General features: G+C 45.3%; 1 protein-coding gene across 3 annotated transcripts; it reads left to right on the plus strand.

The window, feature by feature from the left end:
• The first annotated feature begins 30,031 nt into the window (after window positions 1-30,031).
• Window positions 30,032-120,802, plus strand: CCDC68 (coiled-coil domain containing 68). Of its 3 annotated transcripts, none has more exons than XR_011029826.1 (12): window positions 30,032-30,357; window positions 63,033-63,178; window positions 71,531-71,605; window positions 80,293-80,439; window positions 90,779-90,904; window positions 93,841-93,969; window positions 96,128-96,210; window positions 99,801-99,906; window positions 105,573-105,656; window positions 114,979-115,055; window positions 119,101-119,267; window positions 120,067-120,802. XR_011029826.1 is itself a non-coding variant. In XM_068271865.1 (11 exons), exons 2-11 carry the CDS (start codon window positions 63,047-63,049, stop codon window positions 120,137-120,139), a joined length of 1,032 nt encoding a protein of 343 aa, XP_068127966.1. In that variant the 5' UTR covers window positions 30,032-30,353; window positions 63,033-63,046; the 3' UTR covers window positions 120,140-120,802. The 3 variants fall into 3 exon arrangements, 1 of the variants encoding a protein (XP_068127966.1); XR_011029825.1 differs by having other exon boundaries at window positions 30,032-30,353; XM_068271865.1 differs by lacking the exon at window positions 119,101-119,267 and having other exon boundaries at window positions 30,032-30,353.
• The last annotated feature ends 1,094 nt before the right edge of the window (window positions 120,803-121,896 follow it).

Here is a 121,896-nt window from a genome sequence, read left to right on the forward strand (position 1 = left end):
ATGATCGCTTGAACAGTGCTCCGTGGGATGTTCAAGGCTTTGGAAATCTTTTTGTAGCCTAAGCCTGCTTTACATTTCTCAATAACTTGATCCCTGACCTGTCTCTTGGACCTGTCTTGTGTGTTCTTTGGACTTCACAGTGTTGTTGCTCCCAATATTCTCTTAGACAACCTCTGAGGCCCTCACAGAGCAGCTGTATTTGTACTGACATTAGATTACACACAGGTGCACTCCATTTAGTCATTAGCACTCATCAGGCAATGTCTATAGGCAACTAACTGCACTCAGATCAAAGGGGGCTAAATAATTATGCACTCCACTTTGCAGTTATTTATTTGTAAAAAAAAAAATGTTTGGAAACATGTATGATTTTCGTTCCACTTCTCATGTGTACACCACTTTGTGTTGGTCTTTCATGTGGAATTACAATAAAATTGATTCATGTTTGTGGCAGTAATATGACAAAATGTGGAAAACTTCAAGGGGGCCGAATACTTTTGCAATCCACTGTATGTATTTTTCCACTGAAAAATGTGTTTAATTGACTCTAAACTTTATTCCAATGCTTTAAATTGATATATTTTTTACTTTCAAATGTTCTTATGAAATAAATCTAATGATGATAAAAGGACCACAGAAGTTTGAATGATAAAAGAACATCTTTTGCTTATCAAATATGTGATATGCGTAACTAAGGGGTGTGGTTAGGTATGATTATGAGGTGTGGCAGGGGTGTGACTAAAAGTTTCCCTCTTAACTCAAAAAGTTAGGTGGTATGCGTCATAGGCACATCATTTATTGTGGGAGAAGTTGCCCATTATGTGGGTGGGCGATTGGACTTTACAGCTGGAGTCTAAGCACTGGGTTCGTTTTTTATGTATATACTGTATATTTATATGTTGATATTTTATGTTGACTAAGAGTTGGTTTTAATATGGTGCCTGTATGGCGTAAGGGTTAAGGGCTCTGCCTCTGACACGGGAGACCTGGGTTCGAATCTCAGCTCTGCCTGTTCAGTAAGCCAGCACCTATTCAGTAGGAGACCTTGGGCAAGTCTCCCTAACACTGCTGCTGCTTATAGAGCGCACTCTAGTGACTGCAGCTCTGGCGCTTTGAGTCCGCCAGGAGAAAAGCGCAATATAAATGTTATTTGTCTTAATAATAAAAACGTTAGAAAAGAAAAAATTGGATCAAATATTTATTTGAAACCCCAATAAATAAATAGCTGATGGTCTGTTTATGTCAGTTTGGTGTGGTGTTGTTTATTTTTAGCATAAATTTATTTGGAGTATTATAAGTATTATCCCATGTAATCCCATGTTTGCAAGTCCATGCAGTGATGAGCACACCTCTGTTTGTACAACTCTGCATCTGGGTGGGGCTCTGTGTCAATAAAGGGTTTGGGTGGACTGTAGATTATGGTGAAGGAACATGATGCAGAGTTTTCTGAGTACTATCACCACTATACATAGAGATATACTCCTTGTAATCATTACTATCTTATCTCAGGAACAATGCAAGAGATCTGGTTTCAATGGGTGTTAACCAGAGCCGGATTAAGGCTACATGGGGCCCTAAGCAAAGTAACTGATTTGGGCCCCCCCCCCCCATCATGTCGTAATAGAATCAGAAGATGCAGCTGCACAGCAACATGCCACACACACCGGGGCAGCCGAGCTACTGGTTGCTATGGGCAACAGCCCGCTTTCCTCTGTGGGTGCACAATGCAGGGAATAGCAGCGGCAAAATGCAAAGTAAGAGATGAATGGCTGGGACATTTGCACTCAGGGGCTGGGGCACCCCTGTGAAGAGGGCGCCAGATATCACAGCAACAGCACTTTCCCCCTGCATCTCCAGCCTGGCAATAGCAGAAAGCTCTAGACACCGCCAAACCGGAAGCCGTTCCCCAGACAGAATTACATAACCACCCCCACCACCGAACAACCGATTTCCTCCCAAACTAGACAGCCACCATGCAGCCTCCATCCCAGTGAATACGATAGTCCAGCAGAGAAGGCAGCCGCAGCGGGGGAGAATGACAGCACCAGATGACTCACATTCACCTATTGCGATCCAAGCAATAGAGGTCCCGTCATCCGGAGCCCATCTGTATCCTCTAGAGTGCTGCCACGTTGTTACTACTACTATTACTACTTCCTACTTCTTGTCTGATCTGAGAATCAGGAAGTTCAGAGCGAGCGGCTGCACTGTAGAAGAGACAGATGGGTTTCAGATGACGGGATCTCTATCGCTTGGATCATGGATAGGTCAGTGAGCGTTTGCCATCTGCTGCTATCATTCGTGCTGCAGCTGTGGTTCTCTGTGGGAAGGGAGGGCGGAGTGGGCAGCGGCAGAGCGCACAGTAGCAGGAGGGGGACCTAGGCGGAGAGCCTGGCTCTGAAGACAATCAGCAGCGCACGGCATCATTTGACAAGACAAGACAAATAACATTTATATTGCGCTTTTCTCCTGGCGGACTCAAAGCGCCAGAGCTGCAGCCACTAGGACGCGCCCTATAGGCAGTAGCAGTGTTAGAGAGACTTGCCTAAGGTCTCCTACTGAATAGGTGCTGGCTTACTGAACAGGCAGAGCCGAGATTCAAACCCTGGTCTCCTGTGTCAGACGCAGAGCCCTTAAAGGGACTCCGAGCAGTGCCTGTGGGTATGCCTTTAAGCATACCCACACCTAATTAATTACATCCTCACACCTACCAGCATGATGTTTGTAATTATATCCCCCTGGGTTCCTTATATTTCATTGCATTGTGCTGAATCGAGCTGCCGACTTTGGAGAAAAGTCCTCCTGTGGCCGCGATTTCGATCGCGAATATATCGAAAACTAAAAGGCATAGAGCGGCCGTTTATATATCATTGGAAAGAGGAGAAAGAGAGCTTTAAAATGATATGCAACTTTCCATAGTTACTGCACTGCTCAGAGTCCCTTTAACCATTATACCATCCAGCCACCGCTGACAGGATGGCGAGGGCTGGTTTATGTGCTGATGGGGCCCCTTTGACTCTGAATGGGGCCCCAAGCGACTGCTTTTGTTGCCTGGTCGGTAATCCGGCCCTGGTGTTAACTGCGCGAATGTTCCTCAATGAATGAAAGGATATTTATTGTCATTATTCACTGTAGTCCTTGATGGCTAACACGGTACAATACTCTTCTGCAGGCCCGGATTTACCTCACAGGAGCCAATAGGCCTATAGGTCCTGGCACCTTAGACTCCGCCCTCCATGAACCCACAACCGCCGCCGAACTAAACACTGTCTCTTACTTCCCTTTTCAGTCATAGGTAGCTACAGGTATCCCCTAGCATTAGGTAGCCAGAAGTACCCTCAATATTAAGTAGCTAGAGGTGTCCCTTAGTATTAGGTAGCTAGAGGTACCTCAGTATTATAAAACTAAAGGTGCCTCTGACTGAAGGGGGATCTCAGCAGCGGAATGCCGAGAGCAGGGTGAGTAACCTCTCATTTACACTCTCATCCAGGGCCAGATTTAGGCCTAGGGCACCACAGGAGGAAGGGCACCAAAGCAGCAGGCTAAATTGGTGGCGAATTTGCAAGCTTGCAAATGCTGCAATGCAGGGAAATCAGGTGAGCTGACCGCGGTACTCTGATGCCAGCCACCTGTGCAGCAGCCACCTTGCTCTCTGTGCACGTTTGCATTGTGCCCGGCCGCTATGGACTTGGGCAGCACTGGAGATGGAAAGGAAGAGGAAGCTTCTGCAATGGAGACAAGCAGAGAAATGAGTGACACTGATGGCTGCTGTGGTGTGAAGGCGAGCTGGCAACCTATACTGAAAGGGGCTGGGAAAAGGAAGGATTAAGGTACTAATCTGACTACCTATACTAGAGGGAAAGGGGGAAGGGTCATCTGGCTACCTATACTGGGGGGAGGGGGGGGGGGGTCATCAGGCTACCTATACTAGAGGGAAGAGGGGGAGGGTTATCTCGCTAACTATACTGAAAGGGGGCGGCTGGTGACCGTGGCCTTGGTCGGTAAAGAGTACAAATCCGGCTCTGCTCTCATCAGGACTCTGCATAGGGAAGGAGGCACTCAGGGAGGGGACTGAGCCGCATTTCCATCATCCGGCGCCTGTAGGCACGTGCCTACAGTGCCTTATGGAAAATCTGGCCCTGCTCTTCTGCTACTATTATTCACTGTGAAACCCACCCCAAAGATCTGACAACATGGATTCATCATTCCCATTTCTGAACGGATTTCTGGAAAGGCCACAAAGGCTTAGGTCTGCTGTATATGGAAGAGGGGGCTGAACATGGAATAGGGAGGCTGCAAATAGGGGGCAACACATGGAAGGGGGTGTTGATGCCCAAGCGAGCTGTACATAGAAGGCGTGGGCTGCTGTACATGATGTTACACATGGAAGGGGGTGTTGATGCCCTGCCCAAGAGAGCTGTACATAGAAGGCATGGACTGCTGGACATGATGATACACATGGAAGAGGGGGCTGCACATGAAATGGGGAGCTCCTGTACATGGATGTAGCACATGGAAGAGCTCTACATGGAATGGGAGGAGCTTCTGTACACAGATGCTGCAAATGGAAGAGGGTGCTACATATGGAGCGGGATGGGGCTGCTTTACATGGATGTCACATTTGTAAAAAGGGGCTGCACATGGAATGGGAGGTGCCACTGTACATGGATGCTACACATGGAAGAGGGGGCTGCACATGGAATGGGAGGGGGGCTGCTGTACATGGATGACACACATGGAAGAGGGGGCTGCACATGGAATGGGAAGGGGCTGCACACAAAATGGGAGGGGCTGTTGTACATGGATGTTAAACATGGAAGAGGGGGCTGCACATGGAATGGGAGGGGGGCTGCTGTACATGGATGACACACATGGAAGAGAGGGCTGCACATGGAATGGGAGGGGTCTGCTGTACATGGATGTTACACATGGAAGAGGGGGCTGCACATGGAATGGGAGGGGCGCTGCAGTACATAGATGCTACACATGGAAGATGGGGCTGCACATGGAATGGGAGGGGGGCTGCTGTACATGGATGACACACATGGAAGAGGAGGCTGCTGTACATAGATGTTACACATGGAAGTGGGGCCTGTAAATGGAATGGGAGGGGAGTTGCTCTACACAGATGCTACACATGCAAGAGAGGGCTGCACATGAAATGGGAGGGGAGTTGCTGTACATGGAAGAGGGGGCTGCACATGGAATGTGAGGGGAGCTGCTGTACATGGAAGAGGGGGCTGCACATGGAATGGGAGGGGAGTTGCTGTACATGGAAGAGGGGGCTGCACATGGAATGGGAGAGGCTGCTGTTAATGGATGTTACAAATGTAAAAGGGCGCTGCACTTGGAATGGGAGGGGGCTGCTGTACATGGATGTTTCACATGTAAAATGGGGCTGCACCTTGCTTGCTTCATGAGAGAACCAGCCCTGGAGAAAAGATAAAGCTTTCTCATAGGAAAGGGGGTATCCGCTACTGATTGGGATGAAGTTCAATCCTGGGTTAAAGTTCCTCTTTAAAATGTAAAAAAAATGCAGTATGTGATTATTAAAATTATGCTCATCTATGACCTCTTGGACGCTTAAAGATAATCAATATGGTTGTATTGGGATTCCTTTACTGGAATTGTCTCTACTTGATCTACAATTGTGGCCTGTAAGGGAGGTTTGGAAGACAAAAGTCACTCATCATAAAATGCCACATTAAGCTTCCAGTGAGCTTTGCTGAAACACACTTTGAAGACTCTGAGGTCAGATAGAGAAAGGTGTTATGGTTATTATATGACGAGACCAACATTAAATAATTTAAAACTTCTTTTAAAAAGATAGTTACACAATGTAGGTTGAAATGATCGTTAATCTGTCATTTTGATAAATATCTCTTGCCATGGGTATGGGCCTTAGGCAAAATACCATCAAATTCTTGAGGAAATCCTGTGCCTCTCTGCCAAAAGGTTCTCAGATTTCTGATTTTGCCAATGTACTTGCGTGGTCCGTACAAAGCCCAGACCTAAACTCTTCTGAAATTCTGTGCAATGACTTATAGGAAAATCAGCTTCTTCCCAGCCCCCTGTATTCCTTCAGGTCCCCTCGGCGGTGCTGCTGTCACCCCATGCGTTGTACTGGCCACCAAACCACCATTACTTCTGAAGGTTATGCGAAATTGCATTCAAGTAATGCGTGAATGTTTATTTGCATAAATAACAAGAAATAAAAATGTCTACTAGGCATGCTCAAGATATGTGAATGTGAAAAATTCAAAGCAAAAGAATCGCATTTATGCACTAATTTTAATAAATCTTATTATGTAAAAATAATATCAGTAAATTATTTTGCGATTACACGCTTGGAATAAGGGAAATTCGGAAATGAATACAGAATTAGAATTGTGCGAAATTCTACAATTTCATCGGATTCTGTGATTTCAACCATCCCTATAGTTAACTAACTCTTCTGCAATCTGCACTAAATTCAGGTATGACCCAAGTAAAGGCTGCTATTGTTTGCTACATAGGTCACAATTCCCTACTGGCAGTTCAGTAAAATAGTTTAGGACAGCATTCAGTATTTTACACTTTTTCTCCAAATTCACTATGATTTCCATCATGCGGTAGAAGTTTGGTAATTTACCACGTAAACATGCTTGAATTCACGAAGCCCTGTTTGGTAAGTCTCACCAGCAGGGGGGGGTAGGCATCTCTGGCATCCATTTAGATGTGCTGCAGCCACTAGAGGGAGCTCTTCTGTATACCAGGAAACAGATAAGCACATCTGATAGAAAGGCCTTTTTAAAATGTCTCCTTCCCCTGCTCTGCATTGTGAAGTCCCGCCCTCCAGAGTATTGGACCAAATGGGATGAGAAGCAGGTCTGTGTTGCTCTCCCTATTGGCTGCCTATCTCTCTCTATTGGCTGTCGGCTAATCTGTCAATGTTGCCGCATGGAGAATGTGAGTTACCGGCTGGTCAGAGCTGGAGGTAAATACCAAACACTTTTACTTGATTTACCGAATGCTTTAATCGTTGTGAATTGCAAATTTCTGGACAGTTCTTATGGTGCCCATACACGGTACAATAAAAATGTTTGATTTTCCCGATTACGCGACCAAAATGATCAGATCGAATAAAAGTTGAAAATAATCTTTTTTTCGATCAAGAAAAACAAATGATTATCCCGTTTTTTTCTATAAAAATCCTATCAGTCTTCTTCGAAAATCTTTTTAGTCGATGATTTTTTCTGACAAAACGAACTTTCAAAAACAACTATGCAATTTTTTTTTCGCTCTAATAGAATAATCGAACAAAATAAGCTAAATCGACAAAAGTGAATAATATGTGCCATGTATTGTCACCATTAATGGAATTTATTGCACAAGTCAGTAATTTACCTCACTAGTCGTCGGTAATTTTACTTTTCACTGCGGTAATAGGTTTAGTGAATTGGCATTTGGCAAGGTGATAGGTAAAATCAGCTGTTTTCTGCATTACCGAATGCAATGATGCTTAGTAGGGATGAGCAGAAACTACGCCCAAACCTAATTGTAATGGAAAGTTTGTAAATTACGCTTAAGATTTTACGCATAAAATTTACCGCTATCCGTAATTACGGCTGTTGCGCGTAGTTCACATGTATATTGCGCAGTCACTTACGAATGAGCTATACGCGTACAATTTTATGTTTACGGATGAAAATCAGGCATTGGCATGCGCATTGGACTTATTTACCTGATGTACACTTACAAAAATACGCATTGTTAAGGGAATTTACGCATAGAAACAGTACAGGAATGCAAACATGTTTCCGCATGCGGACATAAGTGTCTGCATACTACTACGTTCAGCTTACATGTCATGTTTAATTCAATATGTAATTCCGTTTGACAACCGTAGGTGAAAGTTAGCCACACATACGTAATTCCGCTACGCGTAACTGTGGAAAATTACGCGTAAATAAACCTAATCGTAGTTTGCTCATTACACGCAACCATAATGCTTAGTGAATTGAGGCCAACATAATAGAAGCTTCATCAAAAAATACACTCCAGGTTTGCCAGGTCTCTTGTGTCATACAAGCTTAGTAAATGACCCTGGTTTTGCTAGGGACGCTATTCACAGCACAGTGCGCTGGGTGGCTGTCACGTTGCCGGTAGCATCTGTTCAAGTCTCTCAGAGATTCCTTCACTGTGCGAGGACAATAGACGTTACTATTTGTGTGGTTTTGTTACCTAGATGAGACCCGAGTTGCATACCAGACATTCCTCCTCCTAGCTGTAGATTAAGAACTTCCATTAGTTTCTTAGGTCTGATCTCACCCTGTTTCTTCTTCATAAAGCATAGCAACCGATCTCATGTTACTGGTAATAGCATAACGCAATACCTGTATTACCTGCTGCTGCCTACAGGACAGAGAAAGGGCCGATAATTACACAATGAAGAAAGGAGCATTCCATCACAGCCGTATAATAGGGTGACACCGCTATAAAGGTTATTTTCAGATTTTGAGGGTGTATGAAATAATCGTTTAGTGTGATAGGGTCTTGTGCTCTTCTCTGGCTGTTCCTTTTTTGTATTTCAGGTTAAAGATTTCTCTCACCTTCCAGAAGATGGTGTTGTTGGGAGATACTACAGGAGGAGGAGCTATTGTGGTAGCTGAGACGTGATACTTACCTGTGATTGGGTGATCCATTTTACCCTCTAGAAGTGCTCTTCCAATAACAGTTAGAAGGAACTGTAGGAGGCGCCCAGAGATATTCTGATTTCTAAATCATAAAATATAGGAGTAAATTTGTCTTACCTTTAAAAGAACAAACCACTTGAATAGAGTAAAATGTTAATGTTGCACAAAACACAATGCATTTCACAGGTGCTAGCCCGTTTCCTCGGGTCAATAACAAGTGCCTAAGTTTGCAGCAGTCGCAGCCTCGCAGGTGTGGGCACTGGGCACCTCTTTTTGTGTTGGTTCATGTCTCCCACTGAAGTGTGAGGATCCTGATGGTGAATTTTATGGTGGTAACTAGTGTAAACAGTGGCTGGATAGTGTACTGGTTAAGGGTTCTGCCTTTGACATGGAATGACCAAGGTTCGAATCCTGGCTAGGGTCAGTACCTATGCAATAAGGTGTGTAACCTGCCGGCCACTGAGAATTTGATAATCATACATGGGGAGTCCAGTGTGGTGAGAGGCCCATCAAACCTCCCAATAGACATCCAGTAGTTCCAACTTACACATAGGACTCGACCCTCCAATGTGTAGAATACAAAAAGATATTTATTAATCCATAGCGGTGATACAGCATACAAGAAAGCACAATGTTTCAGGCAGAGGCCCTTTCTCAAGGATTAATAAATATCTTTTTGTATTCTACATGTTGGAGGGTCGAGTCCTATGTGGAAGTTGGAACTACTAGGGTCAGTACCTATTCAGTAAGAAGTCCTTGGGGAAAACCCCCTAACACTGGAGGGTGGCCTCTTGAGTGTGCTTGGGGGAAGAAGGTTGTTCTTCCTGTGCCAACTGAAAAAAATTGGCATGCCACGGGAGCTGCTTACCAGCGCAAGAACTCCTTCTTCCCCCAAGCAGTTCTGCTGCTAAACTAGTGGAGTAGTCCTTTCCTTGGTTGGGAAACTTCTCAACCGCTCATTGATTGATCCTCACCGTTTTGAAACTTTTTGAACCAAATGACATTACGTAGGCCCCACAGGCCCGCTCAAACTGTTGACCTCAGGGTTAACATCTACGTAGATTTGAACACTTGTAAATGTCTGTCTTGTCCACCTGCACAACTATGTGCCTGTCTATTTACTTGCCTATGCCATGTGAACCACAAATAATTCCGAGTACGACTCCCGTCGCGCTTGGCGAATTAAGCTGATTCTGATTCTTTTGTGGCTGCAGCTCTGAGTGCTTCGAGTCCAACAGGAGGAAAACGCTACACAAATGTTAGGATTATTATTATTGTCAGTTAATATTGGTTTATATACTGTCCAATAACTAGAGGGCACATTATAGTACTATCTAGCGCGTCCATGCAAAAAGGGCGTCGGGAAAAAATGGCGCGTGATGAAAACGATAAGCAGTAATAGTGTTAATAAAAATATTGTGTTGTATTTCGTTTACAATAATGTTTTACAAATTGAAAACCTTTAATAATGTCTATGAAATCGTAAATTGTGAAAACGATAATCTTCCCTGTTTTGAAAGTGAAACTTATAATTATGTTTGTTAAAAACGATAATATATGTATTATCGTTATAATTGTATAATATTGTGCATAACCTTCATTTATCATTTCTTCATGTAATAAAATCAGAAAATATTGTTTATAACAATGAAAAAAATATATAAGTACGTTTGTGATAACTGTAGTAAAACATTAGTAAATATTATTAACATTTTACTACAACTAAACCTAACCCTACTCTTACACAGAACCCTCCTTCTACCTATCCTTATCCCTTAGACCCCCCCCCCCCTCTTGGTGGTGCCTAACCCTAAATCCCCCCTGGTGGTGCCTAACCCTAAGACCCCCCTGGTGGTGCCTAACCAGAAATCTCCCTGGTGGTGCCTAACCCTAAGACCCCCTTGGTGGTACCTAACCCTAAATCCCCCTGAGTGGTGCCTACACCTAAGACCCCCTTTAGTGATAGCTTTAGTGTGTGGATAATAATGTTTTACAAATAGTGACTGTAAAAAATATATTACGATTTACTTACTGATCGCTTTATTATGTGGATAATAATGGTTTACAAACAGTAAGTGATAAAATTTTAAATAACAGTTTAGTCAAATACGATAGATATGTTTAATTTATCTGTAAACGTGATTCGTCACGGGTGCATTTTGTAAATAAATCACCACAAGCGCAGTTTGCAAACGTTAATATTCTCCGGGCGCCCCCTTTTTTCCTGTTCGGCGCCCGTCAAACGATATTTAATATGGAAGTGAATGGCAGCGCTCTTTGTGAGCTCCTCTGGTGCCCTGAACAGATGTGGAAGCTTGCCTGTATTGCCTGGTGCGTCAGATCTGTATAGTGTGATGCTGGGAATACACGGTTCGTTTTTGAGCCATTTAGATGGCTCGATAGATAATTCCCACATGTCCGATCTCCCGCTCGATCATTTCGCCGCTCGATTTGTGATAGCAGTTAATGGAAAAAGATAAGAAAAACGAGCAGACAATAAGAGAATCGACTGCAGAATTGAGCGGCGAAACTATTGAACGGGACAATCGGAGAATCGAGCGCCAGAAATAAGCCGTGTATGCCCAGCATAAATACATTAAAAATTAAGGGGAAAACTAAAGACAGCACTCGAAATTGTACCAAGGTGAAATTGCTAAAGTGCTGATGTCTGTTTGAATTAGATTAGACAGCCAGGTAGAAGGAACAAGTTCAACAGCTCTGTAATATGAGATTTCTATTATATTGCAATAATTGGTACTGTGGTAATCAGCAGAAAACAAATAATGCATTGTTCCTGTCAACCCGCAATTATATGTTGTGCAAACACAGCGTGTGCTGATTGTGTGAGGAGAGTGTTCTGCAGAGTGCAGTGCTGCAGCGCTCACAGGAGGAACAGACAGCGGACAGAGTCCACACAGGAGGAACAGCAACACTCTGTGGCGGCACACCCTGATTTGTGGCTGCGGCTAGTATCCAGGCCAGAGATCTCTAGTAAACACAAGAGCATATATCACATTTTCTCACCTTACAACTGGGGACTTTTCATGGTTTGAGATATACATGTGAACGAACTTACTCAGATTGTTGTACATAAGCTTATCAATGTGTGCCCAGTAAGATAATCTGTTCTGTGAAAATCTTACTTAAATAAACGTACCAGCCTGTTTGTTGTCTTCTCCTAGCCCCCTCTGTGACATTCTCGCCGCTTCCCGCTGCTTTCTTGGTGATAAAATCACTGTTTTATTCATTGTTTTTGTAGACAATGAAGATGGCCACCAAACAGGAAATACATCATCAGACTCCTCTCAAACATGACTTGACTGCTGGAATGTTACTCTCACTTGCCTTAGCTGCTTGTCTGGGCTTTGAACCGATCTTTCTGCACTCACAGCTGTTCACACAAGGTCACAGCTCTGTGAGATTTGCAGTGGCTGTGAGCAGAGACCTTGCCTGTGACTCATACACACAGCACACAGGAGAGCAGAGGGGGGCGTGCATAACTTCTTCCTATCACAGCAGAGGCAGTGCATTCCTTTCTGGCTCCACAAAGCTTGACAAAGAAAATAAGATTAGATATATTACAGAGACAGTGCAACTAGAAAAGGCTGCAGTAATCCAGACCACATTAGAACAGGTATAGGAACTTATAGGGTAGAAGAAATATGGCTGAACATTTTATTACAGAGTCTCTTTAAAGTAGACCTGAACTCAGAACGTCCTCTCCGCTCTAAAAGATAAGCATATTGTTAACATCCTGTGTTAACAAATTAGCTTCTCTGTCGTGGCAGTCAGTTGACTCAGCTGGGAGATTACATTTTAATTTGTGATTAGCCACAGATGAGGGGGAATTAGACAGACTAAACTCTCTATACATACAGCGTGCATTTCTCTATGTTTGCCTTCTGTCCTGTGCAAGAGTTCAGGTCCACTTTAAACCAAACCCTGAAGGCTGGTTTTACACCTGGCCAGTGCATTTGCATTGCAATGCTCCGTCCCATCGCATCGCACCGCAACACGCAAATCATCATTCATATGACTCTGCGACAGAGTGCGCTGACAGAGTCATATGCATAGCACCGCCCCCCGCACGCCACTTCGCACGCCCTTTCACCACTCCTAGCCCAGTGATGTACTCCCTGCCGAAAACAATGTACATCACTGTTATTCCCAGGTTGCCTGTCGTATTTGCATACTTCCGTGCATGCGCAGAGCAAAGCCGCCAACAAATGTAACATTTCTGTGCTGCCCATCGACTTCCATGCATTCTGCTGATGCTGCCTGGCCACGGAAGTCCATCAGTAACACGCTGTTGACTTTGCAATGGCTCGGCATGTACATCTCTATATATTTCTCTGCCTTTGCTTTTTGGATTTACGTTTTTGAGTGCAGTTTGTATATTTTTCCATTTTTTAACGCATTTGCATTTTGCCTTTTTAAATAACGCATGCAAAAACACATAATGTAAGAAAGAGTGCTTCCATTATCCAGTGAGGCCAGTTCATATTATCTTTGTAGAGTGAGCATTTCTCAATCTCTTTTCATGCTGGTTTTCTTTTAAGCGTGATAACATATCAGCATCAGGCAGGTATACATGGGGCAATGTATAAAGCGCATCCCTAGTGTAAATAAAAAACCCAAAGGTACACAAATGCTGAAAAGTTATACTCCTTACTCACCTATAGAGAGGAAAGGGTCACATAGAGATTTCCTGGGCCTCTCTCCATGCCCTTGTCCCCCCACCCCCCTTCAAATTAAGCACTTTGCATAGCTCTCTACTGTCCCTTTTTTGGAGGGACAGTCCCTCTTTGGGAACTCAATCCCCCTGTCTCTCTTTCCTCCTCATTTGTTCCTCCTTCAGGACTGATATACAGATCTAGGTAAATATATGTATTTTTTTTCTACTGGGAAATGTGTTTAACTGAATGTTTATATGAAGGAAAACTACTAATGATAGAAAGTACTGGTGTGGTTTAAATGATAAAATAACATATTTTTTTAATGAAATGCTGTACCGTGTGACTAGGGATGTGTCGGTGCATGATTAGGGGTGTGGCAGGGGTGTGATTAGGGGTGTGGCATGGGTGTAGCTAGGGATGTGTCGGTGCATGATTCGGGTTGTGGCAGGGGTGTGGTTAGGGGTGCGGCAGGGGTGTGATTGGGGGTGTGGCAGGGGTGAGGTTTAAGTGTCCCTCTTTCTTCTCTCAAAAAGTTGAGAGGTATGGCTTTTGGAACGCCTCAGAAGGCTTCAGAAGCACTTTCATCCCCAAGTACTTCCAAAAACAGGCACATCCATGCTGCGCATGCGCAAGCCCCAACTCCCCCCTGTGTGCAGTACAGATTCACTGTCTTAATTAATATAAGGGGACACAATTAGTTTTGAAGCCTGCCAGTGGAGGGACAAAGATACACTGACAAGATTTTTCTGTGCTCAACCTAGGAAAGGAAGGGGGGGGGGGGGGGTGTCAATGTCAGGAGGCGGGCACAGAATATTATATTGCATACCAACACAGATTAATGTTGAAAAATATATATAGTACAGGAAGAGACCTGCTGCTGATGATACATATCCTTTATACAGAGCAGCATTAGCGCTATCCTAATAAACATATTTATGCCTGGGACGGGGACCCTAAATTCTGGGACAGCCCCATTTCTAGGGGCGGGCGAGGCGAGGGTCTATCTGGGGTGCAGTGAGGTAGGGGGGGCGCAGTGATTGAAGGGGGACCTCTGGCCACGCTGGGACTCAGCCACGGGGAAGGGGCCGGACTTCTTCATCCCCCTCCTCGGGGCTCCCCCTCCATCACCTATACTGGGGGCACCTGATTAACCTATACCGGGGCATCTATGCCTGGCTACCTAAACTGGGTGCACGTACGCCTGGCTACTTTTACTGGGGGCATTGCTACCTATACTGCGGCACCTATGCCTGGCTACCTATACTGGGGGCATCTATGCCTGGCTACCTATACTGGGGGGAAGTGGTGTAGCTAAGGAGTTGTGGGCCCCGATGCAAGTTTTACAATGGGGCCCCCCAAGCATTCTATACATAACAATTGATACGGCGCACCAAAACCTGCCAATGGCAACTACAGTGTCAGCAGTGCGAGAAACAGATTAGGAACAGTTTGTTAATGATTACCACTATTCAAAGCACCTGCAGAATGATTATTATGAGCACAGGACTAATAGAGAGCTAATACTGTAGTTGAGGGAGGGCCCTTCGGGGCCCCTCTGGCCCAAGGGCCCCGATGCAGTTGCAACCTCTGAAACCCCTATTGCTACGCCTCTGACTGGGGGGCTAAATACCGCATTACAGATAAGGTTTGAAAGTCTACAGGGGGCGAGGCACAATTGTTACACCGTCACCCTGGGTGCAAGAAAGCCTAGAAACTGCCCTGCATATGCTCATTGTCCAAAGACTTATTCGACCAGCTGGTTAAATAATTTCACCGGAGGGACAGCTCTGGAACAAGGACACGAAGAGAGAACCAGAAAGGCTCCATGGGATGGGATCCAGAACTCTCTCTCTACATACATTAGGGGATCTATTTTTTTTTTTTTTTTTGCAGCTTCATTCAGGGTCGCTTACCGTTCATGCAAAGTTATGCAGATTTAGGCAGCTCGAATATGGACCAATTAAACACTGGAGCTGCTCATGCCTTTGATTGGCCTGTTTCCAAGCTGCACACATTTGAATACAATTAGCTTCCATGCCAAATGATTAGCTTCTCATTAACCTTCCCTACATAACCTGTAAAGTGAGAGATTGTATCTGTAGCCGCTGACCTACATGCTCAGATTACACAAGCCTGAGTAATGGGCATTTGAGTGATGGGAGTAAATGAATAGATTGCTCACCATCTCCACCAGGAAGAAACGGCAGCAAACTCTACACTGAGGATCTATGACAGGGGACTCGACTTTCTTCTGTGGAAAGCCCTGGGCTGACATTAGTCACATGATCTGGCGATGGTCACATGACCAGCAAGACTGATGCAGAGCAACTGTAAAACTCTTATACATTTATAGGCTTCTGTAAACAGTTGTCTGGTCGCTTTACGACATGTAAATTGGTCTTATTAAAAAACGTATGCAATTTGTAAGGCTCTTTTAGTCACAGGCGGCAGCAAGAAGTCACTAGGTGCCTCAGGTGGCCACAAATTATATAGAGTAATCCTGGATTATTACTGTGTTTATGCCTTTCGTATGTTGCCATGGAGACCTTCCAGTCACTGACTAAAGTGCGACGTAAACAACAATAGCAGCATTGTCACCTTTAGGCTATGCAACCATAAAACATAAGTGAGACGATTGCGTATTCGGGGCGGTGAGGGGGTGATTCCTACAACCCGCCTGATGGCATAATGCTCATTTATGAATTGTTGTTGTTTTACTGGATAGGGACTCATTAAAATAGACGTAAAGGCCAATAAAGAAAGAAGCCCGACGACGACTAGCAACGCCACCGTAATTAAAACTCTGTCTTTTCAAATGACACAAATATATTTAAAGGGAACCTGAGGTATGAAGTTTATGGAGGCAGCCATATTTATTTCTTTTTAAGTAATGCACATTGTCTGGCTGTCCTGCTGATCCTCTGCCTCTAATACTTTAAGCCATAGACCCTGAACAAGCATGCAGCAGATCAGGTGTTTAGGAGTGGCAGTCGCACAGCTCCCAACTGTCCCTCTTTTGGAGGAGAAGTTCCCCTTCTGGAACCAAATCCCCTTGTCAATCTTTCTTCCTCATTTTTCCCTTTTTCAGGAATGATGTACAGATTTATGAAAATATATGTATTTTTCTACAAAAAACAGGATTTCATTGACTCTAAACGTTATTCTCATGTGTTCCCGTTAGCCCAGAGTTCCCATTCATTGATCTAAGTCGCCGTTAGAAAGACCGACGGCTTCTATGAGAAGCCGCGATCTTTATAAAGAAAAAAGGTTTCATGTCCTCCCTTCACTTCCTGTAAGTGAAATTACTGAGGCCATCTTGTGGTCAAATAGTAAAGCTACATCTACATACGGTAATTTTTTTTTTTTAAATAAACACAATAAATTACATTTAAAGGTTTCACATCGAAGGGTTTTTAAAAATAATGAAAAATGTATTTCATTTTTCTATGGGAAGGTGTATTATAGGGTATTTGGATTTGGTTTTACTTTTTGGCCACAAAATGGAGATACAGCGTTAGTGTGTTCTAAATATAGAAACAGGACCAAGTGTTTGTATTTGTTTATATTTGTGTATATACAGGGAGGTAGATACTCGTGCTGGGGGAGGTGAAAAGGGTTAGTGTTAACTGTTTACCTCCCACACTCCAAAAAATACACAAATAAAATGTTTAATTTAAAAAAAAAATTAGAATTAAAAAAAAACCATAAATAGTTACCTAAGGGTCTGAACTTTTGTAATATGCATGCCAAGAGGATATATTACTATTATTTTTTAAATGATAAGCTTGTAAATAGTGATGGATGCAAAACTGCAAAAATTCACCTTTATTTCCAAATAAAATATTGGCGTCATACATTGTGATAGGACATTATTTAAATGGTGTAATAACCAGGACAAATAGTCAATTGAAATTTGTGGCTTTTAGTTATGGTAGCGTGTATTATTTTAAAGCTATAATGGCCGAAAACTGAGAAAGAATGAATTTTTTACATTTTTTTTCTTAATACTCCTGTTAAAATGCATTTAGAAAAAAATAATTCTTAGCAAAATGTACCACCCAAAGAAAGCCTAATTGGTGTGCAAAAAAACAAGCTATAGATCATTTAATTGTGATAAGCAGTGATAACGATATTTACGAAAGAATGGAAGGTGAAAATTGCTCTGATGCATAAGGTGAAAAATGACTGAAGGCTGAAGTGGTTAAGTAGTGTTAGGTGTAGTTAGAGGGTAGATTATTGTTAGCATAGGTAGAGGGAGATTAATGTTAGGCATAGATGGGGCCATGGGGGAGGTTAGTTTTAGGCGGAGGTAGATTAGTGTTAGGCGTAGGTTAGTGTTAGGCATAAATGGGGGGAGGTTATGGTTAAGCATAGATGGGGGGAAGTTATTGTTAGGTGTAGATAGGTGATAGGTTAGTGTAAAGATAAGATAAGACAGAACAATAGTATTATATCGGTAACAAACACAGATATTCTACTATTGATAACAGGTGATAGTAAAATATTGGTAAGTTTACTAATATTCTACTATCTGCAGTATCTCGCTCACAAATTACCATGTGGTGCCTTTAAATGTACTGTAGGTGACCCTCACAGCCTGGACGCCTCTCTGCCAGCAATCATATAACAAGTGTGGCCAAAAGAACACCTGATCCAGAGGATGGACCCCTGTACCAGAAGGGGGGTAAGCAGTTGAGGTCCCCCTCCAGCTCTGGGCCCTCCTGCGGCTGTTATGGCCCTGATGTGAACACACCCTTAGTGATCCATATCGGTATACTCCCTGACTATACAACCCTTTAATTAATCTGTAAAGGCCCATACTCACTGGTAGATGGATCGGAGAATGCTCAGCGACGCAACGCAATGAACGAGCGTTCCCTGATCCATCTTCCTTCTCGTGCAAACGAGAGTTCAAATGATCGTATTTGAGCGGGAATTGTCATAATTCAATCCACCGTGACAGTCGTAATCTCCGTGCTTCACAAAACGTTGATCGCAAACACATACTCATTCCATTAAATAGCAGAACCAATCGCTCGTTGAGCAAAAAATGGCCGGTCATGGCCAAAATTCCTTAAAGTGGACCTGAACTCTTGCACAGGACAGAAGGAAAACATAGAGAAATGCACCCTTTACGTATTTAAAGAGTTTAGCCTGTGTGATTGCCCCTCATTTGTGTCTAATCCCTAGTTGTAATTTGACCTCCACCCACGTCACATGACAGGCAGATAGGCTCATTTGAAAGCACCAGCTGTAAACAATATTTCTGCTTCCATGAACCAGGAAGTAGAAACTGTGCAGATTTATTTTAGGATTTGTACGAGCTGTAACAAAAAAATGTTTTTTTGTTTAAAGGTTATTATGCTGTTTTGTGCCTTTAAGAGCAGAGAGGGGGTCTGAGTTCAGGTCCGCTTTAAAAAATTACGACATGGGTACGTAGCTTAAGGGCTGGTTCAGACGGACGTCTGCGTAGCGTCGCGTCTGGGGGCATTGCGGCGGCTGCGCGGTCAGGCTTTCAGTGGCCTTCGGTCGCGTCGTGATGCGGTCGCGTTTTTTTTTCTCCGTAGGGGAACATTAGCCGTCGCGGTTGGCCGCTCCCTAGAAGCTACATGTTGCTTCCAGGGGCAGCCCGAACGCTCGCGAAAATCGGGACCCGAACGCCGCGTTCGGGTAAAAGCGCGCAAAAGCTCGGTGTAAACGCTCCCATTCACTTGAATGGGAGCGTTTACCGCGACGGTCCGAACGCTTGCGGTAAACGCTCCGCAAGCGTCCGTCTGAACCAGCCCTAAGACCAGACAAAATCCCATTAAAGCAGCAGGGACAGTCATACTTTTCCAGGAAATAAACACAGCGAAAACATTTCCAGGTATTTTCCATCTTTACTGCCTTCCCTTCTCAGCCTTGTGTCACACTGAACTGCTCTCAGCCAATCAGTGAGGAACAGAAATGTGGGAGGGAAGACAAGCTTCCCTCTCCAAATAGAGCCAGGCAGACTGAGATAAGATTCATGATGACATCAGAATTTTTTTATGATTATATTGGAATGCTTGCAGTGCAGGGTCATGTTGTAGACTGCATCAGGGGTGTAACAATAGACCCTGCCAGGGATGCAGCCGCAAGGGGGCCCAGAAGCCGCGGGGGGCCCTGTGGGGCGGAGAGGTTTCTTTTCCCTGTCCTGAGAGACTGACAACTAAGGGCATGGTGTGAAAAAACGTTCTGCTTTCTGCACAATTGTTCTAATGGCTGCATCTGCTCAGCCACTGATAACGAAAAGTGCAATGCAAAGTTGTGCAGACATAGAATTGTAGACAGTCCCTATTCAGTGTTCACCATGGTCTTGTGCTGCTCTACCCCCAGCCTCTCTACCCCTCCCCAAGTGCTCTGTGCTGTAGTGATGCTGGAGAAGTCTGCAGAGCCAGTTCTGCTCCATCAGAGGACAGAGTGAGTGTAATAAGCTGAGGCTGGGAGCACACTTGTCTGTCGGTTTTCTGTATGCGTTTTCTTCACATCATGTGTGTCTGTATGTGTGAAAACATGCACGTTTTATCACAGAAGCTAATGTAATTGATAGAGAAAATACCTGCAGTGCTTCATTGCTGTCTGTTTTTATCTGCATGGGGAAAACACATTAAAGTGTGCACTAGAATTTGATTTTATAGATGACAATCTGGCTTCAAACTAAAAAGGGGGATCCACCTAGTTTTGCCCCTGTTGAGTCAGAGCTGACTTTCTCTATAAGGCCAGGTGCACACATGGCAGAAACGCTTGCGGAGCAGGAAACGCTGCGTTTTATGCAGCAATGTTAGTCTATGGAACACAGAAGGACCAGCATTGCACCTGCGATTTACAATAAGCGGTCTGCAGTCACTGGTAGTGTTGCATAATATGCAGGCTGGCTGCCAAAACGCACATAGTGAAAGTCTATAGTAACGCATAAGCATTTTTTTTGTGTTTTTTAATGCGTTTTTTCATTAAAAAGTAAAGATCTCTGATGTTTTTCCTCTTCCTGTTGTCTTCCTAATGATTGTAAATTAGAAAGGTTTGCACACCTAGTGCATAATATGCACAAAAGATAAGAACAATCATGAACTGAGCAACGTGGGTGCTGGGCTGGTAAACCGGACCACAGTCCTACAAGAACCTCAAAAATATAATAAAATACCCGCACACCAAGCTTTTGAGTAAGCAATTATTTGTATTATGAAAAAAGGGATATCACAAATCACATAAATGGTAGCAATCAACAAACATCATGGGCTAACATCATGAGCTAAAAATGTACATTGGACAATACAACATCAGTGAATAACATTAACAGGTTCACATGGATATTTTGGCTGGATAAGAGGAAGTCCATACACTCTGCCAATGCATGAGTGTTTTGTGCAAAAATGAGCAACTAAGCATAGCCAAAAATACAGATTGTGAAGACAAATGAACCTCTGAGCAGATAGTTCCAGAGTCCCTGACAGCGCTGTTTCGGAGTACCTTTTTCAAAGGGCACTGGAGGATCCTTTCAGGCTGCTGCAAAGGTCTGAAATGAACACAAAGTTTTATATACGCTAGATCCCATGCCGGACACCGGGGCCGGCCCCTGGCGCGTCCGACGTCACACGGCATAGTTGCCATCACTTCCGGCGGAGAGGCGTCCAGTAGCATGCCGCCAGCCAAGCGGGGAGGAAAGACCAACCCCAGCATGGCGGCTAAGCATGCGCACACTGGGCGCCAACCGTCGGGTAGTGGTGACAATGAGAGAGGCGGAGCAATAGGCGGAGGAGTCCAGCAGGGGTGTCCAATCACGGTGTCCGGCGGAAGGGATGCAGCAGAACAAAACCTAAAAAGATTAAACATAGAGATAAAACATTAACAGCCAGCAGGTTTAGGATCATAAGGCACCTAAATGCCAAATACGTGCGAAAATTCATATAGGATCCCAAATATAGCAGGGAGAAATAGCACCTATTCACATCATGACAGACTGAGACATGGTAAGCAGAACAGCGCGCAATACAGCAATGTAGGCCATCCTGCTGGAGGTATCTCCTGCAGATCCTTAAAGGGAAACTATGTGGGTCATATCAGAAAAACGTGGGGGACCTAAAGATAGTGGACGAACGCAGCCAAAAACAGGGTGCACTCAACGGCCGCCACTTGTAAGGAGCATAACTTATTATAGCAAGTAAAAAAAGTGAGAACCAGTGCGGCGACAACCATGTGTGCACCCGCCCCCGGCGACGGACGGCCACCACTCCCCCCAATGATGTAATCAACGAATAAAGGGTACCAGACTCACATCCTCATTCATCCCTAGTGGTGTTTTACTCTTGAGTTTATAGATCCAAAAGAGCTCCCTTTGGAGCAATTTGAGCTCAATATCCCCACCCCTGGCCGGTGGCTTCACCAGTTCAACTACTCTATATCTGAGTTGGGAGACATTATGACCTGCCTCCCAGAAATGCTTGGCTACTGGAGAATCTGCATTGCAACAGCGAATGTTACTGCGATGTTCACTAATACGTGTTCTAATGTCTCGGGTGGTCTGGCCTACATATACCTTTCCACACGGACAAATGAGACAATAAACAACACATTTAGAAGAACAATTGGCAAATGTATTCAACAAGATTGGTCTACCACTTTGTGGGTGGGGAAAAGAATTTCCCCGACTCACAAAACCACACTGGGCACAATGGCCACATGGATACATCCCCTGTGGTTTGGGAAGCGACGAAAGCCAATTACCTTCAATTGCAGATGGTTGTTTATTGCTTCTGGCGTGTACAAGCAGATCTCGAAGACTTTTTGAACGACGGAACGCACACACTGGCGGTTTTAGCAAGGAAGTCTGTAGTGTCGAGAAGGAATGAGCGCATGCATGAAACCCTTGGCCGGAGTACCTGATCCAAAAGGATAGGCAGTGGTTGAAAAACCGAGTTAGTGCCCGCCACAATAGGTCTCCCGGGGGGGTTCACCAGTGATTTGTGGATTTTTGGTAAGACATAAAAGAGTGGAATCAGTGGAAAAAGAGTGTGCAGAAAATCAGATAGTTGTTTGGAAATAAGGCCAACCTCAAGTGCCCTGTCGACCAACGCATCAATTTCATCTTTAATTGTGGAAGTTGGATCACCTGGAAGTTTGAAATATACGTTAGTATCCTGGAGTTGTCTTTGGACCTCATATCGATAAGAGGTGGCGTTCATTATGACTATGGCACCTCCCTTGTCAGCCGGCTTGATAACCAACTCGGTATTCTGAGTCAAAGTATCAAGGGCCTGTTGCTCTGGGGCCGTAAGATTACAATGTATCGGGCGGGCAGGCCGGCCGACAAGGGATAGATCTCTCTGAACCAAGTCAACAAATGTCTCGACAGCATGTGCTGTATTTGGAGGAATCTGATCTATTATCTAATCAACCACGTAGGAACCAAAACAGAATTCCAATGGTGCTAACGTATTCTTCCCTTTCTCTACAGGCCCAACGTATTATTAGGAAACATTGGCACATACTCAGTAGTGACCCTACAACTGCTCACGTGTTCCAAGAACCGCCAGTGTGTGCGTTCCGTCGTTCAAAAAGTCTTCGAGATCTGCTTGTACACGCCAGAAGCAATAAACAACCATCTGCAATTGAAGGTAATTGGCTTTCGTCGCTTCCCAAACCACAGGGGATGTATCCATGTGGCCATTGAGCCCAGTGTGGTTTTGTGAGTCGGGAAAATTATTTTCCCCACCCACAAAGTGGTAGACCAATCTTGTTGAATACATTTGCCAATTGTTCTTCTAAATGTGTTGTTTATTGTCTCATTTGTCCGTGTGGAAAGGTATATGTAGGCCAGACCACCCGAGACATTAGAACACGTATTAGTGAACATCGCAGTAACATTCGCTGTTGCAATGCAGATTCTCCAGTAGCCAAGCATTTCTGGGAGGCAGGTCATAATGTCTCCCAACTCAGATATAGAGTAGTTGAACTGGTGAAGCCACCGGCCAGGGGTGGGGATATTGAGCTCAAATTGCTCCAAAGGGAGCTCTTTTGGATCTATAAACTCAAGAGTAAAACACCACTAGGGATGAATGAGGATGTGAGTCTGGTACCCTTTATTCGTTGATTACATCATTGGGGGGAGTGGTGGCCGTCCGTCGCCGGGGGCGGGTGCACACATGGTTGTCGCCGCACTGGTTCTCACTTTTTTTACTTGCTATAATAAGTTATGCTCCTTACAAGTGGCGGCCGTTGAGTGCACCCTGTTTTTGGCTGCGTTCGTCCACTATCTTTAGGTCCCCCACGTTTTTCTGATATGACCCACATAGTTTCCCTTTAAGGATCTGCAGGAGATACCTCCAGCAGGATGGCCTACATTGCTGTATTGCGCGCTGTTCTGCTTACCATGTCTCAGTCTGTCATGATGTGAATAGGTGCTATTTCTCCCTGCTATATTTGGGATCCTATATGAATTTTCGCACGTATTTGGCATTTAGGTGCCTTATGATCCTAAACCTGCTGGCTGTTAATGTTTTATCTCTATGTTTAATCTTTTTAGATCTGTTCTGCTGCATCCCTTCCGCCGGACACCGTGATTGGACACCCCTGCTGGACTCCTCCGCCTATTGCTCCGCCTCTCTCATTGTCACCACTACCCGACGGTTGGCGCCCAGTGTGCGCATGCTTAGCCGCCATGCTGGGGTTGGTCTTTCCTCCCCGCTTGGCTGGCGGCATGCTACTGGACGCCTCTCCGCCGGAAGTGATGGCAACTATGCCGTGTGACGTCGGACGCGCCAGGGGCCGGCCCCGGTGTTCGGCATGGGATCTAGCGTATATAAAACTTTGTGTTCATTTCAGACCTTTGCAGCAGCCTGAAAGGATCCTCCAGTGCCCTTTGAAAAAGGTACTCCGAAACAGCGCTGTCAGGGACTCTGGAACTATCTGCTCAGAGGTTCATTTGTCTTCACAATCTGTATTTTTGGCTATGCTTAGTTGCTCATTTTTTGCACAAAACACTCATGCATTGGCAGAGTGTATGGACTTCCTCTTATCCAGCCAAAATATCCATGTGAACCTGTTAATGTTATTCACTGATGTTGTATTGTCCAATGTACATTTTTAGCTCATGATGTTAGCCCATGATGTTTGTTGATTGCTACCATTTATGTGATTTGTGATATCCCTTTTTTCATAATACAAATAATTGCTTACTCAAAAGCTTGGTGTGCGGGTATTTTATTATATTTTTGAGGTCTTCCTAATGATTTGCATGAATAAAAATAAAAAAAAGCATACAAAATGCATACGCGTTTTACATGACCTAACTGCAAATGCATTGAAATGCACGCAAAACACATACAAAACGCATCTGCGTAAAAAACCCCTGCAAACATACCAAAAACGCAGTAAAAACGCATGACACTAACGCAAACGCACTTGCGGAAAACACCGGATTTTCACGCTATGCTATATGTGAACCCAGCCTTTATCTGCATGGGGAAAACACATTCAAGTGTGAACTGGCCAATCGAATAACATTGGTTCTCAGTTTACCTGTGCAGAAAGTGGGGGGAGGGGGCCCAGTGCTTTTGCAGGGAAGGAGGGGCAGTGATTTTTTTTAGTTATGCCCCTGGACTGCAAAATAACCACAGAGCAGTGGGTTAATGGAATTTTAATTTTATAGGTGACAATCCCGCTTCAAACTAAGAAGGGGGGTCCACCCAGTTTTGCTCCTGTTGAGTCAGAGCTGACTTTTTCTATAATACATTTATAATATGCTTGCTCAATCCCCACACAGCAGACAGAGAATCACTCTATCAGCCTGGCAGTACTCCATAGGCAACACATAACTGACATTAAATATGTTTCCTTTCAAACCTCCAACCCACATTTTGATCTATTGACACTTAGAGAGTCACCAGGGGCTCATAAATTGGTGATTTCTCAGCTGTAAAGTATTTATAGTGGTTACGGAGTACATGATCCGCCATAAATGGAAGCCGCACATAATGGCTGTACTTTATATACTATCAGCTGTCATCAGCGCTGTCTGTGCAGAAAGCTTGCTATAACGGCTGCATGCGATTCAGGAGGCCGGGGATAAATGGAATGGCAGAGAGTGAGAATATTTTACAATAACAGGTATATTTATAGGTATTAGGACAGTAGTTTGTCATTATTACCTTTAAATCATTGATTTGTAAGAATTTCTCGCTGTCAGAATAAATAGAGCAATAGTGTGCCATTTGGGAAGTAGAGATGTCGCGAACCTCCGATTTTCGGTTCGCAAACTGTCACTGAAGGTTCGGTTCGTGCGAACTTTCGCGAACCGCAATAGACTTCAATGGGAAGGTGAACTTAAACATTTTCAAAAATTTCTGCTGACTAGAAAAATGATAAAAAAAAATGTTTTAAGGAGTCTAATACCTGGAGGAAGATATGGTTGAGTGGAATATACATCAAAAGTCCCAGAAAAAAATCTGAATTTAACACAAAGCAGTGTTTTAAGGTCAGCAATCTCATTGAATGTTCAATTGCAGGCCTACACTTCTTTATGACATCAGGAATCCTCCCCCTCTCCCTCCTCCCTCACTTCCTCCCATCTTCCAGGGAATTGTAGTATTTCAATAGCCAGCTTACATACCGTGGCTGGGAATTGAACCCAGGTCTCAGTGTGCAGTAGGTAACTAATTTAACCACTATACCACCAACTACACTACATGCTGAAGCAAGCCTAGCATGTACCATTATGATAAATTCAAGAGCAAAATTAGCTTGCTTAATCCACTGAATTGTACTATATCAAAAGCCAGCTTACATACCGTGGCTGGGAATTGAACCCAGGCTGGGCTGGGAATTGAACCCAGGTCTCAGTGTGCAGTAGGTAACTCATTTAACCACTATACCACCAACAACACTACATGCTGAAGCCATCCTAGCATGTACCATTATGATCAATCCAAGAGCTGGCTTCAGCATGTAGTGTTGTTGGTGGTATAGTGGTTAAATGAGTTACCTACCGCACACTGAGACCTGGGTTCAATTCCCAGCCACGGTATGCAAGCTGGCTTTTGATATAGTACAATTCCATGGATTAAGCAAGCTAATTTTTCTCCTGGATTGATCATAATGGTACATGCTAGGCTGGCTTTAGCATGTAGTGTCAGAGAATCGGCTCTTCTGAATCGGCTCCCATTAAAGAGCCGGCTCTTACGGCTCTGAATCGGCTCTTCATTAAATATCACTAAACACCACTCAGAATCGGAGTAAAAGCCCCGCCCCCGTCTCCAGACTGCTTCTCTGACTGGTGCAATCCCTCCTGCTACTGCTCTGATCCGTCCCATACACTCCCACAAGCTGCAAGAGGAGGACTACATCTCCCAGCATGCCTCAGCGCCCAGCAAATCAGAACTGTGTGGGGCAGCTGAGGCATCGGCTCTTTCAAAACTGAGAACCGGCTCTTGTCGTTCGCAGCAAAGAGCCGGCTCTTAGAGCCGGCTCGTTCGCAAACGACCCATCACTAGCACAGAGCTTGCCTGCTGTGAATCTGTGTGTGCTAGAGCAGTATTTGACCAAATTGGACGAATACTGCCACCGGGAGCCCGCAATGGAACACGGGGACCATAAGAGGAGCTAGAAGGCTTACCTCTCCTTAGGTAAGTATCTGGCTGATTTTTTTCTTATTGACCCCCATTGATTTTAACTGGTTTACATGGCTAAGCGCTCTCCCTTCCCTATTATCACAGTACTTATGGTCGTCACCCTGGTAAAGGGATTGATTTTAGTGAATAGTTTAGTGTTATTTTATTTGAGTTGAATAAAGAAACACATCTATCATAATGTTTGCCCATCACTAATCAAACACCTGATCTGCAGGCTTGTTCAGGGTCTATGGCTAAATGTATTGAAGTCAGCAGAGGATCTGCAGGACTGCCATGCAATTTGCATTGTTTAAAGCAAAACATAAAGCAGAACTGAATATTAAAAAAAAAAAACAGTGTTTCACTTACCTGGGGCTTCTGCCAGCCCCTTGCAGCCTTCCTGTCCCACGCCGGTCCTCCACAATCATCTGTTCTTCCGCCGCCAGCTAATTTCATTACCATAAACGCGGCAAGTGCGCCTGCACGCCGCCGGCCATGCGTATATTTCTTTGCATTCCCGCCCCTGAATCAGGATTGCAAAAAAAATATACGTGTGGCTCGGGGCGGCCAGGCGCAGTTGCCGTCGGCTGACAAGTTGACAGTAACAAAACTAGCTGGTGGCGGGAGAACGGAGGATCATGGACGACCGGCGTGGGACAGCAAGGCTGCAAGGGGCTGGCAGAAGCCCCAGGTAAGGGAAACACTATTTTTTTTTTTAATATTCAGTTCCGCTTTAAAGCCAGCATTTATACTTACCTGGGGATACCTCCAGCCTCGCGCGGACCGTAGGCTCCCTCGCCACTCCAATCGTGAACCGGTCTCTTTCTTCAGTTGGCTCAGTCGTGTTGCCGCACACTCACTCCCATCGCTCTCATCGCAGTGCACAATGGGGGCATGCGCGGCTGAGCTTTGCATGCCCAGCACAACACGACTGAGTTGACTAAAGAATGAGACAGGGCCGGCCAGCGAACGATCGGAGTGGCCCGGGAGGATGGCGAGAGAGGCAATGGACCACGCGGGGCTGGCGGAAGCCCCGGGTAAGTATAAATGCTGGCTTTAAGTTTATCTCAGCTACACTGTAAAAGGAAATAAGTATAGCAGTCTCCATATCCCTCCTACTTCAGGTGTCCTTTAAGGGCTTATTCACACTGTGAGCTTGATTCACTAAACCGTGATAACCCATATCACGGCCACACTAGCGTTTTTAAGCGTTATTTTACTTCTCGATTGCGCACGAAAACACTAGCGGGTGCCGTGATATGAGTTATTATTAGTGAATCAAGCCCAATGAGCGCTTTTCATTTTTTAAAAGCTCTGGCGATTTTTAAAAGCGCTTGAGCAATGTTTCTCAACGTAAGTATTCTCATATGAGCAATGAGCTTTCTTTCCAATCGCAAACGCAGCTCCAGCAACATTTCCTGAGCGTTTGCGCTTCAATACAAAGTATAGAAAAATCACAAAGCGCTTGAAAAAGCGATTTGAAAAGCGATTTGGTGAGCGCTTTTAAAAATAAAGGTTCTTTTCCGTTAGCCGGGCGCATCCTGTAGGTGGCGACAAATCTCCACCAGAGTTACATCTTTCCCTACTATCCATGGCGGCCTGGAGGGGGAATAGTAATTAGCGCCACCTGCCGGATGCGCCCGGCTAACGGATAAGTACCAAAATAAATACATTGAAATTATTCAGTTCCAGGTCAAAGAGTTGACTTCCTGTCTGTCGTCAGGCACAAAAAAAAAATGGCCAAACAAAAGTGCTTAACAACGCAAATCGCTCTGAAAGCGCAGGGAAAAGTGCTTACAAAAGCGCTCAGCTTTTTGCGATTGTGATTTGGCGATTGTGCTGGCGATTTATAATGTGAACTAGGCCTTAGTATTGCTTTTCTCCCTGGATGTACAGTAGAACATGTATTATAAAAATAAGGTAAAAAGAAAAAAGATAAAAGCAGTTTAGGTTCAACAGGAATATTTTACATTTCACTTTTGAGTTGTGTGCAATGAGGCATTTTGTTAATGCTAAATTATTTGCACCTCATTGACGATACTGAGTTGATGCAGGATTATGTAAATTATGCATGCAAAGTCATATATCTTGATAATGTACCAGATTCCACACCTAGCATCCAAAGCCACTCACACGCTCAACAAAAGTCTTTTACTATAAACAACTTTACTATAAACGTTTAAAAAAGTTGGAAAGACACGTCTTGGCGGGCACACAACTATTATACACACAGAATGACTTGACGGACAACTTGAGGAACAACTACAAATTTACATATTGTTACTCAACTGGTGAATAGAGATGTCGGCGAACATCTCACCCTGTACTACTTCCAGGTCGCTATGACCCGGAGTAGTACGCCTGCGCTGGCCCGGCGGTGCGGGTCCTAGATCGCGCTCCTGTTGCTGGGCACTTTCTGCGCATGTGCGTGACGCCACGAGTGACGTCACGCTCATGCGCAGAGAGTGCCCGGCAACAGGCGCGCGATCAAAGACGCACACCGCTGGGCTAGCGCATAGTGACCCGGAAGTAGTACAGTGCCCATAGACATTCGCCCGTGAACGGTTCGGGCCATCTCTACTGGTGAATGACTAATATGTTCTAGTTAGTAATGGAAGTCATTGAAAAGTCAAAGCAGACTTCTGTACACATTGCCATGTTGGACACAACTTCCCTCAGTTGTTCACATTAATTCAATCCAACAGTTGGATTGACTTGAGTTGCCTCTTATCAGTGATAACACCATGACAAAAGTTGTCCCACTTCTTCAAGTTGTTTGATAATTGTGCATTAGAAAGACTTTTGTTGAGCGTGTGTATGAGCCTTATTGCAGAATGTGTCCATACTTTCCCACAGTAATTTTACACATCCGTTGCATTCCTGTCTGCTGTGTCACAGTGTAACATTGTTTAATATGGTAATGTCTACCTTATCTAGTTTACAGCGCTGCATAATATGTTTAATTATAATCACATCTCTAGTAGTAGTGAGGCTCTCTACACACACCTGCCCTCCTCCTCCTGCAGCTCAGCTCCTACTAGCCACACCTGCCGGGGAGAGGCAGGGGCCGCCTGTGTCAGTCAGCTCGCTGTGCTATATCAGTGACAGCACACTGATGTCACCCTGAGTCAGAGAAAGGTTCTCTTGTATACTGTACACCAGCACACCGTATACCTGACCGATACTGGAAGACACAGGAGAAGAGGAAGAGAGACTGAACTTTGCTCGGATCTGCTGGCTGTACCTGCCCGGGGGGAGGCTGCTGTACCTGCCAGGGGGAGGCTGCTGTACCTGTGCTGATCACTCCTCATACACCTGGATGCAGCACAGGGACATGAAGGGATCTGTCCTGGGGAGATGATGATGCCGGGCTGTGACAGGTAGGTAAGATCACACCTCAATCTATCATGTGATACCTGATAAGAGACAAGCTATGACTCTACTACTCCTGCAGGACTACAAGTTCCAGGATGTCAGGGCTGGATGGCTGTTCTCACACTTCAGCAGCAGCAGCTGCAGAACCACAACTTTGACATCATTAAATATAACCTGACGTGAGAGGGATATGGAGGCTGCCATATTGATTTCCTGTTAAACTATACCAGTTGCCTGGCAGCCCTGCTAAGCCTCTGCTTCTAATACTTTTAGCTATAGACCCTGAACAAGCATGTGTTTTTTTTTTTAATCTCTATACGACCGTGGCACGCCAATTGGCACGAATGAGGTGCCTCCCCCAGGAGCGCCTAACGCCGCTTGGCGTCAAGTCCTGGGGGCGTGTTTTGTATGAGATCGCGTGCGCATCTCCGCTTGTATGACAGAGATCAGTCTCCCAGTGGCGATCACCGCTAGGAGACCATTAGACGGCGAAACTGCTGTCTATTTACAATGTACAGCGCTGTGTTCTAAGGCAACGCTGTCACTCGGCTGTTCCCTTGGGAGGCACAGGAATGATCGGTTGTCATAGGCTGATGCCTAAGACAGCCGATCGCGGTGTTTGGCTAGCGGGGGAGGGAGGGCTGGGGGAAAAAAAAGGTGACATTTATTATAAAGAAAAACTAATAAAAACAAACAAACAAACAACCCAGCAGCGATCAGAGCCCACCAACAGAAAGCTCTGTTGGTGGGCAGAAAAGGGGCGGAGGGGGGTCCCTTGTGTGCTGAGTTGTATGCATGCAGCGAGCCCTTAGCTGCAGTGGCCTAAATTGTAAAAATAGTTTGGTCACTAGAGGGTAGAGATGTGAGCGAACAGTTCGCCCACGAATCTCTATGTGGCCGTACTACTTCCAGGTCGCTCTGACACGTAGTAGTATGGCTGCGCTGGGCCGGCAGTGCGCGTCTTTGATCGCGCGCCTGTTGCCGGGCACTCTCATGACGTCACGCACATGTGCAGAAAGTGCCCCGGCAACAGGCGTGCGATCAAGGATGATCTACCGGCCCAGCAGAGCCGTACTACTACGGGTCATAGCGACCCGGAAGTAGTAAAGGGTGAGGGGTTCGCCGGCGAACGTTTCGGGAACCGTTCACCGACATCTCTACTGGGGGGTGGCGGTGTAAGCCTATGGTCCTGAAGAGGTTAAGCATGCAGGTCAGATGGTTTTGACGGAAGCCTGACTAAGATTATCCACATGCTTGTCTCAGGTGTGCGATCCAGATCCTACTGCAGCCAAATACTGTAGATCAGCAGGACTGCCAGGCAACTGATATTGTTTAAAAGGAAATAAATATGGCAGCATCCACATATCTCATGCTTCAGGTTCCCTTTAAAGGAAGCCTGAGCTGAGAGGTATATGAAGAAAGCCATTGCTGACTGCTATTCAAAGTGAAAGTCACAGGCCCGTTGCACACTTGCACGCTGCGTGGCACTGAGGTACGCTTCCCTGTCGTAAGAGCCATGTAAGTCTATGGAGACTTGCATAGTTCACACGGTGTGACGTGCTGTGCGCTGGAAGTATCCAAATCACTGCAATGCTGACGCAATGGCTGCAGCACGTTACTGCACGATCTGTGCTTACCAAATGGATTATGCAGCAATGCAAGTCAATAGGCAACGCAGCAATCGAGCACGACGAGAGCGCGGTGTGATGTGGCACACATGCTCGGGCCGTCAGGAATCTCAGCGACGTACTTCCTGCCCAGCACTTTGCCGCATATCATCCTGTCACTGCACGCATGTCTCAGTTGTGAAACCGGCCTAAAGGTGCCCACTAACAGTACAATTTTTAGCAATCAGAATTTCAATTAGTCATTACAGTATTGTATGAAAGAGTAGTTGGTGGGCCAAATCGATCCTGAATGATCACATTATTAATCGTTTCCTTATAGAGCTGATCTATTAGCATGGCTGATTTTTTTTTTTTCCATAAATATGATCACAACTGGTTTCGATATTAGGAATAGTTTGGATTCTTTAATGCTGTGGATCAAATTAATTACACTCTTTTCTTTCAATCTGATGATCCTGTTGAAAATACATAATTCTAAAAATAAAATAAATAAAATAAATAAATAAACCAAATATCTCACTAAACTTAACTCCCCTGGTGGTATGATTATTTCCGGATTTTAGGGTCTTTGTAAAAGGTTGCAGACCCTAAAATCAGGAAAAAAAATCATTCCCAGCACTCACCTCCCTGGGCTCCAGCGCTGCAATTTTACCTCCATCCTCCGGGTGGTGCTGTAACTCTTTGGTGAGATCAATGACTGCAATCTCACCAATGTGATTGAGACTGAGCCTCCGAGGACAGGAAGGAGAACGGCTACCGACGTCTGGATCCCCCAGGAGGTGAGTAATATACCTTACTACTACCAATACTCTGCATAGAGCTCCCGGGGGCTAGCCCGGGTACTCGCCTCAGTAGAGGGAAGCATCTAATGCAGAGGGTTCTCCGGTTCTTCACGTTCCAGCAGTGCATCCCCCGAAAAACAAACCCTTGTCGACGACGTGCGCAGGAGCATGGATCCAATTGGGGCTTGGCTTTTTCCGTCAAGCGGGCCCATGCAGGGCCGGTTTAAGCAACAATGGGGCCCCAGGGCAAAATAAACCTGGGGGGCCCCCCCAACATATACCCGGAACAAAAATCGGCATTAGGGGACCTTTTTTGCAGCTGGTATAGTCAGGGTATGAAGTCCCAATCGGTCAGAGCTCCACATTCTGGCTATCCCAGCCTGCATGGGGGACAAGGGGTTAAAAAGTTTCAGGAGGGGCGACCCCACATAATTTTTTTTTTTTTTAAATTCCCACACTCTAAACATAAAAAAAAAAATTTGGGGAAATAGGAAAAAATGCCAGGGATCTTCATACAGCCATATTGCGGCTGTATAGCGATCCCTGGCCAAAGCGCTGCGGCTGCGTATAGACCCCCTGGAAACCCCGTCAGGAAATTTATTGCGCTTTCGTTTGAAGCATGTAAAATTACTACTAATTAAAATTAAACTACTAGGTTTGCTACTAAAAGTTACATTTACCGCATTTAAAACTATACTTTTTTCCTTCTAAACTTTAAAATCGATTTTCTCAAAAACTATAAGGTCTTTTTGAAAAATTGTTTTTTCCTCTTATTCCTAATGATCTCCTTAAAGAGACTCCGTAACAAAAATTGCATCCTGTTTTTTATCATCCTACAAGTTCCAAAAGCTATTCTAATGTGTTCTGGCTTACTGCAGCACGTTCTACTATCACCATCTCTGTAATAAATCAACTTATCTCTCTCTTGTCAGACTTGTCAGCCTGTGTCTGGAAGGCTGCCAAGTTCTTCAGTGTTGTGGTTCTGTGATGCATCTCCCCCCTGCAGGCCCTCTCTGCACACTGCCTGTGTATTATTTAGAGTAGGGCAGCTTCTCTCTTCTCTCTTATCTTTTACAAGCTGGATAAATCCTCCTCTGAGCTGGCTGGGCTTTCACATACAGAGGAATTACATACATGCAGAGCTGTCTGCACTCTGCAGGAAGAAACAGCCTGACACTTCAGTGGAAGATAGCTGCAGGGGGAAAGAAACACACAAATGATCTCTTGAGATTCAAAAGGATGGCTGTATACAGCCTGCTTGTGTATGGATGTATTTTCTATGTGTGGACATACTGTACATCAACCTACTTCCTGTTTTGTTGGCCATTTTGTTTGTTTATAAACAAACTTTTTAAAACTGTTTTTAACCACTTTTAATGCGGCGAGGAGCGGCGAAATTGTGACAGAGGGTAATAGGAGATGTCCCCTAACACACTGGTATGTTTACTTTTGTGCGATTTTAACAATACAGATTCTCTTTAACATATCCTGCTTAATTTAGGGTTTCTAGCAGTTAAGGTGGATTTGCTATTAACCATTAATGTCGGCAGGTTTTTAAATGTTTTTTTTTTTCCTTTGAAACTTTAAAATCGATTTTCTCAAAAACTATAAGGCCGATTTGAAAATTTTTTTTTCCTCTTGTAGCCACTGGGGGCCCCTACAAGCTCTGGGGCCCTGGGGCAGCTGCCTCCTTTGCCTTAATGGTAGCGCCGGCCCTGGGCCCATGCTAATGTGCAGGTGCAATGTGACCACATACCCGCGAGCTTTGGGGGTCTCAGCGCGGGGAGTAACTAGGGAAGAGCAGCCCCTGTGACTGCAGAGGGCCCAGAGGTGTGTGGGGTGGGGCCCAACTACTAACCTTCCCTTTCTCTCATACTCCAGATCAGGTGTTTTTGTGGACATGTTATGGGTTTGCAGATCCTGATGGCCACACTTGTTTTGTGAGCTTTGTCAGATGGGACCCCAGACTGTGAGGGTCACAGAGGCAAAGCAAGGGTTGTGAATATTATGGGGCCCAATCAAAGTTTTGCTGGAGGGCCCGATGGTTTGTAGTTATGCCCCTGGTCTCAGAGTTGGAGCAGCCTGGTGGAGGAGGCCAGGAGAAGCCTCTGGAGGATTCAGATGCTTCCCTTTCCCGAGACATCATACTTTTTGACAATAGATTGTTCCGAACGGTATCCTGATTGCAAGGACATGTCTAATCTCCGTACACAGGAGTACAGTGGTGTCCGATTTGTCATTCATGGAACATTTCAGTGGGTTTTCTCCTCCTGTGTCAGTATATCAATTGGTCATACTGACATCCACATGGCTAGACATGACCAATCAGTGCTTACCGGGCTGTCCAATCAGTCCATGACCAATAAACTGATTGTGTTTCTGATTGGTCGGCAGAAGAATATTTTTCCGTAAATGTATTTTGTGTGTCAAATTGAAGTGGAACTTTACTTAACTAAAAGCCTCTATAAGCTGCTTATTTTTATTAATTTATTTTTTCCAATGCGTGCCACTCCTCTGATAAAGTTTAGTGCCAGGCCTAGACAATGGCTGGGATCGGTCCATCTGTAATCTAGCGGTGAGATCTGTACTGAAGGTTACATTCTATAACAATTGGCTAAAGATGCATACACACATCCAATTTTAATATGAATAACTAGCCAACCCGCGTCGTAGCATACGCCCTATCTATCTATCTAATAGAGTACGTGCCTCAACCTTGAAGCAAGAAGAAGTAGGCTTTCCATGAGAAAATGTATGCGTGCTCAAACACCAAGTTTAACCCTAGCAAGTCTGGCTTTGCAAATCCGGCCTAATTGGCTATTCATGAGGCAATGCTCATGCAAATATGCATTTGCTTTCGCATGCCAAACTATGCAGAGTCAAAAAACCAATACTGCAAAGTGCTCTCTCGTTGCCTGGGAACCACAGCGGCACCCCGGAGTGGGAGGCTGGGTGGCGCAGCTGCCGCCCCCCCCCCAAGCGTGGCCAGCGCTGGGGAGAGCCGTCCGCACCCACCTCCTAATATTAAAAACAGCCACTTACCTTAACGTCCATTGGGTTCTGCTACATGCGCATTAATTTTCTCATGGAAAGCATTTTGTGCAGTTTGTATCCTTTGGAGGCAGGTGGTGGATGGCTTGCTCCGGTGGTGTGAACCCTGGAGTGAGTGCGCCTGTCCTCCCCCCGCCTCTGGAGTGCTGTATGTGAGCCAGCCCTGAGCTCTAAAGCTCGGGGTGACCCATGCTTCTCTCCTTTCTCATGTGGTGCCCCCAAATTAATGCGCATGTAGCAGAACGCAATGGACGTTAAGGTAAGTGCCTGTTTTTAATATTGGGAGGTGGGTGCAGACGGCTCTCCCCGGCGCTGGCCAAACTTGGGGGGGGGGTCGTCCACGCCACCCAGCCTCCCCCTCCGGGGTGCCTCTGTGGTTTCCAGGCAGTGAGAGAGCCTGGGACCCTGCGGTCCCCCCAGTTGTATAAAAAGGGGGCATTGGGAATCCTCCCCGTGGCGCTCCTGGAGGCCTGGAGCACACCAAAAACTGCTAGCAGATCCGCAAAATGCTAGCAGATTTTGAAACGCTTTTTCTTATTTTTCTGTAGCATTTCACCTAGCATTTTGCGGTTTTGTAAAGCGTTTTTGGTGTAGTAGATTTCATATATTGTTACAGTAAAGCTGTTACTGAACAGCTTCTGTAACAAAAACGCCTGCAAAACCGCTCTGAACTGCCGTTTTTCAGAGCGGTTTGCGTTTTTCCTATACTTAACATTGAGGCAGAAACGCATCCGAAATCCAAAAAAAGCCTCATCTCGGGAGTATGCGTTTCAGCAAAACGCCTCCCGCTCTGGTGTGCACCAGCCCATTGAAATACATTACCCAAGCGTATCCGCAGCCGCAAGTGGATCGCAAAACGCTGCCGAACCGCTCTGGTGTGCACTAAGCCGGATAGTGCTAATGTAGCATGTAGTAGGGTGACTGCTTTGTGGTATTGGTTTGTGCATGCATTTGCATGAGCATTGCCTCATGAATATCCAATTAGGCCAGATTTGCAATGTCAGACTTGCTAGGGTAAGGCCTCTTTTCCATGGACTGTGAATAGGCAGTGAAATGGCTCTCAAACTCTCACAACTGCTCACTGCTGCCTGGTAACTGCTTGCTGCTGCCTGGTAACTGCTTGCTGCTGCCTGGTAACTGCTTGCTGCTGCCTGGTAACTGCTTGCTGCTGCCTGGTAACTGCTTGCTGCTGCCTGGTAACTGCTTGCTGCTGCCTGGTAACTGCTTGCTGCTGCCTGGTAACTGCTTGCTGCTGCCTGGTAACTGCTTGCTGCTGCCTGGTAACTGCTTGCTGCTGCCTGGTAACTGCTTGCTGCTGCCTGGTAACTGCTTGCTGCTGCCTGGTAACTGCTTGCTGCTGCCTGGTATCTGCTCGCTGCTGCCTGGTAACTGCTCGCTGCTGCCTGGTAACTGCTTGCTGCTGCCTGGTATATGCTCACTGCTGACTGATAACTGCTTGCTCCTGCCTGGTAACTGCTTGTTGCTGCCTGGTATCTGCTCACTGCTGTCTGGTAACTGCTTGCTGAGCACACAGCTCAACAGTCCGTGGAAAAGAGGCCTTTAACTTGGTGTTTGATCACGCATAAATTTTCTCATGCAAAGTACTTCTTCTTCTTGTTTGAAGGTTGAGGCACTTAGGGTGCGTACAGACATGCGACTATAGTCGTTTAAAACGATCGTTACCGACGGCATTGCCCGACGATCGTTCGTAAAAAGTGCACGAACGATCATTAAAACGACCGACCAACGAGATATGTCGTTGGTAAAGAACGATCCATTCTGCCAGATCTTTTCCAACGACCATCGTTCAAAAAGTAATGTCTGTACAACGATCGGTCGTTGATCGTTCGTTCTCAAAGCTTTGCACATGCTCAAACAGTTCTTTTTGACACTTGTGTTTGAAATCAGTTTATAAATCATGTTGCGCACGCAACGCTCGTTCCAAGATCGTTCGTACACGAACGATGTTCAAAGTAGCCTTTCTTCAAACGATCATCGTCCGATACCTCCTTTAACATCGTTCGTCGTTCACAACGAACGATCGTTATCGTATGTCTGTACGTACCCTTAGTCTATTATATATATAGATAGATATGCTTGAACAGAGATGCCAGAATGGAATAAAAATGTTTAAACAAGTAAAACACCGCCTGTTTCAACAAAGATACTGTTTATTTAAGTACTCCACCATGCAGCGCATTTCGCAGGTTGTATCCCACTTCATCAGGCAATCAAAGGAGTAAAAACTCGTATAAGTCTGGGTCCAAGCCAAACGCCTCTCTCATATTGCCAAGTCCACCCCTGGTGGAGGGGTGTTACCCCTTGTTTTCTATCTACATACAGTAGAGTGACTTCTTAACCTGAGTGGGGTCAGGTCATAACATTCCCACCTGCCTATACAGTGGTTGTCTTTGTGGTTTTGATTGGCCAATGACTGATCAATATTACCTCTTCTCTGTAGTATGAAAGATTACCTACACAATCTATTAATACTATTCAAAATGTGTTGTCCCTCATACTAAATAGTGGTGTCAAAATTGGTCAGTGATTGGCTACTCAAAATTGCATATGTTTATGCACCCTTCAGCCTGGTACACACCTTCAATTTTGATCAGCCATTGATTGGCCAATTTTACCACCTCCATAGATTTTGAATACTATGAACAAATTGTGTAGGCAAGCTCTCATACTATGTGGAGATGGTAAAATTGGTTAGTGATTGGCCGATCAAATAAAAGGTGGGCACTAGCCTTAAAGTAAACCTGTGGGGTTTGGGAGCGGGAGGGGGGAGTCAGATACTTACCTCAAGAGGAGGAAGCCTATGGGTCCTTCAGAGTCTTCCCCTGTCTTTCTCCACCAAACCGTTCAGCAACAAGCACCCCTATAGAGCAGCCACACTGCGCCTGCACAATAGCGCGGGCCTGCTTGGACTTTGGTGGAAAATAAAAAAGAGCCTGATTGGGTCTGTGCTACTGCACAGACTAATGCTACGTACACACATGCGACAACGATCGTTCGTTGAGAACGACGAACGAACTTTTAATTGATGAAAGAACGACCTAAGTAAAGATAGTTTTAAAAGGTGTGTAACGATCTGATCGTTAGAACGAACGTTACATCACGTAAAGCAACTATTGCGCCTGCGCATAAAAATGAGAAGTTTCACAGAGAAATAGTGAAATGCGCATGTCAAGTCTAGTACGAACGACCGTTTCCAACGATGTACTACTTTTGCAAACGATCGTCGTTGGTTAAAATCCGCCGAGACAGAACTTTCTTTTGTAGCGATTTGGCTCGTTCGTCGTTTGCCTTAATAGTCGGTGGTTCGTTTTTTGTAACGATCGTCGTTGGTAAAGATCGGGGAACGATCGTTACAAACGACTATAGTCGCATGTGTGTACGCACCTTAAGACATGCGCATGCGCAACAGGATGGACACGATCAGGCTTGGCTTTACGCTGAACCCCGAGCAAGTCCGCTCTGCTGTGCATGGGCAAGCCTTCAGGCATGGATGGACAAGTGGTTTTGCAGAGGGGACAGTGGAAGAACGGCAAGGAGGAGGGGGATGGCAGAAGTCTCTGGGTCATCAGGTAGGAACCCAAATTAGGCAATTTTACCCAGCAGGATTCCTGTAAGTCTGAAAAATTGGGGGTGGGGGGTTATTTTTCTTAAACACTGCATGGGGGCTTTAAGTCTAAATGCAGTCTGGCATGACATACAGTCAAAATATTTATTGTGACAACTTTATATTGCGGAAGTAGTAATAAAAATCCCGCTGCACCAGATGGTAGGGCAAAATAGAAAAGTCTTTATTAAATTATTCCATAGCAAAATGGTACAGATAAAAGCTCACGCGTATCGGAGCAGTAGATAACTCCTTAATCATAGCTTGCAGATACATATATTGCACAGGTTATATAGCATGCAAGGCTTTTATCTGTAACATTTTGATATGGAATAATTTAATAAAGACTTTTCTATTTTGCCCTACCATCTGGTGCAGCGGGATTTTTATTACTACTTCTGGACTTTTGGCTTTGCAACTCCCTGCTCCCATTTGGGATATCATGTGAGTGTAGCAGTCTCCCTTTCTTCTGTACCAACTTTATATTGCGCTCGGAAACTGAAGGAAAGCAGGAAATGCGCGCGCGCTCACCTGCTAGCCCCATGGAAGGCCGTTCACGCCAATCGGCTTGGAGCAGTCCTGGGGCTGCTGCCGCGTTCACGCCAATTGGCATGGAGCGGTCGGCAAGAGGTTAGTGCTTGTGAAATTGCTATACAAAGCGCTTTTTCAAGCTCTTAGTGATTTCCCTCTACCTTCCTTTTAGCCAAAGCGCTCAGAAAATGGTACAGGCAGTGATTTTGGAAGCGGATCGTAATCGAAGAGCTCAGATGTGAACACTCTTATAGGGAATCATTGCACAAGCGCTTTTAGGGTGATTTCTAAAAATCGGCAGCACTTAAAATAATACACAAACGCTGATAGGGCTTCATTCACTAAACCGTGATAACTGATATCACGTTGCACTAGTGTTTTGCACACGCTATAAATTGAGTAACATTTTGCGCACACTAATGAAAATTTTTCCGCGCAGAACACAACATTTTGTGCAAAACCACGGCCGTTTTCGCATGAAAATGTGTGTTTTGCGCGCAAAAATTCATGTTAGCACGTGTAAAACGTTAGAACGTGCACAAATTGCTAGCGCGACCGTGATATCAGTTCTCACGGTTTAGTGAATCAAGCCCATAGTGTGAACAAGCCCACTTGTTTACACTACAGTAGAAGCAGTAGAGTGTTGTACCATGTTAGCCACGAGTAAAAGCAAGGAGTTTTGAATCAGGATGATATCATTTATTGGCTAACAGTGAGCTTTCGGCTTATAAAAAGCCTTCGGCGGACTGGTTCCTGTTTACTACAAGAGCTTTTCTGAGCGCTTTGTGATCTTGCTAATGTTATCCTATGTGAGTGCGCACACTGGAACCATGTGATTTTGTAAAAAAAAAAAAAACAACAAAAAAAACCATAGCATTGCATTAGCAAGAGCTTTTAAAATCTAAAAAACACTCTTGTAGGCCTAGTGCACACCAGAGCGATTCTGCTGCGGTTTGCGATCCGCTTGCGGCTGCGGATACGCTTGGGTAATGTATGTCAATGGGCTGGTGCACACCAGAGCGGGAGGCGTTTTGCAGAAACGCATACTCCCGGGCTGCTGCAGATTTTGGATTGCGGATGCGTTTCTGCCTCCAATGTTAAGTATAGGAAAAACGCAAACCGCTCTGAAAAACGGCACTTCAGAGCGGTTTGCCAGGCGGTTTTTGTTACAGTAGCTGTTCAGTAACAGCTTTACTCAGAGCCGGATTAAGGCTACATGGGGCCCTAAGCAAAGTAACTGATTTGGGCCCCCCCCCCATCATGTCGTAATAGAATCAGAAGATGCAGCTGCACAGCAACATGCCACACACACCGGGGCAGCCGAGCTACTGGTTGCTATGGGCAACAGCCCGCTTTCCTCTGTGGGTGCACAATGCAGGGAATAGCAGCGGCAAAATGCAGAGTAAGGGATGAATGGCTGGGACATTTGCACTCAGGGGCTGGGGCACCCCTGTGAAGAGGGCGCCAGATATCACAGCAACAGCACTTTCCCCCTGCATCTCCAGCCTGGCAATAGCAGAAAGCTCTAGACACCGCCAAACCGGAAGCCGTTCCCCAGACAGAATTACATAACCACCCCCACCACCGAACAACCGATTTCCTCCCAAACTAGACAGCCACCATGCAGCCTCCATCCCAGTGAATACGATAGTCCAGCAGAGAAGGCAGCCGCAGCGGGGGAGAATGACAGCACCAGATGACTCACATTCACCTATTGCGATCCAAGCAATGGAGGTCCCGTCATCCGGAGCCCATCTGTATCCTCTAGAGTGCTGCCACTTTGTTACTACTACTATTACTACTTCCTACTTCCTGTCTGATCTGAGAATCAGGAAGTTCAGAGCGAGCGGCTGCACTGTAGAAGAGACAGATGGGTTTCAGATGACGGGATCTCTATCGCTTGGATCATGGATAGGTCAGTGAGCGTTTGCCATCTGCTGCTATCATTCGTGCTGCAGCTGTGGTTCTCTGTGGGAAGGGAGGGCGGAGTGGGCAGCGGCAGAGCGCACAGTAGCAGGAGGGGGACCTAGGCAGAGAGCCTGGCTCTGAAGACAATCAGCAGTGCACGGCATCATTTGACAAAACAAGACAAGACAAATAACATTTATATTGCGCTTTTCTCCTGGCGGACTCAAAGCGCCAGTGCTGCAGCCACTAGGACGCGCCCTATAGGCAGTAGCAGTGTTAGAGAGACTTGCCTAAGGTCTCCTACTGAATAGGTGCTGGCTTACTGAACAGGCAGAGCCGAGATTCGAACCCTGGTCTCCTGTGTCAGACGCAGAGCCCTTAAAGGGACTCCGAGCAGTGCCTGTGGGTATGCCTTTAAGCATACCCACACCTAATTAATTACATCCTCACACCTACCAGCATGATGTTTGTAATTATATCCCCCTGGGTTCCTTATATTTCATTGCATTGTGCTGAATCGAGCTGCCGACTTTGGAGAAAAGTCCTCCTGTGGCCGCGATTTCGATCGCGAATATATCGAAAACTAAAAGGCATAGGGCGGCCGTTTATATATCATTGGAAAGAGGAGAAAGAGAGCTTTAAAATGCTATGCAACTTTCCATAGTTACTGCACTGCTCAGAGTCCCTTTAACCATTATACCATCCAGCCACCGCTGACAGGATGGCGAGGGCTGGTTTATGTGCTGATGGGGCCCCTTTGACTCTGAATGGGGCCCCAAGCGACTGCTTTTGTTGCCTGGTCGGTAATCCGGCCCTGGCTTTACTGTAACAATACATGAAATCTACTACACCAAAAACGCTTCACAAAACTGCAAAATGCTAGCTGAAACGCTACAGAAAAAGAAGAAAAAGCGTTTCAAAATCTGCTAGCATTTTGCGGATCTGCTAGCGGTTTTTGGTGTGCATCAGGCCGTAGTGTGAATCAGCCTTTACTGGCATTCTGCAGTCACCTGACAAGTGGTGCAGGGAGAGAAGAGATTAACTTGACAAATGCAAATTAAAGTGTTTGGAACTGCAACGGTGCAACCTATGGGGAGGAATAATCTTCTTGTAGTTCAGAATCAGCACCTGCATCCACATTACAGGCACCCTAGGGACTTACACATTGTATAAATGTGTCTATTTAAAAATATATCTATTTTGAAATTGTCTGGGGAAATTGTTACACCACCTGGTAATAGGTACAAAAGTTTTGTATTTGCAGTTGCAACACCCTTTACTATTCCTCCTCTAGGCAGCCATTGACTTGCGGGTAAGACGCAGTTCGGCTTCCAGCTGTTGCTAGCGGCCAAATGACGCTGCTTTTATCATTAGGGCTCGGTATTTTGATGGCACCCAAGTTACTGGCTGAGCGGCGAGCCGCTATAGCCATAATTCCCATTGCGGCCTGTGTCTGCGCTCAAATCTCCGGTGCCCTTCTTACCTGACTGTGTCTTTTGTCTGCTGTGGCTTTAGAAAATCCTTCATTCCTTTTAGCAAATGATTAACAACAATCGGCTTCCAATATCCTGTCAGATCTTCTATTCAGTTATCAAATGTTATCACACACACTCACACACACTCACACACACACACACACATACACGCATACACACGCACGCACTCATACGCACGCACACACATACATACGCACGCACGCATGAATGCACACACATACACACACCAGTATGCCTTCCCTCTCCATACTACAGTGCGGATCAGTGAATAATGGTGCACAGCGCCTATGCATAAAAATGGCGCCGCATTAAAAAGAGACGCTTATCGCTATTTATCGTTAGTACTGCATAATAATGGCGCACAGGGGAAAAAAGTAGAAAAACGGCGCACAATAACGTTATTTATCAATAGTGCCAAACAGCAGACGTTATTGCGCAGAGTAACATTATTTATCAATAGCGCCCTACATAAGCCAAACTGCAGACGTTATTTATTTGTAAAATGGTGAATGGATTTCATTTCACACTGTCAAGGTTAGGGTTAAGCTGGCCACTAACTGTCCAATTTATAGTGAAAAATCGCTCGAGCGATCAGAAATTCTGATCGGAGGTGAAATATTGTAATACATCGTTCACTACACCATCAACGAACCAATCTTTGCTTCCTATCTAACACAACCAACAAGAAAATCCAAATTTTGGTTCGACGAAAATTCATTCGGACGACATTTTTTTCACTCGTTCATAATCGATTGTGTCCATCAATGGAGGTTATTTACAACCAATCCGATCAGAATTTCTGATCGCTCGAACGATTTTTCGCTAGAAATTGGACCGTTAGTGGCCACCTTTAGGCACCACCAGGGGAGATTTAGGGTTAGGCCCCACCAGGGAGGTCTTAGGGTTAGGCACCTCCAGGGGGGTGGTTAGGGTTAGGCACCACCAGGGAGGTGCTTAGGGTTAGGCACCACCAGAGGAGATTTAGGGTTAGGCACCTCCAGGGGGATGGTTAGGGATAGGCACCACCAGAGAAGATTTAGGGTTAGGCACTACCAGGGGTGGTTAGGGTTAGACACCACCAGGGTGGTGGTTAGGGTTAGGCACCTCCACGGGGGTGGTTAGGGTAGGCACCACCAGGGGGGTGGTTAGGGTTAGGCACTACCAGGGGGGTGGTTAGGGTTAGGCACCTCCAGGGGGGTGGTTAGGGTTAGGCACCACCAGGGAGGTGCTTAGGGTTAGGCACCACCAGAGGAGATTTAGGGTTAGGCACCTCCAGGGGGATGGTTAGGGATAGGCACCACCAGAGAAGATTTAGGGTTAGGCACTACCAGGGGTGGTTAGGGTTAGACACCACCAGGGTGGTGGTTAGGGTTAGGCACCACCAGGGGGTGGTTAGGGTTAGACACCACCAGGGTGGTGGTTAGGGTTAGGCACCACCAGGGGGTGGTTAGGGTTAGGCACTACCAGGGGGGTGGTTAGGGTTAGGCACCACCAGGGGGGTCTTAGGGTTAGACACCACCAGGGGGGTGGTTAGGGCTAGGCACCACCAGGGAAGTGGTTAGGGTTAGGTTAACGCTAATTTTCAATAAAATAAACCTAGCCAAATAACGATAAGGCTTTAACGTTAAATAGTGATAAGCGACAAACGAATTAGCGGCAACACCGGGCACCATTATTCGCAGGCGCCATTTTCAGATGCATCCCTACAGTGGCCAGCCAGGGCTGGAGACAGTGCAGCTATTTCATAATCTGTATATACAGAAGCCTCCCCGAATGATACAACTACTGTTGACATTTAAATGCTACTGTTGATCATTTAAATATGTTTACATGGGAAAGCATCTGCCCCATACAGATACACAAAATACATGCTATACTTACAGCAGCACCATAAAGCTAAAGCAAATATTTAAGCTGATGAGTAGTAAGCACTTATGCAAACACACCAATATTTATAGTAAAGACACAGGCACTAATTTACCAAGAGAGGTTCAGAGAAACTGGGGCAGTTCCTCTGATTCAACAGGTTTCGTCTCCTATTCCATTTTTGGTTTGTTTATATTACCTTTCCATGGACACCTATCAGGGCTGCACAAGTATTAGGCAGTTTAGTGTTATTAGAATCTTTCTGTCTCAGACTGTCATTAACAAAGAATTTTCAAAAGTGACAGTGAGTCCAAAGTGCTGATGTTTGCAACAATACTCTCATTACAGTGGACCTGAACTCTTGCACAGGGCATAAGGAAAACTTAGAGAAATGCACCCTGTATGTATTAAGAGAGTCTAGCCGGTCTAATTCCATCTCATCTGTGTCTATTCTCAAGTTGGAATTTGATCTCTCCCCTGTGTAAGCTGACTGCCATGACAGATAAGCCAATTTGAAAGCACAGGATGTTAAAAATATGTCTGCTTCAATGGAAGTAGAAACAATGCAGATTTATTGTAGGATTTGTATCATTTGTAACAAAGAAATGTTTTTCTTTAAAAGTTATTATGCTGTTGCGTATCTTTTAGGCCTCTTTCACAGTGCAATGTTAAAGTCGCACGTTAGAAAATACTTTAACGCAGAGTAACGCACAGCAATACTAAGTCTGTTCGACATTCACAGTGCACACGTTGTGTTAGTGTGTAACAGCCTGTGCAAAATTAAACCTTTTTGTTTACACAAAAGTTTTCGTCACTGAGGTAAGCCACCTCAATCTTTTCCATTTTATTCTGTTTTTAAATGGTTTTATACACACACCAGGGCGCCTCTTTTCCCATATTGTGCAGCTGATTTTACAGCTCATCTGCCAAATGCCAATTCACCAAAGCTATTACCCCACTGAAAAGCAAAATTACAGACGAGGTAATTTACCGACTTGTGCAGTGAATACCTCAAGAAATTGCAATACACAACGATTAACGTGTTCTGTAAATCAAGCAAAAGTGGTCAGTATTTACCTCCAGCTCTGACCTGTCAATAACTCATACACTTCATACAGTAACATTCATTTATTTATTGTATTTATAAAACGCCAACATATTAGGCAGTGCTGGACATTAGTTTAGGTTACAGACAATATTTAGGGGTGACATACAGCAATATGACAAAACAGGAATACAAGAAAACCAGATCACACAGCACAGTATGAGTACCAGGTAATGCTAGTCAGTCACTGGATGGAGCATGGAGATTAGGCAAGTTAGGTTCACTCAAATACATAGCATGGGTGCACAGTAATGGAGGTGCATAATCAGGTAGGACACAAAAGGAGGAGGACCCTGCCCAAAGGCTTACAATCTAGAGGGAGCGGTTGCGACATGAAAGGTAGGGGACCAGAGTTCAGCTGCGGGTTTAGAGCAATTGTGAGGGGTGGTAGGCTAGAATGAAAAGGTGAGTTTTTGAAGATGTTGAAGGAGGGGGCTGCCCTAATGGGTGGAGGTAGGGAGTTCCATAATGTTGCAGCAGCTCTTGAGAAGTCCTGGAGGCGTGCATGGGACTGTGTGATGCGGGGGGGGGGGGGGGGGCGGTCAGGCGAAGGTCATTAGAGGAACGGAGTGAGCGGCAAGGCATGTACCTCTGGGTAAGATTGGAAATGTAGGTTGGGCAGGTTTTCTGGACAAATTTGTAGGTCAGACACAGTATCTTGAATCTGATTCTGGATTGGATAGCAAGCCAGTGGAGGGATTCACGGAGGGGAGCCGCCCTGGTGGAGCGATGGGAGGAGTGGATATTTCTGGTTGCCGCATTCATGATGGACTGCAGTGGGGCTATTCGGGTCATAGGGAAACCAGACAGAAGGGCATTGCAGTAGTAAAGTGGGAAATTATGAGGGCATGGATGAGGAGTTTGGTGGTGGCAGAGGTCAACATATTGACAGATGTAGCAGACAGCCAATAGGGGAGAGCCACATAACTCTGCCTCTCACCCAATTTGGTCCGATACCCTGGAAGGCGGGACTTCAGTCCACCAGAGGAGACTTTTTAAAATGCTTTTCTGGATGTGAATATCTGTATGTATCTCTTATACAGAAGAGCTCCCCCTAGTGGCTGCAGAACATCTAAAGGGATGCACTGGACAGAAAACCCCGATACACACAGAGTCACAGCTTACCATTTGACCTGCTACACGGCTGGTAAGTGAGGCTTACCGAGCAGGGCTTAGTGAATTGAAGCATGCTGTTCAGTAAATTACCGAACTTCTACCTCATGCGGGAAATCTTAGTGAATTTGGAAAAAAAAGTGTAAAATACCGAAGCGGTACTCTACTGACCTAAATTATTTTACAGAACTGCCTTGTGGCCATTATGCATAACAACCTGAAGTTGGATTCCTTACTTTAGGTGTGCTTTAATTTATGGAGCTTACCACACCACTGTAATGATAATGAGGTCACCATGGTTTTATTGCTTGTCAGTGCCTATTAAGGTGTTAACAAATTGCTTGTCTGGCTAGGTGTTTGTGCAGATTTTTTTTTGCTGCCCATTTTTTTTAATCACATTCCCTCATGATTTAAAGGAGCACTCTCTCAAATATGAATACGTGCTGCAGAACAGTGTTTTGAGCATAAAAATAAGTAAGTACTTCCTGTATATCGTGTTACCACAGGAACCGCTATTCTGTTTCCTCTTCACAGTAGCTGGGTCACGCTGCTGTCACAGGCTGATCAGAACATCGGAGGTCTTCTTCCACGGAGGAGAGGAGACGGGAAGGAACATAGAGGAAGCGGCACAAGCGGGAAGCCACGGAGGGGGCGGTCAGGATGCTGCCCCAGGGTCCATTGCGGCCTGAGGAAGCTGCCTCACTCTGCATCATGGGCCACCCGGCCCTGTACCTATCCACAGGACCATAGCCGGCCTTTGACCTGTGCGACCAGAGCGGTCGCTCAGAGCGCCGGCTTCCAAGGGGGCGCCTAAAAGCTGGTTACCTATATTGAGGGCACCTACACCTGATTTCCTATACTGGGGGCACCTACGCCTGGCTCCCTATGGAGTTGATGGAGACCTTCAACTGACTTCCTACACTGGGGGCACCGATTTCTTGGCAACCTATACTGTATTGAGGGCACCTACACATGAGATCGGGGGTTGTTGTTTTTTTTGGGGGGGGCGCACTGCAGCTATAACGCGTGGGGCAAATTGTCGTTGCTGTGCTATCATTCTGGCGGTTAACTGTCCCACTGACATGTTTTTATTAATAATAATGAAAGATTCTAGCCTTCATTTTTAAGAATATTCAGGATAATGCACTCTTTCCATCCATTTGTGGTTATTAATAGTATTTTTCCTATTATACATATGTGACGTGTCACAGAGATCTGAGCATTTTGTGTGATGTGTCATGACGTCAAAAAAGTTGGGAACCACTGTCCTAGGAGAAAAGATGAATTGCATATTGGCCTGTGTGTGTGCGCATGCGTGAAGAGGATGAAGGGGGGCACAAAAATCAGGTTTCGCTTAGGGCGCTGTGAAAACTAAGGCCGGCCCTGCACAGGACATTTGTCTCTGTTCAGGCAGCGACAAGAAATGGGGCATTTGTTGAATTCTGACAAAATAAGTGTTTTGGTTCATAAGAATGGTACGAAATGTATTATCGGGAAATACAGCAGGCTTTACTACTTGAACACCTACAAGGGAAATTACATCAGTTGTTTTGATTGCTATGATAGTAAAAAAAAAAGCTCTACCCAAACTGTTGCTAGGAAAATGACGTACACTGGACCCGTTGGTTTCATTTTTGTAATGCCTGGAACCCACTGCTAATCGCAATTGCTGGCATTTTGTAAGCGATGTCATGGGCATTTTCTGGCGATTTTGGTAGCGATTTTAAAAAGTGTAAGGTTTATGCCAGAGAATGTGTAGAAATTAGTATTTTTAATTCTGATTGGTCCTTTCAATTAATTTTAATTTTGTTACAGTGTGCAGTAATGTCAAAACGCTAGCAAAATCGATCTGTGAAGGTTGTGACAAGCGATTTCCCCAGCGTTTATATAGTTTACATTGCAGAAACGCTAACGCTAAACGCTGCATGTCCTGCATTTGCGATTTTGGTGATCGCAAACGCTCCAGTGGAATTTGGCCCCTCCATTAACATTAGCTGAGTGTTTAGGGAAATCGCTAGCGTTTTGAATCGCTTCATAAATCCTCATAAAATCGCTCTAGTGGGTTCCAGCCCTAAGTTTTGTTTTTTTTAATGACCTTTTTACCTAAGAATTGGCTGTATGAAACATTTCGCTCCAGCTATGCCTTTCTCTATTGCATGTTATAAACTGATACCGGCAGTGGGGCTGATAAGACGGAGCTGCAGTAACTGTCACAATGGTCTACTGTCTGGCGCTTCTGGAACTTCCTGTAGCAATAAACCCATAAAACAGTATACAGCCCATTTACTGCTTGGCACAGACACAGCCGCGGTCTTTCCGTGCTGGAGGCGGGGCAGTTACCATGGGGCCGACTAATGAGGCGCTAGTAATTATGGTTTGCATGCAAGTTTAATCCAAACTGCATATAGCTATGCATGAAGGGGCTGGGCAGAAGAATAGAGAGCAAAATTTAAAGTGGACCTGAACTCCTGCACAGGACAGAAGGAAAAGAGAGAGAAATGCACCCTGTATGAGGGTTTAGCCTGTCCCCTCATCTGTGACTTATCACAACTGTAATTTAATCACTGAGCTGTGTCAGCTGGCTGCCTCGCAGAGCAGCTAATTTGTAAACACAGGATGTTAACTCTAAAGGCTCATACACACATCAGACTATAGTCTTTTGAAAATGAAAGATCACAGACCAATTTTACCCCCTTCCATGTAGTATGAGCGCCATACCTACACAGTCTATTCTATGGAGCTGAACTCCCCATCAGATAATAAGCTTTGCAAGATGCTGCACACACAGATTCTGTACATATTCAAAAGATCAGTATCTGCAAAAGATCTGTTCCTGCAAAAGATCCGTTCCTGCAAAATGCATTCATAGTCTATGATATCTGCAGATCCTCATACACACCTTGTTTAACAGACATTCATCTGCAGATCAGATCCACGAGGATGGATTTTCAGATCTGCAGATGATTGTCTGATCTGCAGATGAATGTCAGTTAAACAAGGTGTGTATGATGATCTGCAGATCTCATAGACCATGAATGCAATTTGCAGGAATGGATCTTTGGCAGTAACAGATCTTTTGCAGATACTGATCTTTTGTGTCTGTACAGCATCTGTGTGTGCAGCATCTTGCAAAGATTTTTTTCTGATGTGGAGTTCAGCTCCATAGAAAAGACTGTGAAGGTATGGCTCTCATACTACATGAAGGGTGGTAAGATTGGTCTGTGATCTTTCATTTTCCAAAGACTATAGTCTGATGTGTGTATGAGCCTTAAGTCTGCGTCCTTGAAAGCAGGAAGTAGACACACTGCTGATTTATTGCAGGATTTGTATCAGTTGTAACAAAGAGATGTTTTTCAGTAAAAGTCATTATGCTGTTGTGTATCTTTTAGAGCAGAGAGGAAGTTCTGAGATCAGGTACACTTTAAAAAGACCTCAGTTGCGTTAAACATCTCTTACAGGACCACAGTGCTACACCCCCCCTAAAGACGAGGCTTTTTTTTTTCCAAATAGGCCACTGCAGCTTTAAGGGCAAGCTGCAGGGCCGCACAACACAGCACACTAGTGATTCCACCCCCTTTTCTCCCCACTCTGTTGGTGGGGTCTGATTGCCCCCCTAGTGTTTATCTTTATTTTTTTTTATAAATATTTGTGTCTTTTTTTATTATTATTAAACCCTCCAACCCCCCCCCCCCCCCCCCCCCCAGCTGGCCAATCCTGGCGATTGGCTGTCATAGGCTTCAGTCTATGAGAGCCAATCGCTCTCTAGTGTGCCAGGGGGACAGTCGTGTCACACAGCTGTCCCCAGTACAACGCTGTTGCAGATCGCAGCGCTGTACACGGTTAGTAGACGGCGGTTTCACCGTCTAATAATCTCCTGAATGGCGATCACCGCTGGGAGACTGAAAGCTCCGCCTTCCAAGCAGGAGATGCGCGCGATCTCCTGCAGTAACCGGCCCCAGGACTTGACGCCAATTGGCGTTAAGCGGTCCAGGGGCTGCCGCCGCGGCCACACCCATTGGCCAGTCTTAAACCAGGTACACACATCTAATTATGATTGGCCAATTGCGGGCAAATATTACCACCTCCATGTTGGATGAGAGCCGACAGATTGTGGTGACTATGAATAGATTGAGCAAGTAAGCTCACATAGTACATGGAATTGGTAAAATTGGTCAGTGATTAGCCAATCAAAATTGAATGTGTCTATGCACACTTATTCAGGGGTCCCTACATATTCAACTGGATTAAAATCCTGAGAACGGATTTATGAGATTGCCTGCAAAAGCATACAGAGCAAAATTTAAAATATCCTTAAAGGGACTCCGAGGAGTGCCCGAATTTAAAAGAATACACTTACCTGGGGCTCCTTCCAGCTCAGCGTAGGTGGCGAGGTCCCGCGGCATCCTCCTGGCTCCACTCCTTCAGCCTCCGCCGGCCCCCGTTACCGGCATCATTAACCAGCAAGAGCCGGCCCGACACTCGGCCCAGATGTCGCCGGGTGCCGCCAGTAACGGGGGCTGGCGGAGGGTGAAGGAGTGGAGCCAGGAGGATGCCGCAGGACCTCGCTGCCTATGGTGAGCTGGAAGAAGCCCCAGGTAAGTGTATTCTTTTAAATTCGGGCACTCCTCGGAGTCCCTTTAAGGCCTCTTTCACAGTAGGACGTTGCGTTTTGATGCAACGTTAAAGTTGCAATGCAGATTACAACGCAACGCCCAAAAAAGTCGCACCGCAACTTAACGCCCTGTTATCGTCGCATACAGTAGAGCATACAGACAATAAAAGGTATGCTTCCAAGTCATTACTGAGCATGTGCAAACAGTCCAACGCAGCTAATAACGTGTATAACGCACTGCATGCAGTACTTTCTAATAATGCTACACGTTACACACAAACGTGTGCACTGGGAATGTCGCACAGACTTAGTATTCCTGTGCATAATGCTGGGAATACACTATGTTTTTGAGCCATTTAGATGGCTCGATTGATAATTCCCGTCATGTCCGATCTCTCACCCGATCGATTCCGCGCTCAATTTCGCATAGGGAACAATGGGAAAAGATAAGAAAAACGAATGGAAGATAAGAGAATCGGGCGCGAAATCGAGCGGGGAATCGATCGGGCGTCAGAATCGAGCCGCAAAAATGCACCGTGTATTCCCAGCATTAGTCTGCGTTGAAACATTTTTTTAACGTGCGACTTTAACGTCGCACTGTGAAAGAGGCCTAAAGGGAACCTGAAGCGAGTAAAATGATTTAAAATAAACACACGTAGCTGCAAATGAATAGGCGCTAGTCTACTTTAGGGGACCCACCGCAAATCCCCATAGACACTTTCAGCTGGGCTGCAAAACGGAACAAATGGCTTCTGTTTGCTTGTTGAAACCCCCACAAGCCATATACCCATGGATAGGTAAGCATGCCCTGTAACGAATTGGGAGGTGTTCGGTAACAGAAAGTTTAAATTGGCTGTGTAGGAGCCACCGAACGGCCTAAATCTCGGTTCCGTCGGCCATCTTAATTCTGCTGTGCAGGTCTCTTTCTTCCTCCTCATTGGAGGGTTTGTTAGCTGGCACGCCCCCACCTAACAATCCCTCCAATGAGGAGGAAGGAATGACCTGCAGAGCAGAACCAAGATGGCCGACGGACCCGAAATTGCGGTCATTCCGCGGCTCCTACACAGTCAGTTCAAACTTTTTTTTTTACCGAAACCCACAAAATTCGTTAGAGGACATGCGTAGCTACCCGGGGATATAAGGCTTGTGGGGGTTTCAACAAGCAAACGGAAGCCATTTGTTCCGTTTTGCAGCCCAGCTGAAAGTGTCTATGGGGATTTGCGGTGGGTCCCCTAAAGTAGACTAGCGCCAATGAATATTCCATACTAACCTCACCGTCAGTTCCTCTCAGAAGCTCACCATTTTCTTCTTACAGTGATCCCTTCCAGTTCTGACAAGATTTTGTCAGAACTGAAATATACCAGTTGCGGTCAGTTATATATCAGCAGCTGTCAGTTACAACTGGATGTGCAAGGTGATGTCCATGTTTCCCTATGGCTCAAGTGGGTGATATTACAGTTTAACAGTGTGCTGACCAGGAAGCTGTTATGGGGTAATGGCCATTTTTATAATGCAGGACAGAGAATTCCATTGATCACAGTGGACAAATGGGACGCAGGCGGAGAGGAGAAAGAGCTTGAGGAGTATGACTTGTGCCTGGTTTATTAGGCTTTTTATTTTCAGTTCATGTTCTCTTTAAGGGCAGGGACCCTCTAGTGCATTTTTGGCAGCGTTTTGGGATCGCCAACAATCGCCGGTGATTCCCAAAAACGCTTTGCCAATGAAAGTGAGTGGGTGGAACCTCCTTGTGCGTTTGCAATTAGGGTTAATCCTCCTATTCTGGGGGCACCTATAGCTGGCTTCCTATACTAGGGGCACCTAAACCTGGCTACCTATGGGGGGGGGGGGGGGAAACCTTCAACTGACTTCCTATTCTGGGGGCACCTATAGCTGGCTTCCTATGGGGGGGGGGTGGAGATCTTCAACTGACTTCCTATACTGGGGGCACCTATACCTGGCTACCTACCTACTGAGTCTGAGGGATTTTTTTTTTTTTTGGGGGGGGGGGGGGCGCAATGCGGCTATAATGCATGGTGCAAATTGTCAGTGCTGTGCTAAATTGGAGGGGCAGGGGGGGCGGCTAACTAATATTCCTGAAAGGTTCTAGCCTTCATTCTCAAGTATATTCAGGATAATGCACTCTTTCCATCCATTCATTGTTATTAATAGTACTTTTTCTATTATACATACGTGACGTGTCACAGAGATCTGAGCATTTGGCGTGATGTGTCACGACGTCAAAAAGTTTGGGAACCACTGTCCGACTCCTAGGAGATATCTCAGGAGAAAAGGAGAATTGCATATGGGCCTTTGTGTGTGTGTGCGCATGAAGAGGATGAATGGGGGGGGCACAAAAATCAGGTTTCGCTCAGGACGCTGTGAAACCCAAGGCCAGCCCTGATGGGGAGTTCAGTGTCCGTGGAGGAAAAGGTGGAAAATGCACTTTGTCATTGATGAGGAAAGGCAGGTGTACATTGACTTTGTGCGAAGGCGTCCTGTATAATCCTCTGACATGCTTTCCTGGTGTTTGTATTGTACACATTGGTGTGAACAGCAGTAAGATCTCCACCCTGCGGGCAGCTGGACTTTGACATGAAAATTGTTCAGCTTTATTTTCCATTTAGAGGGAATTACTCACTGCTTTTACTGTGGCTCTGCAGATTGCAAGGATTAGGGTAAACATTGGTTCAGCTTGTTTTGTTTGTTTTTATGTGCATATAAAACACCAGGACTGGTATTAGGGGTGGGGCCATTGCATAACACACACTTGTGGGGCAACTGAACTGCATAACACATGATGATGCAGCATACACTGTCTGTGAGCATAAAAAAGAGCATGGCTTCAGGGAACTGGCTGCACCAGAGACTGTACTGTGGTGTTACCAGAGACTTTACTGTGGTGTTACCAGAGACTTTACTGTGGTGTTACCAGAGACTTTACTGTGGTGTTACCAGAGACTTTACTGTGGTGTTACCAGCAGGGGAGGACTGGGACCTTTTGGCCTGGAGGGAAAACACAAACTAGAGGCCCATTTTCACAGCAGCCCAGGCCCAAATTACATCACACACGTGCCCCACGTGCTATATGCCAAAAGTCACATGGTAAATACAGCAAGGACACATGAGGGACAGCATGACAGGTAAAGTATAATGCACTGGCAATGGGGGGGGGGGGGGGGGGACAGACACATAAAACATTTTGAGTTACAACGGCCAGGGTTTCCGTCGCATTCATTGTTTGTGATTATCGCACTGGATCGACCACATCAGCCCGAGATTTCACAGCATCTCAGATCAATACTTTCAACCAATTTCCACCCGAAATCAGACAGATATTTTCCCATGCACCCTGCAGGCAAGCCTCTGCTCTGCATCATGCTGTTTATATTTACCAACTTGCCCACCCTCTAATTACTCTGTAATTAGGCATTGAATTCCCTCGGCCAGCCTAGTGGCCTTATACAAAAACATGTACCAGGCACTGTACCAGCCCTAAATCATTAAATGAGAGGCAGCCTGGGGGGAAATTGCCCCCCTTCCCCCCTGGCCAGTCCTCCCCTGGTTACCAGAGACTTTACTGTGGTGTTACCAGAGACTTTACTGTGGTGTTACCAGAGACTGTACTGTGGTGTTACCAGAGACTGTACTGTGGTGCTACCAGAGACTGTACTGTGGTGTTACCAGAGACTGTACTGTGGTGTTACCAGAGACTGTACTGTGGTGTTACCAGAGACTGTACTGTGGTGTTACCAGAGACTGTACTGTGGTGTTACCAGAGACTGTACTGTGCTGTTACCAGAGACTGTACTGTGCTGTTACCAGAGACTGTGCTGCTTCAGAGACTGTACTGTGGTGTTACCAGCGACTGTGCTGCACCAGAGACTGTGCTGTGGTATTACCAGAGACATTGCTGCACTAGAGACTGTACTGTGATGTTACCAGAGACTGTGCTGCTCCAGAGACTGTACTGCGGTGTTACTAGAGACTGTGCTGCGCTAGAGACTGTACTGTGCTGCACCAGAGACTGTGCTATGGTATTACCAGAGACATTGCTGCACTAGAGACTGTACTGTGATGTTACCATAGACTGTGCTGCACCAGAGACTGTACTGTGCTGTTACCAGAGACTGTGCTGCTCCAGAGACTGTACTGCGGTGTTACTAGAGACTGTGCTGCGCTAGAGACTGTACTGTGCTGCACCAGAGACTGTGCTATGGTATTACCAGAGACATTGCTACACTAGAGACTGTACTGTGCTGTTACCAGAGACTGTGCTGCACCGGAGACTGTACTGTGCTGCACCAGAGACCGTGCTGTGGTATTACCAGAGACATTGCTGCACTAGAGACTGTACTGTGATGTTACCATAGACTGTGCTGCTCCAGAGACTATACTGTGCTGTTACCAGAGACTGTGGTGCAGTAGAGACTGTAATGTGATTTTAGATTGTTCTGCTATATTTTTAGGGACAACACCCCCAAAACAGCACGGCTGTATCACTAGCTTCTCCTATATGATCTAGAGAAGGTGAGACAAGAAAAATGAATTTGGAGTTATTGTCCTTGTACCACGACCCCTCCTCCCTTCTCTCACTACTTCTTTGTCTGCCTGAGACCTATGACGCTATCGGCTCCAAAAGATACTGCCAAATCCTCTCCCTGAGGCTGTAGAAGCAGATGGGAAATGAAAATACATGCTCACAGTGTCCTCCACTGCACTAATTTTTCTGTTTATATAAAGCGGTTGTGCTGTAGTGCCTCAGGTGAGCGTTGTGTTGTTTCTCCTCAAACAATGAACAATAGTTAGGTAATAGCGCTGTGGATGATCCAGCTCTGCAGGCCAGTACAATGAGCTGCATTCACTGTCATTGTATCTTACCAGAGGACTTGTAAAAGCTGTTCTGCTAGGCTGAGCAAACATGAAGGCTTTCTAAGAGTTTCTATATATAACATTAGTTGGTGGAGGTACAGGTCAGTATGACTACCTACTTCCCTTTCTGTGTGTCTTCATTTTAAAGTTTACTTGAGTTCAGGAATTCTATTGCAAGTAAAAGCTATAACTTAGCTCTCCTCACAAACCTGGTCCATACAGGGGCGTATCTGGGTCATATAGAGCCCATGGCAAACACGGAAATTGCGCCCCCCTCCGCCAGTCAGAGCTGGGGGGAAATTGCGCCCCCCCCCCCCCGTCAGTCAGAACCCCCTTCCCCTAAAAACAACATCCTTTCTTGTGTACATTTGTTGTGGACTGGTTGCTTGTGTTTTTTGGCTCGGGATATTGCTTAAGTTACTTTACTGTAAATATCTTTTCTTATTCCCTCTTTGTCCTCTTTTTTTAAGAATAAGCCAAGTGCGCCTTACATACATAAGTAGCCATGTTCCTCAGATGACAGAATTAATCTGATCTGAGGTCTGAGTGACGGGGAGGCAGGGGCAGACAAGGAGGCGCAGCACAGGGGCAGGCATCGGGACACAGCACGGGGGCAGGGAAGGGGGTGCAGCACTGGTATAAGTATGGCAGCACAGCAAAGGAGCAGTCATGGCGCCCTTGGTGCTTTGGCGCCCATGGCACAAGCCATGTCTGCACCCCTCTAGATACGCCTCTGGGTCCATACATACCTTTTGTTTGCACAGCTGATGTTCCCTTGAGTAGAAAGTCCTCTTTCACTGTTTTTGAAGTCAACAAGACTTCCTTAGGGTACGTACCACAAATTGTCAACTGATGTCGCCAGTCGGTGATCAGGAGCTGATTCCCTAAGGTGACATCACTGGGCCGGGCTGCACACACGTGTGTCGGCTGTGTGGCTGACAATGCGCTGTGTTGCTATGGTATGGCGGGGGGTGGGGGGGATGGGGGGGGGGGCACTGAGCTGCATGTGCATGATGTCACACAGAGGGCAGGGGAGCCGCGCGAACAATGGGTTTGGCAGGGGATTGGCGTTGCTCGGGGTGAGCAGTAGATCTGCCCAGTGCATCACTCGCGGATTAGGGGTGGCCGGCTGCCATACACACAGCTGGTTATTAGCCGAGGAGGTCGTTAACGCCCGCCTCAGCCGACTTAAAGAGGAACTCCAGTGAACATTTTACTGTTGGCAGGTGATGTAGCTGCTGCATGGTTTTTGGCAGTTGGAAACAGCTGTAAACAGCTATTTCCCACAAAAGTTCAAACTTTTCTTGTGTAAGGGGTTACTTGTGGGAGGGGTTTCACCACAATATCAGTCATACAGTGCCCCCTGATGGTCTGTTTGTGGAAAGGAATAGATTTCTCATGTAAAAGGGGGTATCAGCTACTGATTGGGATAAAGTTCAATTTTTGGTCGGAGTTTCTCTTTAAAGTCAGGCCTGTGTCTACGGCCTGACTTGCCATACCATACCTATCTTTTGTTTGCACAGCTGATGCTCCTTTGAGTAGAAATTCCTGTCTTCCACTGTTGAGTCTCTTTAAAGTCAACAAGACTTCCTTCACACTGCAGTAAAAAATGCTGTGTTTTCTGGAACACAAAAAAACCCGCAAAATTAGACGTGACCATATCCTATGTTAGTAATAGGATGTGTTCACACTGTCACTCGTAACAAAACCCAACGCGCACAGACTGGACCGCAAATGCACTAGGTTGGTCGGTGTGCAGAACGCCAACTCACCTGTCCCGTGGATTCGTTTTCACCGCCACTGCCACCCCTCTTTGGGTCCAAAGCATATCATAGCCAAGCAGAAGCATGAGGCACTCCCATTGGTTTGCAATAAAAAATGTGAATCCTGCTTCAACAGGGAAAATTCTCATTGGGTCATGGTGGACAAATAAGAATAGCGTCCTGAGTACTTTCAAACACAAAGGGATCTGTACTGTGCACATGAGCCCCTCTTTGGATGTACTTGGAGATGTGAGAACTTCAAAGATTGCTAATAATTCCCGAAGGTGCGTAACTTCACCCCAGGGACAGTGGTAGAATGAGGGGACCGAGCAAGGATCGGTAAGGCTAGGTCCACATTAAGCACGCATCCACTCCTGCACTGTGTTCCGCTCCCTGAAGCGGAGTGGAAGGATCGTGCATGTCGGGAACGTCCGCTCCGACGAGCGGAACGCAGGGAGCGTAACTGAGCCGAACTTAGCAATGTAAACTTTCCCATCGGGAAAGCATTGCTTCCGCTGCTGCGTTAATGTGAACCGAGCCTAAGGCTCTATTGGATTCCCTCTACATAGGTGAATATAAAACTGCTTTGTTTATTTATTTGGGGGGGGGGGGGCTGCTTCAGATTTTCTTTAAACTGGACCTCTAGGCATTCAGGGGGCAGCCCTATTCGAAAACTTTTCCTAATTTTATGTAAATCTGTCAAAACATAGCCAATGTAAGGAAAAAGAGAACAATAGTGTAACAGATGTGTGCTGCCTCCGCTCTCTGGGACTCACTCCAGGGGTATAACAATAGACCCTGCAAGGGATGCAGCTGCAGGGGGGCCCAGAAGCCACAGAGGGCCCTGTCCTGAGAGACTGACAACTAAGGGCAAGGAGAGAAAAAAACTTTCTGCTCTCTGCACAATTGTTCTAATGACAGTATCTGCTCAGCCACTGATAAGGAATCATACAAAGTTTTGTAGACAGTCCCTATTCAGTGTTCAGCAGGGTCTTGTGTACAGCACTGTTCTACCCCCAGCCTTTCTGGGGAGGGGTTTGGTGGGAGGGGGCCCCATCCAATGTTTTGCAAGGGGGCCCAGTGATTTCTAGTTACGCCCCTGACTCACTCCCACGAGCCATCAAGCTTGCCCCTCCTATATTTCCTTTAAATTAGCCCTCAAAACTCACCTGTTTAGGCTCGCCTACCCCCACATCAGTGCCCGAATACATTCTGCTGAGAACCTTCTCAACAGCCGCACCTAACCTATTGTGTCTATACGCCCACCCTTTCGATTGTAATCCTAGGGCAGTGCCCTCTGCCCCTTGTATTCCCAACTTGGTCATGCACCCTCATTGAGGCACCTTACTCACTGAATTGAACAGACATAAACTATTGTTACCGAAGACACTCAACCCCCATCGCATGATCTTGTTTTCTTTTTCTTGGTCTGCACTCCTTGTATGTCCGAACTGGTTATGCCAACCAATTTTATCTATTGTACAGCTCAGGGTAATATGTTGGCGCTTTATAAATACAAAAAGTAAAAATAACAGATGTTCAGATGAAGTATTTTGATTGGTTGCTCTTTCGTCCCCACTTTTTTATTCCGGTTTTCGGTACAATGGTGAAGTGATAAGACACAGACACAGAACATGTATACTGCATCACGCTTTTCTCCTGGTGGACTCAAGACGTCAGTGCTGCAGCCACTAGGACGTGCTCTATAGGCAAATACAGTGTTAGGGAGTCTTGCCCACGGTCTCCTTACGGAGTAGGTGCATCTTACTAAACAGGAAGAGCTGAAATTAGAACCCAGGTCTCCTGTGCAGGTTGTGGTGTTGTCTCGTGTGATGCTGGCGTTTGTGTGGGTGTCACTGCAGACTTTCGTGTTAGACACTCATGCCACGAAAAGGGATGGGACAGGCACCAGTTCTATTTTCCCATCGCTTTCCCAAGTCTTTGTTTATAACTCTCTCGCTCGTACTTGTCGTGTACAGGAGATCATTAAAAGTCTTGTCAACAACCTGACACTTGGCGTGGTTGATCTTACGTTTATCCTTACTACTCCTCCAGCAGACGGGAGGGGAGCTTTCACACCAGCATGTCCCAGTGCCAGTTTCCAGGTGAATCTGGCGCCAGCTGGCGTGTTGTGACGCTGGCACGTGTCCCGAATAGCTTGAAGATGTTGAGCCCACACCTCTTACCTACATGAGATGAAGACGCCATGACCTGGGAAACTGCTGGAAGCTATGTTAGCCTGGTTTATTATTTTGAAATAGAACTGAACAACCTTAAAGAGGAACTCCAGTGAACATTTTAGTGTTGGCAGGTGATGTAGCTGCTGCATAGTTTTTGGCAGTTGGAAACAGCTGTAACAGCTATTTTCCACAATGCAACAAGGTTCACAGACAGGAAACTGCCCAAAAAAGTACATACTTTTCTTGTGGGTGGGGTTTCACCACAATATCAGTCATGCAGTGCCCCCTGATGGTCTGTTTGTGAAAAGGAATAGATTTCTCATGTAAAAGGGGTATCAGCTACTGATTGGGATAAAGTTTAATTTTTGGTCGGAGTTTCTCTTTAAAGTGAACCCAAGGTGAGAGTGATATAAAGTGTGCAATATATGTTTCCTTTTTAAACAATACCGATTGCCTGGCTGTCCTGTTGATCTTCTAGCATCAGTAGTGTCTGAGTCACAACCCTGAAACAAGCATGTGCCTAATCCAGTCAGTCTTCAGTCAGAGCACCTGATCCGCTGCATGCTTGTTCAGTCTCTATGGCTTAGGCCTGGGAGGCGGAGCCACTGCAAAGTGCTGTTGCAATCGCTTGTCATTTGTGATAGTGTTTTGCAAGCGATTTTGGGAGCGATTTCCCTGCTCCTATACAATACATTAGAATGGAAATACTCCCAAAATGCTGCATGTCCTGCGATTTGCACAATTGCTCTAGTGGAATCAGTCCCATCCATTTACATTGTCAGAGCGTTTTGGGAAATCGCTAACGATTTAAAGCGATCCCTAAACGCTCTAGTGGGTTCCAACCCTAAAAGTATTAGAGGCAGAGAAATAGGGGCGTACCCAGAGGTCTGTGGGGTTTGGTTTTTTTTTGGGGGGGGGGGGGGGTTTGCATCACTTGATTTTATTTCATGCTAATTTATGAACTGTGAAATAATGGCATAACTACAATTCATGGGGCCCCACCAATGTTCACACCCCTTTCCTTGCCTCCCCTTGGTGCCCTCCATGGCCTTGCGGCCCATCTTACAAGGGTCATAAAACAAGTGTGGCCATCATGATCTTCACACCCGTAACAAGTGTAGCCACAAGAACATCTGATCTGTATAGTACAGTCCCCTGTATCGGAGGAAGCGAAGGTTACTAGTTGGGGCCCCCACAGCTCTGGGCACCCGGCGATCGCAGGTGCTGCTCCCCTCTAGTTACGCCCCTGCTCTGGAACCAAAATATTTAGCTACTGCACCTGTTTGGTCCATTTCCAAGCTGCATACATTGGCATGAAATTTACATTAACGTTGCATTAACTCAAAATATCATCTAATGTCTCCCGACAGTATGTGGTCAACGAAATTGGCTTATATGACTGTTTTAATGTTATTTGTTAAACGTCTTAGATCAACCCGCATACAACAGACTGAAAAACAGCTTTTTCCCATCCGCCATAAACTTGATGAACTCTGAATCCTCTCTGAAATAATTAACACTGTGTACAAGTTGCTTAAATATCTGTAACACCTGGCATACTTGTATAATGTCTTCTCTTCCTACCTTTGTTACTATCACTATGTTCCCTATATGCACTGTGGGGTTGTCATGAAAAGAAATTTCGTTGTGTTACACAATGACAATAAAGTGCTTGAACCTTGAGGGCTCGTTTCCACTATCGCGAATCTGCATGCGTCCAACGCATGCAGATCCGCACATGTAATGCAAGTGGATGGGCCTGTTTCCACTGTAGCGTTGTTGAGGTGCGTTTTTTTCAGCGTGAAAAAAACGCACAAAAGAGCCAACGATTTCGCCTGCGTCGGGAATCCGTGCGAATCGCCGCTAATGTATTTAATAGTAAAAACGCATGCGTTTGTTACATGCGTTTTTACCCGCGATTTCGTGTGCGATTTCGCACCTTTTTCAATTTTATTTAGCCCTGGCAGTGTCATGGTTAATTTCGCATGGCACCCTGCCATGCGAAATCGCAGGCGAAATCGCGGGTAAAAACGCATGTGGAAACGCATCCGCATGCGTTTTTACAAGCGTCGGAATGCGGCCGAAATCGCGTCGCAACAGTGGAAACAAGCCCTCAATCTTTGTTACATTTTCCTTATACTTTTTAAACCTGCAGGGGCCTCCGAAACAATGAGTTGCTTTCCAATCACCGAAAGGAGCTTTCTGAAAAGAGTCGATGAGAAACCAATGGAAGATGAGATTTTCTACATGTATGGGTCTACGGCGGCACACATCACAGAGGAGACAGATTATGTGCGCAAGGTGAGATCTCGGAACGCTAGTAGTGAGGATCGGATTCTGATAATTATGATTACGCAAAATTTCACATTATTTTTTTGCAGTTATGGCCATACACAGTTACGATTTGGAAATTCAATTGATATCTTGTAAGCCATTTGTAAATTTGCATACATTTTGCATAATTTTGTGTCGACTGTTGTGGTCAATAAGTCCCCACACAGGCTATTGTCACCAGAAAAGCTTTGTATGTTAAGGAGAATAGTGGGAAAAAGTCAGTTTTTAAAAAAGATCTTGTAGGTTTTGAAAAAAATGAAGAAAAATGGAAATGCAAAGAAAAATGTTTTTTGAATTTATAAAATCGATTATCTCAAAAACTACAAGGTATTTTAGAAAAATTAATTTTTGCCTTATTCCCACTATTCTCCCTTAGCATACGTAGCAATTGGTGATGATAGCATGTACAGGGGGTGCTATTAACCGCTAAATTCAGCACGAACCTATGAAAAAATTACGTGAAATTGTGGTTTCTGATTACGTACGTATGATTACTGATGAAATTAATTACAATTTTCCCTGAAATTTTGCATCATGATTGCAATTACAATTATGCAAAATTTGCGCTCATAACTCAGGATCAGATCTCATTTCCCCATCCTTTATCTGTGGAGGTACCTCAAGCCTTTGTCCTTGGCCCCCTCCTCATTTCCATCTACAGGCTGTAACAATCAGTGTAAGCAACAAACAGATCTCTGATTATATGGTGATCTGCAGTATCACCAATAATGCAGATGCTATACCTGATTATGTGGTGATCTGCAGAATCACCAATAATGCAAGTATAGATACAAGACGTGATGCTAGTGTGCAGGTAGTGCTTGGTGCAACAGTAGATACTGGTAGATTTGACTACGCCTCACCAGAGGAGCTAGTGGGCACTATCAGTACAGTGAGCACCTCACCAGTGACGAGGGCTCACTGGTGAGTAGAGAGGTCAGACTAATCGAGTTGGCAACAGACAGGCAGATACGGTACAGAATCAGAAGGCAGAGAAGAAACGGTAAACAGGCAGAGTCGGCAGCAGGATCAGATGGGCAAAGGTACAGAATCAATGAGAGGAAGAATAGTCAGAAAGAGCCTAGAGTCATACACAGAAAATCAAGCAGACATACAATCAATAATACTAACTAGAGATAGATGTATATTGGAAACACTGCATATACATCTATCACAGCAGGAACCTGACTAGGTCTAAGTGCTAACACGAAGTATTCGCAACAGCAGACAAAGACCTACTGAATCCTCCGGGCTTAAGAGCCTGAGGAGACCCTGAGGCACGCCCCCCTGTGCCCGGCCAATCAGCGGGGCGGGCGCATGGTATGACGTCAGCCGACCCGCAGGTCAGCTGAGCTGCCTCTTCGCCGCATAAAGGTTGTGACAGTGTACGCGTCAACACAACCTTATGGGCAACAGACAAACCAGTCCTCGGCGTGCTAGACGCCCGAGGCACGGGTAACTAATCAGGCAGGGAGACGGAGGCAGCTGCGTTTACGGCGCTGTTCGCTACAGCTGCCCCGCTATTTGTCACACAGGCACAGTCATTGCAATTTAATCAACTCATTTTAGTTTCAATACCTCTCGGGCCCAATACCTTAACTCCCTCCTCACACGTGTTCCTGACAGTTTGTCTGTGAAATCCTTTTTCATGACCTCTGGATTCTTAAAACTTAATGGCCCATATGAAATTCACCTTTTCTTCTGAGTTTTTTCCTAGGAGATAATTTTTCATATTTTCAATTTAAATTAACTTTTTAGCACTTTGCAAAAGTAGGTGAAAAAGTACAGTCAAAATTATTTTGAGGATTTGTTTGCTTGCTGAGGTTGTAAAAGGCATTTTATTTACAAGTCCTGAAAATATAACCTAGGAGAAAACTCAGGTAAAAAACTGAATTGCATATGGCCCTATATGAGTAAAACAGAAGTAATCATTTTTCAACCATCTCTGTCCACCTCTCTGCCTGATCTAACAATAAATGTTAATAACACTCCTATAACCACAGTGCTTAGAGGTAATATCTGACTCCTCTCTCCTTTATTCCTCACATTTACTCCCTAACCAGCTCCTGTCATCTCCAACTCAAAAACATATCTCGCATCCAACCTTTTCTGACTCAGTACACTACTAAAATACATGCTCTTATAATATCTTGTCTGGACTATTGTAATATTCTACTTTGTGGACTACAACTTACAGACTGGCCCCACTCCAATCTTTGCTTAACTTGGCTGCTCGTCTCATTCATCTTTCTTCTCGCTCTTCCTCTGCTGCTCCTCTCTGCCAAGCCCTTCATTGGCTGCCAATTAACCAGAGGATCCAGTTCAAACTCTTAACCAGGGGCGTAGCAATAGGGGGTGCAGAGGTAGCGACCGCATCGGGGCCCTTGGACCAGAGGGGCCCTCCCTCAACTACAGTATTAGCTCTACATTGGTCCTGTGCTCATAATAATGACTTCCATAGATACTTTGAATAGTGATAATCATTAACAAACTGTTCCACATCCCCTTCTTGCACCTCTGACACTGTAGTTGCCATTGGCAAGTTTTGGTGCGCCGTATAAATTGTTATGTACTGAGTGCATGGGGGGCCCCATTGTAAAACTTGCATTGGGGCCCACAGCTCCTTAGCTACGCCACCGCTCTTAACCCTAACCTACAAAGCTCTCCACAATCTCTCTCCCCGGTACATATCCTCACTAATTTCCAGATACCAACCCAACCACAATCTCAGATCTGCACATGACATTCTATTGTCCTCCTCTAGAATCACCTCCTAACATTACTAGAAAAATGTGTGTGGAAATCTTAAAGCAAACCTGTAAGAAAAAAAAATACCACAGTATTGGGAAGCTTCTGGATGCTCCAGAGGCTTCTCATGTCCTTCTCAACTGGGATCCTCTTCCTCTCTGTGGCGGCACTCCTGTCCGAGTGCAAGTGTGGCCGCGCTTTCCATGCGCAAGTATTGCCTGCGCTGTAGCACAAAACCAATTGTGGATGGAAGAAAAAGCCGCTACACTCGGAACGTGAACGGTAGAATGGACACAAGGACATACAATATCCAATGAGCTCTTGTTACAGGGCCGTTTCTAGCCTTTTTGTCACCCTAGACAAGAAGTCCTGTGCAATCCCTGCGCATCCCCCCCAAATAAAAAACACATGCCAACACTAGAGAATATGAACCATGTGCCGTATAGGATGGATGCATAATACAGGGAGTCCGGGATACAAACAACCCACCGATTATGTCACATTTCGGTGCACACCCCCTTCCTGCTCAGCCCACAACTTAGTGTGTAAGTGCAGAGTATAGCGCAGCAGAAGCTGTGCTCTCACCTTTCCGCCAAAGTCCAGTGCTTCTGCTCCTCAGGACACCGAACTTCCTGCTGCTGCACAAACGCAGCATAAGCCTCAAACACCCACGTGGGCGGGCTTCATTCAAGGTGGGGCTTAATTTAGGGATGGGGCTTAATTTAGGGGCATGATGCCTCCAAGGACCAATGGCACTCCAGGCAAAGGCCTGGAATGCCTTTGGTTAAAGACGACCCTATTTTGTTGGATATGTTCAGAGAAAGATGACCTGTGAAGTGGTATCTTTTATTATTCCTAAAAATCTGATTTACATGGTATATTGGCATGGCCCCTGTATAATGCCTGGCCTACCACATGGTTGCGGGGATCACAGGCTTAAAGAGTAACTGTCAGGCTGCAAAAGCTAATTTAAACCTCTATTCTCCTGTGTTAAACAGTTTAGAAGGAAGCCAAAAAGGCAATACTGAAGTTAAAAATCTCTCTTACTTCTAAAGTGTGCTGAACAGCAAGGCTGTTATTCCCAAGCTCATAAGGAGTACGACAGGCCGCATAACATACTGCAAAGCATTCTGGGGCCGCTTCTCCCCCTTGGGTCCTCCCCTTCATTTTCCTATCACGCCCTAAGGCTGTGAGAAGTTACAGGCTCATGTTACAGCAGCCTAAATTCACAGCACTGAAAAATCACAGGGCACAAGTTCTTAGAGTATACTGCATGAGTCCGCTATTGTTCCTAACCACATGGCTAATTAATATTCACTGCACAGTAGTGTTGTCCGATCATGAACCATTATGATCTTTTTTGTGAGTCGAATCATCAGGAAGCAGGGAGGATATGACATCACAATTGGCTTCATAGGAGACAGACAAACATGGAACCTGCCATGAGCTGTCAGGAGCATCATTCTCTGCAAATACTATATAAAAATTCTGTAAAATCCAAACGTGGACAGTGAAATGCATATGTAATGTAAGTACAGCCAATATTTAGCTACTGATATGTTTTTTTTTTCTCTGAGACCCTATACCTAACAGCTCCTCTTTAATATTATACCTCCGATTTAACTTCAAGGACACTTTTAGCCTCTGCAGACACCAGTACCAAGTGATGCACACAGCTCGGCACTGCTGTGGCAGTTGTGGCATATTAAATGGTGCTGACCTACCTAACACAAATAAATGGAGACACTTGTCTACGCTGCACAAAAGTGCGTCTGGAAGAGTTTTCAACACTGGATCTGATTGCACCACTGGCAGTGTGTATTCAGAGCCCAGACGGCAGTGGGGATGAGGCAGTGCTGAGGGCCGCTGTAAATGAGCAGTCATAAGGAAGGCATACACTATGCAATACTAGCAGTCAGGAATCACACTTTCCACACACCTGTAACAGGCCTATATTTCTCCAGGCCTGGAAGCCGGTGCCGAACTCCAGCAGGTACACCACTCCTGCGAACACTTGTACTCTGGACACAATAAGGAGACAGCACACATGCAGCTTCTGCAAGTAATCTGTATTGTGATTATACAGTTACAGAGCAGGCAGAGGACACGACATGTTTCGGGTGTAGCCCTTCCTTAGGTATGCCACACCCAGTAAGCATCACCCTTATATACTCCACCCACAAGAAGTCACATGGCCTTCTGGTCACATGACGTGAATAACACAACAAAAGCTTTCTGTCACCTCCCCTAGCCAGGATAGGTACACAGCTAATAACGAACCACCGCAGTTGTGCTGCCGTGTGGTGTTTCTCCAAAAATGGCGTGAAACCGAGTTTTCATACTCCTTTTTCCCTAGTGCGAAGTTTGAAATATCCCTTTTATGTTCTTGAATACGTTTCTTTACCTCCCTCTCCGTCTTCCCGATGTACACATACCCACAGGGGCACTTGGGCCCGTACACCACGTACATACTCAGGCAGGAAAACCTACCCCTGACCGGTATCCTCACACTGGTAGATGGATGGCAGATAAAGTTACTGTTCAATACTGCATTACAGCAGTTGCAGCCCAGGCAGGGTACCGTTCCTCTCCTTGACTCAGGGATCAAACTTTTCAATACGGGTTTGATATCAGATTTACTCACCCAATTCCTGACCGATCTGCCCTTGCGGTATGCAAAAGTTGGAGGGTCCCGGAACAGTTGCCCAAACTTGGGATCCTGCCCCAAGATTGGCCAGAACCTGCGCACCACAGAACGGATACAATCCGATAGAAGGCCATAATTACAGACAAAAGGTAATCTATTGGATTTGTTCTTAGCTTTGGGGAGCAACAGACTCCGTCTGTCTACCTCCCTGCTGACCTGTTGAAGGACATGCTCATCATAACCCTTCTCAACCATTTTTTAATCAAACTTTCCGACGCCTGGTCGTAATCCTCTAGCTTAGAGGATATACGCCGTGCCCTAAAAATTGTCCCTTAGGGATGCCTTTCTTTACTGTCAATGCGTGGAAGCTGTCTGTACGCAACAAATTGTTGCGTTCCGTGGGCTTTTGAAACAATTTTGTACGCAACTGGCCATCCTCAATGTAGATGGTGACGTTGAGGTAATTGATGCATTACGTCGAGCATTCCGTGGTGAATTTAATGGTCGGATGTGCCGAATTGGCCTCATCCACCATTTCCTCGAACAGTTCCCAAGGCACATCCCAAAGGATGAGAACATCATCGACAATACGGTAGAAGGCTACCAAGCAATCTTTGTATTTTTCGTGGTTGATGAACTTGTCCTTCTCCAGGCCAGCACGGAACAGATTAGCAAAGGAGGGGGCCACAGGGGAAACCATGCTTGTCCCCTGGCACTGTATGTAAAACTCATCAAGAAATCTAAAATAATTAGACCGTAGGATCAATTCCAATGCGTCTAGGACAGTGTTTCTCAGCATGTTATTGGTATGTACCCCTTTTAAAACCCTGAACTCACCAAGTTCCCCCTGGCATAATAAACATTATCACAAGTACCCCTTGACAAATATATATTTAATCATAATACATGATAATTGGTTTGAAACAATTTCCAAGCATTTACTACTGCTTTTAATTAACTAAAATACTAATTTAGCGTTGTTTAAATAAGATTCATCATTTTCTAAAACTCTAAATTTGTTATTCTTGGCTAAGTATATCAAGTCCGAGTACCCCCTGGAACTATCAGAAGTACCCCCTGGGGTACGCGTACCACACGTTGAGAACCTCTGGTCTAGGAGAAAGAACAGAGAGCTATTGGGGAGGGATGTATCCAACAATCGCTCCTCAATGCACCTCATCCCCTCCTCATGGGGAATAGATGTAAATAGACTTTGCACATCCAGAGTACATAACCTCAAATTCTTAGGCACAGGCCCTAGGCTCTCCAGTCTACCCAATAGGTCTTTGGTGTCAATCAGACAAGACTCAATACCTGAAACCAGGCTTTGCAAAGTGTGATCGACGAATCTAGCCAGGGGATAGAGGACAGATCCGATGCCTGACACGATCGGCCGACCAGGAGGATTTTCAAAATCTTTATGCACTTTTGGCAACAGGTAAAAAATTGGTACCCGCTGGTTACTAGTACGCAAAAACGCCGCTGTCTGGGCATCAATGATCTCATCCTCCAGCCCCTGCTCAATCAACCCATCAACTTTTTTCTTAATCTCAAATGTAGGGTCCCTATCACACACTTTATAATGGTTTTCACATTTCAGCTGTTGCATGGCCTCTTGTACATATTGGGACCTGTCCATCACCACAGTTGCCCCTCCTTTGTCTGCTCTAGTGATTATAATATCGTCTTCCCTTCCCTTTGCAACGCTTCCCTCTTGAGAACAGACAGGTTGTTACACATTAGCACTTTCTTTTTCTGACTGCTATTGTCCCACAACTTCCTTACTTCGTGTAGAACAGCCCCCTCAAACAGGTCCACAGAAGAATTAGATACATCTGGAACCCAGTCACTTTTTATAAAGAAGGGTCCTTTTTCAACAGCAGGTTTGTCGCAGAAGGTCATTTTTAATTTGATGGACCTAATGAACTTAAAGAATACACTACGCAATACTCCCTGCAGCAAATGATCGCTATTTCCCCGGGTATAAAAATGATCCGGAAATATCATAACTCCCAACTGTCCCCCTTTTTTGGAGGGACAGTCCCTCTTTGGGAACCAAATCCCTTTTGTCTCTCTTTTTTTCTCATTTATCCCTCTTTTAGGACTGATGTACAGATCTGTGTGAATATATGTATTCTTCTACTTAAAAGTGTGTTTAAAGTGGTCTGAAAGCCAGCATTTCTGCTTTGCTCTAAAAGATCCCTCCCCAAAAAAAATTCTAGCAGAACATCACTGAAATGGTTAAACAAAGCACTTTCTCTTGCTATTCAGCTTCAAATCCGCATCCAAACTGGAAATAACAGTATCTTTTTTACTTGTTAAACACAAAAGTATCAACATCGGAATATAAAGAAACACTCTCTGAGAAAGGTTTCTGCTTCAGGCACACACAGTGTTCAGAATAGCTCATTAGAAGATTTTAATATATAATAAAAAGCAGTTATAATAGAAAAAGAATAAAATGCAATATCAGCTTTCAGGGTAAGAAAAACAGGCATTCCAGGCCTTTGCCACTTTGGAAACTTGTAATTTGTTAACAGACAATATTAGGTGTGCACAAAAGCAAAAATGACAACTGTATGAGTGATAAAAAGTAGAAAAACACATTTTTATTGTATGTTATGTCAGCGTTTCAGACCGCTTAAGTCACGCTAAACTTTACTCCCATCTTTTAATTTAATTTATTTCGTATCTCCAAATGTTAATATTAAGGAAAGCTAATGATGACAGAAAGGACCAGTGTGGTATGTATTATAAAACTACATCTTTTGCTTATGGATTCCTTGTGGTGTATATATAACTAAGGGGTGTGTCTGAAGGTGTGGCAGGGGCGTGCCTTAAGGTGTACCTCTTTCTTAAAAGTTGGGAGTTATGGGAAATACTGACTGTTTTACTAAACTTGTCCTTATTTATTTCTCTCCTAGATCAGAGCAACTTTAGAGAAGATTCAAACTCAGCTTTTTAAAGATGAAACAAATGGGAAAACATCCCCTGAGAAGGTAATTCTGCATTTACAGTATGGTTTAATGTGGACCAAAAAGTTTCCGAGCCTAAACAGCTGAAGAGATAAAGACCAGGTCACACTGCAATTTAAGTGAGTGATTCTTGTTGGATTGTGACTTGGTCAGGACTCCCAGGGTCTTATGCAAAGCAGCTCCAGTAGGACAAAAGACAAACCCTGTCATATTGGCCTAACAGTCTGCTCTGGGGTGTCTAGGCCTATCAGAAGAGGATCATTCATATCATTCATATCTAATAATCCAGCTTGTGTCATCTTCCTGCTGCTGCTCTCCTGAGTGAAGCTCCGTGTGGATTACAAATACTGTTTTATATATGAGCTCCAACTGCCGGCCTACTACCTAGATTAACATTGACCAATGTGTAGGGAAATTAGCTTAAAGGGAACCTGAATTGAGTAAAATTATTTAAAATAAACACATGATGTAGCTGTAAATGAATATTACATACTAACCTCACCGTCAGTTCCTCTCAGAAGCTCACCCTTTTCTTCTTACAGTGATCCCTTCCAGTTCCGACAATATCTTGTCAGAACTGAAATATACCAGTTGCTGTCAGTTATATATCAGCTGCTGTCAGTTACAACTGAATGTGCAAGGTAATGTCCATGTTTCCCTATGGCTCAACTAGGTGATATTACAGTTTAACTGTGTGCTGAACAGGAAGCTGTTATGGGGTCATCGCCATTTTTAAAATGGAGGACGGAGAATTCCATTGCTCACAGTGGACAAACAGGACGCAGGAGAGGAAAAAGAGATTAAGGAGTAGACTACACAGGAGCTAAGTATGACCTGTGTATGGTTATTTTGACTCTTTATTTTCAGTTCAGGTTCTCTTTAAAGGTTATCTGAGTTTGATTATAACAGACTGTTTTTACACGTGTCATTTAGAGTGTACTTAAAGAGACACTGAAGCGAGAATAATTCTCGCTTCAGAGCTCATAGTTAGCAGGGGCATGTGTGCCCCTGCTTAAACGCCGCTATCCCGCGGCTAAACGGGGGTCCCTTCACCCCCAACCCCCCCCCCCCCCCGCAAAATCAACGACCAAATTGGTCGTAGATATTGCTGCTCCTAGAGGCAGGGCTAACGGCTGCATCCCTGCCTCCAGTCGCGTCTATCAATAGAACCAGCGTTGTCGCACCAATGGGTTAAATGTGCAGAGACCACCCCTGGAGTCACAGGGAATCATCAGCAGTCATCAAAGGTCCGCACCATCAAATGTTCAAGTTTATTTATTTATAGCCCTTGTTAAAAAGACATGAGTAGAAAACAGGTCTGCATAATGATAACACACAGGCGTTTCGATGCTTCTTCCTCAAATCATAGTCAGACTCTGCTATGATTTGAGGAAGAAGCATCGAAACGCCTGTGTGTTATCATTATGCAGACCTGTTTTCTACTCATGTCTTTTTAACAAGGGCTATAAATAAAGAAACTTGAACATTTGATGGTGCGGACCTTTGATGACCTCTAGTCGCGTCTATCAGCGGCGCATCGCCGCCTCTCCCCCGCCCCTCTCAGCAAAAGAAGACTGAGAGGGGCGGGGGAGAGGCGGAGATACGCGCTGACAGACGCGCGTGGGGCAGGGCTGCGGCGGTTAGCCCTGCCCCAATGCGGAAGCGCTCCCCCGCTGTACGGAGGGGATTTGGGGGGTCAGGGACCCTCGTTTAGCCGCGGGATAACTATGAGCTCTGAAGCGAGATTTATTCTCGCTTCAGAGTCTCTTTAATGAATTACTGTGATTTTTGGGATTTGACATCTCTGGATTTTCTGGTGCTTCTTTGGGCCAAACCCTTTCCAGAGACTTTGGAGGTGTCATTCTCTATTGCATCCCTTTGCAAGCAACTGTTGGTATTCCATCTTTGCCATAACTATGAGTTCAGATGCTATGACCTGTCTGTTAGAACATATTGCTAGAAGGTAAATTGCTGATTTTATCTTATGTCTGGGTCACCGGATGCAATAAAATTGCTTAGCATTATACTGCTGGTTCATGTGCAGGGGCGTAGCAATAGGGGGTGCAGAGGTAGCGACCGCATCGGGGCCCTTGGGCCAGAGGGGCCCCGAAGGGTCCACCCTTCATCACAGTATTAGCTCTCTGTTGGTCCTGTGCTGGTAATAATCACTTTTATAAATGCTTTGAATAGTAGTAATCCTTAAAACACTGTTCCCCATCTCCTTCTTGCAACTCTGACTCTGTGGTTGTCTTTGGCAGGTTTTGGTGCGCCAAATCAATTGTTATGTATAGAGTGCTTGGGGGGGCCCCATGTAAAACTTGCACCGGGGCCCACAGCTCCTTAGCTACGCCACTGTTCATGTGTATCACAGGAGGTTGTGGGTGTCACCGGAGTTGGACAAGAGCAGGACCCATGTAACACAGCTACACCTACGGGTGCGCTACACTCTTGTTGTATTTACACACGGTGTGTAATATAGTTGTTTGCTTTAGGCTGTCAGTGGGTTGGTGAACCTACATGTGTTGTGAGTTGTTGACACACTATGTGTGCTAACTGGGTGTATTTCTCTATCCTGCCCTTCTCCTGTTTTTCTCCTTTTTTTAATAGACTAATAAAAATCAGTTTAGTCATTTCTATTTTTGTACGTGAAAGCTTTAAAAATGAGTTATGTGATTTTATTTTTTTTAAACATGATTTTTAAAGGGGATCTAACCTCAGAACTTCCTCTCTGCTCTAAAAAAGAAGCAACAGCATAATAACCTTTAAACAAAAAAACATTTATTTGTTACAGCTGATAGAAATCCTGCAACAAATCTGCAGTGTGTCTACTTCCTGCTTTTATGGAAGCAGACATAGGGTTAGTATCCTGTGTTTACAAATGAGCTCCTCTGCCGAGGCAGCCAGCTGACAAAGCTGAGGGATCGAATTACCACTTGTGAATAGGCAAAGATGAAGGGGAATTAGACAGGCTAAACTCTCTAAATACCTACAAGGTGCATTTCTCTGTTTTCCTTCTGTCCTGTGCAAGAGTTCAGGTCCACTTTAAAGAAAACAAAACTTGAAAAGATGAAGCTCAGGGTCTAGCTTCACGATCTTTTTCTAGCACCATTTGGGTACAGCTTTTTTTTCCACACTTTTTATTCAATTATTATTCTATTTTTCTTATATTATTCTTCTATTTTTCTAGTTTTCAAATTAGCTGCTCTGCCGAGGCAGCCAGCGCACACAGCTGAGAGATCAAATTACAGTTGTGATTAGTCACAGATGAGACAACACAGAATTAGTCAGGTAAAACTCTCTAAATACACACAGGGTGCATTTCTCTCTGTTTTCCTTCTGCCCTGTGTAAGAATTCAGGCCCAATTTAAAGAGTTTTGTACAGCAGGAGACATTGGCAGCGCTTCCAAACGGGCTGCACCCGAATTGACTACCTGCAATAGATGTGCAGAGCTCCACTATGTGTACTAAAATACACAACTTGCATCCAAAACAGGTACAGCAAAGGAGGACGTTAGCTTCCTAGTAGGTCTTCCCCGAGAGGACCCGTCATCGCTGTGGGGAAGTCTAGTAGGGAATAATTTGTGCACATATTATTTATACTGAAGCTAACGTCCTCCAATGTCTCCTGCTGTACAAAACTCATGGCTAGCTGCATCCATGTGCTTCAATTTGCATTCAAATTATAGATTAGGACTAGTACATGATTTGCATCTGATTGGCATTCAAGGCATGTATTTAGCCCTGTGGGGCTCTGCATGCCTCTGTTGGTCTACAATTCAGTAGCAGCCTATGAGCGCTGCCATTTGTTTGATGTCCACTTTTTATAGAGTAACTGAAATTCTCAGAGAGAGATGTCGCAATCCGCAGAGCCCTGACAGCTGGTAGCCTGTGACATGTCATTGTTTTTGGTGTGTCATGTCATTGCAACCATTGTCCGGAAACGGATGTACAGAAGGCCTGTATTAGGCTGTCTGATGGATTGTGAGCTTGTCTGAGGACCAGCTACTGACATGCAATATTTAGTGTACTCTGCAAAACAATGCTGGAAACTTCAGTGCTAGACATGGCCAGTGGAATGCCATTGCCAATAAATAGTTTAATGCATAGTGTAGGTAGAGATGAGCGTAATGGCGTAATTACGATTTCGCGAAATTTCGCGTAATTAGTGTAATTACGTTTATGGCCGTAAGTACATAATCGTAATGAAGAAGGATTTCGCGAAATTTCGCGTAAGCGTAATTTTCGCATTGCAACGGTATTACGAAATTAATGCGTATGGCCATGCTCCCGAAGCGGAAAAGTTGACGCATGGACCAATGTTAGGTAGCCGCCGACTTTAAGGGTTAATAGCAAAGCCCCCTTAAATGCTAAGAGCCTCAAATTTGGAAAATATATTATGGCCATGCTCCCGAAGCGGAAAAGTTGACGCATGGATCAATGTTAGGTAGCCGCCGACTTTAAGGGTTAATAGCAAAGCCCCCTTAAATGCTAAGAGCCTCAAATTTGGAGAATATATTAAGGAGATCAGAAGGAATAAGAGGAAAAAATTTTTTTTTCAAAAAGACCTTATAGTTTTTGAGAAAATCGATGTTAAAGTTTCAAAGGAAAAATGTAAACATTTAAAAACCCGCCGACTTTAACGGTTAATAGCAAAGCCTTCTTAAAGTTTAGGAACACCAAATTCCCAGGCTATATTAAGGGGATCAGTGGGAATAAGAGGAAAAATTTTTTTTTCAAAAAGACCTTATAGTTTTTGAGAAAATCGATTTTTAAGTTTCAAGGGCGAAAATGTCTTTTAAATGCGGAAAATGTCAGTTTTTTTTTGCACAGGTAACAATAGTGTATTATTTTCATAGATTCCCCCAAGTGGGAAGAGTTTTACTTACTTCGTTTTGAGTGTGGGAAATATAAAAAAAAAACGACGTGGGGTCCCCCCTCCCAGACCTCTTTAACCCCTTGTCCCCCATGCAGGCTGGGATAGCCAGAATGCGGAGCACCGGCCGCGTGGGGCTCCGCACCCTGACTATACCAGCCCGCATGGTTCATGGATTGGGGGGTCTCGGAAGGGTAGGGGCAGCCAAGCTTTCCCCTCCCCCTCCGAGCCCTTGTCCAATCCAAGGACAAGGGGCTCTTCTCCACCTCCGATGGGCAGGGGAGGTGGAGGCCGCGATTTCCTGGGGGGGGGGGGGGGGGGGTTCATGGTGGAATCTGGGAGTCCCCTTTAAAAAGCTGTCCCCCAGATGCCCACCCCCCCTCCCAGGAGAAATGAGTATAGAGGTACTTGTACCCCTTACCCATTTCCTTTAAGAGTTAAAAGTAAATAAACACACAAACACTTAGAAAAAGTATTTTAATTGAACAAAAAACATAACCACGAAAAAAGTCCTTTAATATTCTTAATTAACCATTATTACTTACCTGTCCCTTTAAATAAATGATCCCTCGAAATAGCCTCGGAAATGTTCTATCAGTTACAATGTAACAAAGTTATTACAATGTAACAACTTTGTTACATTGTAACTACGCCGCACCCGACGTCACTCGCCGCTCAGCCGCCGCAGCATACACTTACGCGTCCGTGCAGGACGCTAAGTCCCCGCAGCTCCCGCTGTCCACCCCGCCCACATCTGTCACCCACATGTGAGTGACATGTGGGTGACATGTGGGAGAGGCGGGGAGGGCAGCGGGAGCTGCGGGGACTTAGCGTCCTGCACGGACCGACAGAGCTCTGAGCTATATAGCTCAGAGCTCTCTAAAGCATCTTTGTATTTGGGCTCCAAGGAGCCCCATTGGTCCTTAGCAGACCAATGGGGTTCCTTCTGATAAGGACCAATGGGGCTCCTTGGAGCCAAAATACAAAGATGCTTCTCAGAGCTCTGAGCTATATAGCTCAGAGCTCTGTCGGGTCTGTGCAGCGCAGACGCGTATGCGGCGGCGGCGAGTGACGTCGGGTGCGGCGTAGTTACAATGTAACAAAGTTGTTACATTGTAATAACTTTGTTACATTGTAACTGATAGAACATTTCCGAGGCTATTTCGAGGGATCATTTATTTAAAGGGACAGGTAAGTATTAATGGTTAATTAAGAATATTAAAGAACTTTTTTCGTGGTTATGTTTTTTGTTCAATTAAAATACTTTTTCTAAGTGTTTGTGTGTTTATTTACTTTTAACTCTTAAAGGAAATGGGTAAGGGGTACAAGTACCTCTATACTCATTTCTCCTGGGAGGGGGGTGGGCATCTGGGGGACCCCTTTTTAAAGGGGACTCCCAGATTCCACCATGAACACCCCCCCCCCCCCAGGAAATCGCGGCCTCCACCTCCACCGCCCATCGGAGGTGGAGAAGAGCCCCTTGTCCTTGGATTGGACAAGGGCTCGGAGGGGGAGGGGAAAGCTTGGCTGCCCCTCCCCTTCCGAGACCCCCCAATCCATGGACCATGCGGGCTGGTATAGTCAGGGTGCGGAGCCCCACGCGGCCGGTGCTCCGCATTCTGGCTATCCCAGCCTGCATGGAGGACAAGGGGTTAAAGAGGTCTGGGAGGGGGGACCCCACGTCGTTTTTTTTTTATATTTCCCACACTCAGAACGAAGTAAGTAAAACTCTTCCCACTTGGGGGAATCTATGAAAATAATACACTATTGTTACCTGTGCAAAAAAAACTGACATTTTCCGCATTTAAAAGACATTTTCGCCCTTGAAACTTAAAAATCGATTTTCTCAAAAACTATAAGGTCTTTTTGAAAAAAAAAATTTTCCTCTTATTCCCACTGATCCCCTTAATATACCCTGGGAATTTGGTGTTCCTAAACTTTAAGCAGGCTTTGCTATTAACGTTTAAAGTCGGCGGGTTTTTAAATGTTTACATTTTTCCTTTGAAACTTTAACATCGATTTTCTCAAAAACTATAAGGTCTTTTTGAAAAAAAAAAAATTTCCTCTTATTCCTCCTGATCTCCTTAATATATTCTCCAAATTTGAGGCTCTTAGCATTTAAGGGGGCTTTGCTATTAACCCTTAAAGTCGGCGGCTTTTTATATTATACGGAGCGTTACGGTTTAACGCGAAATTACGGTAGCGTTTAATGCAAAATTACGGCATGAACGAAACGCAAAATTACGCGTTGAAAATTACGCTTACGGTATTTTCAATTACGATTTTAATGGCAATTACGCTACCGTAATTTTGCATCGTAATCGCAAATTTCGCATGCGTAATTTTAGTAATGCGAAATTACGAAAATTTCAGCTCAACTCCGTGTAGGCAACTTGGAATTGGCCCAATCAAAACTGTCCTTAGCGGTAACCTCGAGTCCGGTTTGGGACAGAAATCCGCAGCTCAGAGAGGTAATCCCCCTGCCTGAGTGAGTTACATGCAGGAGCTGCTGCAGATCTCTCTGTGGTATGTTTTTTTGTTTTTGTTTTTTTGTTTTGTTTTCTTTCCTGGTTTTTATTTATAAAACCTGTTGAAAAAATGGCACGGCTTTTCAACCCTAAATCTGGAAATAATCATAACGCCAGGGAGGTCAAATATGCATGCAAGCCGGATTGGTATCTCACTGACCAGTCAGCATGATATAAATTAATAATTTATGCTCTGAACGCAGCAGGCCAGAGAAATGCACCTCTAGATTTCCTTGAGTTCTCACCTGATTGTGTTTACTTAAAGAGGAACTCCAGTAAAAATAATTGAATAAAAAAACTCCTTCATTTTTACAATAGTGATGTATAAATGATTTAGTCAGTGTTTGGATATTGTAAAATATTTCCTCTCCCTCATTTACATTCTAACATTTATCACATGGTGACCTTTTTACTGCTGGCAGGTGATGTCAGTGGAAGGAGATGCTGCTTGCTTTTTTGGCAGTAGGAAACCGCTGTAAACAGCTGATTCTTCCCACAATGCAACAAGGCTCCCACAGTGGGATGTCAGAATGTCAGAACCATGGTCCTGACCAGAGGCGTATCTAAAGGGGTGCAGGCATGGCTTGTGCCACGGGCGCCACAGCCACATGGGCGCTATGCTTGCCCCTGTGCTGCGCAGCCATACCTGCCCCCATGCCGCCCTGTTACTCAGACCTCAGATCAGATTAATGCTGTTATCTGGGGGACATGGCTACTTAACTTATGCATGTATGGCACACTTTGCTTAGTGTTAGAAAACAGAATAGTGAGTGAATAAGAGCTATCTCCAAAAAAGTAACCTCAACAATATCCTGAGCCAAAACACACAAGCAACCATAACACAAGTACGCCATAAAGGATGCTATTTTTAGAGGGTAAGGGTGATCTAACTCGGGGGTGGGGTCTTGGGGAGCGCAATTTCAGTGTTTGCCATAGGCGCTATATTACCCAGATACACCCCTGGTCCTGACATCACACTGTGGGAGGGGTTTCACCACAATATTAGACATACAGAGCTCCCTGATGATCCATTTGAGAAAAGGTAAAGATTCCTCATGGGAAAGGGGGTATCAGCTTCTGATTGGGATGAAGTTCAATTCTTGCTTACGGTTTCTCTTTAGTATAAGTTTTCTCTAACCAACCACCCCACATACATGCATATTACAAATAGTATGCGCAATGCACGCTGTGTACTAGTTGGAAATACTGGTTTCCAGGTACGGTAGTTTTATTGCTGTATAGTGAATACACCCCCTTTGTCAGTTGGTTTGTAACACGCCTTGTAACAGGACCCTCTGTTCTCCATTCAGAACTCTCCTCACCTACAACAGAATGGCGGATCACTCGCAGAGGACGGTTCCTTTGGCTCGCGGTACAAGAGGATCATGGATAAGTTACAGAAGCAGGACCTACAGCTGGAAGACGTTCACAGAGACAATGAGGATCTGCAGATCAAGGTACAGACACCTCCACTAGTAAACTAACAGCCTTCTGTAACTCTGAATCGGCAGCTACATTATCTGTTTAAAGCAGAACTGTAAAGTGCTTTTAAACACATTGTTCACCTGGGGCTTCCCCAAGCCCCCAGCAGCCGTCCTGCCCCATACCGGTCCTGCCCGAGCCGCTGTTCTCCCGCCGCCAGCTACTTACGGTTTCGCCGCCGGGCCACTGCGCCTGCTGACCACGCGTATCCTTTCTTCGCGTCCCCTGCTATTGCAGAGAGGAACGCGATGAAAAGATACGCTGGGCAGGGCTGCGCTGGCGTCGACTTACAAGTCAACGGCACGGCGGCAGGAGAACGGAGACTGGGGCAGGACCGGCGCGGGACAGGATGGCTGTGAAACAATGTGTTTAAAAACACTTTACAGTTCCGCTTTGAAGAGGATCTGTAGTGAAAATGACATCTATATATATAAAAGTGTGTGTGTGTGTGTGTGTGTGTGTGTGTGTGTGTGTGTGTGTGTGTGTGTGTGTGTGTGTGTGTGTGTGTGTGTGTGTGTGTGTGTGTGTGTGTGTGTGTGTGTGTGTGTGTGTGTGTGTGTGTGTGTGTGTGTGTGTGTGTGTGTGTGTGTGTGTGTGTGTGTGTGTGTGTGTGTGTGTGTGTGTGTGTGTGTGTGTGTGTGTGTGTGCGCGCGCCGCGATCACGCGAAAACGGCTTGACCGATTTGAACGAAACTTGGTATACAGATCCCTTACTACCTGGGACGATAGGTTCTGGGGGTCTCGCGGCCCCCCTGCACACCTGGGCGGAGCTACAAACAGCAAATCAGATTTCACCCATTCATGTCAATGGAAAAAATGTAAAAGGCTGCCATTCTCACAGTAATCAAGCCAGAGTCCCCACCCTTGGCACAGTTGGTCACTTGGTGACCGAGGTTACGAATCCAGGAAAGTGGGAGGAGCATAACACAGCCAATCAAATTTCAGACGTTCATTTTAAATGGAAAAATGTAAACTGCAGCCATTCTTAGACTGTTAATCGCAGGGCTCTCAAACTTGCCACAGTTTGTCACTGGGTGAATGTGATTAAGATTCAAGAAAGTGGGTGGAGCCTACAACAGCCAATCAAAATTCACCTATTGATTTTCAAGGGGAATATTAAAACTGCTGTCATTCTTACACTGTTAGTGGCAGAGGCTTCAAACCTGGTACAGTTGGTCATTGGGTGACTGGGGTCCAAATTCATTAAAGGGGCGGGGCCACAAACAGCCAATCAGATTTCCTTGCAGGATAAACTGCTTCCTGTCACACATTTTTGATGCCAGGAACCTGAAAGCTCACAAACTTGGTCATTGAGTGACTGTGTGTCAAGGTTACAAAAAGTGGGCGGAGCCAATAATAAAGTTCACTAGGAAAATATAAACTGCAGCCATTCTTGCACTGTTTCTGGCAGGGTTCTCAAACTTTGCACAGTTGGTCACTGGGTGAATGGGATAAATATTCAAGAGAGTGGGTGGAGCCTACAACAGCCAATTAAAATTCACCTGTTGATTTTCAAAGGGAATATTTACATTGCTGCCATTCTTACACTGTTAATAGCAGATGCTTCAAACCTGGTACTGTTAGTCACTGGGTGACTGGGGTTCAAATTCGGAAAGGGGGCGGAGCCACAAACAGCCAATCAGATTTGTTTAATTTCAATGGGAATATACAAATGATTGATACCAGAGCCCAAAGCTCATAAACTTGGTCATTGAGTGACTGTATGTTAAGGTTAGAAAAAGTGGGCGGGCCAATAACTACATTTTATTCCAGGGGAAATTATAAACTGCAGTCATTCTTACACTGTTAATGGCGGGGTTCCCAAACTTGACACAGTGGGCCACTGGGTGACTGGGATTAATATTCAGAAATGTGGGTGGAGCCTACAACAGCCAATCAAATTTCACCTATTGATTTTCAAGGGGAATATTTACATTGCTACCATTCTTACACTGTTAATGGCAGAGACCTTTTAGCTGATAGGTGACTGGGGTCCAAATTCACTAAAGGGGGCGGAGCCACAAACAGCTAATCAGATTTGTTAGATTGATTTCAGCCATTCTGTTATTGGCAGGGTTCTCAAACGTGACACAGTTGGTCAATGGATGACTGGGATTAATATTCAGGAAAGTGGGTGGAACCTACAACAGCCAATCAAAATTCACCTATTGATTTTTAAGGGAAATATTGAAACTGCTGCCACTTTTACACTAATAATGGCAGAAGCCTCAAACCAGCTCGGTCATGAAGTGGCTGGGGTTCAAATGCGCTAAAGGGGTGGAGCCACAAACAGCCAATCAGATTACTTTACTGGATAAACTGCTTCCATTCACACAATTTTGATGGCAGAAACCCAAAAGCTTAAAACTTGGTCACTGGGATTTTCTGGGATTAATATTCAAAAAAAGTGGGTGGAGCCTAAAAAGAAAATCAAAATTCACCTGTTGATTTTCAAGGGGAATATTTAAATTGCTGCCATTCTTGCACTGTTAATGGCACAAGCCTCAAACCTGGTACAGTTGGTCATTGGGTCACTGGGGTTCAAATTCAGAAAAGGGGTGGAGCTACAAACAGCCAATAAGATTTGTTTCATCTCACTGGTAAATTACAAATTATTGATGCCAAGGACCCCAGAGCTCACAAACTTGGTCATTGAGTGACTGTATGTCAAGGTTACAAAAATTGGGTGGAGCCAAAAACAAATTTCACTAGGAAAATATAAACTGCAGCTATTCTTACACTGTTAATGGCAAAGGTTCTCAAACTTTGCCCAGATGGTCACTGGGTGACTGAGATTAATATTATGGGAAGTGGGTGGAGGCTATAATAGCCAATCAAAATTCACCTGTTGATTTTCAAGGGGAATATTTAAATTGCTTCCATTTTTGCTCTATTAATAGCAGATGCCTCAAACCTGCTATAGTTGGTCATTGGGTGACTGGGGTTCAAATCCCGGAGAGATGCAGAGCCACAAACAGTCAATCTGATTTGCTTAATTTCTATGGGAATATACAAATTATTGATGACAAAGACCCCAAAGTTCACAAACTTGGTCATTAAGTAATTGTGTGTTAGGGTTAGAAAAAGTGGCCGGAGCTAACACCAGCCAAATACATACCTGGGCAACGCCAATTCATCAGCTATTATTCATAAAAGTGGATGGAGCCTACAAAAGCCAATCAAAATTCATCTATTGATTTTCAAGGGAAGTATTTCATTACTGCCATTCTTGCACTGTTAATGGCACAAGCCCCAAACTGGGTACAGTTATTTATTGGGTGACTGGGGTTCAAATGCAGAAAAGGGGTGGAGACACAAACAGCCCATCAGATTTGTTTCATTTCAATGCAAATTATTGATGCCAAAGACTGCAAAGCTCACAAATTTGGTCACTGAGTAATTAAGTAATTGTCTGTTACTATTACAAAAAGTGGGCATAGCCAACACCAGCCAAATACATACACGGGCAATGCTGGGTCATCAGTGGGTGGAGACAAATAGAAATTTCACTGGGAAAATGTAAACTGCAGCCATTCTTACACTGTGTAGGGTTCTCAAACTTTGCACAGTTGGTCACTGGATGACTGGGATTAATATTCATAAAAGAGGGTGGAGCCTACAAAAGCCGATCCAAATTCATTTATTGCTTTTCAAGGGGAATATTCAATTGCTGCCATTCTTGCACTGTTAAGGACACAAGCTTAAAACCTGGTACAGTTGGTCATTTGGTGACTGGGAAACAAAATCAGAAAAGAGGGTGGAGCCACAGCCAATCAGATTTGTTTCATTTCAATGCAAATTATTGATGCCAAACAATGCAAAGCTCACAAACTAGGTCATTGAGTCATTGTGTGTTAGGGTTAGAAAAGTGGGCGGACCCACAACAACCAAATACATACTCGGGCAACGCCGGGCAATCAGCTAGTAAATAATAAACTTGCTTATGATTCAGTCAGTGTTTGCCCATTGTAAAATCTTCCTCTCTCTGAGGGCTGGAGCACACCTAGAGCACTTCTGAGCGCTTTACAAAACGCTAGCACTGTGAAAAGCGCTTGGCTAATGTATCTGAATGGGATGGCGCACACCAAAGCGATGTGATTTTCTCCCAAAGGCAAGCGCGGGTCCTGCAGCATTTCTGCTGATTTCTGAGGCGATTCAGCCTTAATGTTAAAGGGGAACTGAAGTAAGAGGTATACAGAGGCTGCAATATTTATTTCCTTTTAATCAACAACAACAACAACAACAACAACAAATAACATTTGTAAAGCGCTTTTCTCCCGTGGGACTCAAAGCGCATAAGCATGGCTCCGACCATCGTGGTACAGGGGAAGAATTTTATAAATCTGGAAATGCCAGGCTAAACAGGTGGCTTTTCAGTCTGGATTTGAATAGCTCCAGGGATGGTGCTGTCTTTACTGGGTGTGGTAGGGAGTTCCAAAGAGTAGGGGCAGCATGACAGAAGGCTCTGTCTCCAGATTTTTTGAGGTGCACTCTGGGAGTGACCAAGTTTATAGAACTTGCTGATCTGAGGTTGTGAGAGGTGTGGTGCAGCTTCAGCAAGTCCTTCATGTATCCAGGGCCCAGATTGTGCAGGGATTTGAATGTCAGCAGTCCAATCTTGAAGAGTATTCTCCATTCTACTGGTAGCCAGTGCAGTGAGCGAAGGATCGGTGTAATGTGACAGTGGCGAGGCTGGTTTGTTAGCAATCTGGCAGCAGCATTCTGCACTAATTGCAGGCGACGCAAGTCTTTTTTGGGGAGGCCAGCATAAAGGGCATTGCAGTAGTCCAGCCGTGATGTGATGAAGGCGTGGACTAGGGTTTGAAGATCCTCTGGGGGAATCAGATGTTTAATCTTTGCAATGTTCTTCAGATGAAAGAAGGAAGATTTAACTACAGATGAAATTTGGTTTCTGAAACTCAATTCCCCATCGATTAGTACGCCAAGGCTGCGCACAAGGTTGGAGCTGTTTATGTCTGAATTCCCAATCCTGATTGGTGTTGCTTTAGGATAGAGCTGTTTTGATGGCGAGCACTGGCTTTGGACAAACAGGACCTCAGTTTTGTCAGCATTCAGTTTCAACCAGTTATCATTCATCCATGCCTGAAGCTCAGCTAAGCAAGAGTTTATTTTTGGGGTAGGGTCTGTTCCACCAGGTTTGAAGGACAGGTATAGCTGTGTGTCATCGGCGTAGCAGTGGTACGTCAGGCCATGTCGTTGGATAAGTGTACCGAGTGGCAACATGTAGATTGCAAACAGCAGAGGGGATAGGATTGATCCTTGTGGCACTCCGAATTGTAGAGGTGCAGGTTTGGACATTATAGGTCCTAGGGATACTCTCTGTGTTCTGTCAGTCAGGAATGATCTGAACCACTGGAGGACTGATCCACTGATGCCACAGTACTCCTGCAGTCTGTTAAGCAGGATTTCATGGTCAACTGTATCAAAAGCAGCTGAGAGATCCAACAGGATTAGGATGGAGCATTCCCCTCTGTCCCTTGCCATGAGCAGATCGTTGCAGACTTGGATGAGGGCTGTTTCACAGCTGTGGTGTTTCTTAAAGCCAGATTGTAGAGGGTCCAGGATGTTGTTTACTGACAGCCTGGTTTCAAGTTGCAGATAGACAGCCTTTTCAATAACTTTACCTAAGAAGGGGAGGTTGGAGACAGGTCTGTAGCTGCTCATAGCATCTGGATCCATGGAAGGTTTTTTGAGAAGGGGCTTGATGATTCCTTCTTTTAGAGAGGTAGGAAACCTCCCTGCTTGCAGAGAGCAATTTACTATTTTGTGAAATGCTGGACCAAGCAGGTCAGGGCATTTCAGCATATGTTTAGTTGGTCCAGGGTCCAGGTCGCAGGTTGTCTGGTGGAGACGACAGAGGGTGTCTGAGATCTCTTCCTCACTAATACTTTTGAAATCAGTCCAGGGTGTTAGGTTGTTTTTGCAGCTATTTCCATTAGTTGCATGAGTCTTGGGTGCTGTGGACTGAATGAGAGACCGAATAGAAGATACTTTGTCAGCAAAGTAGCAGGCAAATTTCTCACATAGCTCCTTTGAGGGAGTTATAGTGGGTTTTAGACAGGATGGATTACATAGTCTATCAACTGTGCGGAATAGTTGGGCTGGTCTGTTGGCGGCCTTTGCGATCTCCTGTGATAGGTAGGAGGATTTTTTCTTGGTGATCGCATTTTGGTAGCTTTCCCGGTGAGAGACAAGGGTGTGTTTATCTTTTGAATTCTGAGATTTTCGCCACTTCCTTTCTAGTCTGCGCACTTCTTTCTTTAGGTCCTTTAGTGAGCTGTCAAACCACCGTGCATGGTGAAGTGGTGTAGATCGTTTGATGCGAACTGGAGCGAGGGCGTCATAGGCAGATGACACTGCATGGTTGTAAATCAGGACCATGGAGTCTGGGTCTGCGCAATGATTGGTTAATGCGTCGAAGTTGAGGATATTCTGAACGTGCTGGGGTGAGACATCTTTCAGTGAACGGTATTTTATGAGTTCTTTCCCTCTGTGTTTTATCGCTGGTGCTGTCAGAGAGAAGTGGATGGTGTGGTGGTCTGACCATACCACTGGGTTTATATCCATGTGTGATATTAAAAGTCCGGAATGAAATATAAGATCCAGGGTGTGCCCTTTCGTATGGGTGGGGAGGTTGATAGCCTGAGAGAAACCCAGTTCATTCATTATGAGAAGTAGTTCACTTCCTAGCTGGGAGTCGTGATCATCCACCCATGCATTGAAGTCTCCCAGGATGATCCATCTAGGGTGTTCCACTGTTACGCAGGATAAGAGTTCAGATATTTCCTTAAGAAAGGCTGGACCATTTTTTGGGGGGCGGTATATGAGCAATATGTTGATGTTTACTTCTGCTGACAGTTGAGCTGCAATACATTCAAAGGTTTCAGTGGGGCCTATGGGCAGGGGCCTTATGTTCAAGGAGGATCTGAAGCATATGGCAACCCCCCCACCCTTGCCGACTTGTCTCTCACAGTGCAAGATTGAATAATTGGCCGGCACGGTTGCTTCAAGAGTTGGGCCTGCATGCTTCCCAAGCCAGGTCTCTGTCAAAAAGGTCAAATCAGAGAGCTCTATTAGGTCATGTATAGTTGCAGTCTTATTATTTATCGATCTGGCATTGCAGAGTGTAGCTGTGATTAAGCTTTTCTGAGGGCAAATATGTTTGGTAGACCTGCTGACCCTCTGCCTCTAATACTATTAGCCATATCCCCTGAACAAGCATGCAGCAGATCAGGTGTTTCAGACTTTAAAGTCAGATCTGACAAGACTAGCTGCATGCTTGTTCCTGGTGTTATTCAGATACTACTGCAGAGAAATAGACTAGCAGGGCTGCCAGGCAACTGGTATTGATTAAAAGGAAATAAATATGGCAACCTCCGTATACCTCTTACTTCAGTTCCCCTTTAAGTATAGGAAAGTTGAAAATCGCTCTAACAAATGCTAGAACAGAGCTATTTTCCATGCTTTTTTTTTTTTCTTTTCTTTTTTTTAACAAAAGGTGTACACTTCCAGCTCGACTGTACAAAAAAAATCTCTACACCAAAACGCACCAAAAATCAGTAGGCATAACTAGAAAATCAAAAATACAGGAGAACAGAAAAACCTGTCACTATAGTTTTAATGTAATTATAGTGACCCTGAGTGACAAGATCCAAAATTGTGCAACATAGATGTGTTGAAAAAACTCGATGAAACCTCAATGGAAGCAAAAATGATTGCAATAAGTGTCCAAAAAGCTGTACCTGGGTGGTGGTGGGAGGGAGCAGGGGTGGGCGCCAGTAAGGTGCAAGGCCTAACAGCTGTTTCGCATGGCCTTCGCCAAGCTTCTTCTGAGGTAAGTGCACTAACTAGAAAATCACTAGGCACATGCCTGAAATCGCTTTGAAATATAGCTACAATATACGCTTAGCGGTTGCTATTATGCTAGCGCTTTTAGGTGTGCAGATTTACATTATGAAATGTATCACTGGTAGTGATCTCTGTTCATCACTGAGAGTTCTATGCACTTAGGGAAATACTGATTGTTTGGTAGATGGAAAAAGCCGTTATTTCCCACAATGCAACGAGGTTCACAGACAGCAAACTATCAGGACCTTGGTCATGACGTCACATTGTGGGAGGGGTTTCACCACAATACTAGCCATACAGAGCCCCCTAATGATCTCTTTGAGAAAAGGTGAAGATTTCTCGTGGGAAATGGAGAATCAGCTCCTGATTGGGATGAAGCTCAATCCTGGGTTACAGTTCCTCTTTAACAAGGAGGAAATGTCCTCCCTCAATTTCCATGGTGCAATATAGTACTTGTTGCCACTGGCGTAACAATAGGCCCTGCAGCCCCTGCTTCCGGAAGTGACATCAGCCGCTAGAGCGAGGAGTATGCGGTGGAACGCACGGAAGAAGGTATGTATCTGCCCGCCGCTGCCCACACTGTAACTAGCTGGAGGGAAGCGCAGAGGGGAGAGCCCCGAGGTGAGGAACTTCCCCTCTCCCCGCCGACTGTGGCCAAGGCTTTCCCCTCATGCTGCCACCCCTCCAGCCCCCACAAAACGGCCCCGAACAGGCCCCAGGGAGGGGAGGGGGCCCGCAATGAAATTCTGCAGGGGGGCCTGGTGGGGCCTAGTTACGCCCCTGCTTGTTGCAGCACTGACATGTGAGTTGGGTGCTGGGGGGTGCCGCTAGAAAAACATATTTTGTAATTTATATTACTGATATTTTACTATGCACAACCCAGCACCAAGTCTCACTTGAATACTCACCTACTAGTGCCTGACACTAAACCTCCCCCTCCTAATTCCTAACACTTACTCCATCATAATTCCTAACACTAACTCCAGCACCCAAACGACCAGCTGAGATGCCCTATTATCAACAGAGCTGGAGAGGTCTATCAACTGGAGATCACAATAAGCTCTTATTGGGGGACGTTTTCTCCTATTGATGTCACTAGGGAAGATTTTCCTCCCCCTCCTAATTCCTAACACTTACTCCATCATAATTCCTAACACTAACTCCAGCACCCAAACGACCAGCTGAGATGCCCTATTATCAACAGAGCTGGAGAGGTCTATCAACTGGAGATCACAATAAGCTCTTATTGGGGGACGTTTTCTCCTATTGATGTCACTAGGGAAGATTTTCCTACATGAAACATGTAGGGCAGGATTGGTACAGTTAAATCCAGAACAGCCACTAGATGGTGCTGTGTGTTATTGACAGCTCTGTTATATGATATTTGTTTCTCTTTTTTGACTCTATATATCAGGGGTCCCCAAACATTTTGGGTAGAGGGCCGGGTCAACATACTTCAGACTGCTGGGGGGCCGGAGTATACAAGAAATGGTGTAGAAATCTTTGTGGGCCAGACATTGAAGCATACCCAGGTGACAACCTGCAGTCCAATTGGACAGCAGTGTCACCTGATGTGGAATTTGATTGGAAGCCAGCAAATTACTGCTTTCTGGCTTCCATGTGGATTGGTGGTGCCAGCACTGGTATTCTATATGCGGACCACCAATATTTAAAGATGTAGCTGACCGCATCTATAAGTAATACATTTTGTGTGTGTGGGCCGGTAAAAAAGCCTCAGGGGGCCGCATTCGGCCCGCGGGCCTTAATTTGAGGACCTCTGCTATATATGATTTTGTAGGGTGATAAAGAAGTACGTTGCCCCTTATTTAATTCACTTTTATTCCTGAGTTTTCTCCTAGGAGATTCTTTTTCATCTTAAGTTTAAATTGACTTTTCAGCACTCTGGAATTGAAAAAGTTCCAAAAAGTAGGTGTAAAAGTACTATCAAAATCATTCTGAGTATTTTCTTGCTGGCTGATGGCTTGAAATGCATTTATTGATAAGGTGTGAAATAATCACCTAGGAGAAAACTTGAGTCTACTTTTTTCACCTATTTGATAACAAATGATGTCCTAGGAGAAAAATCTATGGCCCATTGTCTCTACTGAAGATCATGCTGGCCATACTAGTTTTATAACCCTCATAAGGCAGGTCACCAGATTGTGAGGGTCATCAAGGGCAGGCAAGGGAAATGTTGTGAACATTAAGGGGGCCCAATAAGAGTTTTGCTGGGGGGGTGGGGGGGCATGATTTGTTGTTATGCCCCTGGTTTGGGTGGAAAGGGACACAAGGTTTATGTTTGGTGAAGTGTGGGAGGCCAGATCTTACCCAGATGGAGAGATGGCTTGAAGTATAAGTACACCAACACGTTGAAGCGGCAGTCTCTAAGACAGTAAGTGAGCTGATCATGAATTGCCTGGTTAGTAACGCCGTTGTCTTCTGCAGCTGGAGGCCACGCGGGAGGCAGGTGCAGGAGCGATAAGAGACGCCACACGAAAGCTGTATGAAAACTACAGCAAGAAGTCTGAAAACCTGCGGAAGAGTCATGAAGAGGAGAGGGAGAGATTACAGGTAAGATCTGATCATTGCTAAAGGCTGAGTTTCCACAAGGATATTAAAGTGTACCTGAAGGGAAACAAAGTGCCCCAAAAATATACTTACCGCAGTAGAGGGAAGCTTCTGGATAATCCAGAGTCTCTCACCATCCCCCTCGTCTCCATCGATCCAGTGCTGGGATCCCCTGAACCTCTTCAACAAGGGCTTGTCGAAGCTTGCGCACAGCTGCAGTCCCATTCTTGAACGCGTGTGGCCGCACTGCGCATTACGCCTCGTGCCTGCAAAGTAGCAAGGAGACGCTAAGGCTCGGCTCCATGCTACTTTGCAGGCACGAAGTGTCATGCGTAGAAATGGCCCGAACGGTTCGCACGCAGACTTATTCGCACAAACTTCGGTGGTTCGCATTCGCGGTGAACCGCGAACTATATGCAAGTTCGACCCGCCCCCTATACTACATCATTAGGGTCAACTTTGACCCTTTACATCACAGTCAGCAGACACAAGGTAGCCAATCAGGCTACACTCCCTCCTGGAGCCCCCACACCCTTATAAAACGCAGGCAGTGTCAGCCTTTTCACTCACTCATGTGGCTGCAGTAATTAGAGAAGGGAGAGAACCTGCTGACATAGGGAAAGCTTAGTTAGGCTCTTGTGTTAGGCTTGTTAGGTTGCTCCTTCTTGCTGATACTTATTGCTAAAAAGCACTCCTCATCCTCAACAGCTCTTTTGAGAGCTAATGTTGTTCATGTGATCTATTTTGTGTGTGTGTGTGTGTCCCACAGACACTTGTGTTGCATATACAGCCCTGTCAGTTAGTCGCAGCTGCTGGACCTTGGCCTTCCTGTGTGTGTGACAGCTGTACATTTGTAATACCAATCACTGCATACCCACCTGTTCAGTGCACCTACCTACATAAGCACACGCATTGTTATATACCACCAGTCACTGCACCTGTTGACGGTACCTGTGTGTGACAGCTGCACATTTGTAATACCAATAACTGCATACCCACCTGTTCAGTGCACCTACCTACCTACGTGAGTGCACGCAGTTTTATATACCAGTCAGTCACTGCACCTGTTCACGGTACCTGTGTGTGTGACAGCTGCACATTGTATTGATACCAGTCACTGCATACCTGTTCACTGCATCTGTGTGACTGCACATTGAAATTAGTCAAGTCAGTGCATACCTTTCACTTCGTACCCCCCAATATGGGCAAAACAGGCAGAGGCAGGCCACCTGACAGGTCTGTTCGAGGTTGTGCTTTCGTGATTTTGTGCGGCCCTGGACCAAAGTACAGTGTTCAGAAGGCACATGCCATTAACCCCCAAGATTGTCAGGACGTAGTTGACTATTTACCACTGAACACCTCATCTTCCTCAGCTTCCGCACGGAAGCGTGACATATCTTCCTCCTCCTGCTCTGATTCTGGCACCCAACTTAACACTCAGTCGGCCGCCACCACCAAAGTGCCATCATCCCAGGGCTGAGCGGTGTGGAAATTTTTTGTGTGTCTGCCTCAGATGCGAACAATGCCATCTGTACTCTCTGTCACCAAAAATTGAGCCGTGGAAAGACCAAGACCCGCGTAGGGACAACTTCCTTACGAAGGCACATGATGACAAAGCACAAACTGCAGTGGGATGACCACCTGAGCAGGGGTGCTCGGATAGTACTTTTTAAAATCCGAATTGATCCGGATACCTAGATATCTGGATCCGGTTCGGATATCCGAATCTGTACCGTGATGTTGAAAGGCAAGTGGTGTCATCTCTGGCACACAGCGTTGGGTCAAGATAATAAGGTCGTTGCTTCACTGTGGACAGACCAAATTAGATCAGCTGGACAGTCACTGTTCTGTCATTGAGCTACCTCAGCCCGAACATTTGAGCTTAAAAACTGCCACGGCCTGCACTCTGGCCATTGCGCGCACAAGTCCAGCACAGCCGTCACTACACAAACAGCTGTTTGCGGTGCGTTACACAGTGAGTTTAGTGTGTCAGTGTGAAGCAGTACTCTAATTACACTCCCTGATTAATGTATACACATGCAAGATATTTTAAAGCACTTTAGGCCTGTAATTCAGCATGCAATGTGATTTCTGCCCTTAAAACGCTGCTTTGCGTCAAATCCAGATTTTTCCCGGGGACTTTTGGCGTGTATCCCACTCCGTCATGCCCCCTCCAGGTGTTATACCCCTTGAAACATTTTTTCCATCACTTTTGTGGCCAGCATAAATGTTGCTAATTTTCGAAGTTCGCCTCCCCATTGAAGTCTATTGCGGTTCGCGAAAGTTTGCTCGGACCAAACTTTTTGCTGAGGTTCGTGTTTAAGGTTCGCGAACCGAAAATATGAGGTTCGAGCCATCTCTAGTCATGCGCAGTGCGGCCACACTTGTTCATGTATGGGACTGCGGCCGCGCGCAAGCTTCACGCAGGAGTGAGGCATCCTGCCATACTCAATGAACGTGAGCGTGTCTACAAACTTCCAGATGCTCCAGCGCTGGATCGGTTGTCTCTCTACCGAGGTAAGCTTCTGACTTTCTCTCCTAAGGAACTTATTGGGTTTGCTTTAATTTTCACACTCGTTTTTTTTGTTTGCATGTTTTATGCACATTTTTGCATACCTATTGACAAGCGTTACATGAGAAGTGGATGCAGTGTACAAAAGAATGCAGCATCCTGTCAGTTTTTCCCTGCACATTTTCGCATAAGGAAGTTTGCAATTTAAGGAAATAAGGCCATTGACTTTCATTGAAGTGCGATGTTAAGCGTTTTTGTTGTTCTTACGTGGAGAAACACTCAAATCTGGGTGGTGTGGAAGCCCAGCCTAAAGAAGAGTACATTTCTTATATATATTTCTTCACATATTTAGTTTGATTTTGAACTTTATTCAGTGTAATTATATTGTGTGCTGGTTATTTTACAAATATGGTTATCATTTTTGTAGCTATCTGCGGCTGAACATGAAGATCAGTTTATGAAGAGCGTCGACAGGCTGAACGAGGTTGCGGAGAAGATAGAAGAGAAACATGGCCGAATCCTTGAACTGCAGAAACTCATGGAGAGAATGGAAGTTGTGAGTGTTGTTGGTGTTACGGGTCACCAGCAAGTGTTTTCCCACCAGACCTTATGGTGAAGTCTGTGCTCATCCATATAGCACTCTGGGGCCCATATGCAATTAATTTTTCACCTGAGTTATCTCCTAGGAGATCATTTTCATCTTCTCTATAAATTAAATTTTCAGCATTTTACAATTGAAAAAGTACCCAAAAGTCGGTGAAAATGTACTATCAAATTTATTTTTAGTAATTTCTTGATTGCTGGTGACTTAAAAAACATTTTATGGCAAGTTGTAAAAATATCACCTAGGAGAAAACTCAGGAGAAAATGTGAATTGCATATGGGCCCGGGGGGGTGAATAAAACAGATCAGACAAGGAGAAAACAATAGTGTTAAAGTGGTCTGAAACTCCAACATTACATTCAATAAAAATATGTTTTCCTACTTTTTATTACTCATACAGTTATCATATTTGCTTTTGTGCATAAGTAATATGTCTGTTTACAAATTACAAGTTTCCAAAGTGTAGTTTATCTTGCCCTGAAACCTGCCATTGCATTTTAATCAAACTGCTTTTTATTATATATTAACATCTTCTAATGAGTTGTTCTGAGCTGTTTGTGTGCCTGAAGCACAGAGAGCTTCACAGAGAGCTCCTTTTCACTTGTTACACTGTATTTACACCCATGTATCAACATTGGAAAATGCTAGACTTTTAGACCACTTTAAAGGGAACCTTAACTGTGGAATGGAAAAAAAGTTTCACTTACCTGGGGCTTTCCCAAGCTCCCTGCAGCCGTCCTGTGCCCTCGCAGCTCCTCAAGTGTCATCCGGTCCCCCGCTGTGGCTTAGTTTCGTTTTCGGCGACTGCCAGTCAGCAACGCGTCCTATTGTTCGCCTTCCCCACTGTGAAGCGCGTCATTTGCAGGCGAAGTTCCACAGTTAAGGTTCCCTTTAAGCTCAAATTTTGCATAATAGTCATTTTGCATAAAAATGTGCAATAACGATGCAAATTTTGTGAGGCAAAACTTCCAGAAAATGTGTAATCAATTTGGCTCATATACAGTGCTGCCCCTAATCATTCGTACCCCTGGCAATTTTTTTACTTAAAGTTACTTTTATTCAACCAGCAAGTAATTTTTGGAAGGGAAATGACATAGGTGTCTCCCAAAAGATAATAAAATGATGTACAAGAGGCATTGTTGTGAAAAAAACAAACATTTCTCAGCTTTTATTTACATTTCAGCAAAAGGGGTCCCGTCCAAAATGATTCATACCCTTCTCAATAATCAATAGAAAAGCCTTTATTGGCTATTACAGCAATCAAACGCTTGCTATAATTATTTGCATGTCTCCATGGGTATTTTTGCCCATTCATCTTTAGCAATGAGCTCCAAATATTTCAGGTCGGAGGGTCCTCTTGCCATTACCCTGATCTTTAGCTCCTTTAGGCCTCTTTCACAGTGGGAGTGACCTTAAAGTTGCACGTTAGAAAATGTTTTAATGTGTACTAACGCACAGCAATATTAAGTCTGTGCAACATTCACAGTGCACACGTTGCGTTTGTGTGTAACGTGTAGTAATATTTAGAAAGTGCTGCATGCTGTGCATTTAGCAATAAATCTGCTGCGTTATGTGTGTTGCACATGCTCAGTAATGTTGTTTTTTTTTGTTGTTTTTTTTTTAAATGTAACGCATGCGCCGTTTTTGTTCCATCAGTATGCAACAAAAATGGTGCACCAAACGCAGGGCTAAAGAATGTACTATAACGTCCAAGTTATAGTCTTTCAATGCGTTGCATTAGGGGCATGTTATGTGACCTCAACGTTGCATCAAACGCAAAGTCCCACTGTGAAAGAGGCCTTAAGGATCAGAGCTTTTTTTTTTCAATACAGCACTTCCTGGTCAGGAGCCAATGAAAATGGCTCCTGGCCGATGTATGTAACTCAGCTGTGTTTAGAAGGATGCTGCATCAGGCTTTGGCAGCCACATGAGTGGCGTGTATATATAACAGGAATTTGTGTTGTGTTTTGAGCATCATCGTTAGAATATTATAATAGGGGAGAGGAGGGACCAGTTTATTAAACAGGCCTTTTGGTCCTGCAGCTAGATAAGTGGGCAAAATTCAATTTTATTTTGGTTAAAACATTAATCAATTTCTCTATTTTTAACAGGAAAACGCAGCCTTGCTGGAGAAGAAACATTTCATTGAGAATGAGCTGCAGAGACGGATGGGAGATCCAGCAAACAAAAATGGGTCAGTAAGCTGCCACTTCCTTCTCTGGACTGTTCTCCAGACCATAACTGCAGGCAGAGCCGGGACAATGTCCTCCAGCACCCAAGGCTGAGACACCAAAGTGCGCCCCTCCATCCCTCCCACCCCAGCCCCAGCAGTCACTGCCATGTATCCCCTTTTCTTATTTCTCTTTGGTTCAAACACAATAGGGGAATGATAGCTGGGTGAGTTGTGCGCCCCCTCCTACACTGCGCCCTGAGGCTGGAGCCTCTCTCGCCTCAGCCCAGCCCTGACTGCAGGACTCTCTCACCCCGTTTGTGTCTTGGAATTTGTTATACATTTTAATAATCATTAGTGACGAGAACAAATTTCTCATAATCGTAATTTTGCATTGTAATTCGCAATTACACTGCCAAATTGTAATACAAAATTTAAAGGAAATTCATAATTAATTTGTAAACCTAATCAGGAACTGAAATTTTACAATTTTGCAGGATTTTCACGTAATTTTGTGCCAATTTTAGCGGTAACAGCAAAGCCCACCATACATGCTATCGTTACCAAATTGTTACGTATGTTAAAGAGGACCTGCAGTGAAAATGACGTAATGAAAAAAAAGTGCTTAATTTTTACAATAATTATTTATAACTAGCGGACCCGCATACGCCACATAAGAGGGTATCGGGCAGGAAGGGGGTATTGGGCACAGTGGCGGGGGGGTCGGATCCCCCTCACTCACCTGGGTCCCCCATCTGCGCTCCCCCTCCAGCTTAAGCTCAGCAGCAGACGCCGCCGCTATTAGTAAGAGGCAGCGGGCGGGGATGACTCACCTCTTCCGCATTCCAGCGTGCGTTCCACTGTCACTTCCTGCAATGCCGCCCACTGTATTGTAAGTGGACAGCATTGCAGGAAGTGAGGACAGTGGAACGCACTGTTAAATCTTTCCTCTTCCTGATTTACATTCTCAAATTTTTGGTGACATTTTTACTGCTGGTATGTCTGTGGAAGTAGATGCTGGTTACTTGTCAGTTGGAAAGAGCTGTTATTTTTTCACAATGCAACAAGGCTCCCACAGTGTGATGTCAGTACCTAGGTGCTGACATCACACTGTGGGAGGGGTTTCACCACAATATCAGCCATACAGAGCCCCCTGATGATCCGTTTGAGAAAAGGTAAAGATTCCTCATGGGAAAGGGGGTATCAGCTACTGATTGGGATGCTCAATCCTGGGTTACAGTTCCTCCTTAACTAGCTAAGGACCACGTCACGCCAATGGCCGTGACCGCGGCGGCAGCCCCAGGGCCGCCTAACACCGATCAGCGTAAAGTCCTGGGGCTGGCTCCGCCTTCAGTCTCCCAGCGGCGATCACCGCTCGGAGACTATTAGACGGTCGTCTATTTACTACGTACAGCGCTGCGATGTAGAGCAGCGCTGTACTGGGGACAGCCGTGTCACTCGGCTGTCCACTCCAGAGGCACAAAAGCGATCCGCTGTGATAGGCTGAAGCCTATCACACCCAATTGCGCTGATTGGCTGGCGGCGGGAGGGAGGGGGGGAAGAGGAAATATTTTAAAAAAATAGTTACAAATATTTAAAAAATAATGTAATAAATATTTATTTTAAAAAAAACACCTGGGGTGTGATCAGACCCCTCCAACAGAGAGCTCTGTTGGTGGGGAGAAATGATGTGTGTGTGGGGGGGAGGGGATTACTTGTGTGCTGAGTTGTGTGGCCCTAGAGTGAGCCCTTAAAGCTGAAGTGGCCATTTTTGTGAAAAATGGCCTGGTCCTTGGGGGGGGGGGGGGGGGGGGAGGGGCTGGGTAAAAGCCTGTGGTCCTGAATAGGTTAAAGAGAAAAAAATAATTTTTCAATAATTTTTTTTTTTTACTTATTCCCACTCTTTTCTTTAACATACGAAGCAATTTTGGTGAAAATAGCATGTATGGGAGCTTTGCTATTCACCACAAAATCATATTGCCATAATTGTTAAACTTTACACACAATTTTGCGTAATTGCAATAAGCAGATTAGGATCATCACTAATAATCATGTTGTTTTTGTCACTGTAATTGTCATTTCTGTATTCTGCACCAATTCTGTATTTTGTATATTGGTGTATACCCACTTAAAGACCGCTCCACACCAACTGGCATGGACGCGGCAACAGCCCCAGGACCGCCTAAAGCCGATCGGCGTGCAGTCTTGGGGGTGTGTTTAGCAGGAGATTGTGCGCGCGCGCATCTCTGATTGTGTGACACGGCTGTCCCCCTGGGACGCAGGAGAGCAATCAGCTCTCATTGGGTGAAGCCTATGACAGCTGATCGCTGTCATAGGCTGGCTAGGGGAGGGAGGGTAGGGTAAAAAAAATATAAATAAATAGCATTATTTATTATTTAAAAAAAGCAAATGAATATTTCACAATATATAAATAAACATTCAGGGAGCAATCCTCGCCCACCAACAAAAATCTCTGTTGGTGGGCAGAAAAGGAGGGGGGGGGGAATCACTTGTGTGCTGGGTTGTACTGCCCTGCTGCGAGCCCTTAAAGCTGCAGTGACCTAATTAGTGAAAAATGGCCTGGTCATTAGGGGGGGTTTAAGCCCGGGGTCCCTAAAGAGAAACGCCGACCAAGAATTGGACTTTATCCCAATCAGTAGCTGATACCCCCTTTTACATGAGAAATCTATTCCTTTTCACAAACAGACCATCAGGGGGCGCTATATGGCTGATATGTGGTACCCATTCTGAGTACGTACTTTTGGCAGTTTCCTGTCTGTGAACCCTGTTGCATTGTGGGAAATAGCTGTTTACAGCTGTTTCCAACTGCCAAAGCAGCAAGCAGGAGCTACATCACCTGCCAGCAGTGAAAATGTCACCATGTGATAAATGTCAGAATGTAAATCAGGGATTTAAAAGATTTTGAAATGGGCAAACACTGACTAAATCATTTATACATAATTATTGTAAAAATGAAGCACTTTTTTTATTACATTATTTTCACTGGAGTTCCTCTTTAAGTGGATACCATTGTTTGTATTATTATGTACAACATGTTTGTTTCTTATTTTGTACAGCGCCACAGAATTTGTTGGTACTTTATAAATCAATAATAATGCAGTGCATGTACATTGGAAAGCTATGGAAGGACTAGCTAGGGTCAGATAGCATAACCTAGAACTTGTATTCAGCAATAACACCAGAATCTAACGAAAATATTAGCTGTAACAATACTCTCTCCACACTGACTGCTGTACTGCTGCAGTTCTGTGGCTGGAATAGGTAGTTATATCTCCATATACTAGTCTGATCAGTAATGTGTTCACCTTACTTGAAATGGAAATGTCACAACAATTTTAAGTAGTTCTCCATAATTTTACTCTGTGGCACCACCGGCTATGTAAAAATATACTATACTGGAATAGTGTACTGCTGTGTGTCTTCTTCTAGCCTGTAGATGTCACTGTTCCATTATCTATAATGTGCGTTATAGTAGGACCTCATCTAGTATTTGTGTTGTTGTTCATCCTGGCGCATGGTGTCTCCATGCTCAAGTGAAATAAAGCTCTGTGAATCACATATACAAAAACAGATGGGTGTTTTTTTGTTTTTAGGATTGTGTCAATGCAGAATGAAGCCTCTACCGTCCAGGAACAAATCGACCACCTGCAGGGGCTCATGATGTCTCAGCACCAGCATCTCCGCGCTCTGATCCAAGAGGTGAGAGGAACACATTCTGTGCTATGTGATGGGCTTCAGTGGGTGCAGCATGCGGACAGCAAAGTTTTTTGCAAGGGCACCAAGTCATTTCTAGTTATGGCCCTGTTTTCACTCCTACTGTATTCACTCATCTCTAATGATGTCATCCCAATGGGACATTGTCCTCTGTGCCTCTCCTGTATATTGTGTTCCCTCAACTGTTTAGATTGTAATTTCACCGTTATGTTACGCTCAGTCTCTTTTTGTTCCTCAGTCTTTCGTTGCAGGCTGCTGACTATACAAAAAGACAAGACTCAAATAAATTTCAACCAAAATAGCCGCGACAGTAGTCCATACACGGGCAATCCAAATTGTATGATCTTAAAAACAAAAGCACCGCGAGAGGGGCGCTCTCCTAGTGAGTATTGCCTTCACAGTACACCCTTGTGCAGATCACACACAGGGCTTGATTCCTAAAGCTGTGATAACTCCTATCAGGGTCGCGCTAGCATTTTGCGTGCGCTATACCATGCGTACCAGTTTTTGCGCGCAATCGTTAATTTTTGCACACTAGCGTGAATTTTCGTGTGAAAATGCGTGTTTTACCGCGCGAAAAACATTACGCGCGTTAACGCATGCGTAAAAAGCTAGCGCGACCGTGATAGAAGTTATCTCAGCTTTGAGAGTCAAGCCCACTGCGTTAGGGAGAGAGCCAGGGGCGTAACAATAGACCCTGCAAGGGATGCAGCCGCAGAAGGGCCCAAAAGCAACAAGGGGCCTACTCTGAAAGACTGAAAACTAAGGGCAAGGAGAGACAAAACTTTCTGCTCTCTACACAATTGTTCTAATGACTGCATCTGCTCAGCCACTGAGAAGGAATCATATGAAGTTTTGCAGACAAAGATTTGTAGACAATCCCTATTTAGTGTTCACCAGGGTCTTTTGTACAGTGCTGGTCTACCCCCATCCAAAGTTTTGCAGGGGGGCCCTGTGATTTCTTGTTACACCCCTGGAAAGAGCTACCAGGGGAGAGAACACGCCCCCTTTCTGCTCCTGCTCACCAGATAGTTTCTTTCAAACTTGCATATCAGTCCATGTCAGTATAAGTCCATGTCATCTTTAATACCTATTAAAACGCCAAACCGCTTCCATAGCATTTTGATAAGGCTCCCAAAGGCCCCAAGTTAAAACTGCGTACATGAATAAAACTTGTAACTGTGCCTATAACCATACCGCATTCGCTGCGGTCCCGGTCACCTCTCACGTGTCCCGGCTAGTAAACCTCGGTGGTTAAACAGCGTGCGTCCTCCAAACTCAACCCTACGCGTTTCAGCACGTGGGTTGTGACTCATCGGGGATGTGCTTTTGTTTTTAAGGTTTGGATTGCCTGTGTATGGACTACTGTCGCGGTTATTTTGGTTGAAATGTTTAGATTGTAAGCCTGGTGGGGCAGGTCCTCTTCCCTCCTATCCCATGACTCCCTGCTTCATAGATTGTAAGTCTGATGGAGCAGATCCTCTTTCCGTCATGTATCATATTTTCCTGATTGGGGTCTGCACCTCTATCTATCTATCTATCTATCTATCTACGTTTCTATCTCTCTCTCTACAGCAAAGTCACAATTATACGGAACTTAGGCAACCTGAAGTCTCAACTAACCGGCATGCCTGAGGGGGATAACGGAGTCAGGGGGGAACTGTGCTTTGGGGGGAGGGGGCTCTGCAGAGCATTGCATAGTCAAAAATACTCACCGAGCCTTCAGGGGCCGTCTTCTTCCTTGCCTGCAGCTCCCTTCAGCTTTCTGACATCCATGCATGGCTCCCAGCGTATCATGTGACCCGATGTGGGTCAGGTGACATGCCAGGACCCATACACAGGATGCCAGAAAGCCACTGGAAGCTACAGGAATTGTAGAAGACAGCGCCTGGAGGCTCGGTGAGTATTTTCTGCTGCACAGGGGAGGAGAGGTTTGTGCTTTTTGTTTGTGCTGGTTGCGCCAGCAACCGGCAAGCACACGTATCCGGCATCAGGCAATCCCCACCTGTGCCACTTACAGGGAACTTCGCTGTATTTATCTTTGTCTGTCTGACTGTGGACAGTTCTCCTTTAAGAAATCTGCATTGGTTATCGCTAACCTAAGCTCTATCTTGTCACTTTCATTTTTCTTGCAGCTCTTGTGCCATCTGGTGGTCCCTAAGGTTCTTACAGCTCTAGTCATTTAATATGCTAATATGACTATTTATTGAATGTTGTTTAAAGGGAACCCGAGCTGAGAGTGATATGGAGGCTGCCATATGTATTTCCTTGTAAACCATGCTAGTTGCCTGGTACTCCTGCTGATCTTCTGGCATAAGTAATGTCTAAGTTAATGTCTAAGTTAAAACTAATGTCTAAGTTAAAACTAAGTAATGTCTAAGTTAAAACTCTGGACCACACATTTGGCCAATCCTGTACAAAAAAGTCAGCTAAGTCAGAGTACCTGATCTGCTGCATGCCTGTTTAGGGTCTATAACGAAACGTATTAGAGGCAGAGAATCAGCAGGACTGCCAGGCAACTGGTATTGTTTAACCACTTAAGTACCAGCGGTCTCTGTCCCCTTAAGGACCAGAGACCGCTGGTACAGAAATGGCGGAATTCCGACGAATCGCCGCACATCGGAACCTGGGCCACCTACTCTGCCGTCATAGAGTTCCTGTGAGCCGGCCAGGAGCTATGACTAAGGGCAGATTGTAGGCCCGGCACGCGTCAGTTGATCCTGTGGTTTTGCTGCACTTGTCCTGTTGAGTTTAAAATAAATTATACCAAGCTGTTTCTTCAACCATTGTCTGGCTTGCGGTCCTTCCTTATCCATGTATGCGTTTGGCTTGGCCCTCCAGATCCTGCACCGACTAGTATGAGGCTTAGGGGCACTGGCATAGCTAAGGAGCTGTGGGCCCCGATGCAAGTTTTACATGGGGCCCCCACAAGCACTCTATACATAACAATTGATGCGGCACACTAAAACCTGCCAATGGCAACTACAGTGTCAGAGGTGCAAGACGGGGATGGGAAGCAGTTTGTTAATGATTACTACTATTCAAAGTATCTATAGAAGTGATTATTATAAGCACAGGACCAATAGAGAGCTAATACTGTAGTTGAGGGAGGGCCCCTACGGGGCCCCTCTGGCCCATGGGCCCCGGAAGCGGTTACAACCTCTGCAAACCCTTTTGTTACACCCCTGCTTAAGGGGTAGAGCGTACATGAACATTACTTCAAGTAAGCCAATGGGAGTTGCTTACATTGAAAGACAGGGCCAGGAGCCAATGAAATCAGCCCCTGACGCGCTCACAGAGCTCTGCCGTCATAGAGACAGGCAGAGTAAGTGGGCTATGATGGGAGACAGCAGCAAGATCGGCGGAAGCGATGAAAATGGCAGATGCGCACAGCGGCAGTGAGTTGAAGTCTACGCCCTGGCAGCCAGATAGCCATCAAAACAGGGCGTAGATTTCAACTACGGCGGTTCTTAAATAGTTAAAGGAAATGCATATGGCAGCCTCCATATCACTCTCACCTCAGATGCCCTTTAACAATGCTACTGGTGGTGTAGCTAAGGAGCTTTGGGCCCCAGTGCAAGTTGTATACTGGGCCCTCTCAAGCATTCTATATGTAACAATTCATATGGTGCAACAAAACCTGACAAGAACCTATTCGCTCTTCTGGCCTCCATTATAGAATCGTGTGTATCCATACCTTACACTGATGAGGGGAAAACATCCTAAAACAGCTACATGCAAGTTGGAGTAGTTATTCTGTGTAGCTAAGGGGCGTACATGTGCTATAGACCAGGAGGCATTCCTGGCCCACAAAGGAGAAGAACAACGAGCTATGGCTTCTCCCACTGTGCCAAGGAGATGCATTATGGGTACTTACCTTCTGTTTTAAAGCTAATGGGAAGCAGAGAAAAAAAAACAGATACTTACCTTTTCTAGCGAAAAGTCGTTCGAGCAATCAGATAAATCTGATTAGAAGTGAAATATCATAATACATAGTTCACTACACCATCAATGAACCAATCTTTGCTTCCTATCTATCACAACCGACAAGGAAATTCAATTTTTGGTTTGATAAAAATCCAATCAGACGACTGTTTTTATAATCTTTCATAATCAATTGTGCCCATCAATGAAGATTGTTTACAACCCATCCGCTCAAACGATTTTTCGTTAGAAATGAGGCCGTTAGTAGCCAACCACTATTGAGAAAATCATAACATTTAAAATACAAGTAACCACATTCAAACAGGACGTATATTTTTTTCCAGAGTAAAATGAGCCATAAATTACTTTTTTCCTATGTTCCTGTCACTCACTTATAGTAGGTAGTAGAAATCTGTCAGAATTGACAAGTTTTTGAGTAGCCCATCTGTTCATGGGGTTCTCGGGGTTTTCTTTATTTTCAAAAACACTTAGGGGATGACAGTTGCTCTGCCCAACTGCCAAAAGTGTGAAGCCAGCAGGGAGGTTGGCCAGCATCTTTGTATAAATCCTGTTCATGGGGTGTCTTTATAAAGAATAAAGGCCATGCTGAGCTCCCCCCCCCCCCCCCCCTCCCCGAAGAGATGGATTAGCCCCGGGGCCGGCCCTAGACTTTTTGCCGCCTGAGGCAAAATTAGAAAAAAATCGCCGCCCCCCCAGCCGTGGGTGGGGGGGACCGCCGAGCTGGAGGGGTAGCGGGCAGAAAGGGGGTATTGGGCCCCCTCCCTCGCCTGGGTCCCCCGATCTGCGCTCCTCCTCCAGCGTTAAGTACCAGCGTATGATTAAGAGGCAATGGGCGGAGCAATCACTCACCTCTTCCGCGTTCCATCATGCGCTCCACTGACGTCACTTCCTGCAACGCCGTCCACTTACAAAACAGTGCCGCCCTCCCAGATCTGCCGCCTGAGGCAAATGTTTCACCCCGCCTCATGAGCGGGCTGGCCCTTATTAGCCCAAAACCTGTCGGTTCTGTCAGATTTTTACTACCTACTGTAAGTGACAGCAACATAGGAGAAAAGTACTTTATAGCTCATTTTACTCAGGAAGAAATGTACTTCCTATTTGTATCTGTTTACATGTATTTTACATTTTTTTTCATGATAGTGGTCCTTTAAGAAGGAAGGCTCTGGGTCCTATAGTGCCTTCCCGTTACTCTCATGGTCCCCATTAAGCGATGGCTCCTCCATTTTAATACCGGCCACCGAAGGTTTTGGAAGCCCGAGTGGCTCTGTGTTGCGGAAGTGTGAGCGCACGAGAGAGGGTACTCCCACAGGCACAGTATGGAGCCACCCATCTTTGGGGGCTCTCTGGCTCCTGAAGACTTCCGAAGCCTCCTGCAGTGGCAGAGAGCGTATTCCTCCTATCAGTCTATAGGACCCTGAGCCTTCCCTCTTCTTAGGTAAGTACCTGGGGTTTTTTGGGGGTTTAAGAGTGTAGTACTATTGGGCTTTGCAGTGTTTTTAGAAGCAGACATGTGGGCGTGTTTTATTCCAGTGTATGAATTCCTGGTGGCTGTGGCTCTTTATAACGTAACTTGGTACTCTCTATACGGTGGTCTTTAGAGCGATAAGGCTTTACAAACCTCTGCTCTCAGATCCTCATTAAGCTAATGCGCCTCTCTGTGATCAGAGGCTGAACAATATTGATGTGGTTTTTTGCTGTATTGACAGAGAGAAGATTTAAAGAACCATCTGAAGGAACAAGACGTCACCATCGGGGAATTGCAGGAAAAAGTGAATTTACTGGAATGTCAGGTAAAGACAATTACGTGATACCACTGAGAGTGAGCCGGGCTGGGCATCCAAGTGCCGCCACATGCTATTAAAGGGGAACTCCAGGCAAAGCTTTTTACTTATTTTTTAGTATAGAAGGGTTCAAACCTCTGTCATTGTCAGGGTCCGGTTGATTCCAGCACCAGTGATTGGTGCAGGCACCCCTAGGGCGTGCAGTCTAAGGGGGCATGGGTCTTTACCAGCGCATCCGCAAGGGATGATGGGTCGCCACTCCAAGTGGGTGACAAAACTACTCATGACCCTCAGGGAAACAGTAAATTCGGGCGCCTGAGGCTAGTGGACAAATCGGGCGCCGCCATTCACTCCTATAATAAATATCGTTTAATGGGCGCCCGATAGGAAAAAAGGGCGCCGGTGAAAAATAACGTTTTAAAAGCGGCGCCCGGAGACTTAATGTTTTATTACTGCTTCTCATGATTACACATTATTTAATGATTTATACATTTTTAAATATTATTTTTAAACGAAAACAGTACAATATTTTTTTTCAAACATTATTTTTAAACGAAAAACAGTACATTTTTTTTTTTACATTATTTTTAAACGAAAAAACCAACAGGGGGGTCTTAGGTTTAGGCACCAACAGGGGGGTCTTAGGTTTAGGCACCAACAGGGGGGGTCTTAGGTTTAGGCACCAACAGGTGGGTCTTAGGTTTAGGCACCAACAGGGGGGTCTTAGGTTTAGGCACCAACAGGGGGGTCTTAGGTTTAGGCACCAACAGGGGGGTCTTAGGTTTAGGCACTAACAGGGGGGTCTAGGGGTTAGGGGTAGGTACAGGGAGGGTTACTTAAAAACCAACAGGGGGGGTCTTAGGTTTAGGCATCAACAGGGGGGTCTAGGGGTTAGGGGTAGGTACAGGGAGGGTTACTTAGTAATTTATTTTTTTTAACGTTATTATACGTTTCAGTATTTAAACGAAAGATTAACGTTTTTACAATTGCCGATTTAATGCACATTATTTAATGATTTATAACTTTAAAAAACATTAATTTTAAACGAAATACAGTACAATACATTTTTAAACGTTATCCATGCTTATCGTTAAAAACCCGGCGCCCTTTTTTCCCAGCACCCCTTTTTAACGTACGCGACCCTCAGGGCTGCCCTATCAGTGATGAGAACAGGAGGGGTGAATCTCGCAGTTGACATGACTGACTGGACGGACTGACTCGACAGGACTAAGCAGACTGGCAGGGAAATGCTGTCTAATGACAAGACAGCACTGAGCGCTAAATAGCCGTAGTTTAAATACCAGTGCTTCAGCTCCCCCCGCCACGGCTACAACTGAGGATCCGGAAGCACGTGCGCCCTCTGCCGTGGGAGGAGGACCGCGTGGATGACACTCCTGGAAGCCAGCCGGGACAGTGTCCGAGGAGACCCTTACTGGAACCAGGGCCGGGCCGAGGCAGAGGCGAGAGAGGTTCCAGCCTCAGGGCACAGTGTAGGAGGGGGCGCAGGGCAGAGGCGTGAAAGGCTCCAGCCTCAGGGCGCAGTGTAGGAGGAGGCGCACAACTCAGCTATCATTCCCCTATTGTGTTTGAAGCAGAGAGAAGTAAGAAAAGGGGATACATGGCAGTGAGTGCAAGCCAGATAACTAGAGATTAAGGTGTTGGGGGACCTGGGGCGCCTCTTAGTCTAATAGCAATCAGTGTGTGACAGCTGGGGTGGGAGGGATGGGGTGGCGCACTTTGGTGTCTCATGCTGGGCATACACGGGTCGATCCAGCGGCCGATTAGCCGCCGGATTGACCCCCGCCGGCGCTTCTTATCACCCGCTCGATTCGCCGCTATTGTCCGGCTGCGGGGATCGAGCACAGAATCGATCCCCGCGGTGATCAGATACGTCAGATATTATCAATCGAGCCATTAGGCTCGATTGATAAACCTCCCCTCGACGCCGTGTATGCCCAGCATCAGCCTTGGGTGCTGGAGGACCTTGTCCCAGCTCTGAGTATAACAGTCAGGTTTTTACTGATGTCTGCTTTCCAATCTCAAGGATTTCTATTCATTTCCTGTCGCAATGATAGGGTCATGGGCGTCTGCAGAAAATTTTCCAGGGGGGGCAAAAAGGGGGGAGGAAAAAGCGGGGCGGCGCGCCGAAAATTTGGCGTGGTGTCATGTGGCGCGCGTAGTGCGCCAAAAATTGGGGCTACGTCATGCGGCGCGCATAGCGCACTGCGCCGAAAAATGGGTGTGGTCATGAACCAGAATGTGGGTGTGGTTGTGGGTGGAGACAAGTTTACATGAACTAAGCAATGGTGGGACATTAGATTAGGACAGTGGTGGCGAACCTTTTGGAGGTCGAGTGTCCAAACTGCAAAGTCACTTTACTATCACAAAGTGCCAACAGCAATTTAAACTAAATACAAACGTTTTAACTCATACATGAACATTATGGAAAATCCAAGTTGAAAATAAACTGTGAAGATAAACAATTTCATCCATCCTACTCCTGAAAAATGTATTCATTTTTTTAGAACCTCCCAGTTTCATTTTCTGTTTTAAAAAGCGGAAAAAGTAGGTTTAATGCTATTGTCTCATATGATGATGATTCAGCTTTTTCCATAGTCTCGCAGTTAGCAATCATGTGAGCCCCAACAAGACAAATTCAGCAATTATGAGGCCCCCAACATGACCAACTCAGCAATCATGAGGCCCCCAACAAGACAAATTCAGCAATCATGAGGCCCCCAACAAATCATAAGACCCCCAACAAGACAAAGTCAGTAACCATGAGGCCCCCAACAAGACAAATTCAGCAGTCATGACGAGGCACATAAATAGAAAGCATTTCAGATAAATAGGCAGAATGCCCCCTTAATATGGTAGACACCTCTCACCTGGCAACAGTTCCCCAAAATACACTCAATCTGACAGCAGTGGTTCCCCAAAAATAGGTAGCCCCAGGTCTATAGGTGTCCCCAGAATAGGTGGCAAGCTGTATAGATGTCCCCATAACTGGTAGCCAAGGGTAGAGATGTCCCCAGAACAGGTAGCCAGGGGTATATGTGCCCAGTATATGTAGCCAGGGGTATATGTGCCCAGTATATGTAGTCAAGGGCAGCACGGTGGCGTAGTGGTTAGCTCTCTCGCCTTGCAGTGCTGGATCCCTGGTTCGAATCCCAGCCAGGGCACTATCTGCAAAGAGTTTGTATGTTCTCTCCGTGTCTGCGTGGGTTTCCTCCGGGCACTCCGGTTTCCTCCCACATTCCAAAAACATACAGATATGTTAATTGGCTCCCCCTAAAAAAAAAATTGGCCCTAGACTACAGTACTTAAACTACATAATATAGACATATGGCAATGGTAGGGATTAGATTGTGAGCTCCTTTGAGGGACAGTTAGTGACAAGACAATATATATATATATATATATATATATATATACACACTGTACAGCGCTGCGTAATATGTTGGCGCTATATAAATACTAAATAATAATAAATTATAATATGTGCCCAGTATATGTAGCCAGAGGTATATGTGCCCAGTATATGTAGGCAGGGGTATATGTGCCCAAAATATATAGTCAGGGGTATATGTGCCCAGTATATGTAGTCAGGGGGATATGTGCCCAGTATATGTAGGCAGGTGTATATGTACCAGTATATGTAGGCAGGTGTATATGTCCCAGTATATGTAGGCAGGTGTATATGTCCCAGTATATGTAGGCAGGTGTATATGTCCCAGTATATGTAGGCAGGTGTATATGTCCCAGTACATATAGCCAGGGGTATATGTAGGCAGGTGTATATGTCCCAGTATATATAGCCAGGGGTATATGTCCCCAGTATATGTAGCCAGGGGGTATATGTCCCCAGTATATGTAGCCAGGGGGTATATGTCCCCAGTATATGTAGCCAGGGGGTATATGTCCCCAGTATATGTAGCCAGGGGGTATATGTCCCCAGTATATATAGCCAGGGGTATATGTCCCCAGTATATGTAGCCAGGGGGTATATGTCCCCAGTATATGTAGCCAGGGGGTATATGTCCCCAGTATATGTAGCCAGGAGGTATATGTCCCCAGTATATGTAGCCAGGGGGTATATGTCCCCAGTATATATAGCCAGGGGTATATGTCCCAGTATATGTAGCCAGGGGTATATGTCCCAGTATATGTAGCCAGGGGTATATGTAGGCAGGTGTCAGGGCCGCCATCAGAAATTTTGGGGCCCTTCACACAACATCAAGCCTGGGCCCCCCTACAGACTGCTGTGCACGCCCAGTACAGTGCCCCAGTATAGCCAGTATAGTGCCCCAGTATAGTGTCCCAGTATAGCTAGTATAGTGCCCCAGTATAGCTAGTATAGTGCCCCAGTATAGCCAGTATAGTGCCCCAGTATAGCCAGTATAGTGCCCCAGTATAGCTAGTATAGTGCCCCAGTATAGCTAGTATAGTGCCCCAGTATAGCCAGTATAGTGCCCCAGTATAGCCAGTATAGTGCCCCAGTATAGCCAGTATAGTGCCCCAGTATAGCCAGTATAGTGCCCCAGTATAGCCAGTACAGTGCCCCAGTATAGCAAGTATAGTGCCCCAGTATAGCCAGTACAGTGCCCCAGTATAGCCAGTACAGTGCCCCAGTATAGCCAGTACAGTGCCCCAGTATAGCCAGTATAGTGCCCCAGTATAGCTAGTATAGTGCCCCAGTATAGCTAGTATAGTGCCCCAGTATAGCCAGTATAGTGCCCCAGTATAGCCAGTATAGTGCCCCAGTATAGCCAGTATAGTGCCCCAGTATAGCTAGTATAGTGCCCCAGTATAGCTAGTATAGTGCCCCAGTATAGCCAGTATAGTGCCCCAGTATAGCCAGTATAGTGCCCCAGTATAGCCAGTATAGTGCCCCAGTATAGCCAGTATAGTGCCCCAGTATAGCTAGTATAGTGCCCCAGTATAGCTAGTATAGTGCCAGTATAGTGCCCCAGTATAGCTAGTATAGTTGCCCCCAGTATTGTGCCCCAGTATAGTGTCCCAGTATAGCGCCCCAGTATAGCTAGTATAGTGCCCCAGTATAGCTAGTATAGTGCCCCAGTATAGTGCCCCAGTATAGCTAGTATAGTTGCCCCCACTATTGTGCCCCAGTATAGCCAGTATAGTGCCCCAGTATAGCTAGTATAGTGCCCCAGTATAGCTAGTATAGTGCCCCAGTGTAGCTAGTATAGTGCCCCAGTATAGCCAGCACAGTGCCCCAGTATAGCCAGTACAGTGCCCCAGTATAGCCAGTACAGTGCCCCAGTATAGCCAGTACAGTGCCCCAGTATAGCCAGTACAGTGCCCCAGTATAGCTAGTATAGTGCCCAGTATAGCTAGTATAGTGCCCCAGTATAGCCAGTATAGTGCCCCAGTATAGCCAGTATAGTGCCCCAGTATAGCCAGTCTAGAGCCCCAGTATAGTGCCCCAGTATAGCCAGTATAGTGCCCCAGTATAGTTAGTATAGTGCCCCAGTATAGCTAGTATAGTGCCCCAGTATAGCCAGTATAGTGCCCCAGTATAGCTAGTACAGTTGCCCCCACTATTGTGCCCCAGTATAGCTAGTATAGTGCCCCAGTATAGCCAGTATAGTGCCCCAGTATAGCTAGTATAGTTGTCCCCACTATTGTGCCCCAGTATAGCTAGTATAGTGCCCCAGTATAGCTAGTATAGTGCCCCAGTATAGCTAATATAGTGCCCCAGTATAGCCAGTACAGTGCCCCGGTATAGCCAGTACAGTGCCCCAGTATAGCTAGTATAGTGCCCCAGTATAGTTCCCCAGTATGGGTAGGTGGTGCCCCCCGCTCGTCCCCGCCGCTGTTACCTTCACAGCGGGCGCTCTCCCCTCTCCGGCGCCTGTACTTTCCAGCAGCATCTCTCGGCTGCTGTGTGTGATGATGCGGCAGGAAGCAGGGCAGCGGCTTCCTGTAACGGCGATGTGTATCACCGTTACTATGGGAACCGAGCCATGCTTCCTGCCACATCATCACACACAGCAGCCGAGAGATGCTAGTACAGGCGCCGGAGAGGGGAGAGCGGCCGCTGCTAAGGTATTAACAGCGGCGGCCGCTGGGGGAGGAGGGGCCGGAAGAGACAGCAGGTTAATGCCTGGGGGGGGGGCCCAAGGCTGCGGGCCCTGGGCCCAGGCCCGTGACGGAAGTCACAGTTGTACCCCCCTGATGGCGGGCCTGGCAGGTGTATATGTCCCAGTTAGAGTTGGGCCGAACCTCCGATTTTATGTTCGCGAACCCTGTGTGTTCGCGAACTTCCGCGAAAGATTCGGTTTGCGAAAAAGTTCGCGAACTGCAATAGACTTCAATGGGGAGGCGAACTTTGAAAGTTTAAAAAAAATTCTATCAACTGGAAAAATGATAGAAAACATGTTTCAAAAGCTCTAATACCTGGAGCCACACCTAATTGAGTGAAAGACACATCACTGCTGGAGGACCCGCCCACTCTCCCTCCTCCAAGCAAGGTCCTTTATACCATTTGCCTGCCTACACTAATTAGTTATGGGACAGCTGCTACACACTCTGCTAGGGAGATTTTAATTGGCCTCCCTCCTCCCTTCTACCCTTCTACCTATTCCCTCCTCCCTCCTACCGGAGGGAGGAGGGTCTCTTCTGCCAGGGAATTATACTATTTTAAAAACCAGTATACATCATACCATAGCTGGGAATACATACATGAGTATACATCATACCATAGCTGGGGATACATACATGAGTATACATCATACCATAGCTGGGAATCGAACCCAGATCTCACTGTGTGGTGGGCACATCACCCTAAGCACTGTACCACTACAGAAGTAAGTGAAGCTAGCCTAAAATTTAACATTTATGCTCAATGCAATAGAACCATTAGGTTGCTTAAAGGAGAACTGTAGTGAGAGGTATATGGAGGCTGCCATATTGATTTCCTTTTAAGCTATACCAGTTGCCTGGCAGCCCTGCTCAATACAGCATTATGGGGCGAATCGAACTTCCGCAAAAGCGAACCCCCAAAGTTCGCCTGGAACCGTTCGCCGGCGAACCGTTCGGCCCATCTCTAGTCCCAGTATATGTAGGCAGGTGTATATGTCCCAGTATATGTAGGCAGGTGTATATGTCCCAGTATATGTAGGCAGGTGTATATGTCCCTTTATATATAGCCAGGGGTATATGTGCCCAGTATATGTAGGCAGGGGTATATGTGCCCAGTATATGTAGGCAGGGGTATATGTGCCCAGTATATGTAGGCAGGGGTATATGTGCCCAGTATATGTAGCCAGGGGTATATGTGCCCAGTATATGTAGCCAGAGGTATATGTGCCCAGTATATGTAGTCAGGGGTATATGTGCCCAGTATATGCAGGCAGGGGTATATGTGCCCAGTATATGTAGGCAGGGGTATATGTGCCCAGTATATGTAGGCAGGGGTATATGTGCCCAGTATATGTAGGCAGGGGTATATGTGCCCAGTATATATAGCCAGGGGTATATGTGCCCAGTATATGTAGGCAAGGATATATGTGCCCAGTATATGTAAGCAGGGGTATATGTGCCAGTATATGTAGCCAGGGGTATATGTGCCAGTATATGCAGCCAGGGGTATATGAGCCCAGTATATATAGCCAGGGGTATATGTGCCCAGTATTCATAGCCAAGGGTATATGTGCCCAGTATATATAGCCAGGGGTATATGTGCCCAGTATATGTAGGCAGGGGTATATGTCCCAGAATAAGTAGCCAGGTGTGCCCCAGCAGGAGGGGAGCAGCGCAGAGAAGAGGGAGAGCTATGGGCACTCACCTTAGGGGGCTCTCCCTCCCTCGCTCTCCCCTCCGGAATGAAGTGTGCAGCGGCTGGGAAGCGGGTGGAACTTACCTCGTCTCGTCGCAGGCGCCGGATGGATTAGCCGCTACTCTGGTCTGGTCCAGACCAGAGTGCGGCACCAGAACTTCCGGCGCAGGAGCGAGACGAGTTAAGTTCCGCCTGCTGCCAGCCGCTGCACACTTCGTTCCGGAGGGGAGAGTGAGGGAGGGAGAGACCCCTAAGGTGAGGGAAGGGGGGGGGAGACGTCCGCCCTTCCCCATTGTGCCCATAGCTCTCCCTCTTCTCTGCGCTGCTCCCCTCCTGCTGGCTGCATGGGAATGCGGCCAGGGAGGGGCAGCGGGCGGCCAGGGTCGGGCAGATGCCCGGTTTTGCCATATGTGCGGACGCCCATGGATAGGGTGACCCAGAACAGGAAGTTAAAGCAACCTTGTGGTGGGTCTCTGCATACCTCACAGGTGAAAAGGCTTTATACATCAGCATTGCTGCATGAAGACAGATAAAACTCCAACTATGGGCTCCACTTCCTATCTGACCTCTGTCTGACCTCTAAATGGTTGGAGTGCCCATTATGTGATGTAACCAGGAGGTGTGGCTGGTAAAAGAGAGTCATGGTATGTGCAGGAGGTAATGTGGCTAGTGTGGGATGGGTCATGAACTGACTATCAAACCAGTATGCGGCAGTCATTACTGAAAGGGTTAGGATCACATCTACACTGACGATTCGGTTTACAGGTCATGTTCTGCTGAAAACACGTGGTGACAGATATCTGCGGGCTGATACTTAGATTGCTGTCCCAAATGCTGGAGAATATTTCTGGAGGGCTACAAAGAGTTGCCGGCTCAAATAACAACATAGAAAATACTGGTGTGAGCTTGCGTAATGTTGTAGGGAATTAAAGGCACCCGAAGCGAAAATAAACGAATGAAATAAACGATTGTACCTATCTTCCTTCTCCTAAAAATGACTTTTTAAGATATTCCACAGTTTTATTTTATGTTTAAATCTACTTTTTCAATTTTAATTGTTTTATTGTTTTTGCTCAATGACACATTCATTGAAGTATGCCAGAGCTAAAATCTATGAATTATTGACCCTTTTTTATCTCTTTCCTGCTCTTAGAAGCCATTTTCTGCTAGGAAAGTGTTTTATAGTTGGAATATCTTATCAGTGAGGGTCACACTGTAGTCACTTCCTGTCTGAGTCAGGACCGAGTCAGCCACTTACATACCTGATGTTTAACTCTTTCAGGCAGAGAAAGAAAAAAAGGAACACAGCATAGTTATTAGTGTGCTTGGCACTGTACATACCCATGTCTACCTCATCATGTCACATGTCACTTCGGGTATCCTTTAAAGGAGCAGTAAAATGATTCTTCGAATCGGTGATTGAATAAGAAAAACTTTACTAATTGGATGCACACTTTGGTAAAAATTGGTAAAAAAAATGTTTTTTTTTCCCTTTTACTGATAAATCTCCTGTAATTTATATTCCTCCAGAACAAAGAGCTGAAATATAAAGTGGAGCACTGGTCCGACCCAAACAGGTTCAAAGTCTCCAAAGGAACATTTGTCAAGTAAGATTTGTGCTTTTAATCTAATTATAATCTAAAGGAATGGGGGGGGAGGGGGACAAAAGATGGAGTAGTATACAATAGACATACCTAGAGGCAGTGTGTTTGTAGGTTATCTAGGGGTACAACTTGGCCAGAGGTTAAAGGGGGAATGGCCTAAGGTAGAGAGCATGCTTGTCAAAAAATGATTTTTGAGGGAGCGTTTAAAGTTATCGAATGTTGGAGAGTAACGGATGTGGTGTGGGAGGACATTCCAGAGGAAGGGGTGGAGCACGTGCAAATTCTTGTATACTTGAATGCAAGGAGGTTATTCTAGAGGAGGTCATGTGCAGATCTGAGATTGCGATTGGGTTGGTTTCTGGAAACTAGTGAGGAGATGTACAGGGGAGAGAGGTTATGGAGAGCTTTGTATGTTAAGGTTAAGAGTTTGAAATGGATCTTCTGGTTAATTGGGATCCAATTACGAGCTTGACAGAGAGGAGCAGCAGAGACATTTTAGTCGTGTCCTGAGTGAGAAAAAGGTCAGATGCGAGATATGTTTTTGAGTTGGAGATGATAAGATCTGGTTAGGGAGTGAATGTGAGGAATAAGAGAGAGGGGAGTCAAATATTAGCCCTGGCCCCTGAGTACCGGGCGTTGGGGACTGAAGTTATAACATTTATTGTTCTATCAGACAGAGAGGTTGCCAGAGACAGAGGAAAAATGATTAGTTCTGTTTTACTCATATTAAGTTTTAAGAAGTGAGAGGTTATGAAAGAGTTACTATACCTTGACTTGCTCCTTGTCCAATCTGAATCTGGCCATATAAACTATAACATCAGGTAAACCATCAATATCTTGCTGGTAATGAACATTCTCCTGGTCTACCACCTCATACCACTCAGATAAGATTTGTGCAGAAATCTGATTACTGCTAATATTCAGGCCTGGATTTACATCACTATAGGCACAGATGTCCTGGCACCCTAGACTTCACCCTTCATGCAACTATAAACACCCCCTGAACTGCACCACCAGTGTGTAGGTATACTACTCTCTCTGTATAAACCACTTGTGAGGCCACATCTGGAGCATGGGATACAGTTTTTGCCAGTTGCCACCACACTATAGAAAGTACATACATTGACTGTTTAGACCGGGATCAAAGATGGGCAATTAAATTAATCAGAGGGATGGAAGATCTCACTTTCCATGAACGGTTGGAGAAACTGGGCTTATTAGCTTGGAAAAAAAGACAAAAACAAAGACAAAAGCTTAGCAGGTGAGCTTTTTGTCTCTAGGGTTGTACAAGGGGACATTATCTGCTTATCAAGTGAAAAAGTTTTTTGCCATCAAGTTAGAAAGGGTTCCTTCACAGTAAGATGGTGCAAATCTTGAATATCTTACCTCATGAAGTAGTTATGGCAAACTCAATATCTGCATTTAGGCCTTGTTCCCATTATAAATTGCCAGCACAATCGCAAGTGTTGAGCGCTTTTTAAATCGCTTTTTCCTTTGCTTTTAAAGCGATTTGCTCTTTAAAGTGAACCAGAGACGAAGCACCCTTGTGTATTTTACCATAGAAATCAGTGGGAACATTAGAGAAAACATTTACCATGCTCTCTGTTCCATCCTCACTGCTAAAAGTGTCTGTTATCTAGCTGAGATAAGAATCCCGGACTGAGCATTGATTCTGGCTTTGCTATAATGACTCAGCTATAACGATTCCTGAGCAAAGCCAGCAGGGGGCAGGCTTGGACTTGAAGACAGCAAAGAACACAGTCTCAGCTATAATTATTCTGTAGCAAAGCCAGATCGACTGCTTAGTCGGGATTCTTATCTTAGAGGTGATAACAGGCAAATTAAACAGAGAACAATGTAACAAAGAGCAGATTAGGTGTTTACTGTCATGTTCCCACTGATTTATAAGGTAAAATACATGAGGTTGCTTCATCTCTGGTTCTCTTTAAGCGCTTTTCAAAGCACTTTTGTCAGGCGATTCTTTTATTTTTCTTCCCGATGACACTCAGGAAGTGAACTCTTTGACCTGGAACAAAATAAATACAATGGGCTTGATTCACAAAAGAGTGCTAACTGTTAGCACGGCCGTTTTCGCTAATGCAAATTTTTGCGCGCAATTAACCGTTTTCGCGCGCAAACGCAATTTTTTGCGCCAATCGTTATTGTTTTTGCGACGAAAAATCGTGTTTGCGTGTGAAACCGATAACGATTTCGCACAAAAATTTGCATTTGCGTGCGAAAATGTTTAATTGCACATGAAAATTCGCGATCACGCGCAAATGCGAAAACACCCGTGCTAATAGTTAGCACATAATGTTAACAGATACAGGTTGCTGAAAAAAAAGCGGACAGAAGCGCATTGGTGTGAATGAGCCCTTAGAGTGGTATGAAACGCAGCATTTCTTCTTCGCTCTAAAATATTATTTACAGCCTTAAACCTAATATATGGAGTCAGGAAGGAATTTTTCCCTTTTGGGGCTAATTGGACCATGCCTTGTAAGGGTTTTTTCGCCTTCCTCTGGATCAACAGGGATATATGAGGGAGCAGGCTGGTGTTGTACTTTATACTGGTTGAACTCGATGGACGTATGTCTTTTTTCAACCAAAATAACTATGTAACTATGTAACAAAAAATGTAGCAGAACAGCATTCAAACAGTTAAACAGAGCACTTTCTTCTTCAGTGGAAAGCTCCTTGCTTCAGTGGAAAGCTTCTAGCCTCATCCCAAGAGGTGATAAAATTATCTTTTGTTTACAGATACATTTAGTAAACAAATTGAACTCTCTCTGCTTCTAGTATGTGTGCAGTTGAGAAGTGATCATTAGATGGATTTTAATATATAAATACAGCAGCTATGAAATAAAATAATGGCATCTTTCAGAGCAGATAAACTGTACTTTGGGACCTTGAAATTTGTAAAGAGACAATATCACTTGTGCACAAAAGCAAATATTGTAACTGTATGGGTAATAAAAAGTAGCAAAACACATTTTTATTAAATGTTATGTCAGATTTCTATCTCACTTTAATGGATATGTCCGGGAATTGTAAAAAAAATAAAAAAAATAAAACAGATTTACTTACCTGAGGCTTCCTCCAGCCCCTGGAAGTCTGTGTCCCTCGTTGCAGCTTCGCTTCAAGTTGGTCTCTCCAGGTCCCCTCCATAGCACCTGCCAGCCAGGGCGGCCTCTGCGCATGCTATGGAGGGTATCCCGGGAGACTGTCTTGAAGGGGAGCTGTGGTGAGGGACACATAGGCTTCCACCGGCTAGAGGAAGCCCCAGGAAAGTAAATCTGTTTTTTTTTTTTACAATCCTGTGACATATCCTTTAAAGGAGTTATCAGCCAAAAATAAAAAAAAATGACCTTTACTCACCTGGGGTTTTCTCTAGCCCCTTGCTGCCAACTGTCCCACGCCGACCTCTCCACTCTCCGCCGCTGTCCCGGGCTCCCCGCACGGTGCAGAAGCCAACCGCATGGTCGGCCTTATTGCACCTGCGCGGACCGCTGCTGTCAATCATCACCATGTGGTCCGCGTTCTGCAGTGCGCCGTGGACCACTAGGCGAAGATTGACAGCGGCGGTTCGCGCAGGCACAATAAGGCCGACCCAGCGGTTGGCCTCTGCAGGGTGTGGGGAGCCCGGGACGGCAGCAGAGAGGTCGGCATGGGACAGTCGGCAGCAAGGGGCTGGAGAAAGCCCCAGGTGAGTAATGCTCATTTTTTGCTTTTTGGTTGATAACTCCTTTTAAAGAGAGCTTGGATGCTTTCCTTGCATTGAAGGACATCCATATCTATAATTATTAGGTAGTTCTTGGGAGAGTTGATCCAGGGTATTTATCTGACTTCCATCTGGAGTCAGGAAGGAATTTTTCCCTTTCGCCTAAGTGGTCCATGACTCCATGCCTATTCGTCTTCCCTTGGACCAACTGTGATATGTGTGTGTTCAGGAGGACTGTGTTTTTTTTTTGTTTTGTTTTTTGTGGTTGAACTCAATGGATTGATGTCTTTTTTTCAACCAAACTAAGTATGTCCCTTTGCTACTCTCTAGGTGTCCTCATTCCCTCGCTGTCCCCTGTTCAAATTTACCACCTCCAGGAGCCCTCAGAAGGCTTCGGAAGCATTCGTGTCCTCAGGGACACAAGTGCTTCTGAAGCTTTCCGAGGATCCCCAAAGCCGTCTTCGACCAGTTGTCTTTACCCGGCTGTTTGAATAAAGGTGCGGTTTAAGACACAGTACCACGCTTTCTATTTCCTATGCAATGAGTGTTGTGCACGTGTTGAAGAGCACAAATTCCAGCCGCATTTCCACACTACCAGTAAACCTCTATGGCCAGGCTTGCCTCTATCTGGTGGCATATCCATATATGCCAGAGTCAGTGTGCATGTGCTGCAGTTGTGGCTTGTGGTAATCACTGATGGACTGCCGCTGTGCATGTGCTGCAGTTGTGGCTTGTGTGGTAACCACTGATGGACTGCCGCTGTGCATGTGCTGCAGTTGTGGCTTGTGTGGTAACCACTGATGGACTGCCGTTGTGCACGTGCTGCAGTTGTGGCCTGTGGTAATCACCGATGGACTGCCGCTGTGCATGTGCTGCACTTGTGCCTTGTGGTAATCACTGATGGACTGTCGTTGTGCATGTGCTGCAGTTGTGGCTTGTGGTGACCACTGATGGACTGCCGTTGTGCATGTGCTGCAGTTGTGGCTTGTGGTAACCACTGATGGACTGCCGCTGTGCATGTGCTGCAGTTGTGGCTTGTGTCGTGTGGTAATCACTGATTGGCTGCCGATGTGCATGTGATGCAGTTGTGGCTTGCATCTGTAAGTTGAGTCTATCTGGTAGATCATTTCCTATCTGGAATTTTTGAAGAAGCTTGCAAGGGGAAAAAGTGTGGGCACGTCTAGGTTAGTGAATTGAGTATCCCCCCCCCCCCCCCCCCCCAGAGCAGAGTGGAATGCTATCATTGTGCTGTACCCAGAATTCCCACCTTGATGCATTTATTCTTTTCTCTTCCAGTGACTCCATGTTTAGCAAGCTTTCCCCTTACTACATGATGCTGAAGCACAAGAAGAATGCGGGAAACAGCTGACCCCGGCTTCCTTCTGCTGGGATTGAGGAGACCTCATTTTAGCACCAGAGTCCTGGCCAACTCTCATCTGAGATCAGTCAGCCAACCAACCAGCTCTTTCTACAAGAATCTGGTCACACTTGGCAGATGAACATCTTTCATAGGTTTTGAAGTGCCAAGACAGGAAGAGGAAACTGACAGAGGGCTTCTACTATTCAGAGCCTACCGGGCCTTCTGTATCAAGGGCAAGACTACATAACAAGTCTCCATTCAACTCCTAGCAACCAGTCAGCTTCTCCTGTTACTAAGACAGGTTACATGTAAGAGGTATACTGATTGCTTGTTGGAGGAGGAGTAAAAAAAAAGTACTACAAGTAAGAGTTGTCCATAAATGCCTCAGGATCGAAGTCTAGATTAATTGAACTCAACTAATAGTACCAAATGCAGCACATCGCCATGCTGCAAGGACTGCTATGAATGTAGATCAGGTTTGCCATAGGGGAAAGGTTCAGTTAGGGTTACACACAAGGTACATTTACTGCTCTTAAGAGAAAGTATTGAGGAGAATAGCGTTAACGGTAGATCGGCAGATGAATTGGGGTTAGGAATAGTTTTCATGGTTTGGAACCTATCAAGGAACACCATGAAGGTAGGCAACAGGTTAAAGGGACACTTAAGTCAAACAAAAAAAATGAGTTTTACTCACCCAGGGCTTCCAATAGCCCCCTGCAGCTGTCCGGTGCCCTCGCCGTCTCCCTCCGATCCTCCTGGCCCCGCCGGCAGCCACTTCCTGTTTCGGTGACAGGAGCTGACAGGCTGGGGATGTGAGTGATTCTTTGCGTTCCCAGACACATTAGCACCCTCTATGCTGCTATATGGTATATGATATATGCTATAGCAGCATAGATGGCGCTATTGTGGCCAGGAACGCGAAGAATCACTCGCGTCCCCAGCCTGTCAGCTCCTGTCATCAAAACAGGAAGTGGCTGCCGGCGGGGCCAGGAGGATCGGAGGGAGACGGCGAGGGCACCGGACAGCTGCGGGGGCTATTGGAAGCCCTAGGTGAGTAAAACTCATTTTTTTTAGTTTGACTTAAGTGTCCCTTTAAGAGGTGGGGAGTAAAATTTTATAACTAGTAAAGTTTGTAATGTACTTTCACGTAAAATTTTGAGATTAGGATTACACATAATTATGATTCATAAATTGAATCGATTAAGCATTATCCATTCATGAATTATTAGGAATGCGGCAGTCGTCTACGATTTTCTACATAAATTGTGAATAAATGTTGGCATAAACCATGATGGTTAGCGGGTATAATGGGAACAAGTGAAACAATTCTTTCAAAAAGGCCTAATAGTTTTTGAGAAACAAATTTATTTATTTTTTTAACTAGACAGTCTTTTTGAGAAAAAAAATTTACTCCAATGAAAAAATTGATTTTGAACTCTTTAAAACAGAAAATAAATAAAAAAACATTCAAACTTGATTTTTTTCAAAAAAAATTGTGAAAAAAAATTCACTTGTTCCCAAAGAATTATGTTTTGCATTTCAGCGTAATTCTGTGTAATCCCGAAATGATGGAGCATAATTGCAGTTACACGTGAGATTAATCACAAATTTGCTGGAAATTTCACATTACGATTTTGCATCGTTTTTACGAATTTGGATGCAAAATTACAAATATGCAAATTTTAAGGTCGTTTTACAACTAAGTAGGACTTCCATTAGTTGGCATTAGACAGGATATAGAGAAGTTAGTGTTAGGGTATAGGTAG

Source organism: Hyperolius riggenbachi, chromosome 1, assembly GCF_040937935.1.
Source record: "Hyperolius riggenbachi isolate aHypRig1 chromosome 1, aHypRig1.pri, whole genome shotgun sequence".
Classification (NCBI taxonomy): domain Eukaryota; kingdom Metazoa; phylum Chordata; class Amphibia; order Anura; family Hyperoliidae; genus Hyperolius; species Hyperolius riggenbachi.

Excerpts from the sequence above, each read along its gene's own strand:
- CCDC68 (XM_068271865.1), top strand. The coding sequence starts at position 63,047 with ATGAGTTGCTTTCCAATCACCGAAAGGAGCTTTCTGAAAAGAGTCGAT. Across the intron at positions 63,179-71,530 it reads AGACAGATTATGTGCGCAAG|ATCAGAGCAACTTTAGAGAA; the intron begins GTGAGATCTCGG and ends TTTCTCTCCTAG. Across the intron at positions 96,211-99,800 it reads GATCCAGCAAACAAAAATGG|GATTGTGTCAATGCAGAATG; the intron begins GTCAGTAAGCTG and ends TTTTGTTTTTAG.